Genomic DNA, 144179 nt, shown 5'->3' with positions numbered 1-144179 from the left:
CTGATGTCGGAGCTGGGCCATACAAATCCTGTCTTTGGAGGCAAGTGACTGAACTTCTCTGAGCCTTGGTTTTGTTGGGTGTAAAATGGGAAGATAATGGCTGCATTGGGGAGGTTTGTGAGGACCGATTAGATAACAAACGTGAAGCCCTGATGCAGTGCTGGAGGGTCAGAAGCCCAAGAGGAAACGTTACCCACCACAGGTGGTTCAGTTGAAGTGAGCACATTGAAGGGGCTGTTTAGATGAGTGGGGGTGCGGCTAAAGGAACAGGCAAGGTATCCGGGTCTGGCCAGGCCTGTGGGGCTGAAGGAACCTCGGGAGAAGAGTGTGACCAGAAGCCAGTGACCGTTAGTGCCATGTAGGAAGGACCACTAGCTGGAGTCCTGGTTGTAGCTACTGCTGGTGACACAACACCAAAGAAAGAGGAAGAGAAAAATGAAGGTTCCCTCCCCATCAAGCCGCAGCCCTCCAGTCTCCTGCCGTTGCCTCCAAGGGCCAAGCCCAACCAGAAGCCAGTGACAAGGGGCTCTGAGTGATACAGCCCGGAAGGAGGTCCAGCCCATGGTAGGCAAACACTCAAAGGGACTCCAGGGGATTCTGGCCAAGGAATCCAGGTAAACAAGCCATTGATTCAGAGACACCAAGATGCAAGGTGGCAGAATTCATTTAACCCAGGCCTCCTTGTTTCAGAGATGGGGAAAAACAGTCCAACATGAGTCATCCGCCTAAGGTCATCTTCTAGTTAGTTACACACCCAAGACCAGAACTGAAATACTATACTCCGGAACCAACTTTTTTTTTCCAACCCACTCCAGCATTCTTGCCTAGAGAATCCCCATGGAGAGAGGAGCCTGGCAGGCTACAGTCCCTGTGGTCGCAAAGAGTTGAACACAACTGAGACAATTTGGCATGGCAAGCATAAACATCTTATTGCAGCCATGTAGCAAAGTCGTCTTTGGTAGAGCCATCAGTTCACTTACTCCTAAAGCCTCTGAGCCATAAAAGGTCCACTGTCCCTTGTAGAGTATGAGAAACCAGAGTAACCTCCTCTTTCGTGGGCTCAAGCAAGTAAGAATTAGTCTTTAGTTCTCAAGTAATTATCAAGGACAAATCTTCCTTCAAATTCAAATCAGTCCAAATTCAAACCGAAGCTTGGTGGGGGAGAAATGAGGTTGAGAACCCTTTGAGGCTTCTCTGGTGGCTTAGACTATAAAGGCTCTGCCTGCAGAGTCTAGTGGGGGAGGCACAACAGTCAACAAAAATTACAGCTGGACACCTGCAGAGAGAACTGAAAAGCAGAGAAGAAGCATCAATTCAAAGCAGGAGCGTGGTGTCCTGAAGTCCATCGCAGCACTGTCCATAACAGCCAAGACATGGAGACAGCCTACATGTCCATCAACAGATGAATGGACAAAGAAGATGTGGGGTGTGTGTGTGTGTGTGTGTGTGTGTGTGCTATTATGTATATATAATGGAATACTGCTGCTGCTGCTAAGTCGCTCAGTCGTGTCTGACTCTTTGCGACCCCATGGACTACAGCCTACCTGGCTCCTCTGTCCATGGGATTTTCCAGGCGAGAGTACTGGAGTGGGTTGCCATTGCCTTCTCTGATGTTGGACTACTACTCAACCATAAAAAAGAATGAAATAACGCCATTTGCAGCAATGTGAATAACACTAGCTAAGTGAAGTAAGTCAGAAAGACAGATACTATATATCATCTATATGTGGAAACCCAAATATGACACGAATGAACTAGCCCATGGAACCAAAACAAAATCAGGGAACACCGAGAATAAACTGGTGGTTGTCAAGGGCGATGCAGGTGGGAGAGCGTAGGAGTTAGAGGTTGGGATTAGCAGATGTAAGCTTTTAGATGCAGAATGAATAAACAAAAGTCCTACTGTATAGCACAGGGAACTGTATTTAATATTCTGTGATAAACCATAATGGAAAGGAATATAAAAAAGAATGTACACGTATGTATAACTGAGTCACTTTGCTGTACAGCAGTAATTAACACAGGGATTCCCAAGTGGCACTAAAGCTAAAGAAACCACATTTCAATGCAGGAGATGCAAGTTCAATCCCTGGGTAGGGAAGATCCCCTGAAGGAGGGTATGTCAACCCATTCCAGTATTCTTGCCTGGAGAATCCCATGGACAGAGGAATCTGGCAGGCTGCAGTCCATGGGGTCACACAGAGTCAGACATGACTAAAGCAACTTAGCACAGCACAGTAATTAATACAACCTTGTAAATCAACTACACTTCAATGAAAACTAAATTTTAAGAAAGGGGGGAGGCATGGTTGGCTTCTTGGAGGAGGTGCCACTCACCCTGAGTTCAGAGACAAAGGCGAATACACCACAAGCAGCAGCAGGTGGGAGGAGGCAGGGTTTAACAGAAACACTGGCAACAGATTTCTTTCTCTCTTCTCACCTTCTCTCCTACTTAATTTCCATCTGCCGCCCCTTGCACAGCTGAAGGGGTTTTTAACTCTCTGATGGGAAAACAACCTTGGTTGTTCCACAGAAACAAAGAATCCGCCTGCCAATGGGGTTCAGTTTCTGACCTGGGATGATCCCAGACGCCCACAGAGCAACAGAGCCCGGGAACCACAACTACCGACGCCCACGTGCCCTAGAGCCTGTGCTCCGCAAGGAGAGGAGCCACTGCAAAGAGAAGCAGCCCACACTGCAGCCAGAGAAAAGCCCTCGCAGCCAAAAATACATAAATAAAATTATTCTTTAAAAAAGAAAAAGAAACACCAGGGTGAGCCCGTCTGGTCTCCGCATGCGAATCACCTGTCTGGAGGGCACAGGGGGACCACAGTGCTCATTCCTGACTGACCTGACGAGTGAGAAGACAGAGAGGACCTCAGATTTGGATAAAGAGCAGGGACAAGAGGTGAATAGAGGGCGGAGCGGGTCCTGGGAGGAGACATTTCCGTTCCTGGAACTTCTCTCCTGCCAAGAACCAAGGCCAGAGTCCACGGGGCCCGAGGCAGCTGGGGTCAACACTGGACAAGGGACAGATATCATTCGCCCTGGCCCCTGTGTGCCTTGGATTTCAGAACAGGTGACGCACCCACTCTTGGCCCTTGGAGCTGATAAATCAGCCTGGTGCTGGGCCCAGGCCAGTTGGGTCTCTCCTGGAGCAGTAAATACAAACCCCTGACTTAGCAGGATGTGACTGGCCTCCCCGCTCCAGCCCGTCACCCCCTGTCCCAGTCCTCACCCTTTGCCTGCTCAGTCCTCCATGTCTGTAGTCTTCAGACCCTAGCAACACTGCCCCATCTACCTGAGACACTCTCCCCAGCCCCGCTTCCTTTATCTGGTGAACCCTGCTCCTTTCTCAGGTCTCAGCTGAGCCACCCCTCCTCCCAGAAGTTTCCTGTGATTCCTCCCCCAAGTCCAGGGAAGCTGCCTCTGCTTCGAGCTCCCACGCGTCCTCCACTCACCCCTTCAGTGCATCTCACGGTGACTTGTGATCTCGCCGGGTTGCGTGCATCTCCCGTTAGGACTACTTCAGGGCAGAGACTGAGACTTTTCCACCTTAGCGTCCCCAGCACAGCACCAGGCCTATGCACGTGCCAGGCCACATGGACACGTAGAGAGAACATTCACCCTCTTGTGGGAGCCACCGCCTCCCATCAGGAGGACCAGAAAATCCAGATCACTCCTCGGCTGAAGGGTCCTTCTCCAGGGCCTGAGAGTGCTCCCTCCATATGAAAAGACACTCCCTTCTTTCTGCTTGCAAGGGGCTTCACGTGCACTTTTCTACCCAGCTTCCCCACGACCCCCAGGGGCAGGTATTAGTCTATTGATTTTACCAATGGTGAGCCTGAGACTCAGCGACTATAGGAGCTGAGAGGCATGTGGGAGGTGGTGATGAGAGGACTGGCCCCAGCTCTGTCTGATTCCAGCTCAGCACTGTTGCCCAGCTCCTCTGCTTTCCCATCAATGCATCCTCAGCTCTGGCATCGCTGGGTGGAGCCCTCTAGCCTGAGATCCGGGTGAGCAGTCACTGCTCAGGCCCCTCCAGTGACATGGTATCCACTCCGTGACTCCACAGGGGACCTCTGAGACAGTGGGAAAGCCTTGATTCTCCCCCAGTCCCATGGCTTTTCACGTGCCCGTGGGTACAGGCCCATGTCCACCAGGAACACGGGCTGGGGTGACTCCCGAGAATCCATAACCAGTGTTGGGAGGGCTGAAGACACTCCCAGAGGAGAGCCGTCTTACCTGCTGCCAGAGGATAAACAGCTTCTATGTGCTGACTTCCCACGGGTGAGTTTCACTGCAATAATTAACTGAAGCCCAGCTGGCAAGGGAGTCTGAATGCCTCAGTGCCGCAGCCGTAGTAGCATAGGAACGAGTGTCAAAGGGCACGTATCAAGCTGAATGTGCGTGCTCAGTCACAGTCGTGTCCGACTCTGCAACCCCGTGGACTGTAGCCCGCCAGGCTCCTCTGTCCATGGGATTCTCCAGGCAAGAGTACTACAGTGGGTTGCCATTTCCTTCTCCAGAGACTCTTCCCAACCCAAGGAATGAACTCAAACCTCCTGCATCTTCTGCATTGCGAGGCGGATTCTTTACCCCTGAGCCACCTGTGAAATCCAGCAAGTTGAACGCCAGTAGACAAAACCTGTACCTTTCTAGGGTCGTTAGAGAATAAGGTGATGTCCCCAAAAGGCCCTCATTTGGGCCATTAGCACGGTGGGCATTTACTTGCCTTGTGGCCATCCTGTGCCTGTCGGCAGTCTTCTTCCATTTGTGGGATTTCTGCTTTCCACCTCAGCACAGAAGTTTCGATTGCCTTTTGCCAGCCTCTCTTGCAGCTGGAAACAAGCACCCACAAACAAGTATAGCAGGGGGGAGCGGAGTGATGGGTCACCACCTTTGGACCCTCAGTTTCCTCATCCATAACAGCATCAACCTCATTGGGCTGTTGTGAGGGTCAAACTGATGACTAATCTGAAGGCTGGGAAATGATTTCCATGGACAGTGTCTGCACCCAGTGCTCCCCAAACATTCGCTCACCGAGATATGACACCAACCTGATGAGGTGGGCCTCATAACTGGCTCGAGGTTCTAGGGCTGGAAAAGGGCAGTGTCAGCGGTGCCCAGGTTGGCTGGACCCCCTCATCCATGCTGAATATACAGAAGGCAGGGGGTTGGGGTTCTGCCTCTAACTGAGAAGGCAGTTAGACCCACCGGTCTTTGGCTTCTTCTGAGCCCCAGCATCCTCATTTGCAGCATGAAGACAGTATTACCTTCAGTTCAGTTCAGTCACTCGGTTGTGTCTGACTCTGTGACCCCAAGGACTGCAGCAAGCCAGGCCTCCCTGTCCATCACCAACTCCCAGAGCTTGCTCAAACACATGTCCATCAAGTCGGTGATGCCATCCAACCATCTCATCCTCTGTTGTCCCGTTCTCCTCCTGCCTTCAATCTTTCCCAGCATCAGGATCTTTTCCAGTGAGTCAGTTCTTCGCATCAGGTGGCCAGAATACTGGAGTTTCAACTTCAGCATCAGTCCTTTCAATGAGTATTCAGGACTGATTTCCTTTAGGATTAACTGGTTTGATCTCCTTGCAGTCCAAGGGACTCTCAAGAGTCTTCTCTAAAACCACAGTTCAAAAGCACCAATTGTTTGGCACTCAGCTTTCTTTATAGTCCAACTCTCACATCAATACTACCCTTAGAGTGTAACGATTGTGGGGATGACATGAGTTCATGGTTGGGAAAGAAACAAATAACATTCCTGAGCAGAGCTAAATTATTTACATATACTACCTGACTTAACAGGGCTTCCCAGGTGGCTTAAGTGGTAAAGAATCTGCTCGGTAATGCAGGAGACACAGGAGACGCAGGTTTGATCCCTGGGTCAGGAAGATCCCTTGCAGTAGGAAATGGCAAAGCACTCCAGTATTCTTGCCTGGAAAATTCCATGGACAGAGGAGCCTGGGGGTCCATAGGGTCGCAGAGAGTCAGACACAACTGAACACACACACACACACACACATCTAGTTTGGGCTTCTGGGTGTGTCAGGACCATGTGACTCAGAAGTCCCCAGCTGCCCTCACCACCACTCCTGGAAGCTCCAGCTCCTACCCAGAGAAAGGCACCCAGTCAGAACCAAACCTGCAGGGCAGACCGTCTCGTCTCCTGCTGCCAAGGCCAGGCCCACAACTCCTCTGATGGCCTTTGTTCCTCAGGACCCAAAGCCAGGCCTGCACTCTCGACACACACACACACACACACACACACACACACACACACACACACTCAGAGCCCTGCACTTGGAACTCCCCTCCAAAACCCCACTGCTATCAAGAAAGCCATTGTCAAATGCACACACTTAAAATGCTTAAAGGCTGCGTTTTTCTTCTTCAAGAGCCCATTCCTAATCACAAGAGGCCACTTAGTCTGAGTGGGGCCTGGTGATGCTGATTAATGATTGCATGTTTCTCAAGATTGGGGGCCGTTCAGCTGCCTCCCGCCTCAGCGCCTGCCTGACACCTTTCCCAGCCAGGGTCGCTCTTAGGTTCCAGGGGCCTTTGCTCAACACCCACTTCAGCAGTCCTGTGCCCCCCTGCCCCTCGCCTCACCCTGCCGCCCCCCTTCCCTAAGGGGCTGGGGTGGGGGAGGATCTGGGGAGTTCATTTCCTCACTTCAGCCCCCCTCCATAGCCCTCCCCCTCACCACACCCCATGTGCATGTGAATATTCATACAACCCCACGCTCCTCCAGACAGTTCATCTTAATGATTTTTAAGGGTTTTCTTTCATTCTCTTTCTCTGTGTGACAGATACAAAAATTATTAATGAGTTAGTGTTGCCAGCTCCCCACGCATACCCCCTCCATCTCTAAAGGAAATTTTATCTCTGTATATTCGCCTTCCTCCCCACCGCCACACCCCATCCCTCCCACCACCTCCTCCACTTCCTTGCAGCCAGGCTTATTCCCACATTTGGAGAATAGAGAATCAGAGAATGAGCTGGGAGGCACCAAAGAGAAGCAAGAAAGTGAAAACAGGGGTGAGTGGAGAAAAGTTGAGATTCAAGGATTCTGGTTTAGGAAGCAGTTTTCTTGGAGGTGGGGAGTTAGGGGTACAGCCTCAGGTATGAGGGTCAAAACGGATGAGGATTTTAAGAAACTCTGGAGAAAGAAAGACAACCAAACGTTGGTGCCTTTATACCCCATTCCCAAGGGGGTAGGGGGTATTCTCTCTTTGAGAAACTGGTCGTTTTCTTCTAGAGGGGAACTCGAACATCTCTGTGATCTGGGGACTCTCCGTTCCAGGAAGGAGGTACAGGAGTCCCTGCCCGGCAGATAACATGTTCCTATGTTCAACCAAAAGATGTGCGCTAAAATGTTCACAGCAGCACGGCTCACTTTATCCTAAAATGACCAACACACCCATCAACAGTAGCATGAGTAAATGAATCAGGGTGTGTTTACACCGATACAGCAACAAGACGGAAAGTGGGACAATTATGCACAACAGTGTGAATGACTCCCACAAGTCATTTAATGGTAAACGAAAGAGGCCAGACACAAAAGAATTCATGATTCCATTTATAGAATACTCAAAACCAAGCAAGCCCAAAAAGTTATCTACGCAGTTACAAGTCAGGATAGCAGCTCACTTAGGTGTTGATGAACATTAGGGAGTTCTAGAGGGCTTCTAAAGGGCTGACCTAGTGCTGGTTAGGCAGGGATGTTCAGTCTGTAAAAACTCATCAAACCTTATTCTTGAGATGTGTGAGATTTTCTGAATGGACCCAACTCAATAAAAACTTCTGGAAAAGCAGCAGCCCTGCAGTGGCTCTGTTCTCTGGACTCCTCCAAGATTGGGATCAGTGTGAAGCTGCTTTGGTGGCTGGATCGTGTTTCTGTAAATGTGATACTGTGCGGAGGCTTTGTGTTCTCTCAGTTTCTTTGATGGTCCTTCTACACCACCAGGGAGACTGATCATCCTGAGTTCCCCTTGGGATTAGTTGGGATCACGTGACAGATGGTTGGATGGCATCACCAGCTCAATGGACATGATGTTGAGTAAAATCCGGGAGTTAGTGATGGACAGGGAGGCCTGGCGTGCTGTAGTCCATGGTGCCGCAAAGAGTCGGACACGACTAAGCGACTGAACTGAACTGAGTACTAGCCAACAGAATATGGGCAGAAATGACGAATCCTACTTTCAGCCTGGTCCCTAAAATCTCCTGCACAACCGCCACTTGCTCTGTGCCTCAATTGGCTCACCACCGGCCAAGAATTCAGCGGAGGACTCTGAGGTCCCAGGAGGTCATAGAGCTACTAATATTTCCCACCATGGCACACGAGTAAGTTTAAAATCCTTGCACTGGAGAGAAAGAGGCTGAGTCCCTGAATAACTGCATGGAGCAGAGCCCCTTCCTCATTTCCGCCATCCCACCTGCCTACCCACAGTGGGCTGTGATGTGAATGAGAAATATTCCTCTGTCATGATGGAGATGTGATGGAGACTTGGAAATTGCTTGTTACAGCTGTTGGCCTGACCTGACTCTCTGACTAATATACAACATGTCTTCCTAGAAAATGCCATTTGGGTTCTGGGTTTCCGAATGGAATCTTCTCTTGTCAATGGAATGAAAGTGAACATTCTCAAGGAGAAATACTTATTCCTTCCTCTGGCATTTCCCTAGTGAAAGTCACTCAGTTGTATCCAAGTCTTTGTGACCCCATGGACTGTGCAGTCCTTGGAATTCTCCAGGCAGAATACTAGAGTGGGTAGCCTTTCCCTTCTTCAGGGGATCTTCCCAACCCAGGGACTGAACCTAGGTCTCCCACACTGCAGGTGGATTCTTTATCAGCTGAGCCACAGGGAAGCCCACGAATACTGAAGTGGGTAGCCTATCCCTTCTCCATTTTCCTGGCCCAGGAATTGAACTGGGGTCTCCTGCATTGCAGGCAGATTCTTTACCAGCTGAGCTGTCAGAGGAGAAGGGATCTCCCAGGAAGAAAAAGAAACTGGGACTTCCCTTGTAGTCCAATGGTTGAGAGTCTGTCTTCCAATGCAGGGGACTTGGGTTCAATCCCTGGTTGCGGAACTAGGATTTCACATGCCATGGAGTAACTAAGCACGTGAGCCATAACTACTGAGCCTGTGAGCCACAACTAGAGAGTCTGTGTGCCAAATCCAAAAAGATCCTGCATAATGCAGTGAAGATCCTGTGTGCTGCAACCAAATAAATATTTTTTTAAGTAAGCAAGAAACTAATTTTTCTCCCCACTGGAAGACCTGTGTGATTGGTGAGCAGATGAAGGAACTGACCTCAGCCCTTGTGAAGCCAGTGAAGCCTTGGAAGGCCATCCTCTCTGCTCTTTCCTGTGATCAGTGGTAGGCTGTCCTGTCCCTGTGTGGCTGTGCCAGGAACAAGAGACTCCCAAATTCTAGGGATCCGATGGACATCCACATGACCCTGCCGCCACTTCCGTATCTTCCAAGCCAGCTTTTCTCAGTAATGCAGCTGACATTTTTACCTATGTCTGATGACTGTGCTTCTCTCTCTGTGTCATTCCATACCGAGAAGGAGATGGGGAGAGTGATTTACTGGTCCCTAAAAAACCAGCAATGACTAGGAAAGGAGCTGTTCTCTATAGCCGTGGTCCAGAAATGAGACCAACTTAGAAAATCATTTTTAAGAGCAGAAGTCAGGGAAATTTCAAGGGATTTATTATTTTTTAAAAATAGGCAAAAGGGACTGAGATAGGAGGTGGACTTGAGCCAGCACTAGCTGTGACCCTTCTCTTCCCTCCCAATTTAGATTAGCTTTACCTTTGTCTTTTACATATTAAGATTGGGGATTTCATTAAAGCAGAGTTCCATGTCTAAAAATCATTGGAAAAATCTCTGATTTAGATAATCTTTTCAGGACCTCCTAACCTAAAGGGTCTTTGAGCTTATATAAAAAATCCAGGGACTTTCCAGGTAGTCCAGTGGCTAAGACTCCAGGTTCCTAGGGTTCAGTTCAGTTCAGTAACTCAGTCGTGTCCGACTCTGCGACCCCATGAATCATAGCACGCCAGGCCTCCCTGTTCATCACCATCTCCTGGAGTTCACTCAGACTCGCGTCCGTTGAGTCAGTGATGCCATCCAGCCATCTCATCCTCGGTTGTCCCCTTCTCCTCCTGCCCCCAAGCCCTCCCAGCATCAGAGTCTTTTCCAATGAGTCAACTCTTTGCATGAGGTGGCCAAAGTACTGGAGCTTCAGCTTCAGCATCATTCCTTCCAAAGAAATCCCAGGGTTGATCTCCTTCAGAATGGACTGGTTGGATCTCCTTGCAGTCCAAGGGACTCTCAAGCATCTCCTCCAACACCACAGTTCAAAAGCATCAGTTCTTTGGCGCTCAGCCTTCTTCACAGTCCAACTCTCACATCCATACATGACCACTGGAAAAACCATAGCCTTGACTAGACGGACCTTAGTTGGCAAAGTAATGTCTCTGCTTTTGAATATACTATCTAGGTTGGTCATAACTTTTCTTCCAAGGAGTAAGTGTCTTTTAATTTCATGGCTGCAGTCACCATCTGCAGTGATTTTGGAGTGCAGAAAAATAAAGTCTGACACTGTTTCCACTGTTTCCCCATCTATTTCCCATGAAGTGATGGGACCGGATGCCATGATCTTCATTTTCTGAATGTTGAGCTTTAAGCCAACTTTTTCACTCTCCTCTTTCACTTTCATCAAGAGGCTTTTTAGCTCCTATTCACTTTCTGCCATAAGGGTGGTGTCATCTGCATATCTGAAGTTATTGATATTTCTCCCGGCAATCTTGATTCCAGCTTGTGTTTCTTCCAGTCCAGCGTTTCTCATGATGTACTCTGCATATAAGTTAAATAAGCAGGGTGACAATATACAGCCTTGACTCACTGCTTTTCCTATTTGGAACCAGTCTGTTGTTCCATGTCCAGTTCTAACTGTTGCTTCCTGACCTGCATACAGATTTCTCAAGAGGCAGGTTAGGTGGTCTGGTATTCCCATCTCTTTCAGAATTTTCCACAGTTTATTGTGATCCACACAGTCAAAGGCTTTGGCATAGTCATAAAGCAGAAATAGATGTTTTTCTGGAACTCTCTTGCTTTTTCCATGAGCCAGCAGATGTTGGCAATTTGATCTCTGGTTCCTCTGCCTTTTCTAAAACCAGCTTGAACATCAGGGAGTTCACAGTTCACGTATTGCTGAAGTCTGGCTTGGAGAATTTTGAGCATTACTTTACTAGCATGTGAGATGAGTGCAATTGTGCGGTAGTTTGAGCATTCTTTTGCATTTCCTTTCTTTGGAATTGGAATGAAAACTGACCTTTTCCAGTCCTGTGGCCACTGCTGAGTTTTCCAAATTTGCTGGCATATTGAGTGCAGCACTTTCACAGCATCATCTTTCAGGATTTGAAACAGCTCAACTGGAATTCCATCACCTCCACTAGCGTTGTTCGTAGTGATGCTTTCTAAGGCCCACTTGACTTCACTTTCCAAGATGTCTGGCTCTAGATTAGTGATCACATCATCATGATTATCTGGGTAGTGAAGATCTTTTTCGTACAGTTCTTCCATGTATTCTTGCCACCTCTTTTTAATATCTTCTGCTTCTGTTAGGTCCATACCATTTCTGTCCTTTATCAAGCCCATCCTTGCATGAAATGTTCCCTTGGTATCTCTAATTTTCTTGAAGAGATCTCTAGTCTTTCCCATTCTGTTCTTTTCCTCTATTTCTTTGCATTGATCATTGAAGAAGGCTTTCTTATCTCTTCTTACTATTCTTTGGAACTCTGCATTCAGATGCTTATATCTTTCCTTTTCACCTCTCTTCTTTTCACAGCTATTTGTAAGGCCTCCCCAGACAGCCATTTTGCTTTTTTGCATTTCTTTTCCATGGGGATGGTCTTGATCCCTGTCTCCTGTACAGTGTCATGAACCTCATTCCATAGTTCATCAGGCACTCTGTCTATCAGATCTAGGCCCTTAAATCTATTTCTCACTTCCACTGTATAATCATAAGGGATTTGATTTACGTCAAAGACTAATAGAGTTTTGCCAAGAAAATGCACTGGCCATAGCAAACACCCTCTTCCAACAACACAAGAGAAGACTCTACACATGGACATCACCAGATTGTCAACACCGAAATCAGATTGATTATATTCTATGCAGCCAAAGATGGAGAAGCTCTATACAGTCAACAAAAACAAGACCAGGAGCTGACTGTGGCTCAGATCATGAACTCCTTATTACCAAATTCAGACTCAAATTGAAGAAAGTAGGGAAAACTGCTAGACCATTCAGGTTCCTAGGGTAGCAGGCCCATATTCAGTCCCTGGACAGGAAACTAGATCCCACGTGCTGCGACTAGGACCCAGCACAGTTGAATGAATAAATTTTTAAAAAGAAATCCAAATTGCGTTTTTGTTTCGCCAATGATTTTTGCCTGTGACAAAAGTAGACAGACTCTGGGATGCAGAGAAAAACCTCATGGCTGCTTCTAAATTGGTTAAAGCTCTCTTGGGAAGCAAAGAGATGCATCCAGGTGACCTTAGCTGGTGGGACATTGGTGGTCAACCTTCTGTGTTGGACAGAGTTTGGTTGGCTCACCTGAAGGGATGAAATGTGCTTTCCAATACCCCTCATTAGATCAGAGATTCTGACAGTGTTCTAGGCGTGAAAGGCAGAAATAGGCACACTGCATTTAAGGAATTAAGAGAAGATAGCTGCCAGTTTGGGCTTCCCCGGTGGCTCAGCGGTAAAGAATACACCTGCCAGTGCAGGAGATATAGGTGACTCGGCTTTGCTCCCTGGCTCGGGAAGATACCCTGGAGAAGAAAATGGCAACCCACTCCAGTATTCTTGCCTGGGAACTCTCATGGACAGAGGAGCCTGGCGGGCTACAGTCCACGGGGTTGCCAAGAGTCAGACATGACTGAGCGACTGGGCAGCAGCAGCAGTTGACGCTTTACTGCAGCACTTCATATAGGGAAGCATTCATTTCCTAGGGCTGCTGAGATAAGTCACCATAAACCTGACCGTGGAAAACAATAGAAATTCATTTTCTGAGTTCAGGTGGCCAGAAGTCCGATATCAAGGTGTCACACTTACTCCAAAAGCTCTGAAGATCCTGCTCCTTGTCTCTCCCAGGTTCTGGCAGCTGGGCATTCCTTGGTTGGTGGCCACATTACTCCCATTTCTGCTTCTGTCTTCACATTACCTCCTCCTCTGTGTGTCTGTGTCTTTTCCCCTTGCATCTGTTAAATATCTCCTGTTTGTCTCTTATAGGACACTTGTCATGGGATTCAGGATTCATCTAGATGATCCAGGATGATCATCTCATCTCAAGATCCTTAATTACATCTGCAAATAACCTTTTCCCAAATGAGGTCACATTCCTAGGGTCTGGGAATTAGTCCATGCATGCGTCTTTTCAGGGTCACCATTCTGTGCATTACCAGGGTGCATATCAGAATTTGAGGAGCTTGTACATAATAAAATGATGTAAAATTTTTAGCAGCAGAATTCCTCTGCTTCACTGACCAAGAGTTGCACTTTATGTCTGTTGAATAACTTTGATAAACCTCTCTGAGGTGAGTAGGTCTGATTAACTGTGTGGCTTTTGTTTTGCTGAGTCAAGAGTTCTGGAGCTGGGGCTAAATTGACCAGGACATTGGAGGGGACTGGAAAAGCCACATGAGAAAAGGATGAAGAGAAAGGCAGGAAGCCAGTTGATAGCTAAAGAGAATCTAGGTTATCAAGTGGATTCATTGCTTCACCAAATATTTATCTCAAGAAGTCTACGCATGCCAAGCTTTGTACTAGGTACTGGGGAAGCGGTGATGAACAGATACAGACCCTGCTCTCCAGAATGTGGGGACTCACTGTCCTTTGATGTTCAATACCACTCTCCTCCAGGTGAAAGCCTCTCAGTCGTGTCCGACTCTTTGTGACCCCATTGACTATATAGTCCACGGAATTCTCCAGGCCAGAATACTGGAGTGGGTAGCCTTTCCCTTCTCCAGGGGATCTTCCCAACCCAGGGACTGAACCCAGATCTCCCACAATGCAGGCGGATTCTCTACCAGCTGAGCCATAAGGGAAGCCCAAGAATACTGGAGTGGGTAGCCTACCCCTTCTCCAGCGAATCTTCCCGACCCACGAATCGAACGGGGGTCTTCTGCATTGCAGACGGATTCTTTACCAAATGAGCTATCAGGGAAGCCCCTCTCCCCAGAAATCTTCTGCAAAATCTACACTGCTTACGATCTGTAGATGGAGGGAAGAGATGAAAGGAAGTATTGTCTTGTTCATGGTTGGAATGAGGCAAACCCAGAGGGCTCCTCCAGGAGGTCATGTGATTTACGTGCATCAGTGGGCCAGCCAGGGCTTTTCAGGCATCCATGTCCCCCTTCTCAGGAAGCAAGAGAGCTTTGCTTCACTTTTAGAAAATTACCTCTCCCCTGTTAACAGGGAATGTTTTCATTTCTGTTTTTGCCATGCCTCCAACGCATGTGGGATCTTAGTTCCCTGACTAGGGATCGAACCCATGCCCCCTGCAGTGGAAGGGCAGAGTCTTAACCACTGGACTGCCAGGGAAGGCCCTAACAGGGAGTCTTCATTGGTTTGTCGATCAAATGTCTTTCCCTAATTTCCTAGCAACGGGAAAGGCGCAAGGTCCAAGCAAGATCAATAAGACCCAGGAATTCAATCATAAAGGGAGAGATGCATGTACAGAATAAAAGGTGGAATTGATTTTGCTCAACAGAGGTACCAAGATCTGCTCCTGTTCCTTGGAACTCTGACACCCTCTTCATATCATGTTTCTCAGTAGACCCTTAGGATCTCTGAAATAATCTATACCCTTCCAATAAATCCCTTTGGCTTAAATTAACCAGTCCTTGGACTCTTCTGGTGATCCAGTGGTTAAGAATCTGCCTGCCAGTGCAGGGGACATGGGTTTGATCCCTAGTCCAAGAAGATTCCACATGCTGCATAGCAACTAAGCCCGTGAGCCACAACTACTGAGCCTGTGGGCCCTAGAGCCCATGCTCCACTAAATGGGAAGTCCGAGCACTGCAAATAGAGATAGACCCTGCTCGCTGCAACTGGAGAAAGCCCTCACACAGCAGTGAATACCAAGCACAGTCAAATAATTTTTAAAATAAAATAAATTAACCAATCCTTTTGGGGTACCTGAAATCAAAGGACTCTGATGAGAAGGATCATGAGAAGCCTCCATCCCTCCTCTCCAGCAAGAGGGTACCTGCAGGGAATGAGGGCCTGGCTACGGGGACAGATGCATCTTCCATCCTGAACACCAGGTTCACAACTTTTGTTTCAGGACAGTTTCGATCAAAATCCAAAGTCTCTCTTAAGCTAACAGTGACTGCCCTTCGTTAACAAGGACACTCACCATATCATTGCCAGCCCTCAGGAAGAGGCCAACACACTGACAGAGGAGAGAGAGGGATCAAGTTCTTCTGGGTCAGGTTGAGGCTTCAAATGACACATGGCACTGAGTAAACATTTCCTGAGTGTTCCTGAAACCTTCCACCTCAGTTCAACTCTGCCCTCCTTGGGCGGGGGGGGCGGGGGGGGGTTCTCTCTGGCCCGGATGCCAGAGCAGGGGTTTCTCCTTCTTGTTAAATGCATACGCACAGGCCACAGGGGAAGCCCTCATGGGAGAGAAAATGAAACTTACACCTTCCATTAATCTTCCCAAATGTTCTTGCCTGCTGTCAGTCTATACTGAGTCTCCTTTTGCCCAAGTCAGCCCAAGTATACACACTCATTAACATAACAGACAATTACAGGACTGCAAGCAGAAGCTATTTGCTAGCTGCCTCTTTAAAAATGTATCTCAGTTTTGAATCCATTCTTCCCAGTATCTCCAACCTCTTCTAACATCCCCTTTGAGACAATCGCCCCTCCTCAAAAAAAACCCATTAAGGCTCTAGGAGATCAGGCCATTTGCTTTCTCACTAAGTAGGTCAAATTCCTGCCCAACCTCTTACCTGGTTCAAATTTCAGTTCCGGTGCACCAGACACAGAAGCCACTGTGCTATGGACTGGGAACATAGCCTTGAATGCGGTGCAGTCACCATGCCCATGATGCTAAAAGACCACAGGAGCGAGACAGTGAGCAAGTGATTATAAGACGGGTCTGATTAGAGATCACGGTACCAGTGGCCACGTGGGGAAACATTCTACCTGACCTACAAGCCTAGACAGGCCTCTGCTTGATGAAACAATGTGGAAGCGAGGGGACCTGAGGATGGTGCCGGGGTGGGCAGCAGGAGTCAAGAGAATTCCTTCTCCTTCACTCAGACTTTCTGGAAAGCCGGCCCCTGTTCAGAAAGTGTTCTAAAGGTTTGTTTTCATGTTCATGGGTTTAGAGCTCATTTCTTTTTCTGCAGAAATACACTTACAAATAGTGGCTAGGCTTCCAAGCTGGTCCACTATCACCCAATTGCCTGCAATGTGCTGCACCATATATAGCATTTTAACCAGGCAACCTGTTTCTATGGAAAACTTACGTTGAGTCCCGATGGAAACGGTGCTCACAAGGCCTCCTCTTCCTCGCTGAATCCCAGCAGTTCCCTCAAGGCAGTCTCCCCAGCCCAACCCCTAATCCCACGGCTTTGGTTCAGGCCAACCTCATACCTACCCATGACCTTGGATCTGCACCACAGCAACCAAGACAAAACTCAGTCATCTGACCTTCAGTTGCTCCTCTCACCAGCCCTTTCTCCCACTCCCGGTGCTTCAGACAGTTATTTTAAAGGAACAAATGGGCAAATCTTTCAGTGGTCCTCACTGCCCATTTGTTTTTCTCAGCCTGGAATTTTCCATCCATTTTTCAAGACCTAACCCCTCCATCCAATACAATTTCTTTTACTTATTTCTATTCTAGCATCTTATCACATCGTATTATGATTTGTATTCACCTGTTCAACAAATACATAAGTATGTACATCAGACCAGGCTGTCTGCCTCAGGGCAAAGAAAATGCTGTGAAGGGAGATCAGTTCCTGTTTGCATCTGCCCAGTCACTACTCAACAGACACTGTCTTTGTTATTCAGTCGCTCAGTTGTGTCTGACTCCCTGCGACCCCATAGACTGTAGCACTCCCGGCTTCCCTGTTCTTCACGATCTCCCAGAGTGTGCTCAAACTCATGTCTACTGAGTTGGTAACGCCATCCAACCATCTCATCCTCTGTCGTCCCCTTCTCCTCTTGCCTTCAACCTTTCCCAGCATCAGGGTCTTTTCCAATGAGTCAGTTCTTCACATCAGGTGGCCAAAATATTGGAACTTCAGCTTCAGCATCAGTCCTTCCAATGAATATTCAGGGTTGATTTCCTTTAGGACTTATTGGTATATTTATTACACTATATTAATTTTTTAATATAATTTTTTCTTTCCAGGCTATAAGGCAATTCCGCCCAAGGATGATACGAATTTATACCTTCAATTAATATTTCCTACTGTGTTGGCCTGCCTTCCACCTGGCAAGAAAAGAATCTTGCCACTTAATACCAGATTCTAAACTTTGGCTTCCTCAACTGCAAAGCAGCCTCTGAGGTCTTAACTCAGAGTTGAGTTCATATCTAATCTTTGGTACCTTCTAGCTGCTTGCTCTTAAATGACTTAATCTCTCTTAAGTGACTTAATCTCTCTCAAGTTTCCTTACTTGGGAAATGGGGATAATACTACCTACTTCACAAGTGGGTTTAAACATTGATTCCCAAACCCAGCTGCATATCAGAATCACTGGGAAATTTCTATAATTTTATTTTTGGCTCTGCAGGTTCTCCATCGTGGTATGTGGGCTTCTCATTGCAATGGCTTCTCTTGTTGCAGAGCACAGCCTTCGAGGAGCACCGGGCTTCAGTAGCTGCAGCACGTGGACTGAGTTGTCGCTCTTGGGCTCTGGAGCACAGGCTGAACAGCTGCGGCACACGGGCTTAGCTGCTCCATCCCGGACCAGGGATCAAACCCACGTCTCCTGCATTAGCAGGCAATTCTTTACCACTGAGACACCAGGGAGCCCCATTAGGAAATTGAAAAAAGATGCAGAATGAGAATGAAGCAAGAAGTCTAGCTTTTTCAAAAGCCCCCAGTGATTTTCGCATATAGCCGGACTGGAAAACAAAGACTGGAGGATGAAATCATTTGTGAAGTACCTGTCACATGAATGGTCAGGTGTGCTGCAAAAAATGGGATTCTACCCTAAGGAACTGCTGCTGCTGCTAAGTTGCTTCAGTCATGTCCGACTCTGTGCGACCCCATAGATGGCAGCCCACCAGGCTCCCCCATCCCTGGGATTCTCCAGGCAAGAACTCTGGAGTGGGTTGCCATTTCCTTCTCCAATGCATGAAAGTGAAAAGTGAAAGTGAAGTCGCTCAGTTGTGTCTGACTCTTTGCGACCCATGGACTGCATCCTACCAGGCTCCTCCGTCCATGGGATTTTTCCAGGCAAGAGTACTGGAGTGGGTTGCCATTGCCTTCTCCGACCCTAAGGAACAGAGGTGGGAAAATAAGAGGAACGTGTGAAAGTATTCTGAGTGTAAACTACACATGGAAGGAATTATATGAGGTGACATTCCCTCCAGTTCCAATCAGAATCACCAGAGCCATTATGGAAAGCAGACAAACGGCCAGGAAGACTATGTTCTCAGCCCAGACTTTCAAGATACTAACAGTACAGAGAGGAGCAAATTTTTCCAAAGGTTAGGCTTTGTTGTGAAGTTAATGTTGAAAATTTCAAAGGGGCCAGGATCTCAGAAACAGCAGACTGCAGATCCCACTGTTAGCAGCTGCAGCCTCACCTATTACATTAGTGTTACAAAGGTAGCTCAGCACACCAGGCTTCCCTGGTGGCTCAGACGGTGAAGAATCTGCATGCAATGTGGGAGATCCAGGTTTGATCCCTGGGTCAGGAAGATCCCCTGGAGAAGCAAATGGCAACCCACTCAAGCCTGGAGAATTCCAAGGACTGACTGTAGCCTGGTGGGCTACAGTCCATGGGGAAGCAGAAAGTTGGGACTTGACTGAGGGACCAACTAGCTTAGCACATGGTGATACTGGCAACGTGCCGTCCTCCAAGACAAGCAAAGCAGTTCCTATTTTTTCGGCCTTTCTCCAGTACCAGAAGATGGGGATGCACAGCCCTGCTCCTTCCCATCACCCAACTTGTGACAAAGGAAGAGGGCCCGCATAAGACCTGGGCTAGACTTGGATGGTTCCAGAACAGCCCGTGGGTTGTTTCACATTAAGAGAATTAAGTGAATTCTGTCTAGTTCCAAGACCCAGACACATGGGTGGAGGTGACAGAAATGCCATAAAGCATACTACAATCAGATATAAACCCTGATCCGATGTTCTGAAGCATGCTGCTTCGGTATTTTTTATGTAAAGTTTTATTTATGGCTCTGCTAGGTCTTCGTTGCTGTGCAGGCTTTTCGCTAGTTGTGGCAAGCAGGGACTACTCTTTGTTGCAGTGCACGGCACCTCATCACGGTGGCTGCTCTTGCTGTGGAGTACAGGCTCTAGAACACGCAGCTTTCCGTAGCTGCAGCACGTAGGTTCCATAGTTGTGGTTCCTGGGCTCTATACAGCAATATAGAGCACAGGCTCAGTAATTGTGGTGGATGGGTTTAGCTGCTCTGTGGCATGTGGGATCTTCCCTGATCAGGGATGGAACCCGTGTCTTCTACACTGGCAGGCAGACTCTTTACCATGAGCCACCAGGGAAGCCCCATCCTGCTTCATTATAATGAAAACCTATAAACCCTGCTTCCAAGAATGAATCCTACAGTTATTTTCCAGCACGTGAACGAAAGTAGCTACCAAAACATTTGCTGTGTCGCTATCACAGCAACACACACTGGACACGAGAGATGACTGGCTACATAAACATCATCCCATCTAAAGAGATAGCAGAGCAGCGATACAGAAACTTAAGACAGATGACCATCAAGTTGTATGTTTTAATTTATAGTTTTTACCAATAAAAAGATTAGTTACAAAAAAAGAATCTCTATACAAAATCAGGATTTCTTTTCCCTTTCACAGAGAGAATCCACTATCATGTCTTGCCTTGCCAAAGCAAATCTCAAATAGCTTGCATAGCAAAAATTATTCTGAGACAAAAATTCATAAGATTATCAGCTTCTTAAATTTGCTTGAAAGGAAGAATGTAGTGAACACTTGGCCTTGAAGAATTCTAAACAATACTTGGAACCTTCAGAAAGACTTGCTCTTGGGCATTTGAGCTGCTGAGAGGGCGTGCAGGAAACTAGCTCACTTACCATGAGATTCTTCTTACACACACACACACACACACACACACACACACACACACGAGTCTCCACTCCTGCTTGGTGGGTGCTAGGGCGACATAATAGGAAGAAGGGCTTTTAAAATTTCACAAGTAAATTTTATTGTGGCCACAGGTCAACAGCAGAACACGTGACAGCTGGGGCTCATATTCTCCCCGTCTCCTGTGTTATCATATAAATTAAATATGGAGAGGTACACGCAAACAAACCTCATGAAAACCGAGGAGCTGTTTTCAAATCGCCATTTCCTAGAATAACACACATCACTGCTTCAGAGTGGGGCAAAAAGCCAGCCTACTAGTGCACAGCGCTTCCTGTACAGAACCACAGGGCCAATGTTCAGAGCCTTTTTAGCTGGCTGGGAGCATGGCAGCCACTCAGCACTGCTCCTAGCAGTTCACTTTCAGAATAAAAATATAAAACAAGAAAACTGTGGGAAACATCATAGCCTTCAAAATAAAAAACTATTTGGTGACAAGCCTAGCTCTGATGGAAAAAGCCCACCTTGGCAGGGGGGCGGGGGGAAAGACTTGTGGGTGTTGAAGTTGGTCTGATGTACCTTCATGACTCAAAAAAGCCCTTCAAACACAGATATAAAGCCATTACAACCAAGAATTATGGGATTCACTTAGATGTGCTTGTAACACCTCCTGAAATAAGATCTACATACAAGAAGCTGCACCCTCCTCACAACTAACTGAAGCATATGGCCATGGGGGTGTAGATGGGGGGCTGGTTTACCCCCCCCAAAAAAAAGACAACTTAAATGGAGTTTAAAGTTCTCCCCTCCACTCTACTCAATAAACACATACCCAGAATGAGAACAAAGTAGGATCAATGACCAGGTGCCTTTCCACGAGGCCTCCCTGTGGCCAATGTGAGCTGGAATTTTCTAGCACAATGCAAATCCACTACTCGGGGTACACACAGCACCCTACACAGTTGCCTGCCCTGGGTTAAACCCAGACTCTATGAAAGGTGCAACTCCACTAGAGTTTTGATCACTTAACTTAGGATAAAAAAATACCTAGCAATGACTCTCATGCCTCAATACCGATCTGGAGTCCTCACTGACTCAGCGGTGCTTTTTTTTTTTTTAATCAAAATAGCTGGTGAGGTGGCAAACGGTGACAACTGACAGCAGGTCACGGCAATTCCAAAGGCCAAGGAAGCTCTTCGTCCACTTCTCTGGCTTCTGCCCTAGGGTTACGGTTCTGCCACTGTGAAACGTTGTCAACAGGTCTCTGTGGCCAAGCCATGGCAAAGGTCAATAAATAAAGAGCTGGTCAGAGGCAGAACCATTTTCCGGGCAGACTCCTCTAGCTGGGAATGGGGGGGGCGGTGCAGGGGGCGGGGAGGAAGGAGACGTGTGTGCGAGGAAGAGGTAAGAGCCCCGTGGACAGGGGTCCGGTGACCCAATGCCAGACACCCAGCTTGCTGCCAGCAGAGCCGGACCTGCCAAAACCCATCACTCAGATGGAAAAGGAAAAAAAGACATCAAAAAATAATACTAATAATAATGGTAATATGGCCACTTCTGAAATTTGCACAGTTGATAATTTGTTCTTCTTAGCAGTAAGGACTTGAATGAGAATCATGAGACTTGAGGAACACTCTTTTTTTTTTTTCCCAGGATTTAAAAAACTGTTGTCTTGTTCTGAAAGACTACATTCAGTGTGGGTCAGATCCAACAGCATCAGCTAGAACTCAGTGGTGAAGGTCACCCCGAGCTGGGAGGAAACGTCATCTGAGTGGAAAGGCTGGTGGGCAGGCCGGAGGCCGCTCCTTCACTGATCCCCGAGCCGAAAGCCCTGGCCCCAGTTGTGCCGACCGCCTCCGCCGTTCTGATCGGCTGCTCGCCTCATGCTAGCTGGGGGCACACCAAACCCCGACACCCCTCCTCTTCTGCTGGGTAGCCAACGGTACCTGGAGCACAGTGGACGAGACACAAAATGAGAGAAAACCACAAAGTCATTTCCACGGAGTTGTCCATCCTTATCTCCCTGCCCGGGGTTCCCGTGGCATCTGTCTCATTGAATTATGTTCATCTGTGGCCACGGAGAGGCTGAGGACAATGTCTCATTTAACTCTGTCTGATGGCTCAGCAGGTAAAGAATTCACCTGCAATGTAGGAGCCACAGATTCGATCCCTGGGTTGGGAAGATCCCCTGGAGGAGGAAATGGCAACCCCCTCCAGTATTCTTGCCTGGAAAATCCCAGGGACATAGGAGCCTGGTGGGCTACAATCCAAAGTCCTGGTGGACTCCATGCCCTGACCACAGAAGGCACTCACTATTTATGATTTTTTTAACTAAGGTTTCACACTAACATCACACTCTAATTTTTTTTTTCCTGATTACAAAAGCAATTTATGTGGGAACAGTTAAGTATGGAAACAAAAGCATTAACACCCACAAGCCCAGCAACCAGAAAGAACCATCTATACAGCATTTTGGTTTATATAAACATGTAGCTAGCTTGCTCAAAGGACCCTAAGTAAATTCAGTTCCAAGGACAAATCCGCAACCACGGCGTCTCCATGGCGCGACTGGATTCTTGGCGTCCATCGAGGGACAGTGGAGACGGCGGCTTTCTGTCCTGGAGTTCGGGCGTGTTTTCAAGTTCATTCGCTGCGTGTCCTCCAATTGCATTCTTTCTATCTCATCGATGGTGGGACAGCTGAGGCCCAGAAAGGTTAGCTGATTTCCCAACTGACAAATTAATAAATTCAGAGTCACAGAACAGCTAAGAAAATGTAGACCCAGGACTCTATGTTCTCACTAGTTTTTCCAACTGTTTCCCTTCCTTGATTATCAGTCAGCTGAGCATCTATTTTCACCTGCTCCACTTATCAGACCTGATGGCTTGGTCTCTGGCTTGACGCACAGAGACTGTGACCTGATGTCCCGTGTTAAACCCCTCACGGCACCAAGGGCTTCCCTGGTGGCTCAGATGGCAAAGCGTCTGCCTGCAATGTGGGACCCAGGTTTAATCCCTGGGTGGGGAAGCTCCCCTGGAGAAGGGAATGGCAACCCACTCCAGTACTCTTGCCTGGAAAATTCCATGGACTGAGGAGACTGGTAGGCTACAATCCATGGGGTCGCAAAGAGTCGGACACAACTGAGCGACTTCACTTTCACTTGGCACCAAAAACAAACCACGAGGGGTGACTTGCCCACAGCAGGAAGCCTGAGGAGCTCAACTTTATCATAAGGCATTTCCCTCACACTGGGTACTGCTTGTTTAAAAATGCATCTCATCTTCACAACTGCCCTACAACAGGTACTATTATTACCCCATTTTATAGATGAGAAAACCGAGGCAGAATTGAGTCGAGCTCTTCTGAAGTGACAGGCAGGATTCAAACCCAGGCAGCCTGACTCAGGAGCTCACACCCCACCCCACAGCATACAGAGTGCTTGATTCAGATGACAGCAGTTAGTGACCAAAGTCCTCATATCTTTACACATCAACCCTGTTAGCTGCACGCTCCCTCTCCAGAAAGACAATTAAACCCCTTGTAAAAACAAAAACAACAGAAGAGGCTCTACCTTTTTTTTTTGGCCACACCTCTCAGCATGTGGGGTCTCAGTCCCCCAACCAGGGACCAAAGCTCTGCCGCCTGCAGCGCCAGTGCGTTTTCTTAACCACTGGGCTGCTAGGGAAGCCCCTGTCTACTTTTCTAAGCAGAAGGCAAAAGACTGACACATCTTGCTGCTGCTGCTGCTAAGTCACTTCAGTCGTGTCCGACTCTGTGCGACCCCATAGACGGCAGCCCACCAGGCTCCACTGTCCCTGGGATTCTTCCGGCAAGAACTCTCGAGTGGGTTGCCATTTCCTTCTCCAATGCATGAAAGTGAAAAGTGAAAGTGAAGTCACCGAGTCGTGTCCAACTCTCAGCGACCTCATGGACTGCCTTAGAATTCTGTAATTCACATCTTCCCTTTTCAGCAAATTCAGCTTGATCATTAAATCAACATGTATTTCCAAGCACTGGTTTCCCAACATTCATAATGTTCTGGCACAAATAACATTCCTCTAAAGTATATAATAAATTGGAAGACTTAAAAAAGGCAACACCAGAGCTGTCTTGCTTTGCTTCTGACTCTGAGACAATATGGAAGCCATCGCCACTGCTTAAACAGATAGTGAAATTAAATGCAAGTAATTAGTATAAAAAGATACCCAGTTATACATAATCAACAAAGATTTATGATAATTTCAAAGCAGTTACTGCTTCTGTAAGGAGCTACATTTTGTCATCTGATCTTTATGCAAAATTTCACAGAAGGGCTTCCACCAACAGGGAAAGCTCATGAGGAAGGCAGGCTCCAGTGGGCTGTTGGTTTTGCCACTAGAATCTCATACATGTTGTTGCCCACAACTGAGAAATGTCTTCAAGCCATTAAATCAGAATATGGCCGTTTAAAGTAAAATAACTCTTGGCTGCCCCCTAAAGCAACAAGTTTTGTTTTATTTTTTTAAAATGATGCATCTGCCATCAGACTTGATCAATCTAGATTAAAAATCCAAGCCTGCTGTAATTGTGTCCTTTGATAATTAGAAAGCAGATTGGTCATCAGTTTTTTCTTTTTAGCCTGAAGGCAACTCAAGACTCAGACGGTAAACAAGTTTCTTTTCATGCTCTTAATGAAGGGGGGGAAAAAATGAAGAAAAAGACACACATACACAACAATAGTGTACTTCTCTGTATATTTCACAATGAAGGACTTTCAAATACCTTCCTCTAGCCTATGAAAGTGAGGACAGGGGGAGGCACTCAAGTTTTACTGGCCTCATTGGCCCCTTGGAAGAATGGCAAACTGCAGAACATTAAAATGAGCAAGATGTGAAAAGGGGTTTTTTTGCTTTTTTTTTTTAAGCTTCTAAGTGCAAGCTATCACCACATATGCTCAACCAGAGATCAGGAGTGACTGTCAGGCCGGCTGTGACACCAGATGGTGATTTTACTGGTCCCTTCTTCAACAGCCATTTGCTTCCCTGACAAGATGGTCACACTGCTTACACACTTAAGTGTGTCAGCATCTCTGAGTGGGTGGGAGTGTGCATCAGAATCCTGCCCCTGCATCCCCGCCCCAACTTCAGGCTGAGAGAGCTTATATTTACTGAGTACCTACTACTGTGGTGGTGAGGGTGAACCCCACTTCGAGACGGGGCCACCCCTCAACTCACAGACTCAAAAGAAAGCTGGGGGGATTTACTCAGTCACTTTCCCAATATCCAAACTGGTCGATGAGGGGAATGGGACTCCAACCCAAGTCTGCCTCCAAACCAAAGCTGGGCCCTCAGCCTTCTCCCTAAGTACACCCTGCAAACACAACAGGAAGCAGGACACAACCCTCCAGTCTCTCATTTTAACGCTGCAAAATCCTTTAAACATTCTAGTCTATGATACTAATATAAAAATGTTTTAAACTGCTAACCGATGAACCTACTTACCCTCTGACGCCTTCCTCAGCTGAAATCTTGGGTAAAACTGGCACCTCTGCCCCCCTGGCCCCCCGATGCTCACACTGGAGCCACTCATGAGCGCCCCGCCCGCTCAACAGAGCACACAGCTCCCTGTTCTTCTCCTGGAGCCTGGATTCAGGCTCTTGTGTCCTTGACTCTAAGACACCACAGAGGTTACTCTGGAAAGCTGACCTTCACCTTGCAATCCTAAAATAAACACAGCCCTTCTTGAGTTTTCCCATGGCTGACATATAGGCCATTTCAGGGTTTTATAGATAGAAGGCTCCAGGAGAAGAGCAGACCTCAGCTTAGAGTGACCAAGGCAAGTCCATCAGACAAAGAGGGAACTCCTACCCCTCATGGAGTCTTTATCGGGAGGCAGACGACCACAGGAACTGTCAAACGAGAAGGGGTAGAAGCACTTACAAAAACTGAGGCGTGGATAGAAAATTCCTCCCTCCCAAGTCCATGGGGTATCTGAACATGAGGAAGAAATAAAGATGTCCGACAAGATTTCCAATTAGCTCGTTGATGACCCTGCAAACAGAGAGCCAGGTGAGTTTTAAGACATTCAAGCAGTAAAGTGAGCCGCAGCAAGTTTTAACTAATAGCAGAGGGAAGAGATCCCTCGAGGCAGCTCATTTCTGGTCCCTGGGAGTCTGCGACAGCTCAACAGTGAGCCCTTGTACAGTCTGAGGGGCACGCACATTCTGAGTGAGAAGAAAATTCAGTCCTCTTGAACCAATGGTGTCTGGGCTCTTCAAGGCCAGCTGCCTCTCTGACATCTCTTTGAAGCCCCAGCCCATTCTCAAAACATTGTTTTTGCTACTTTCCTGCGTTAGGAAGGGGTGGGGGTTAGTTGTAAGCTTCTGAACGCTTTCAGTCACAAACACCGTATTTGCAAAACAGGGGTATATTTGAAGGCTGGCAAGAGAGAGTCACAAGAGCAAGGAAGGATGAAAAATGTCTGCTCCTCCTGTTCCTGGAGCCACGGATCACACCTCCCTCGCCTCTTGTGTCCTCGACTGCAGGACACCAGAGAGATCACTCTGGAAAGCTGACCTTCACCTTATAAACCTAAAATAAACATGGCCCTTCTTCAGTTTTCCCATGGCTGACATACCGGCCACTTCAAGGTTTTACAGACCCACTCCCACGGTTACATATCCTTCCCTGTCTCCACCTGCAACGTCATTCCTGTTAGGGACCGATCATGTCTACAGCTGCTCCCAGACCAAAGCCCAGGACTTGCTCTGCTCTAAACAGAGTCTGTTTACCCAACTCATTCCCTTCTGCCTAGGGCTACACAGCAGAAGTCAGAACCCCATAGGGCAAAGACATCATCAGGTTAAGAAGTAGTACTATCAAAATCTGTTTTAAAACATTAAAAATATTTTGAAGTGTAAGAAATAGGAGTTCTTAGAAGAGCTGCATCTTGAAGTCCTCCTTCCGAAATTCTGAATGGATCCTTTCAAGGTTTTCCAAAGCCTCGGGTCTAATTCCAGACTAGAAATTTGACCCCGTTTGGCCCAAACTTTTGTACTATCAAATCACTGACAAAACTTCCCATCTGAAAATCTGTGCATTCTTATGACTGGTGAACAGTTTCCAAGGCGTTCTGGAAATGCCTTAAAAATAAAAACATGAATTTTATGCACAGAGGAGACAGCTCAGATTAAAATTAGGTCTATACTTGCTCAATCTGGACAGTGAATCCAGAAATAAATATTTGTTCGAAAACACATATATGGAAGCTATCCTATGACAACAAACTAACAGCAACAAAAAACCATTCAGGGTTAAATGTGCTTAAAGCCCTGCAATTTTAATCAATCACATCCAAATGAGATTATTTCAAAAGTGTCATCAGTGCTGAGAATCTTCGAAGTGTTATAAAGATTAGGGAAGGAACATAAAGAATAATGGAAGTCTTCCAAGGATTAATTTGAAATTAAATAAATCTACTATCACTTACGAGCCTCCAATGATATAGTTGAATCCAAGGATAACCCAGGGTAAATAACAAGCCTAGGAGAGAATATACAGAAACATGAATAACTACACCTGCAGAGGATACAGTTGCCAGGGGGCTAAACTGGGTAAGGTTGTCCTGACAAGGGTTTTTACACATCCTTTGGAAAGTCACTGCAAAAATTCCTTAGCTCAATCTAGCATCACTCCTAGTATACTTGAAACTTTCCATCTAAAATTATACTTATTCATATGTTAGCAACTGGAGAGACAGTACTTTGCTCATAGTTTTCAGATGTAATACAGGACCTGTTGAATTATAACAAACAGCTTTAGAAAGTAGACGAATGGCCTGTGGATGCTAATAAAAAAATGGTCCATAATAAGAAGGAAGGCTCCAGCCAGCAAATTGTCACCAATCAACTATAAAACAGCTCATTGTTTTGGGTTCTCCTTTTACATATTTCACGGTTACTTTGAATTCTTATCAAATTATACATCAGTATCTTGAACTAATACTCTCCCAAATAAGACAGCTCTCCAGATGCATTCAACATTTGAGCCCCTATGAAAATTTTATAAACAGCAAACCTCAATGAAGTAGGGTTGGGAGACCAGAAGGGGGAGCTCTAACGTCCTGTTTCATCAGCTGAGCCCAACAGGAAGAAAACAGACTTCTTTCCTTATAAGGATTCAGCCAATGAAAAGCTTTGTTTATCACAGCCCTCCTGACTTCCTTTTCCTCTCTTATAAAAGCACTCTCCTACCACCGGGTGCAGGGACCAGGATGTGGCTTGCCATGGCTATAAAAGCTCTCTACCGGTAGCCAGTAAACTCATCTGGGCTGGAGATATATCTGGCAGCCGATTTACTTGAGGTTAACACCCCTTAACAGAGTCAAAACATTATGCTGCTGCTGCTAAGTCACTTCAGTCGTGTCCGACTCTGTGCGACCCCATAGACGGCGGCCCACCAGGCTCCCCCATCCCTGGGATTCTCTAGGCAAGAACACTGGAGTGGGTTGCCATTTCCTTCTCCAATGCATGAAAGTGAAAAGTGAAAGTGAAGTAGCTCAGTCGTGTCCGACTCTTAGCGACCCCATGGACTGCAGCCTACCAGGCTCCTCTGTCCATGGGATTTTCCAGGCAAGAGTACTGGAGTGCGGTGCCATTAAGAGCTAAAGGAGTTACAAAAATATCACAAACTGGGAAAGAAAGGGTTACATATCAATAACTTGAAGGCAGAATGTGGTAAGGACTGTAAGAACACAAAATATTTCAGAAGCCCAAAGGCAAGACCAATTCCAGGCAGGAGAGAAAGAAATATGTTCAGTCCCAACTCAGATTAAGAATGGGCAGGATTTACACAAGGAAGAAAATCAAAACGATGTTACAGGTGGAAAATTGTGAGAGGAGGCACAAAGGGAAGTGTTGGAGGGTGGGGGGCAAAAAACCAATCTGTTTCAGCTTAAGTGTAAAATACCTAACAGGGGAATGATAAGAAGAGATTTTTAAAGGGAGGGCTCCATCTGAGTATCCTTCCTTCCCTCCCTCTACCACACTCACATCCATGAGATCACTCAGGACACACGCCTGAGGGGCCTGAGGTCCAGAGGGAGTGAGGTCAGCAAAGGAGGCGGGATTGACTAAAGAAACCCAGGGGAGCTGAGGAGGGGAGAAGGGGCCTGCCGATGGTTTACTGCTCTGCAGCGACCTCTGCCGGACATGTCAGAAAGTACACCTCTGGGCGCAAGAGCAAGATTTTTTTCCAACTAGGTTAGAGTACCTTAAATCGTGTTCCAAACCAAAATGACACAATCATGTCTCGATTCAGCTGGGCCCAGACATAAAGCACTGACATGATCAGAGGAATCATCAGCAACTGCAACAAAAGAAGCAAACATGTAAAGATAAGGCTAAAAACAGAGGCTTAGCGTGAATCTATCTTTTTTTTGTTTTTAACTTCTCTCCTCCAAATAAATTCTCACATGGCTATTCAAAATGCAGAAAAGAAATTCAACTCACCACAATTATAAATTGGCCCTTTTACTTAAACATGCAATGCATGCTTTAAAATCCTCTAATACAATACAATTACATTATTTGGGATAGATTCAGAAATACCAGGGTCAAGTTCTGTTACTTGAAAAAAGTATGCACAAAGCTTTACTTTTGGTGTATTCTCAATTTTAAAAAAATACACATCCATGTATATGCACATTTCTGGAAAGAAACCAGAAATGAGCAAGGAAAGTAACGATTTAAGTAACTCACATTAGAACCTTCAAAATACCGTGTAATTAATGTAATGTAATGCAATTGAAACTTCTTTCCAAGTTTAAACTTCTGTCGAAGGCCATTAACAGTAAATCTGAAACATATGAAAGGGCAAACAGTTTCAAGGGACACTTACCTGCATATCCATTGCTAAGCCAGTAATCTTGGTTCGTCAAGTTAAAGATCAGACACAAATACATCACTCCACACCTAATAACAGTTCATTTCACTCCAGTTTCCGGAAGGAAAAACACTTCTCTATAGTTCAGGTTGCTTAAAACACCCCAGAACACAAAGGTATCTAATCACCGTCACTGTGAGCACGTTATTAGACTTTCCAATGATGAAGAAACTAGAAATTAACTGCTTTGGCCCATGATTCAGTTTGGTCGCCTGTGTCCTCTGCGCTTTGCCACTGCAATTAGCAGATGGAGGGGCCTGTGCCCCCTGAAATAGCTAATGCTTCTACTCTCATTCAGCGCTCCCCAGCACAGGTGAAGTCCAAAACAAGCTTTTTCTCTTCCCTTAGAGGAGGGGAAAGGGCGTGCAAAGTGCCACACTTTTCGGGCTCTTGGTCAGGTTTCAGTGGACGCTGAGCCCCAGAGCCATTCTGAGCTCACCAACTCTGCACCGGGCTGGAGCTGACAAGCCCCTTCTGCCACACTCACCACCTGGGAAGGTCCGCAAGCCGCAAGGCTGCTGACAACCGCAGCTGACACACAGAGAGCAGAGAGGCCCGCAGGGCCCTCACAGAGGGACTGAATTACCGGACGGCACTGAAGTCAGGAAAGGATGCTGGCTGCAAATTAGGTTTCTGATAAGGACCGCAGCTTTCAAAAGCTGTCTCACGGCACGGAATCTCTTTGTGCTGCAGTCAACAAGCTGGCACACCCGAGAACACAGAGAACTGGGGACGAGAAGAGGGGACGGTAATAAAACTCAACCAAATGTGGAAAAGCCCCACAAAGACAACAGCGAGAGAAGGCATCGCTCTGGGGCTATGTGACTTACAACCGATACTGGAAAGAACTTTAATGATTCTTAATTATTAACTACAGTAAAAACAGATGCAAATGACTACCACTGGAAACGTTCTACAGATTACTGCCTGTTTCCCCAAACCTGAAAAAAAAGAAAACAAAACTGGTTATCTCTGGCCCCAAATAACAGATGAAAGGATACCACGATGCAAATCCAGTTGAAGAGGAGCATGAATAAATAGTCTGCTGGCCTCCCATCAAAAGCTCCTGGAAACAAAAATAAGTCAAATGTCATGGTTCGGAATTTCAGAACAAAGGAACTTCAATGTTGAGAAATACTTCAAAAAACTATGGAGGAAGCAAAAACATGAGAATATTTTTAAATCACTCCTCGGAAGCAAAAGAACATTTTTTTAAAACCTAAAACCACGTCTGCAGTAAAGCCCTGAAGTAAAGTCACCCGGGTATTAAGGCTAATCTGTGCCCTCTTGACTGAATTCCAGTCCGTTACATGCTCTGCTTGACTGGCAGGAGCCAGGAGAGATCCAAAGGGAGGACAGTCAGGTCACAGCTACTGCGAAGCCGCTCACAGCCTGCTTGCTGGACTTTCCTCCTCAGCTCTCATCACGAGATGGAGGCGCATTTGTGATGCCTGGTTCATCCCTTCTTCACCCATTTGCCCATAAGCTCTGTCAGGAGGAATCACGTCCATACTGCCTACCGGTGTGACTTCTCCCCACGAGGCTGTACTTACACACACACACGCTACCTCTCGGTCCGGCACTGGGCTTAGTGAGACGACTCAGTCTCCGTCTTCCAGGAGCTCACACTCTAGCAAAGGACAACGATGGTGGGGAGTGGAGAGCAGCGGAGAGTCACGCCTTTCCGCAGCCTTGATTCCTCCTCCTCCTCCCCCAAGTGAGGGAGGAGGAGGAGACCTATCCCCCTTTCTACAGACGAGGAAGTACAGCTACCTGACCAAAGCCACCCGGCTTTTAGAAGCAGAGTGAAGTCTGACCACTAGTGAAGGGTTCTTTCCGCTACACCACGTCCTAGGCTCTGTCTTATTACTGGCCTGAAAAATGGACATTAGCCCCGCTTTCCCTCGACGACGGTCCTCGCGCCTCCCGCTGGCAGACTAGGAGAGGGGCAGAGGAAAGAATCGAAAGAGGCCAAGGTCCCTCTATCTCGGCCACTTCCCCTCCCCTCCACACCCCATCACAATGACATGATACAGAGTCCACTTTTTAAAAATAACCCTAACAAGCTAAAAAAATACAAGAAACTAGTGAACATAACAGAAGAGAAGCAGACTCGCCGAGGCAGAGGACAAACTGGCGGCCACTAGTTGTGGGGGGGCAACACGGAGCTGAGGGGCAGGAGGCACACACTTCTAGGTGCAAAACAGGCTCGAGGGGGCACTGAGCAACATGGGAAATGCAGCCAGTACTTTCTGATAACTGTAAATGGAAACCAGCCGTTAAAACCTACAATTTTTTAATTAAACAATAAATTCGAGCTTCCCTTGTAATCCAACAGTAAGGAATCTGGCCTGCCACCGCAGGGGACACTGGTTAGATCCCTGGTCTGGGAAGATCCCACGTGCCGTGGGGCAACTAAGCCTGTGCCACAACCACTGAGCCCACATGCTCTAGGCCCGTGGACTGCCACAAGAGAAGCCACCGCAATGAGAAGTCCATGCACCACAACGATGTTGTCCCTGCTCGCCGCAACTAGAGGAAGCCCAAACGCAGCTACGAGTACTCGCCGCAGCCAACAAACAGACAAAAATAAAGTAACAATAACAACCTAACAAGTATCAGAAAGGCAGAAAGAAAATCTACCTAAAAGAAACTAGATTTCAGGCAAAAGTCGCTTTTTTCCTTATCCACCTCCCACCCCACCTCAAAGGCACACTCTAGCCACGGTTGAAAGATGCTTAATGGGAGGGGATAAGGATGATGTATCAGAGCTGAAACTCTTCACAAAATCTCTACATTCTAGAAACAGCTGTGCTTCTTTTGCTGTGGTTTTGGCTTTGTGATTTCTAAGGATTCTTTAGATTGAATATTTAAAATACTGTAATTACATAAACTACAGTACTGTATTATTTGGCAAGCTTGCAACTGGAAATTTACAAATTAACTGGTCCTCAAATTGCAGTCTTCTAGTTTCACATCAGAATCCTTATAAACCAGCCAACACTGCTAGATACTTAAAATAGCCAAGCAGGAAAAAATGCAGGTGGCAAACATTTTGTCACACTGTTATCTTGAAACTGTATGGTGGAAGGCAGACGGGGGTCAGTAAACTGGGTTCCAGTCCTAGCTGTGTTTCTCCAACAGCTTTGTACCACCTCTCCAGACCATTGTTTTCTTGTCTGTGAATTGAAAGGGTTAAATCGAAAGCTCTCAAAAGTTCCTCTCTACATGAATGCTTGTATAGCATTATTCATAACAGCAAAGAAGAGAAAACAAGTCAAATGTCCATCAACTTATGAATGGAACAACAAAATGTGGTAAATCCACACAACAGCATCTTAACTTGGCAATAAGAAGAAATGAAGAGGGACTTCCCCTTGTGGTCTAGAGAAGACTGGACTCCCAATTAAGACTCTGCGCTCCCAATGCAGGGAGCTCCAGTTCCATCTCTGGGTGGAGAACCAGATCCCACATGGCACAACTAAAGATCTCGAATGCTGCAACTAAGACCCAGTATAGCCAGGTAAATATTTTTTTTTAATAATTTTTTAAAATTAAAAAAAAGGAATGAAGTGCTAATCATAAATACTACATGGAAGAACCTTGAAAAACCATGTTAAGTGAAAGAAGCCAGTCATACAAGAGACTGCAGATTATATGATTCCATTTATAAGAAAAGAGGCAGAACATAGGTGAGTGGTTGCCTGAGGGCTGCAGCGAGGTCAGGGGAAATGAGACTGAATAGAAATGGGGAACGGCTACAGTGATGAAATGTTCTAAAATGAATTACAGCAATGACTGCACAGCTCTGTGAATATCCACTGAGTTTTACACCTTAAATGGGTGGAACCGTATGGTATATGAATTATAGACCAATAAAGTTGTTTTTAAAAATGCCTCTCAGGGGACCTCCCTGGTGGTCTACTGGTTGAGAATTTGCCTTCCAATTCGAGGGACATGGGTTCGATTCCTGGTCAGGGAACTAAGATCTTACATGCTGTGGGGCAACTAAGTCCACGTTCCGCAGCTCAGACCCAACACAGCCAAAATAAGTAAGTATTTTTTTTTTTGTAATGCCTCCAAGGACTTCCTGGGCAATCCAGTGGTTAAGACTCCACACTTCCAATGCAGGGGACCCGGGTTCAGTCCCTGGTTGGGGGACTAAGATCCCACATGCCACGCAGTATGGCAAAAAATAAATAAATCCTAGCTGTATATTTTTTAAAAGTTGAGTGTTTCCTCATGACTGATTTATGTCTGCTGCTACTGCTAAGTTGCTTCAGTCGTGTCCGACTCTGTACGAACATATTGACGGCAGCCCACTAGGCTCCCCCATCCCTGGGATTCTCCAGACAAGAATACGAGTGGGTTGCCATTTCCTTCTCCAATGCATGAAAGTGAAAAGTGAAAGTGAAGTCACTCAGTCGTGTCCGACTCTTAGCGACCCCATGGACTGCAGACCACCAGGCTCCTCTGTCCATGGGATTTTCCAGGCAAGAGTACTGGAGTGGGTTTCCATTGCCTTCTCTGATTTATGTCAATGTATGGCAAAAATCACAATATTACAAAGTAATTAGCCTCCAATTAAAATAAACAAATTAATTTTTTTTTAAGTTGAGTGTTTCACTTACAGAGACGAAGTCTAGGCTTTTACTTGCAATAAAGCAGTGTTTTTCAACACCAATTTAGGAGATGGATACACTTCAGCCCAACTGTGCCGTAAAAAACAGGGATTGCCATGTGACAGAAATGAAGGAGATGTCACGATAAGTGAGAGGTATACCACCTCGCCACACAGGTTATGAACAAAATGTAGAAACTTCTGCCCTCGTATCTCTGTCACCTATAAAATGGTGACGCTGCCGCTGACACCCCACGATGCTCCTGTGGGGATTAAAAATCAAACAATCTAAGTGCCTTGTAGAGTCCTGGCACAGTTAATACTTACTGAACGTTTACATCGTTATGCCATTTCTTTTTTTTTTTTTGGGCCGTACTGCGTGGCTTGTGGGATCTTAGTTCCCTGACCAGGGATTGAACCTGGGCCCCTGGCAATGAAAGTGCTCACTCCTAACCACTGGATCACCAGGGAAGTCCTGAGTCGTTTCCTTACACATGCTAACTGCCCTCAAAATTCCTCCACTACATGAATACACGGATTAGCAAAATAGACAAAAACAACACTTAAACAAACCAGGGATGACATACCTGTTTCGAGTCGAGTAGAGTACTGATATAAGAAGTACAAATCGGATTAGCAAAATAGACAAAAACAACACTTAAACAAACCAGGGATGACATACCTGTTTCGAGTCGAGTAGAGTACTGATATAAGAAGTACAAATTGACCAAATAAAGAAATCCAGTGCCTGGGCCCACGGGGAAGTAAAAGGTGGCAGTGATTGGCCTCCAAATCTGTCCAGACCAAAATAAAACACAGCTGTTAGTTTCTCTAAGCTGAGGTGTTTTTTTTTTTCTTTTAACAAAATTAACCCTTGCAAAACATTCTCCTCAGTGATAAGAGCTATCACCAGTATAATTTAAGAAAACAACTGAAGAAAAGTTTTATCAGCGACAGTCTCATCAACCTGCAAGTCCATGGAGTTAAGATGGCATCATTTAACAAACAATAAATACTTCTAGACAAACTGAAAACAATCAATAAACACAAGTATTTGGCTAATCCTTACTAGGATCAGGCTTACAGCTATGCCTATCACAAATGAATTACAGGGCACTTCCCTGGTGGTCCAGCAGTTAAGAATCTGCGCTTCCACTGAAGGGGGCATGGATCCAATCCCTGGTTGGGGGAACTAAGATTCCAAATGTGAGCTGCCTGCTAAGAGCTTCAGTCGTGTCTGACACTTGTGACCCCCTGGACTGCAGCCCACCAGGCTCTTCTGTCCATGGGATTCTCCAGGCAAGAATACTGGAGTGGGGTGCCATGCCCTTCTCCAGGGGATCTACCCAACCCAGTGTCTCTCACATCTCCTGCATTAATTAGCAGGCGGGTTCTTTACCGCTCGCGCCACCAGAAGCCCAAGATTCCGAATACTGTGGCCAAAAATAAACAAATAAAAATTTTAAAACTGAATTACAGTGTCAGGACTTCCCTGGTGGCCCAGTGGGTAAGACCCCAAGCTCTCAATGCAGTCCAAGTACTCAACTCTGAGTGAGAGTCGCTCAGTCATGTCCAGCTCTTTGTGACCCCATGGACTACACAGTCCATGGAATCCTCCAGGCCAGAATACTAGAGCAGATAGCCTTTCCCTTCTCCAGGGGATCTGCTCAACCCAGGGACTGAACTCAGTTCTCCTGCATTGCAGGCAGATTCTTTACTAGCTGAGCCACAAGGAAAGCCCAAGAATACTGGAGTGGGTAGCCTACCCTTTCTCTAGCAGATCTTCCCGACCCAGGAATCAAACCAGGGTCTCTTGCATTGCAGGCAGATTCGTTACCAACTGAGCTATCAGGGAAGCCTGTAAATAACATTTTGTATCTTATTCTTGTCTAATTTACTGGCTAACACCTCCAGAACATCAAACAGTAGTGGTTGAAGATGGCAGCCTTCCCAGACTTTTGGAAAAGCCATCATAACGCTGGCTTTTGGCTTGACAGCTGCGTGTCTTACTGCATGAGTATGAAAGCTGGGGTCCCTACATCAAGGAGGTCTCAATAATGGGGAGCCTGTTCAAAGAAGCAAGAGTGGGCACAAGGAAGGGAACTTTGGTCTCAGAAAAATGAGTACAAACTCTCCAAGAGCTGTGAGAGTACAATAAAGGTATGGGTACAGCTAATAATCTGGGTGTGGCTGGAACAGAGGGCATTTGTCATGGGGCCTGGCCAGGCATGGCTGGCAGGTCACATTCTCCAAGTACAGGACTGTAACCCTCTGAGCTTCATTCCCAGTGGGGGAAAATGCACTTTTCATACCGTGAAAAGTCACTTTCCAGCAACCCTGTGCTTAAACCAGTAAAACAACACAGGTTAAAATTCATTTGGGTTTGTTCACAATTTTATCACAGAAACAGAACAGTCAGACGGAAAGAGCCCTGGAAATGATTTGAAAAGACAAGAGATTTCAGCCACGGCTTACGTGTTATCACTCTTCTGCCGCAGTTTCCGTTGTAAAAGAGGAATGACATCCTCATTGGTTTTATCCATTTTGGTCAATGGTTTAAAAAAAATAATAATGTGCTATTATGTTCATGTGCATTCAAGAGGTGGATTTTATAGATGAGGCAATAGGATGAAAAAAGGTTAAGCAATAGCTAATAATTGGTAGAGCTAAGAAAAGTTTGTCCCAGACAGCCAGACTCCAGAGTTTATGACACTAAGCCCCTATTTTTACAACGCCTCTCACAAGTGACATCATTATTATCAGGTATAATTAAAAATGGTAAAAATTTTCAGTACTACTATACTGCTTGTAAAATCCTCAAATGAACTGAGAGCAAGCCCACAAATTCACACTCTCTGCTTCAGAAAAACACTGGGGGTAAAAGGCCAAAAGCAAGTGAGCTGTGGCCTTGGCTCTTAGGAACCCGTGGAGCCTTGGAAATGTCTCGACCTTTCAGTCTGCATCTTCATCTACCCTGTGACATTTGTCTTTGACTCTCTTCTTCCTTGACTCAGATTTTGTCAAAGCTTGCAATTAAGAAAGTAGATGAAAAAAGTGCTTTACCCAAAAAAAAAAAAAAAAAAAAGTGTGGGTGTACTATCATTACAATATCTTTTAAAAGACACGTGCTGACCTGGTTTTTACAAATTCCCATTTTAATCTACCCCCACACTCTTCTACGTTACTCGAGGCCTGATTCTGGAAAAGACACCTCCAGGTTTTTTTGACTACATTTTTCATTAACACTGAGGACACAATACTATTTTTAGCCACTGTATGCACCTGTGCCTTGGAAGTCAGCAACTGTCAAAATACTGCACTTTTTTCCCCAGTTCATTAAGCTTACCCTTGAGTTATACTTGCTCTCACTGACCTAAGGGACTTGGAATTATCTTTGTATTACTTTAAAATTATAATATGAAAACACCAGGAGATAGTTCATCATTTCAGGACACAATGTAATATATTTTTGAAATCCCCATTGAACAACGTAGCCAACTAAATGCTCTCCTCTCCTCTAATGGGTATGGAGACAGTTAGTATAAGGAAATGGCTTTATTTTCAGGGCTAGGAGTGGTAAAGGCACTTTTTTGACCCTAGAAAGCTTGCACTGATCCCCTGATCCCTAAGACACAGCCAGAGGCAGTGCAAAGGGCATGGGATTTACAGGCAAGCATCTTATTTTAACTCCGTGGAAACCCCAAGGCAGGAAGCATCACCACTCACCTTTTCAAGAGGAAAGCTAGGCCCCTCATTAGAGTTGAGGTATCATGCCCAGAGTTCCTCACTTAATGAAGGCAAGAAACCCACGTGCTCCCTGGCATAGAGGCCTTCAAAGAAACACCAGACACTGTTCATCAGCATAAGCTACTGGTCCAGCGACTTCTGATGAGTGTTTAGTTCAACTACCCTTGAATGAAAATCTCCCAAACAACGTGCCAACGTGCTACTGAAAACATTACAAATGCCATCCAGAGCCTAGGGTAGTTTTTTTTGTTTGTTTGTTTTTACTATCAGAAACAAAAAATTGTCTGCAACAGTAAGGACTGGTTGATTTGGAGTTAAAAAAAAAAATTCTACTTGGGTCATCAAGTAAGTAAGAAAGAAGAGCACCAAGGGGCCAAATGCTGGTATTAGCAAACTCCAGCTTTTCCTTTTTTTGGGCGGGGGGAGATGGGGGAAAGTGGATGGGGAAGGGAACACTAGACAGGCAAGAAAAACAAATGAAAGGCGCTCAATTTCAATTGTGGACTTTAAACTAGCTATAGGGGTCATCAATTCTACTCCTAGGTATACACGTATACTTATGTTCACCAAGAAGTGTCCACTATTCATCCTAGCCAAAGCCAGAATTCCCCCCAAAACCCTGTTACCAGAAGAAAGGGTAAATAAATGGTGGTGTGTTCACACAAGGAACAATACAAGAATGAGCAGTCTGTAAGCACGTACAACAATGTGGGTGACTCTCAAACTGCTGAAAAGAGGCTAGACACACAAAAATAAATATTTATGTAATTTCATTTATGGACAAGTTAAGAAAAAACCACCTACAGTATCAAAAGTCAAGACAGTAGTTACCCCTCGAGATGAGAGTGACCAGAAGGGAGCAGTAGGAAGGTTTTGGGAGATGCTGGCAATATTCTGTGTCTTAATCTGGTTGCTAGCTACAAGGCAATTATTTTACATAAATATATATGAAAGGGAAAGTCGCTCAGTTGTGTCCAACTCTTTGCGACCCCATGGACTATACAGTCCATGGAATTCTCTCGGCCAGAATACTGGAGTGGGTAGCCTTTCCCTTCTCCAGGGAATCTTCCCAACCCAGGGAATGAATCCAGGTCTCCCACATTGCAGGCAGATTTTTTTTACCAGCTGAGCCACCAGGGAAGCCCGTATATACACGTATATCCTGCCTGTATACTGTAACCCAACAAAAAGTTTTATAATGGAGCTGTGAGCTAATGGGTAACCTTAGGTACAGACCATGGCAGAACCGTGTAATGTGGAGAGCGCTGCAAAGGAAAGATTTAAAAACTTTACATACCAGAACACTTGCCACTAAAGTTCTAAATCCAAACCCTGAAGCTACTTCTATGCTCAGCCCCCAGACCAAGTTCATTCCCCTCCCAGTTGTGTGTCTATATAATGCTTCCCCAACAAACTCAGGTGTCAATCTGCTAGGCTTGCTGTCATCAGGCTAAATGCAATATTGTGAGCAAAAGCCTGGCAAATATGCCACCAGGCCCGAACACCAACTTGGCTGGTGCCAGTTCTTATTATTCCTGGAAACAAATTAAGAAAAATTGAGAGTTCGTATCTTCTCATTTCCAGTCAGGATGCTTTTAACAGGACCAAAAGAACAGGAAAATAACTCAGCATTACACAGTTACATTTCAATTACAGATTAAAATTAGAATATTACTGCTCAAGGAGAGAAGGCAGCAAAGGCAGGAATTGGCTAATAAAAATAGGCACTATTTTTTAATCGATTATCCACCAGACTATTTACTGGGCACTTCACAAACATTTTTCATGTTTTTATATGAGAGGCATGAAGCAGATAACATTTTTCCTCAAATTGAAGATAATCATTTTTGTTTCCAAAATTAGGATATGCCTTATAATCAATACATTCATTTAGTGTAATTTGTACTTTCCTACTCTTCCAAAAAATATTAGAGGAGCATGTCATAATCATTGGATGACAACAGAGATAACTTATAAATTATCCCCACTTTCAGTGAAGAGAGGGCTTCCCTGGTGGCTCAGACAGTAAAGAATCTGCGTGCAATGTGGGAGACCCAGGTTCGATTCCTGGGTCGGGAAGATCCGCTGGAGAAGGAAATGGCAATCTACTCCAGAATTCTTGCCTGGGGAATCCTGGCAAGGATATCCTGGCAATTCCCTTGCCACCAGGATTCCAGGATGCTGGTGGGCTATATAATCCATGGGGGGTCACAGAGTCAGACACCACTGAGACACTAACACACTTTCAGTGAAGAAACCGATGCTCAGAAAGGACAAACAGCTTTCCTGGGGGCATGCCACTAGCAAGGGGGCTGAGCCAGGCCTGGGGACCATGACTCAACTGCTGGAAATCCACAGTCTTTCTACCCTCACAGAGAAGGAACAATAATTTGCTATGCTTGGTTAGAAAGAAATCACACTCAAAAATGTTTTGTTAAACACTTCACTCTGTATTTTGGTAGATATGCAAAGGAGTTAAGAGAACTATCTGAAACTCACCAAAATAGAAACTGAAATGGCAGCTGTCTATCAGCTGGGATAACACTGACCTCAGGATGACTGTGGGGGCTCAACGAGGTAAACTATGAAGAAGCCAACACAGATGTAAGGAGGTGATGTTATTTTGCCCAAAGAAATGAAACATCCCCGTGCAGGGAGCCCTGAAAGACATTTCAGAAACCACAAGGGCAGCAGCAAATTGCCATCTCTCTTCCAGTTAATCAGGGACCAATATGGAGCCATTTCATCCCTGTGGACTAGCTGATTGATGGGTGTGAGACGTGAAGGATGAAGAGTTGTGGACAACAGTACAGTGACTCTTAACACATACCTATGCCTTTCCATCGACCCAGACTAAGAAACCGACGTCACAAATGTCAGAGTTCCAAACCAACAAGCTTCTCACAGGAAACCCATGGATAAGGAGGAAAAACAGCCTTTCTCACTTCCAACATGAATTCTCAATTTTAAACTGAACATCCCCAAGTTGTTCAAAGATGCAGCTTTTAAAGAAAAAAAGGAGCCTCTTGCAGAAAGCACATCACACACTGTTTGCCTCCATCCATCAGTCTCTCAGATGTGGAGTTTCCTTGAACTGCTTCAGCTGAAATGAGCTCCTCCAGGTGGGTCTGCAAGCTAAACTTATTCAGAAAGAGCAGGAGTCAGAGCAGCAAGAAAGAAAGGACAGATACTGGTCTCTCCGCACCTGGGCAGTCAGCGTACGGTCCTGCCTCCTGCCAACAGCTTCCCCCATTTCTCAGGATAACAAGCCCACAAGAAATAACCCAAGGGAAGGTGGGAAAACTATGCAAAGTGTGACATGAATGATGACCTTTCTGATCAGTTCACCATTTTTAACATTATACACCTGGAATCTATTAGAGGGCTTCCCAGATGGTGCTAGTGGTAAAGAACCCACCTACCAACGCACAAGAGGAGCCTGGTGGGCTACAGTCCATGCAAAGAGTCAGACACAACTAAAGCGACTTGGCACAGTCTGTTACAAAGACTTGCTTTTCCTAAGCTGACTACAGAAGTAACCAAGGTTTTGCAAGGAGAGCCGAAGAGCCAGTTTTGACTAGGCCCTTCTCATTTATGCCCGTTTACTATTTACGATCATTTACGACTGCTGCGCATTACCTAACATGCCGCTGGGCACAAAGTGCACAGCATTCACCCAGGCAACAAACATTTCACCAAAACAAACAGAAAAGAATATGCAATTCTGGCTGCACACTCAGATCATCCTCTAATACCCAACTGCCTTACTGAACTTCACCCAGATGCCTACAGGATCTTTAGACTTACTATGGCCAGAATATAACTCTTTATCATACCCTCCTCCACCCCCAAAACTCGGCCTCCCTAAACATTCCCAATCCCAGAAAAGAGCTCCACCAGCGACTCAGTTGCTCCTGTGAAAACAGTGACCTCTTCGAGACCTGCTTCTTCACCCATTCACCCTTTGCATCCATGAGGCTGCAATCTTGCCCACTCCAACTCCAAACCTATCCACTTCTATCTCTGAGACACCCTGATCCAAATCACCATCTTTCTTGCATTCTAACTTGACTTATCTCTCTGGTCCCGTTACCTAGCCCTCCCTTGCCACCATTCACAACATCAAGTCCATCCCACAGAGTTGTTTAGTCGCTTAAGTTGTGTCTGACTCTCTTGTGACCCCAGGGACTGTAGCCTGCCAGGCTCCTTTGTCCATGGGATTTTCCTGGCAAGAATACTGGAGTGGGATGCCACTTCCTTCTCTAGGCAATCTTCCTGATGCAGGGATCGAATCCTGCACTGCAGGCAGATTCTTTACTGTTGAGCCACTAGGGCCTCCCCTCACCCCCTAAAGAGTAGCCAAGAGAATATTTCAGTCCTTTACTCAAAAGGCTCTGCCTTTGTAGTGCCTTCAAATTAAAGTTCAACCACAAAGCCCCAGCCTACTTTTCCATCTTTGCTTTATTGTACTTACCCCCGGCTATCTCTCTGTCCTCCCTACTAATCCTCATCCCTCCCACTGACTGCACTAACCATTCAGTCTTCTTCCTGATTCTAATTCCTCCCTCTAAGCCTTTCACTTATTCTTTCTTCTTCTTGCAAAGATTGTCTCCAGAGCCACATCTTCCCAAAACTGGCTCATCTTTCAGATTTCAGTTCAAATATACTCTCTAAGGCCTTTCTAGAATACTCTATCAAAGTCACCATCGCATGCCTCTCTTATTTTCTTCCTGTTCACTGTTGTACCCCTAGTGCCCAGCACTGGTTCCATGCATTCAACCAATAAGTAAGCACTTGCTATGTGCCAAACACGGGTCCAGGTAACAGACTGGTACACAAGACAAGTGATGCTTGTGGAGTTTTATTCTCTGAAGGGAAGCAGGCTGACGGACACCAAGGGGTGATATGCAGCAAGAAAAATTATCAGTAAGGGAGACAGACTGAAGGAGAGGCACTGTTTTAGGGCAATCATAAATGCCAATAAGGTGGCATTTGGGCAGACTTGAAGGAGGTAAAGAGGTAAACTATGTTTATCGTACTCAAGCAGAGAAACATCATGTGCAAATGTCCTGAGGAGGGATGGCGTTAGGTGCTGAAGAAACAGGAAAGATCCCACTGTGGAACCTAATGTACAAGGTGAAAAGTAGGAGATGAGCTCAAAGAGGCAGTAGGAGGCCTTGCAGGCCAAAGGACTTGAACTTCACTCAATCAGTTGAGAAGACATTAAAAGGATCTGGGCAGAAGACTGACAGGACATGGATTTATGTTTTAAAAGGATCACTCTAACTGTCTGGAGTTAAGACTGAAAGGAACCAGGCTGGTATGAAAATGGCTTGCAACAGAGAATAAAAAGGGACTCCATTCTGGATATTTGTCTAAAGTAAACAGAATTTGCTAACAGACTGTGGGATGTGACAGAAGTCAAAGATGACTCCATGACTATTAGCTTGAGCTCCTATAAAAATGGAGTTGCCATTTACTCCTAGGGGAAAGGATATAGTGTTGGACACATTAAGTGTGTGATGTCTGTTAGTCATCTAAGTAGTCATTTCAAGTATATGGTTGGGCGTACAAGTCTGGAAGTGAGACAGATCTGGACTGAAAGTATGTATATTTGTATTTGAGAAACTTCAGCTTGTAGAAATGATTTAGAGCCATGAACTAAATGAGATCACCCGCAGCTAGGGAGAATACAGGAAAGAGGGCCTGGGGTACACCACAGTATTTAAAGATCAGGAAGATGAGGAACCAGCAAAGAAAACTAAGAAATAGCCAGTGAAGAGAGAGAAGACAAGAGAGTGTTACCCACAGTCCAAACAATGTGTTGAAATTAATGTCAGATCTTAGTATCCGACCTGCACTGATTAAAGATTTAAATCACAGAATCCGGTGAATAAAGACAAACCTCCAGAAAACTAATACTCGCTTACTAGGAATATTACCCTGGACTGTTTCCTTAATGCTTAAAAAAAAAAAAAATCAATTTCTGGAGCAATTTACTCTTTACTCGGTCCTTCATAAATTCAACTACGACCTGCTAGATACTAAGGACTTGGGAGACACACAAACAGACTCACTCTTTGCACCTCGGACTTTCAAATCACTCCTGCTGGGAAGAAACTTCATTAATATAAAAAGAACTCGGCTGGTGGTTGAGCAAGGCGACGTCCACATGCCACCCACGTGGATGGCAGAGCGAGGTCGGAGGGCAGGTGCTCCAGGTGGCCCCAGCCTGCCACTCACTGGCGTCCCACAGATCGACAACTTATCAGTCTTACCTTCCCAGTGGCGCCTTCTCGGAGCCCAGAGGGCGGGGAGCACAATCTTAACAGAAGGACAAAATCAGTCCCTTCCCACCGGGCCAAACCCTGGAGCCTCCGTATCTCCAGCAACCCAGGCCCAACGCTCGGACGCTTTGGCAAAGCGGTCCACCCGTCCGTCCACCCGACTCCCGGGCCAAAGGACCCCGCCCTAAACCGCGGGAGCCTCTGCACTACAAATCCCACCAGGCACCGCGCGTCCGCAACCCGCCAGTCTACGCTCCGCCGCGGCGGGGCCACCTGGGGTCTGTAGGCGCCACTTGCCCCGTCGTCGGTCAGTACCTGAAAGCGATAGAGGAAGGCTTCGGGCCAGAGGAAGAAATAGGCCGGACTGATGAGACCGAGTTTGCCGACTAAGGGCACCGCGACGGTGGCGGCGAACCAATAGCGCGTGATGGTCGGGATGCTCCTAAACCAGTCCCCGATGTCCGACATCTTCGCCTCTTCGGTGGCCGGGATGCGCACAGCCGCCCGACTCCCCGTCCCGGCCCCCTCACGACGCGGCCTGCTCTGCGAGTGGAAAATGTCCAGGCGGAAGCCGCCCTAGCCCCCGGTGCAGAAGGCGGGGACCGGCGGACGTGGCGCCACCGAATTCGGACCAGCAAGGGAGAGTTCGGCGGCGAAACTTCCCCTTCCGGCGGCCGCCGACGAAGTTGACCAGAAGCCCCGCCGCTTAAAGGGCAAGCATAGTTTTTCACTACTGGGTAAAAGCTTGGTGTCTCGGAGGCGGGGCGGAGAGGGGCGGGGCCGGGCCGGGCCGACAACACGACTGGTGGGGAACAGTGGTTGCCAGCAGCAACGACAAATATTCCGGCCAATGGCGAGACTGAACGCCCTCTACCTAGCCCTGCGGATTTATAATCCAGGTGGGTCTACTTGGCGAGTATTTAAAGGAGAAGGAGGAAATTAAACTACCACGTAGCTGCTCATTTGTTCATCGTTTCGGACAGAAGTTTGTTGAGGGCTTGCTAAGTGCCAAATAGGGTTCTAAACCCTGGAGGTGATGCAATAATCAGAGCTGTTGTACCTTCTCCCCTGGAGCTTACATACTAACCAAGATAGGGAGGTAATGAGCAAATAATTGAATAAGATAATTACAAGCGAGTGATAAGAAAAATAAGGAAAATAAATTAGGATATTGGGGGGTAGAGTGGCACGGCGGGAGTGCAGAAGTGTGGGAAGAGATGGCCACTTAAAAAAATTTTTTTTTCAGATTTTATTAATTTTTGGCCGCACCCAGCAGCATATACGATCTTAGTTTCCCAACCAAGGACTGAACCTGAACCCCCTGAAATGAAAGACTGAGTCTTAACCACTGGACAACTGGAGAAGTTCCTGAGAGATGGCCACTCTAGATGAAAATGGTCAAAGAGAACTTGCAGGAGGTGACCCTTGAGCTGAGCTCCCTGCCCCGCCCCGGCAAGCAAAACTCTGAGGAGTTTTCCAGGCAGAGAAAATAGCCACTTTGCACACACATAAAAATGTTCCCTGCCATGTCAGTAAACAAAGAATGTTGACTTCCATTTCAGTAAACAGTGACTATTGCCTGCCATCAAGCCATCTGCCACTGCAGCACCCAGATAGTGGGCGCCCAGGAGGAAAGCAGGATACTGGCTCTAAATAGTTAAGATGCATATCTAAGGTATAATTTCAATGAGCCAGATTCTTCCATCTTCCCGTAAATCGGAAACCACTAAACCATTAACTTGAGATGTCTGGTTTTTGTGATTAGTACTAATCTTTTCATATTTGACTGTGTGCTTTGTTTCAGCAAAACCTCCTATACATCCTGACTTCTCTCTTGCCTCTTCAGAGCAGTTCTTCAGAGCTATGTTGTTGTTTAGTCACTAAGTTGTGTCCAACTCTTTTGTGACCCCCATAGACTGTAGCCCCGCCAGGCTCCTCTGTCCATGGGGTTTCCCAGGCCAGAATACTGGAGTGGGTTGCCATTTCCTTCTCCAGGAGATCTTCCTGACCCAGGGATTGAACCTGTGTCTCTTGTGTCTTCTGCAGTGGCAAGCAGGTTCTTTACCACTCGCACTACCTGGGAAGTAAATTCCTCCAATAAAACCTAACTCATGACTTTTAGGTTATGCAGTTTTTCTTCAGTCAGCAGCTCCAACTGGCTCGGATTGTTGAAGGAACTGAAAGCAGAAATGATCCAGACTCAATCTAGTTTCCTGGGTAGGACTTAAATTACAAGTAGATGAAAATCCATCAGGCTTTTAAAGGAATATATCAAAGGATGCAGAGTTGATGTTTTCTGGTTGTTTTCAAATGTAGGATTGCTGGGCTGCACCCTGCAGACCCTGCAAGCCCCTTACATGCCCAGCTTCAAGACCAAAGAAATGATGATCTTTTACTTTTATCAGTTCATTTCATATTTTCTATTTCATATTTAGTGCTCCCATTTCACTTAGTTTATGTTTTCCAATTTTCCATCTCTTTTTGTTGTTGTTAATCTTTCTCAAGACTTTATCAAGCATGGTAGAAAAGCTTTTGTATACATTTATACAAATAGTATGTATAATATATCTTTTAGAAAACTTGTGAATTTTTGTCTAACTGAAAAGAACTATATTTTGATTTCACTTATTTAACTTAGTATGAATAGAATGCGAGGCTTTTAATTAAAAACAAAAAGATATGCAACAAGCATCAGAGGTTTACTGTATAGCACAGGGAACTATAGTCAATATCTTGTAGTCATCTATAATGGAAAATAATCTGAAAAATAACATATGTCTATACGTATAACTGAATCACCTTGCTGTGCACCTGAAACATAACTCAACTATTCTTCAATTATATGTATGTGTATATATATATGTATATATATATAAAGAAAAAAATTTTTTTAAAAAGGCCAAAGGAAGAGCCCAGACTCAACCATGGAGACATCAATGGTTTAATGAATAAAGGTAGTTTACACTTCTGAAGCAAGGTCCTGGAGCAACACCTCACCATATGTGGCAGATGGTGGTCAAGATATGGTAGCAATTTTTGCTACTTGGGAAAGGGGGAAGTTACCAGTTATGGGGAAATTGGCATCAGGTTGGGTCATTGGTTACCAGGAAAACTAGCGGAGGAGTGTGCCCTTCACTGTCCCTTTGATAAACTATCCTGGGGAAGATGTTCGGATCTAAGGATTAGAGCAATCACTAGCTGGGTCAAGGGTAGGACGCCAGCCATGTGAGTCAGGTATAGGTGAAGCAGGCACTGTCCAGCAGGGGATGTACAGTGAGCAAGAGAACAGCTGTGTTGGTTGGCCAGATCATATCAGGACCTGCAGTTTAAGACTGATGCAGCCAGCCAATAGAAAAACCACTAGGAACACACTTGTAGTCCAGAGGGTTAGATTTCTTAATTTGCTGGTGGGGGAGAATGCACTCCAGAGGAAGCTGGACATCTTGCTAAACAAAAGAGACTAAGGTCTTTATTGGATTCTAAAGAAGGGCAGAATTCTGGCATAATTTCAACGAAGCAGCGTTTTGATAGGCTCAGAACAGAGAGGAGCTGTGTATAAAAGTGTTAACATCAGACCTAAGCCTAAGCTTAGAAGCTGATCCCGGGTCCTCTCCTTGGAAATCTCAAAATTAAGATAAATGTAGGATGTTTGGCCTGAAAACTCCTTATCTAAAGCTTTGAGCTTGGACTTAACAGCCTGTGTCACAATGACCCATATTCTTCAGGTCCTTCAGCAAGAATGGAGTGTTCCATCCACCAGGATATAACTTCAGACTGCAAAGTTTCAATCAGTCTATTATTTTTTGAGAACATTCCTCAGCACCACGTCCTCGATGTTAATTAACAAAAGCATTTTTTACATAACAAAAAGGCACAAAATACTCCATAGTCTAAGAAGCACATTCAATATTTGGGGGCCTAATGGATATCAAACAGTAAATATTGGGTTGGCCAAAAAGTTGTTTGGGTCTTTCTAGAACATCTTACAGAAAAACCTGAATGAACTTTTTGGCCAACCCAATATGTGAATCAACCGCTTACCTGTACAAAGCTGTTGGGAATGTACATTGGTACAAACTTTATGAGAAGATACTTTTGATATAAAATAAAGTAAGAATGCTGTATAAATAACAACATTTGGAAAATTTGCCTGTGGCTCCTTCCCAAATCTCTCCTCATTTTCTTTTAGCCACTACCCATCATAACCCAGGTGGCGCTAGTAGTAAAGAACCTGCCTACCAATGCAGGAGACATAAGAGCCTAGAGTTCAATCCCTGGGTCTGCAAGATCCCTGGAGAAGGGCATGACAGTCCACTCCAGTACTCCTGCCCGGAGAATCCCATGGACAAAGGAGCCTGGTGGGCTACAGTCCATAGGGTCGCAAAAGAGTTGGACATGGCTGGAGCGATTTAGCATGCATGCACACATCATATCCAAGGTACAGTGAGAGAAAGTGGGTTATCTAGCTTAAGTGCAGGGCTAAATAAGGTTTCTCTGATTAAATTGTAAGTAAGGTGCATGAGAGGAGAAAAAAAGAACAAAACAACATTCACCCAGTGTTTGTCAGGATTTATTTCTGGGTCATGTTCTAGAATTGAGAGTGTTCACTCTGAAATTCAACTTCAGACTTTAGAAAAACAAATTTGTGAAGTTCCCTGGTGGCCTAGTGGTTAGGATAACCTGAACTATGTCTCTCCTGCTATGTCCAAAATATATTTTCTATTTTTTTTCTCTTTAAACAAAGAAAAAAGAACTTTAAAAATTGGAGGGAGAGACTTCCCTGGTGGTCCAGTGGCTGAGGCTCTTCACTCCCAATGCAGGGGGCCTGGGTTCAATCCCTGATCAGGAAACTAGATCCCATGTGCCACCACTATGCGTTCTCATGCTGCAGCTGAAAGGTCTCGTGTGCCTCAGCTACAACCCAGCACAGCCAAATAAATAAATACTTTTCTTTAATTGGAGGGACACCAACAATGGAGAACACAACACTGCCTAGTGCTGAAACTCAGCAGTGCACTTTTGAGTGGCACTGACAGGGAACTGATGACTTAAATACCTTCTGTCACAACAGTTATATAGGAACACCATCCCAGTGAAATGACTGCCATCTGAGTGCCTTCTAGATTCAAGATATCCAAAGCACACTGCAAAGATGTAATTAATCTTTATGTTAACTAGTAGGAGGGGGGTTTTGTTAGCCCCGTCTTGTAGATGAAGAAGCTATGGCAAGAATAATAATTCATCTCTGATATACCTGGCAGAACCAGTCCCGTATTTGTAGTCATGTGCCAGGGATTTTTTAAAATTTGGCACACTGGACTGGGAGACAAGGGGATTACTAAATAGCATGTAAAGCATTTCCTATTTGTTATTCTGATGTCTGTGTGTGTGTGTGTGTGTGTACTAAATAAGCAGCCTTCTACACAGTGTAGAAGAATCAACCTGGATTCCAGTCCTATCTCTGTCCTCTGTTGATTGTGTGACCACAGGCAAGTCACTAACCTCTTAGTTGACTCTTTCAAATGGGGAAACAGTATTACCTGCCACCTACATCGAGGTTGTTGTTTGTTTGTTGAGAGCCTGCTGTTTACCAAGCTCTGTGGTTGTGTTTTCTGGGCATCGGCTCCATTACTGTTCACACTGTTGTTGCCAAAACTCAGGCTCTGTTCACTGGTGCTGGGTAGAAGCTCAGAGACAGAGTTTGGGGTGAAATAAAGAAGAGTAGCTTTATTGCTTTGCCAGGCAAAGGGGGCCACAGTGGGCAATTGCCCTCAGAACTGTGTGGGAGTTTTATAGTGTTCAAGGAGCAGGGCATAGTCAGCTCGTGGACATTTTTTTGACTGATTTGTGGTGAGGTAATCACGAGTTACCATCCTCAGGCTTTTGGTTCCAACAGGTCTGGGGTCTATGTGCTTGCGGGCACCATACACTTAACTTCTTCCATCTTGTGGGGGTTTCAGTGTCTGCAAAACAACTCAAAAGACGTGGCTCCAAATATTATAGCACTTCTCTGGTGATACAGTAGTTAAGAATCCACCTGCCAATGCAGAGCACATGGGTTTGATCCTGGTCCAGGAAGATTCCACATACCTCAGGGCAACTAAGCCCATGCACCACAACTACTGAGCCAGGGTGCCCAAGAGCCAGTGTTCCACAACTAAAGAGTAGCCCCTCCTTGCCACAGCTAGGGAAAGCCCACGCACAGCAGTGAAACCAAAACCCAGCGCAGCCAAAAATAAAGATAAAGTTGAAAGAAAATAGTTTCAAGGTATACCCACAGATAAAAGACTAATATCCCCAAGGAAATAAAGAACTTGTAAAAACTGAGGAAAAAAAAGACCAAAAACTCAACAGAAACGTGGGCAAAATACACAGATACTTCACCAAGAATTATATTACCCTGAAATAGATGGGGAAACAGTGGAAACAGTGTCAAACTTTATTTTTTGGGGGCTCCAAAGTCACTGCAGATGGTGACTGCAGCCATGAAATTAAAAGACACTTATTCCTTGGAAGAAAAGTTATGACCAACCTAGATAGCATATTCAAAAGCAGAGACATTACTTTGCCAACAAAGGTCCATCTAGTCAAGGCTATGGTTTTTCCAGTAGCCATGTATGGATGTGAGAGTTGGACTGTGAAGAAGGCTGAGCGCCGAAGAATTGATGCTTTTGAACTGTGGTGATGGAGAAGACTCTTGAGAGTCCCTTGGACTGCAAGGAGATCAGCCCTGGGTGTTCATTGGAAGGACTGATGCTAAAGCTGAAACTCCAGTACTTTGGCCACCTCATGCAAAGAGGTGACTCATTGGAAAAGACTCTGATGCTGGGAGGGATTGGGGGCAGGAGGAGAAGGGGATGACAGAGGATGAGATGGCTGGATGGCATCACCGACTCAGTGGACGTGAGTTTGGGTAATCTCCAGGAGTTGGTAATGAACTGGGAGGCCTGGCGTGATGCGATTCATGGGATCGCAGGGTCGGACACAACTGAAAGACTGAACTGAACTGAACTGAAAACATTTTGAAAGATATTCAACTTTTCTCATAAAAGCATTTTGAGCTGCTTCCAGGTCACGCCTTGACAGCCGCTTTCACCACCCCGGTCAGCCCCGCGGTTCGAGCGCTTAATCCGAACAATCGCTGCCATTCGCTCCTTCCCACACGACAATGTAGAGGACCTCATCAGAGGGGGAGCAGATGTGAACTGTACCCATGGCACGCTGAAGCCCTTGCACTGTGCCTGCATGGTGTCCGATGCGGACTGTGTGGAGTTACTGCTGGAAAAGGGAGCTGAGGTGAATGCCCTGGATGGTTACAACCGAACAGCCTTCCACTATGCAGCTGAGAAAGATGAGGCTTGTGTGGAGGTCCTGTTGGAGTATGGTGCAAACCCCAACGCACTGGATGGTAACCAAGACACCCCACTTCACTGGGCAGCCTTTAAGAACAATGCTGAGTGTGTGCGGGCCCTCCTAGAGAGCGGGGCCTCTGTCAACGCCCTGGATTACAACAATGACACCCCGCTCAGCTGGGCTGCCATGAAGGGAAGTCTTGAGAGCGTCAGCATCCTTCTTGATTACGGTGCAGAGGTCAGAGTCATCAACCTAAAAGGCCAGACGCCCATCTCCCGCCTGGTGGCTCTGCTAGTCAGGGGGCTTGGGACAGAGAAAGAGGACTCTTGCTTTGAGCTCCTCCACAGAGCTGTTGGACACTTTGAATTAAGGAAAAATGGCACCATGCCACGAGAAGTGGCCAAAGACCAGCAGCTGTGTGAAAAGCTGACTGTTCTGTGCTCAGCCCCAGGGACTCTAAAAACACTCTCTCGCTATGCTGTGCGCCGGAGCCTGGGACTCCAGTATCTGCCGGATGCCGTCAAGGGCCTTCCTCTGCCAGCTTCTCTGAAGGAATACCTGTTACTCGTAGAATAGCCTGGAGGAGACGTCAGGCCAGCAACTCTGTGTAAGGTTTTGCCCTGCAGCACCGTCTGTCTTGGAAAACAGGAAAAGCAGTTGTTCCTGTTGTGTGGTTTATATTTCAAGGCAACATGTCACAACAGTAACCTTCACATCACCTCCCCTCCCCAAACCAAGCAAACAAACAAAAAAATGTCCCTCACTTTTGTTTCTGTTTCTTGCTTACTAGGCCTTTTATATTGCACCCTGCAAAGGAAGAGGTGTCCCCAACCCTCCTTAGGGAAAGAAATCAACAGTGAGACTGAATTTCTCTGGGCAGATGAAGAGTATTTATAGCATGTGCATTTGGTTTGCCTTTGGGAACATGATTAACTTTCGGAAGAATTGCTCTAGAAACATTTTAATTGATCTGCAAAGAAGTTTAAGAAAATTCCAGCTGACAGCTGCAGCCCAAAGATGAAGATAACTACCACCTCAGATGGTGCACAGGTTCAGAACTGGGCCGGATGTCCCTAGAATCATCCCCGGGCATTCAAAAGGGACTGGTCCCTTCTCACCACTGAAGGCAAGGGCAGTTTTTGCTACTTTTCCGTGAGTGTGCCCAAGGCTTACAGTAGTTCAGCAATGTTATTTTAGAAAGATTATCTTGCTGCTCTCCATGTAGTAGAAGGGATAGAAGGTTCTAAGCAATCCTAAGAACTTTTCTTCGAATGCAGTTCTTTCTCTTCCTGACAGCCAGTTTGTGCTAGTGGGCTTGGCAGGCTCTTCCTGCGCCCACCATAAAGGGAGGTGTCTGCTCTAGCAGGGGAGGACGTGGGCTGGGCTGCCTTGTCTCATGCGTCTTTCATTCACTCTGCTAAGAGTTTGGAGTTTGTTTTCAGTTGTTTTGGAAACTTTGCTTTTTACTGATCTACACAAAAAGACATTGGTGGTGTGGGTGGAGTTGGGGAGTGGGGGAAGAGCACTCGTAAGAGCTTCCTCTGAGATGACCCACCTACCCAAAAGAGATCTGTTTTAGTGAACAATACTGAAGTGTAGGTACTCTTCCTCTTCATGTTCCTGAGCTAGATCAAGTTGTCGATTCTAGATGACCTTATGCAAATGTGAAAGACTTTTTTTTTTTAACTGATTGGGAACTATAAATAAAAATGAACAGTATCTGCTGACACAGCTAATTTGAAAAAGTATGTCTGCTTTTGTCCTTTTGTTATTGGTGTTTTTGCTCACATAAGGAAAAAAAGGAAATAAAAACGTCTAAAAGCAAGTTTGGAAATTTCAAAAAAAAAAAAACATTTTGAAAGATACTCAACTTTTCTCATAATAAGAGAAATGCAACTTAAAACCATACTTGGATACTATTTCTCACCTATTAGATTGGCAAAAATCAGTACCCCTAGGGAGGGAATTTATCACAATAGAAACAGTTCAGTTCAATCACTCAGTCGTGTCTGACTCTTTGCAACCCCATGAATTGCAGCACGCCAGGCTTCCCTGTCCATCAACAACTCCCAGAGTTCACTCAAACTCATACATTTACCCTTTAATCTAACAATGTCAATTTTGGTAATTCAACCTGAAGATAAACCTATAACAGTACAAAAAATATATATATATTTTTAAAGTTACATGCAAGGTTATTTATTGTGTTATTTGTAACTGCAACATATTGGAAAGAACTTAAATTTCTATACATAGAAAATAGTTTGAGTAAACTATAGTACATTCACACATTAGAATAACATGCAGCTATAAACAAAGAATAAGGAAGATCTCTACAAATACACATGGAGTGACATCCAGGATACTTTTGATGAGAGAAAAAGAGAAAGTGCAGAATAGTATGTGTATGTATACACATATATTGGAGAAGGGGATGGCAACCCACTCCAGTATTCCTACCTGGAGAATTCCATGGACAGAGGAACCTGGCCGGCTACAGTCCATGGGGTAGCAAAGAGTCGGACACGACTGAGCAACTAACACACACGCATACATACATATATATACATATATATATATATATATATATATATATATATATAAAACGCGATTTTTCATGTAATACAGGAGCAAAAATAAGAATACACCCACACATACATTAGAAAGAACAAGTATGTACACCTTAAACTTATACAGTTTTATATGTGAAATATATTTCAATTTTAAAAAAAGGAGAAAGAAAATAAGTACAATCTTGCCTCAATGCATATGGTAGTTGCACTCTAGGAAAATTTAGTGTATGTAAAATCCCTGTAAATATCCTTTATGTTTATATGTAAAACAGAATTTGGTTCTAGTTTAACTATCCCAAATACAGTTTTCATTTACAGGAATAGCTTGGTAACGTTCCAAAGGGTGTGGGATCAGTTTATACACTGCAGGATGTCAGCCAAGCATCCTTGCCCCTGACCTAAATACCAGTGGTGCCCCCAGTCATTGTGATAATCCCAAAACAATCATGATATGGGTTGAATTATATTCCCCCAAAAGATATAGTAATGTCCTAACCCCCAGTACCCTGTGAATGTGACCTTATTCGAAAATAGAGTCTTTGCAGATGTAATCAAGTTAAAATGAAACTAGGCTGGATTAGGGTGAGCTAAACCACTGGATTAGCAATGACTTGGTGTCCTTATAAAAAGAGAAAACAGACACAGACACACAGAGGGGAGAAGGTCATGTGACGACAAGGGCAGAGATTCGAGTGGTGCATCTGCAAGACGAAGGACATCAGGGCTTGCTGGCCGCTACCTGGAGCTATAAGGGGGGCAGGGAACAGACTCTCCTTAGAGCCTCTGGAAGACCCAACCCTGCCAGTACCTCAGTTTCAGATCTCTGGCTCCTGGAGATTTGAGAAGATATATTTGGTTGTTTTAAGATGGCTCAGCGGGTAAAGAATCAGGAGACACAGGAGATGCAATTTCAATCCCTGGGTCAGGAAGATTCCCCTGGAGGAGGAAATGGCAACCCACTCCAGTATTCTTGCCTGGAAAATTCCATGGACAGAGAAGCCTCATGGGCTACAGTCCGTGGGGTCACAAAGAGTCAGACACGATTGAGCAACTAAGCACGCAAGCACCCAAAGTCACCAACTTTGTGATAGTTGGTGACAGCCCTGGAAACCAAATACAAAGCTCCCACATGGGACTTCCCTGGAGGCACACTGGCTAAGAATCCACCTTCCAATGCAGGGGACATAGGTTCGATCCCTGGTCCAGGAAGATTCCACAAACCACGGAGCAACAACGCCAAAGCCTGTGCTCCTAGAAGCCTGTGCTCAGCAACAATGAAGCCACCACAATGAGAAACCCTTGCACCCCAACTAGAGAAAGTCCTCGCGCAACAATGAAGGCCCAGCACAGCCATAAATAAATAAGTAAAAGCTCTCAGGGTGCTGAACACATTACAGGGAACCTGTGTTTGTGTCTCCCTCCTGCTTAGTGTCCAGTCCCCTGCTCAGACATCACCCCTCAGGCGGTGTCTTCCCAAAACCCCTTAATCAAAGTATCATCCCACCCCATTGCTCTCGTCCCTTTACCCTACTTAAAATTTTCTTTGCTTTTCATTACCTAACATGATATCATTTCTTTCTTTAGTTGTTGTCTGTCTCCCCAGCTAGCATGCCAGCTCCACGCAAAGGCGACTGACTTTCTCTTCTTTCCTGTTACACACCAGCACCCACGACAGCCCTGGCCAGAAGTAGGCGCTTCATTGACATTTACTGAACCAATGAGTGAGTACGCCTTTGCAAAGAGAGGGCAAATGTAACTTTAACATAGTGAGGAAAAGAACAGACTAGCTTCCCTGGAGAAGAGACTAAAGAGAGATATCAAGAGATTCTGAGAGCTGGAAAACCTGGAGGAACAGTCATATGAGATATTTTATTGGGAGTTGGAGGTGTGTCCTCATTTAGTCATGGAATTTTAGTTGCAGATGTGATGTACAAAACATGCATATGCTTGCCTGGCAAGGCGCTGGAGCCAGAAAGGCTACATCTGTCACATTCGTTTGAAGCCAATCCAAGTAGGCTAACGTGCGTTTGGAGAGCTCTGAGAGAATGTTATATCTTGTACATGCTGTCAGCAGCAGGAGGGGAAAACGTGTTGGGAAGAGAAAACAGATACTGAACAAGCCACATTCGTGCTGTGAGATCACACACAGGGATTCTCAGCCGCGGTGCTATTGACACTTTGGTGCTGTTTACAGTTGTTGGTTGGTGAGAGCCTTCCCCGTGCAAAGGATGACTGGCAGCAAATGACAATCTCACCAGTTAAGATAACCAAGAATGTCTGTAGACGTGGCCAAACATCCTCTGGGGTTCAGGGAGCAAACTCACCCCGGTTGAGAACCATTGAGTTACATGTGGTGCTGGTCCACTCTCCTTCCTTCATTTGTAACTCCACACACGCGTAGTAGGACAACCCTTCAACGCCCCTCAAAGATGATTTGTTTCTGTGTGGACTCCCTCCGAATGTGCCCTGATATTTTCTGAGGTCATCTGTGGTCAACCATTTTATTAGTAGCCTCCAACAAAACACATCTCTCTGAATTCCTGCCCAAGCATAGTTCCCATCTACACTGAGTCTAGACATGATCACGTGGCCTACTTCAGCATATGGGACATTGGCAGGCATGGTGATAGAAACAGAAGCTTGTTAAACACTGACACCTTCGAGCTTGTCCTGTTGGAACATTCCTTTGTTGGGAGCCAGAACAAAGTTCAGTCTAGATTCCTGAAGGACCAGAGGCCACATGGAGAGAAGCACTGATAGATGAGACGTCATCCTGGATGTTCCAGGATTCAACTTCAACTGAATGCAAACATGAGTGACTTTGGCTACATCATATGAAGCAGAAGAACTGTTCAGCTGAGCCCAGTCAACTCACAGGATTGTGAAAAACAGGAAATCAGTTTTGTTTTAAGCCAAGAAGTTTTGAGGTAGGGTATTACACAGCAATAGTCAACTGAAAATGATGCTGGGAAAGATTGAGGGCAACAGGAAAAGGGGGCAACAGAGGATGAGATGGTTGGATGGTATCACAGACTCAATGGACATGAGTTTGAGCAAACTCAGAGATAGTGAAGGACAGGGAAGCCTGGCTGTAGTTCATGGGGTTGCAGACTTGGACATGACTTAGTGACTAAACAACAACAACAATAACAAGTTGATGAAAGTAAGAAACACTGAAGTGTTGGAGCAGGCTCATGTGAGCTTACAAGAGTGAACTGTGGAATTTTCAGAATCAATTATTAAATGTTAAATTATACTAACTTAGGTTGAAATGAATTACATTTTTAAAAAGATAATACATAATCAAAACATATCATTTCTTTTTTTAAATTAATTTTTATTGGAATATAGTTGATTTACACTGTTGTGTTAGTTTCTGTTATACAGCAATGTGAATCAGTTATGCACATATATATATATATATATATATATATATATATATACACACACACACACATATCCACTCTTTTACATTCTTTTCCCATATAGGTCATTACAGAGTATTGATTAAGGTTCCCTGTGCTATACAGTAGGTCCTTATTAGTTACTTATTTTATCACTTCTTAATTATTGTACTCCTTTTTACTATTATATATGGTCTTTTAAAAATTTTTTATGTATGGTCTTGAGGTTATTTTTTTACGATTTTTTTTTTGATGTGGACCATTTTTAAAGTCTTTATTGAATTTGTTACAATATTGCTTCTGCTTTTTATGTTTTGGTTTTTTGGCTAGAAGTCAAATGGGATATTAGCTCCCTGGCCAGGGATCAAGTCCATACCCTCTGCATTGGAAGGCAAAGACTTAACCACTAGACTGCCAGGGAAGTCCCCCTCTTGAGATTATTTGTATCTAAGCCCATGCACCACAGCTACTAAAGCCCGGGGGTCTAGAGCTTCTCTTCTGCAACAAAAAAGCCACCACAATGAGAAACCCACAGATAGCAATTAGAGAGTAGCCCCTGCTTGGCCGCAACTAGAGAAAGCCCGAGTACGTCAACAAAGACCAACCACAACCAAACTATTAAATAAATAAATCTTAAAAAAAAAAAAAAGGTGGGAAATTTGCAACCACTGCCCATTCTGCCATGGAAATGGGAGCTTCACCCTCTGGTCCCCTCCTGCCTTTAGTCAAGAGAAGGCCTTTTAGAAACCCTAGTCTATGTGAGTAGTTTCTCACAGTATGTGGGAATGATCTTGCTGCCTGTCAAGATCAACATCACACTTTCCCCTCTGCTTTGATACTGTACCATTTCAGCTGTAGGTGCCAAATCCTTTTGATTCCACATGAAATGCTACCCTGGATTGCTTTCATGTATGTTTTATGAGTACCCCTAGGCATGAATATTTATTTAAGCAACTCAGAGCATATCCCTTTGATTTTCTTTCTCTGTCCTCACTCATGTTTAAAGGGTGGGGGAGGTGCACAATGTCATAGTTCACCTGTAATGGCTTTGGCCTCCTAACCCCTTTGCTTACAGGGCCAAATAGTCATCTAGGAAATGGGAAACATTGCCTGGCTTTGTGTCAGTTAGCAGCATGACACACATTTCTGTTTTACTAATGAAACAGCTCTTTCCTGTGCAACGTCAGCTTTCCTACACAATGTGTCAACGTACCCTTGTCATCCAACTGTTGCCTGTTTGGATCCCTTCCACAGTGACTGACCTGGTCAACCCTTCATCCACATTAATATTTTCTATTCATTCAGAGACACTGTCAAGAGAATGAAAAAACAAGACACGGGAGAAAATATTTGCGAAACTTAAATATGATAAAAGGCCTATATCCAGAACATATACAGAATCCTCAAAACTCAATAATAAGAGAATAAACAGCCCAATTATAAATCAGGCAAAAGATCTGAGCAGATATATGCAGAAGCAAATAATCACGAGAAGATACTGAACGTCATTTGTCATTCTAGAAATGGAAATTAAAATCACCACGAGGTACCATAATAAATGGAAATTAAAATCACCACGAGGTACCATAATACCCTAGAATGGCTATAATTACACAGACTTCTCATAGAAGGAGAGTACCTGAAAATATCTTACACTACTCAGTATCGGTGGGGATGTAAAATGACGGCTACTTTGAAAATGCTTGATGCTTTCTTAAAAAGTTAAACCTACACTTACTATATGGTCCAGCCATTCCACATCTAGGAGTTTACTCGCCAGAGATGGAAACATACAGAGACTTGCACAGAAATGTTCATAACAGCTTTCTTGGTAATGTTCCTCAGTAGGTGAATATACTCACTAATTGTGGTATATAGATACCATAGAATACTGCTCAGTGATAACAAAATATGAACCACTGATATACCCAACAACATAGCTGACTCTCAAAATAATTCTGCTGAATGAAAGAAGCCAGACCACCCTCCTCAAAAAAAAGACATTACCTAATTAACACTCCTTTGTATAAATTTCTACATTAACTAATCTAAGAAACAGAAAGCAGATCAGTGGCTGTCTGTGGATAGGGTGGGGTAGGAATAAAAAGAGACTGCAAAGAGTCAGGAAGAATATTTTGGAGGTGATGGATGTATTCATTATCTTGATTATGGTGATGGTTTCACAGGAATGTATTTATGTCAAAATTTATAAAATTACTTTAAATATGTGCAGTTTATTCAATGTCAATTATACATCAGTAAAGCTGAGAAAATATATATGTATATATGTATAGGATGCATCAGTTATTGACTAAGTAATGATTCAAGATGGAACTAGAAGGACTTCCCTGGTGCTTCAGTGGCTTAGACTGGGGGCTCAGGTCAGGGAACTAGATCCCACATGCCACAATGAAGAACCCCTGTGCTGCAAGTAAGACCCAGTGTAGCCAAGTAAATAAATATTTTTTAAAATAAACATTTTAAAAATATTTATTTTAAAATAATATTAAAATTTTAAACATATTTGTTAATAAATATTTTTATTATTTGTTTTAATAACCCAAGGGACAGACTATCCACTCCAGTATTCTTGGGCTTTCCTTGTAGCTCAGCTGTTAAAGAATCGGCCTGCAATGTGGGAGACCTGGGTTTGAACCCTGGGTTGGGAAGATCCCCTGGAAAAGTGAATGGCTACCCACTTCAGTACTCTGGCCTGTAGCATTCCATGCACCATATAGTCCATGGAGTCGCCAAGAGTCAGACACGCCTGAACATCTTTCAGCTTTCAAGTTGGTCTACCAACTTGGGTTATTAAAATTGGGAGACGATAATGACTAGAAGCATGCACATCTCTTCAATTATCAGCCTGACCTTCAGACCAGGTCCAATTAAATCCAAAGGTAAGTGCAAAGTGGGTGTCCAGAACATCTGTAATATAGAAACCTCTTTATTCGTATCTGAAATTGACTTGAATGGTCACATAGGCTGTGACAACCCATACAAGCTGAGCTGCAGGCAGGTTAAAGCAGAGTCATTCCCTAATGGGAAATCATTCAGCAGATTTGTCTCTGATACTGATGAAATGTTGTATGGTTTGCTGTGTGAGACACAAATGCGGGAATAACCTGTGTTTTGACTTATGCACCAACAGGGACTTCCGTGGAAATCCAGTGGTTTGATCTGGGAACTAAGATCCCACCTGCCCCACTCATGGTGCAGCCTAAAATAAAAAAAATTAAAAAAAAGAAATCAAGTTAAATGACCATAAGCTTAACATCCTAAATTTCATGAATAATAATCCAAACATTCATACACAGTTTATTGCCATCTCAAAGCTAATAAAATAAGGAATGCAGTCATCTTCTCTGTGATGGGTTATTAAGAGTTGTCTGGTCTCTCAGGGCCACCCCTTGATAACAATACAAAAAGTTGCTAAATCTGCATTGCTAAATTTTTGTGAGAGTTCTGCTTTTCAGATAGAGTTTGAGCTTTTAAAATACCATGGCGATGTAATTTTGAAAAAGTGATTTTTCTCCCTGTAGTAGGTTGAATAGTGGACTCCCAAAATACAAACCCACGGTCTAATCCCCAGAATGTATGGATGATACCTGATTTGGAAATAAGGTCTTTGCAGGTGTAAGTTAAATTAAGGGTCTTGAGATTATCCTGTATTATCCAGGTGGGCCCTAAATCCAGCGACAGGTGTTCTTATAAGGGAAAAGTAAAGGCAGATTGGAGATAGAGATCAGAGGAAAAGAGAAGGTGTGGTGAAAATGAAGGCAGAGAATGAAGTGACGTCTCAAACCAAGGAAGCCAGCGGCCACCAGAAGCTGGAAGAGAAAAAGGGGTGGGGGGCGGAGTCTTCCCTAAAAACTCTGGAGGGAGCAGCCAGCCGACACATGATTCAGACTCTGGCTTACAGAACGGTAGGAGAATAAATTTCTATTGTCTTAGCCGCAGCCTCAGGAAACCAACACTACCTCACAGAGCACTAAGGATGGGGACAATGGTACTATCAATATTGTAGGTTCACTGTGAGGATTAAATGAATTAAATGAATTGATACTCCTCAAGCATTATAGAAGAGTGATATCTGCTGTGCTTAGTTGCTCAGTCAGGTCCGACTCTTTGTGACCCCGTGGACTGTAACCCGCCAGGCTCCTCTGTCCATGGGGATTCTCCAGGCAAGAATACTGGAGTGGGTTGCCATGCCCTCCTCCAGGGGATCTTCCTAAGCCAGGGGCTGAACCCAGGGCTCCCGCATTGCAGGCCAATTCTTTACCATCTGAGTCACCAGGGAAGCATGTTTGATACCTAGTTCCCAGGTGGCGCTAGTGGTAAATAACTCCCCTGCCAATGCAGGAGACACAAAAAACTCTGGTTCAATCCCTGGGTTGGGAAGATCCCCTGGAGAAGGGAATGGCAACCCACTCCAGTATTCTTGCCTGCAGAATTCCAGGGACAAAGAAGCCTGCTGGGCTACCAGCCCATAGGGTCACAAAGAGCCTGACACAACTTAGCTACAAAACACCAACAACAAAGCACTATGAAAGTTCTAAGCAAATAGTCTTCAGAAAGAATTTCTCTGGTGTCAACACAACCTACTGTTGATCACACTGCTTTATTGATGCCTGTCTGGTGAATTGGACACTATAATAGTGAGCCTTTTTCTGGTCAAGGCTATGGTTTTTCCAGTAGTCATGTGCGGATGTGAGAGTTGGACTATAAAGAAATCTGAGCACCGAAGAACTGATGCTTTTGAACGGTGGTATTGGAGAAGACTTGACAGTCCCTTGGACTGCAAGAAGATCCAATCAGTCCATCCTAAAGGAGATCAGTCCTGAGTGTTCATTGGAAGGACTGATGTTGAAGCTGAAACTCCAATACTTTGGCCACCTGATACGAAAAGCTGACTCATTTGAAAAGACCCTGATGCTGGGAAAGAGTGAAGGCAGGAGGAGAAGGGGACAACAGAGGATGAGATGGTTGAATGGCATCACCGACTCAATGGAGATGAGTTTGAGTAGACTCCAGGAGTTGGTGATGGACAGGGAGGCCTGGCATGCTGTGGTCCATGGGGTCACAAAGAGTCGGACACGACTGAGCGACTGAACTGAACTAGACTTGGAACTGAAACAACACTCATGATGATGGTGAAAAGGTCAACAAGAGCAGACTATCAAGATTCTTTCTGAACCGGAATACTCTATATAAGGAACCCTTTAACTCTCCATGCCTTTGGGTCCTTTCTTCTCTATTAGTTGTCTGTACAACTTCTTAATCCCTAAACGCAATGTGAAACACAATCCGGGGCCACTGGGTAAAATTATTTTCTTTCCTTCCCTTGGGAGTCTAAAACCCACTGAGGCGCCCAGAGATCAGAATTCCCAAGGCGATACCAAGTGCCCACGTTCAGTTCAGTTCAGTTGCTCAGTCGTGTCTGACTCTTTGCAACCCCATGAATCGCAGCACACCAGGCCTCCTTGTCCATCACCAACTCCCAGAGTTCACTCAGACTCAAGTCCATCGAGTCGGTGATGCCATCCAGCCATCTCATCCTCTGTCGTCCCCTTTTCCTCCTGCCCCCAATCCCTCCCAGCATCAGAGTCTTTTCCAATGAGTCAACTCTTTGCATGAGGTGGCCAAAGTACTGGAGCTTCAGCTTCAGCATCATTCCTTCCAAAGAAATCCCAGGGTTGATCTCCTTCAGAATGGACTGGTTGGATCTCCTTGCGGTCCAAGGGACTCTCAAGAGTCTTCTCCAACACCACAGTTCAAAAGCATCAGTTCTTTGGTGCTCAGCCCTCTTCACAATCCAACTCTCACATCTATACATGACTACTGGAAAAACCATAGCCTTGACTAGACGGACCTTAGTCAGCAAAGTAATGTCTCTGCTTTTCAATATGCTATCTAGGTTGGTCATAACTTTTCTTCTAAGGAGTAAGCGTCTTTTAATTTCATGGCTGCAGTCACCATCTGCAGTGATTTTGGAGCCCCAAAAAATAAAGTCTGACACTGTTTCCACTGTTTCCCCATCTATTTTCCATGAAGTGATGGGACCGGATGTCATGATCTTCGTTTTCTGAATGTTGAGCTTTAAGCCAACTTTTCCACTCTCCTCTTTCACTTTCATCAAGAGGCTTTTTAGCTCCTATTCACTTTCTGCCATAAGGGTGGTGTCATCTGCATATCTGAGGTTATTGATATTTCTCCCGGCAATCTTGATTCCAGCTTATGTTTCTTCCAGCCCAGCATTTCTCATGATGTACTCTGCATAGAAGTTAAATAAGCAGGGTGACAATATACAGCCTTGACGTACTCCTTTTCCTATTTGGAACCAGTCTGTTCCATGTCCAGTTCTAACTGCTGCTTCCTGACCTGCATACAGATTTCTCAAGAGGCAGGTCAGGTGGTCTGGTATTCCCATCTCTCTCAGAATTTTCCATAGTTTATTGTGATCCACACAATCAAAGGCTTTGGCATAGTCAATCAAGCAGAAATAGATGTTTTTCTGGAACTCTCTTGCTTTTTCCATGATCCAGCGGATATTGGCAATTTGATCTCTGGTTCCTCTGCCTTTTCTATAAAACCAGCTTGAACATCAGGAAGTTCATGGTTCACGTATTGCTGAAGCCTGGCTTGGAGAATTTTGAGCATTACTTTACTAGCATGTGAGATGAGTGCAATTGTGCGATAGTTTGAGCATTCTTTTGCATTGCCTTTCTTTGGAATTGGAATGAAAACTGACCTTTTCCAGTCCTGTGGCCACTGCTGAGTTTTCCAAGTTTACACCTGCAGAAAACTACGACTCCCAGAAGGCTTTGGGAGGCGGACCGCGAAAGGGGCGGAGCCTAAGGGAGAAGGTCGTTGGCCGATTCCATCGTCCAGAGCGGGAAGGGTCGGCTGGGCGGAGTTTGGGAGGGAAGGCCCGACTAGTTGTAAATAGAAATATCGGCGTCCTGCGCGCGTTTGGTACGATCCACGCAGGGGCTCCCTGCTTCCTCGGCCTGCGCTTGAAGTTTCCCGGGCCGGGAGCGCGGCGCCTGCTGGGAAAGCGCCGGGACCGTTGTCCGGGCCAGCGGCGGCCGCGCGGGAGCCGCGACATGCAGAGAACAGACCTGGGCAGCAAGGAGAGCGGCAAGATATGGCACCGCAAGCCATCCCCGGCCACTCGGGACGGGTACAGGCCGCGGCGGGAGGAGGCGCGCGCTGCAGGGGGATGGAGGCTGGCGAGGGGCGGGTCCGCGGCTTCGGGGAGGCGTTTGCGGGTTTGTTTGGGGAAGGTCTCGGGAGGGGGTGCGGGGAACCGGACGGAGGTTCTGGTTTTTTTCCCTGCTCGTGATCGCCCGGTTGGGTGACCTCTGATAAACGCAGGTAGCTTGTGTTTGATGATCCTTCAGTTCAGTCGCTCAGTCGTGTCCGACTCCTTGTGACCCCATGAATCGCAGCACGCCAGGCCTCCCTGTCCATCACCAACTCCCGGAGTTCACTCAGACTCACGTCCATCGAGTCAGTAATGCCATCCAGCCATCTCATCCTTTGTCGTCCCCTTCCCCTCCTGCCCCCAATCCCTCCCAGCATTAGAGACCCCCTTTCCCTGTCTTGGGGACAGGAGTTTCAATTAGGATCAGCGTGGAGGGCCTGATTTATACTGGGGAGTTTGCACTTCTGATGGGAGCCAGGACTGCCTGCTTTAATTAGCCCGGAATCCCTATGGTATTCCTGGCACGCGGTAGATGCTCAGTAACTTATTTGTTAATTATAACATCTGGGAAAGAACTCAGGAGGAGGAACGGATGCCAGAGAAGAATGCACTTCTCTCTTTTCCAAATGCCATCCTTGAATCTTTTATCCATTCTTGAATCATTGTTAGCAGTCAGGCATGCAAGCATTCTAGTCATCAATTATTTGATGAGCACCTACTTCCTTGCCAAGCTTCTAAGCGCTGGGGGACAGTTGTGGAACGGAACAAACTTCTGGTTCTCTCGGAGTTTATGCATTAATGTGTATCCAGCGTACGTCAGCCTTCTAGTAAGGTCAGTGTTGCTGCTGCTTTTTTAAAAAATAGACTTTGTTTCTTTAGGACAGGTTTAGGTTCGCAGCAAAATTGAGAAGAAGGTACAGAGATTTCCCATGCATCTATTGCCTCCACACACGCCTAGCCACACCTTTATTAATGTCCCCCACCAGAGCAGTATGCTTGTTGCAGTTGCTCAGCCTGTGTTGACGCATGGTTACCAACCGAATTCCACTGTTTACATTAAGATTCAGTCTTCGTGTTCTACATTCTGTAGGTTTGGACAAATGTATAATGACCCTTCCACCATTATGGTCTCATACAAAATATTTTCACTGCTCTAAGAATCCTCTTGCTCTGCCCATTCATCCTTTCCTCCCCAGCTCTTCCTTTCATTCTTTTCCCTCCTCTCTGTCCTGTTTGATGCTCTTGTGTGACTTTAATGGGAGCCTTTGTCCCAAAGTGGTGCCATATTGGTGCCATGTTAATCTTACTGCTTTTAATCCCTTAGGATTCCATTGACTTTACTGCCTCACTTGTGATCATATTTCATGTGTTTCTCATTCTAGTAATTTTTCTGTTGATTCTTTGGTTGCTTCTCAAAAAATCAGTAGACTTTGAGTGCCAACTGCAAAAGCACAGTGCTGCACATGATACCATCAGCTTATTTGGTTTCTGGTTCTTCTCAGTCCTCCAGGAATGTTGCCGTCCCATCGTCTCCATTGAATTAATATTTTGTCTGGAACAAGAATTCTCCCATATAGATTTTTCACTCCCAAATTTGGAGTTTATGTAAATATCACCTCTACTTCTTTAAAAAAATTTTTGTTTGTTTGTTTTGGCTGTGCTGGGTGCTAGTTGTGGTGTGTGGAATCATAGTTCACCCGCCAGGGGTTGAGCCCACGTCGCCTGCCTTAGAAGGTGGATTGTCAGCCCCTGGACCACCAGGGAAGTCCCAACACCGCCTCTACTTCTGAGATTCTAAATGTTCTATAAATTATGCCTACCCACAATAATTGTTTTTCTTACTGTTACTATCTAGATACACATACAAGATTCAGAAAATGACTCACATTTGTGTGAAAATGTCCTTCTCTGTTTCTTCCACTAAAATATAGTTTCTTTTTGTTCATTAACACCCACTGTTATGATGCTGAGAAGGGCAGCGGGTGGGGAGCGCTGACTTTGAAGTCAGAGGGACTGCAGTAGAAGTGAATGTCCGCCCACCAGCTCGGTGGCCTTGGGCAAGTTAATCTTAGGCAGTAAGTGAAGATAGTCGCACTTAACAGCAAGATCGTCTTAGGGAATTAGTGTCTCATGTTTCTGGGTATTCAGTAAATATTTGATGTTTTTATTATGTTTAAGGACTGAGGAGCACCATCAGGCAAATTATGAGCCGTTGAAAAACAGTTCTAAAATAAATACTTGTATGTGTGATTTATATGAAAAGTCAGAAGGACAGAATTTTGCTATTAAATGTGATTATGTCATGATGGTACGGTTATAATAAAATTATTAGTGTCTTTCTGTATTTTCCATATTTTGAACAATGATCTTGTAATTTTGTAATACACACACACATAGTAAACATTATAGAAAAAAGACTGGAGGGGAAAGTCGTTTGCTTGGTCGAAGTTTAATTGCCAAGGAACATCTTGATGTTACTTATTGTCTCAATACATTCTCCCCACTCCCCTTCAGGAATGTCAGAGAAAAATCAGAGCTGGACAGAAGTTAAAGTGGTGAAAAGAGACATTATTCAGGACTGTTATTGCAAGAGAGGAAGCAAGACCTCAGTGTAGAACTGGAGTTATGGTTCTGGGCTCGGTTTGGAATACAGCCTGAGCAAGAGGGAAGTTATAAACAGAGAGCGAGGTAGGGGTCAGAGGATGGAAAATTACCAAGAGAAAACATCTGGGGTAAATCTACCTCACAGGATTCTTGCTGAAGATCAGACAGCAGTTGGGAGATGATGGAGAATGAGGAACCCCATCAGGTGTCAAGGATGACGGTATTAAAGGTAGGGGGTTCTGATTAAACTGACTGAGCATGCTTGCTAAAGTTAGATTTTTCAAGGGAATGTACAGATGAGCCTAGGAGAAGGTTCTGAAGCCTGACTAAAGTTTGGTCAAGCCAAGAATCTTTGTCAGGAACTGGATAGAAATAGTTTTACTGTTTCATCCAATGAGTCTCAAAAGCCTTATTTTTAAATAAAGTAAAGAAAGTGTTTGATATACTTAATTTGGTGGTTTTTAAATGAAGTGATAATGAGGCAACTGTTTCTAATATTAAAATTCATTAAAAGTCAATTAAGAAATTTCATGATTTGAAAACTTGTTGCAGGAGAGAGTGGGCTTCCCAGGTGGCACTACTGGTAAAGAACCCACCTGCCCATGCAGGAGACATAGAGACGCGAGTTCAGTCCCTGGGTGGGGAAGATCCCCTGGCGGAGGGCACAGCAACACACTTCAGTGTTCTTGCCTGGAGAACCCCATGGACAGAGGAGCCTGGCAGGCTACAGTCCATGGCGCCTCGAAAAGTCAGACATGACTGAAGCGCCTTAACATGCATGCATGCAGGAGAGAGTGGGGTTACTCTGGTCTTCATGACCCAGATATACACACATGTATTATTTTAAGGAGTTAATTGGTTCTGCAGATTTATAAATTTTCTTTTCAGCAGATATATGGTACTTGATCTTCCTCTCAAAAAATAATACCTTTAGACAGATATAATCATATGTTTAGATTGAAACTAAAGCTCCAATACTTTGGCCACCTGATGCGAAGAGCCGACTCGTTGGAAAAGACCCTGATGCTGGGAAAGATTGAGGGCAGGGGGAGAAGAGGGTGACAGAGGATGAGATGGTTGGATGGCATCACTGACTCAATGGACACGAGTTTGAGCAGATTCCCGGAGGTGGTGAAGGACAGGGAAGCCTGGAGTGCTACAGTTCACAGGGCCGCAAAAAGTCGGACATGACTGAGCGAGTGAACAACAACAACAGATGCACTTGAAAATAAAATTCACGTCCACTTGGAGCACCCTGAGTCACAAAAACAAAATCTCATCGGGGTATCTTAAAATTAGGATATTGAATTGAAGTTTTTCTTACATATGGTAGTTTGTGATTTATATAAAACTACTTTTCGTTAATTACTTCATTGTTTATGTATGTTGCTTGGGGTAACAATCCAACTACTTGGTCAAAAATACATTTTCTTATCATATCCTGTTGTCTGTCACTTAATCACAGCTTACAAATCTGCTCATGTGAATTTTTTTAAGTAATTTATTTATTGGCTGTGCTGGGTTTTCGTTGCCACCCGGGCTCTCCTCTAGTTGTGGCGAGCAGGGGCTGCTCTCCAGATGTGGTGTGCAGGTTTCTGTTGTTGCGGAGCACGGGCTCTAGGGTGCACAGCCTTCAGTAGTTGCAGCAGAAAGGCTCAGTAGTTGCAGTTCCTGGGCTCTAGAGCACAGGCTCAATAGCTCTGGTGCACAAGCCTAGTTGTTCTCCAGCATGTTGTTCTGTGGACTCGTTTGGGACCAGGGATGGAACCAGTGTTCCCTGCATTGGCAGATGGAATCTTTACCACTGAACCACCAGGGAAACTATTTTTTTAGTGTCTGTCTTTACTACTGTGCTGAAAGCTTCATAAGGGCAGGGCCTCTGTCTATCAACTACCCTTATCTCCTGGCTTATGCAGTGTCTGATGCTTTGTGAGTTTTTAGGTGTTTGATGAATAAACGCACAGTAGCAACTCTGATAATAACATCCTATACAGTTTTCAGAAGTCACTGTATGGTTGCTTCTAGGAAAGGAGGAGGAGCAGTAGAAGAGGGAAGAAGGGGCAGGCAAAAAACTTCAAAATTAGTGAGGTGTACTGCACAATGCATGGGCTTCGTAATAACAAGTAATGCGTGACATAGCGTTTAATGGGTTTTTGTTTTGTTTGTTTTTTGGCAGAATTATAGTGAACATCATTCACAACACTTCGGATTACCTTCCCAAAGTTTTAAGATTCTTGAACGCGGCTTTTGATAGCTCAGGTGATTGTTTAATTGCTGGGGACCATCACGGAAATATCTATGTTTTTGACTTGTGTGGAAACAGGTGAGCAAATACTTTGGATATTTACCAAGTGATTACTTTCTTGACTATTTTAGTACCTACTATTGATTATTTATTTAGAAAGATTTATCAAGTACTGTATTTCAGATACTTTGTAAATTTCTGCCATTAGTGCTGGTGGAATAAAGTGAGAAAGAATAGACAAAATGGTTGGGGTTTTTTTTTCTTTTTTTTTTTTAAAGAAAATTAAAGTTCTCGTATTAACAGCATCTCTAGTAGCTTGTTTTTTCTTAAATTTCAACCTTCATTATTTCTAGTTTATCAGCTAATATCTGGAACCTGTTTAGAAAAAGCACAGTGGCCTTTACATAATGCACTACTGTCAGAGTGAACTAGATCTAAGAATCTTTACAGATTTGGTCATCACTCTTCCTCCTCTTCTTTTCCTTTACCAGACAATTTAGTGAGAACGCATTAGGTGGGAATTGATCGAGGCAGTCATCGCTGCAGTGGGGGTAGGTGGAAAGGGAGGGTCAGAAAGTGTCTGTGTGGGGATGGGAGCAGTCGTGGGAAAGACGCGGGCTTTGGTCGAATGAGTGTATTGAGGCTAATGGGGGCCAGGTTCCTGACTACTGGAAAGCGGAGTTGCAAATATGGAAAAGGAGAAAACTACACTAAACCCTCTGGACCTGGATTGGATTTGGTTCTGTTTGTATGAATCCTTGGTTTTGAATATATAGAGACAGAGAAATAAACAGAGGTGTGTGTATGAGAAAGTGAATGAATTATATGGACATAAATTTCCTAGCTTTGTTCACTCATAGGGCCTGGAAGCAATAATACCCCAGTAGTAATGAATATACCCAGTGCCCAGTTCTTTTCTAAATATCAGTCTGCTTCAAGGAATTGGGGATCCTTGGAAAAACAGCCAGTTTTAGGATGGAGGCAGGGAAGATACAAGATAAGCCTGCAGTGCTTTGTAGCCAGAAAGAAGGACTCAGTCAAAGAAGGATGGGGATGTGTCCAAAGGACAGAAATGTCACCTTGAAGGTGCTCTCTCTGGGCAGATTAGAGACAGTGAGTTTCAAAATGAATGATAGTGGTGGCTCATAACCCACTAAATAAAATGAAAATCTATGAATTCATGCTGTAGTTAACAGTTTAATGAGAATAGATGCTTGCAGTCACAGAGTACCTCCCCCCAAAATACTTACTAAAGAGGAAAAGCAGTAATTTTACAGTGAAGAAGCCTGGCAGACACCACCTTATCAAAGGATTAAAGTTGAAATAACCAGTAGTGGGGCAAATCAAAGTTTGTATGCCACCTGATAGGGTGCAGTGGTAAGAACATAGTGTCACTTCTGTCATATTCCTGCCAAAGACAGGTGACCCGAGTCTAATCAGGAGAACCAGCTGGCAAAGCTAAATTAAGGTCATTGGATAGCAAGACTGGCTTGTGACCTTCACAAGGGTCAGGGGCATGAAAGATGCGGAAAGCCTGAAGACTCTTGCAGACGGAGGGAGCCTAGACACATGACAAGTCAAGGCTTGGATCTGGACTGATCTCTTTGCTGTAAAGGACGTTTTTAGGACAATGGACAAAACTGAGGTCTGGGGATTAGACAGTAGTAATATATAATGTAGTTTTCGGATTTTGATGATTTTATTGTGATTATATAGGAAAATTTCCTTGTTCATAGGAAACGTGATTTCAGTAACCTATTCTCAATAGTTCAGGGAAAGAAGAGCTCATAAATGATTTATCTGTCTGTAATTTACTGGGTAGAAATGTGTTAATCATTGTTTCCTCTCCTTACCTAATGGTCATAATTCTCCCACCCATTACTCTTGCATAACCTGTGCAGCCAGTTCCCAATCTTAAATCAATATACCTGTCTCTCTGCTCCCACTAAACAAATAAAAATCCCAAACTAAACAAAATAAAAATAATTGTTGATTGACTCCATTATAGAGCAGTGAACTTCAACATCAGTGATGCTAGTACTTCATTTGCTTATATCTGTTGTCATTTACTCTTTCACTCTTCTCTGAGTTTTCCAAACCTTAACCAATTTCTGTGGTTCCTTGTGTTCAGACTCTACTCTTACTCTGACTGCCTAGCCTCCTAATTCATGGAAAGATAGATACCCTCAAGCTTCCTTTCCTTCTTCCCACCACAACCTCAAATATATCTGTAAGTCCAACCGTTTGTAAAACCAGATGATCCTCATTCGTAACACTGCTAATCTCTGTCTTCTATGGCTGCCCGTGGGACGTTGCACCCTGAATGTTCCTCGCTTTTATTCTGTGCACTGTTCCTTTTCTCTCCGTAAATATTCGCATCCGAGTAGAGGTACGTGTGGCGTAGCTGTGACGTGAGATCAGGCCTGTCTAATCCTAAAGGCCACTACAGTGGGCTCACTCATAATCTTCCTAATCGCTTAATCCAGTGGTCTCGTTTCAGTTCTCTTCTTACTAAATACTTGTCTTCCATCCTTTATGAAATTTTTCTTTTGCTTCAAGGTACAACTCTTTCCTGACTTTTCCGCCTCTGAGGTCGGTTTTCCCCTTGCTTTGCTGACTTTTTCCACTGTCTTTGCCCTTACTGTCCTGCTACTGGGGCATTTGTCCCCAGCATGCTTCTTTCTGTATTCTCGGTATTCTTTTTTAATCGGCTCATTACCACCAAGCTTCAGGCTTCAGCTGCCATGGAACATTGTTAACTCAGACCTGCTTCTCCCGCCCACTGGGGAGCTTCTAGATAGCACTGTCTAATGTGGTAGCCACTAACTGCCCTCAGCCCTTGAGAGGTGGCTTGGCCAAGTGGAGATACATTGATGGTATAAAATACACTGGGTTTTGAAGACTCACTGTGATAAAAAAGAATGTACAATATCTCTGATAATTTTTTATTAAATGTTGAAATGATAATATTTTAGATACACAATGAATTAAGTTTAATATGTTAAGATTAATTTTTAACTTTTAATGTGGCTTCTAGAAAATTTTTAGTAACACACATGGCCTGTATTCCATTTCTTTGGGATAGCACATCTCTAAATGCTTTTCAAAGGCCTTAATCAGTTCAGTTCAGTTCAGTTGCTCAGTTGTGCCGACTCTTTGTGACCCGGTGGACTGCAGCACGCCAGGCCTCCCTGTCCTTAATGCTACATGTTTAAAACCAGAATTACTATTTCCTGCCGCCACACTTATTCTTCTTTTGCCTAAGTTTGAAAACTTCATTTTTTTGGTTAATGAAACTCTACCTAGGTGCCAAGTACTCTGCTAAGCACTTAAACACACATTATTTCACTTAATCATCATGTCCTTTAACCATCACAACAACATCAACAACCTTATGAGACATCTTTTATCTCCACTTCACATGTGAGGGATTCCTGATTCCTCCCTCTTCACCCCCTGTTTGATGCATCACCAGACCTTTCTCCCCTTGACTTCTGACACCTCTTCTATTCTTCCTTTCCATTTTACACCCAGAATCCTCTTCCTAAAAGACATGCCTGGCCGTGATTCTGGTCTGCTCAAAAATTCTCGATGGCTTCCCATCCCACGTAAGTAAGATCCAAACTCCTTTCCATGGAAGGTACCACTCTTCGTCATCTGCTTTTGTTCTGCCAAAATGGGAGTTCATTTTCCTGGGTTTCATTTTCTTTTTCTCTAAGGACTCCGCTGACATGAAGTTTTACGATATTGGAAGAAATTCTGATACTAACACAGTAATCTCTTACTAGGTTTAATCTTGTTCAGCGAACAGCACAAGCTTGCACAGCTCTGGCCTTTAATCTTCATAGGAAGTCTGAATTCCTTGTGGCATTAGCTGATTATTCTATTAAATGTTTCGATACAGGTAAGAAGTCCTATTTATTTTTTGAAACAGAGTGACTTGTAGGTGGAAATACTGCAGGGAGTTGGCCAGTCTGTACAGTCTGAGGGGAGGGAGCAGACCCCACAAGACAGCTCTCACTTCAGACACTGGCCACAAGTTTGGGGGTCCCAAGGCCCTCCTCACATCAGATCAACAGGCTGCAAATTCAGGGTTCCCCACAGCTACCCCCAGGTTTGAGAATTCAGTAGAATGACGCACAAATTTCACTATGCTTATGATTATAGTTTTTAAAAAATAACTTATAGCAAAAGGATACAAATTAAAACCAGCCAAAGGAAGAGATGCATAGGGTGGATTCTGGGAGGCTCCCAAAAGAGATGCTTCCATCATCCCCAAGGACACATTACTTTCCCAGCATCCACACGTGGCCATCTGCAGCAAGTCCTGCCTCACCAGGAAATTGACCCAAGCTCTTGAGTTTTTACTGGGACTCATCAGCATTTGGTTGCCAACTTGGTTGAACTCCATTTCTAGCCTCCTCCTCTCTGGAGGTTGGGCTAATAGTATGAGACCCAAAGCCTCAGCCTTCTTATCACTCACATGGTTGGTCGTTATGGTGTGGCCAGTCCCCACTCTGAGGTTCTCTCCGTAGCACAAACCATCTGTTTTGTCCAGGGACCTACCACAGATAACAGAGACACTCTCACCACTGGGGAAATTCCAAGGGTGTAGAGGTTGCTGGACAAAGGCCATGCATACCTCTCTTTGAACGCCAAATTCCTTACTGCACATGTACGAGAATAAATACTGTTTAAATTTTGCATGTGTATTGATATTTTTTGCCATATTACATTTTTTAATAGAGAACTAAAGAGTTCTATAAACTGAACTTATTATTAAGAAAAAAAATCTCAGCTGTGTTGTTTTTTCTTGTTATTAATGTATCAGATACAACATTTAGAAAGATTGTAAACAATAGAATAGTAATAATAGTATTGGCTAACACTTACATAGTGTTTACTCCTTGCCAGGTATTGTTCTATGATTTTATACATATTATTAATTTTAATCATCATAGTAACCCACAGAGATGGTTACTGTTGTTATGCCCAGTTTTCAGATGAGGAAACTGAGGCACAGAAATAGATTAACCAGGTTTCCACAGCTTGGTAAACAGCGGAGCCAGGATTTCTAATCTGGGAGTCTTGCTGTAGGCCCCTGCCCCCAGGCATTGCCACCCTCTCACAGCACTTGCAGGAAGGAAAGGCAGTCGTGCCCAGAGACAGTCAGTGCTTTTATATCGGGGGCCCACCTGTCTACTCTGTTTTCTTTGCATATACCTTTTTTATATTTTAACAAATATATGATCATCCTATCTGTATCATTTGGTAGAATCACTTCCTTCCCTTGTGAAAAATTTATGTGTTTAAGATCAATACTTAATAATTCTACTCTAGAAATGTTTACAATACCACAATTACTACTATTGTTTGGCCTCACCCTGCAGGCTTGTGGGCTCTTAGTTCCCCAACCAAGAAATTGAACCGGTGCCCCCTGAAGTGGAAGCACGGACTCCTAACTGCTGGGCCACCAGGGAATTCCTAATACCATGACTATTAATGTTTAACCTATTACCTTTTGGTGGATTTGAAACTGTTTTCAGTTTTTGGTATTACAAACACTGCTGATACAGAAGTTCTGATACACTGTCTTTAAACTCACCTGTGGCTGCTTTCCTTGGATTCCGTCAGTCTCTTCTGTCATCTTAGTTGTATCTTTCATACCTTCTCCTGTCTTATTGAAACCCCTTGTAACAAAGCCCTTTCCTTAGGTGTTGTCTCCACCTCCCCAGCCACCCCCCTTTCTTCGCTGCCAAGCCCTGCTTCTCCACCGCGCCCATGCATGGATTCTGACTCTTGCCTCTTCCCCTGCGAACCCCACTCCAGGCTTCTGAGCCTTCTGTCTCCAAGGTCTTTAGTGACCTCTGATCGTATAAATCCTCTTCATACTTTTCGTTTTGTTTCTCCATAGCTTTTAACACTTTAGCTCACTTCAGGAGTCTTGGTTTTCTACTGTTAACCTCTCTTGGGTCTACTTTTCTGACTTCTTTTTTGGGTTCTTTTGTGATTCCTGGACTTTTGAATGGGGCTTCCCTGGTGGCTCACACGGTAAGCAATCTGCCTGGAAGGTAGAAGACCCACGTTCAATCCCTGGGTTGAGAAGTTCCCCTGGAGAAGGAAATGGCAACCCACTCCAGCTGGGTATTTGACCCAATTAAAAAGAAAAAGTAGAGGAACCCACATAGGTTGTCAACTTTTAATTTTGTTAATTGACATTGGAAAAAACAATATAACTTCATGAAATGGAGTTGTTGTTTTTTTTTAACAAACTTAGAAGTATATAATAGATTTAAAGGTAGTATTTTAAATTTAGTTTTGTGAAAAACTCATCATGTTATGCTTATTTTTCTCTTCTCACTGAAGGCCAATGAAAAATTGCCCATTAAGAGACGCCAGACTTCAGACTGGTGTTTGGAAACCAGTCCTCCCTTCCTAAGAGTTTATCTGTTCCTCTGTCTTCAGTTTGACCTACTTTGTATCTTAATGTTTCCCAGATTTACATCTGGCTTTCTGGCTCTTCTCCCCTGGTGCATCTTTCTGGAGGAACAAACCAAGTCTGACCATAAAACTGTAACATGCCTGTCATAGGAAACTTGGAAACACAGAAAAATGCAAAGAGAAAATAAAAATCACTACAATTTTACTACCCATTGATAATTATCGTGGAGAGTTTTTGATGTTTTCAGACTTTTTTCTTCTGCCTGTGTGTCACACATTCAGACACACACACACCGAATCAGTTTTTAGAAATCAAATCTGTCATCTTTTCTGACACTGCTAAGTCTGATCCCCCTCGTGTATTTATGTCACATAGCAGAGTCACCTCCTGTTTATTTAACTAAACCGGAGCCACTGAATCACTGAGTCCTTTGAATTTTTTCCTTTGTAGCTCTTGAGTTGGTTCCTTTCCCCATGCCACATGCTTAGTAGAGACCCTTCTCATCCCCTGCCTGGATTATCACAGCAACAGATTAACTAGCCATTTTGTGACCTCTTCCTCCTCTCCAGTATATTCACCACGTCTTCAAAGTACTCTTTCTGAAACAGCCCAGACACGAAATTCTTACATATAAAACTATTTCAAGAGAAAGCCCAGGCTTCTGTCATGTCACGTTCAAGACTGTTCTTAAACCCCCCTTCAGCCTCATCTCCTCCTGCCCCCCCTGATAATCCACGTGACTACCATGTCCCCCCGGTGCACTTCATCAGCCAGTCAGAGGCTTCTGTTCTTTTCAGATGTTAATGGAGCTGAAGGGACCTCATGTGATCCCTGGCCATCAGTTGAATCTGTTCTTGGATGAAATACCAGGTGTGACCTGTATGACTATTTGCCTTTTTCCCTCAGTCACCAAGGAGCTGGTTAGCTGGATGAGAGGGCATGAATCATCGGTGTTTTCGATCTCTGTGCACGGATCGGGAAGATACGCCATCACCACCTCCTCTGATACAGCACAGCTCTGGGACTTGGATACCTTCCAGAGAAAAAGAAAGCTGAATATTCTCCAGTCTGTGGGAATACAGAAGGTCAGTGGATGGAGCACGTCTTGGTCTGTGGTGCTTCTCAGGCTAGTTTCTGGATCAGCTGGATACGGATGTTAAAAGTAATGTTTCACTTTGTCTCAGTTATGTCAGCAAAAGCAAAACTGTTTTATTATTTATAGTATGTAACTTCAACTTTAGTTAGGTGATAGTTTTTACTTAGCTGATTGATTTTGTTTTATTTCTTAACCCAGTTATGAAAAAGTCTAAATGTATAGAAGATTTGTAAGAATTTCACAAGGCACACATGTACATCACCACCTAGATCCTACTGTACCAGACTGTACTTCGTTGCTGTTTAGTTGCTAAGTTGTGTCCAACTCTTTGTGACCATATGGACTGTAGCCCGCCAGGCTCCTCTGTCCATGGGATTCTCCAGGCAGGAATACTGGAGTGGGTTGCCATTTCCTCCTCCAGGGGATCTTCCTGTGTCTCCTGCATTGGAAGGTGAATTCTTTACTGGTAAGCCACCTGGGAAGCCCATACCATACTTACTATATTATGGATCTATGCATCTGTCTGTCCCTTCGTTTATTAACTCACTTTTTTTTTTTAAGTAAATTTCAGAACATCAGTACACTTGCTCATCAGTGCTTCAGCCTGCATTTAAATTGGGTTTAGTATTGATGTAAACTCTTGTTTTTAATGCATGTCTTAAGCATTCATTTGTTAAATTTTGATAAATGCATATACATTTGTAATGTGCAAACCTATTGTTACCACCGGAGAAGGCAATGGCACCCCACTCCAGTACCCTTGCTTAAAAAAATCCCATGGATGGAGAAGCCTGATAGGCTGCAGTCCATGGGGTTGCTAAGAGTTGGACACAACTGAGCGACTTCACTTTCACTTTTCACTTTCATGCATTGGAGAAGGAAATGGCAACCCACTCCAGTGTTCTTGCCTGGAGAATCCCAGGGCCGGAGGAACCTGGTGGGCTGCTGCCTATGGGGTCGCACAGAGTCGGACACAACTGAAGTGGCTTAGCATAGCATTGTTACTACCATCCCAGAAAGTTCCATCATATCCCTTCCCAGATAAGCACTCCTCTGATGTTTTTCTACTGTGGGTTAGTTTTATCTGTTCTAAAATTTCACAGAAGTAGAGCTTTTCAGTAATAGTGTGTGTAAAGCCTTTTTTCATTCAGCATCATGTTTTTGAGATTCATCCTTGCTGTTTTATGTATCAGTAGCTTGTACCTTTCTATTGCTTATCAGTATTCCATTGTACACGTGTATCACTTTTTAAAAATCCATTTCTTGTGTTTTTAAGGTTTGTTTTTGTTTGCTATTTGATTAGCTAAATGCTGTTTTCAGGATTGCATGTCCCATTTAATCATATTGCTTCAGGTTATATTATACCTGCAGTATTGCTTTTAATTTCTTGGTTATTAGCATGAACAACTAGCAGTTCATGTCAACCAAAATCTTATTTTGTAGTCTCCACAAAAATCCCAGGGTTCTTAATCATTTAAAAAAGATATAAGTTATAGCCAGCTTACTCATCAGGAATTTAGGTCAAATGCCTTAGTAGGTTTTTTCTTCAATTGCTTTAATACTTAAATTATTTTAAAGTCTAAGAAAGAGAACACTGAGAGTTGAAGCCACAATGGAAACAGTCATGAAACAATGACACAAAAACCATCTGTTATTTTTACCATGAAACTAGAATAGTGCACACTGAATAGCTGCCATATTAACCTTGGCTTGGTTGTTCAGACATTTTAGTTTAAAAAAATAGGATTCCAAATCTTAGTGATAGAATAAATGTAGTATTGCAGTAGACAGGTAAGTATATTGTTCTAAAATAATAGAATATCATAGTCTATCTTTAAGTTACCAGCAAGCTCTTCCTCAAAAGACTAGATAGTAAACATCTTTGGCTTTGCTGGCAAAGAGCAAAATTGAGGATATGTGTGTACTTTCATAACCACCTGAAATGACAGAATTTTAAAACATAAAACTCATTCTCCTGGGCCGTACAAGAACTGGAGATGAGTCAGATGGTTGTCACTCCTGGCTTATTCTGTTGAAAACAGGAAGTAATTGTAAACTAAACTTACAGCAAAACTTTAATTCTTATGAAGTTTTTATTAAACTTATATTTTTACTGTGGTTTTTTACTTTTAAACTTTTATTGGGATATATTTGATTTACAATGTTGTGTCACTTTCAGAGGTATAGTAAAGTCAATTAGTTATACATATACACATGTCCACTCTTTAGATTCTTTTTTTTTTTTTTAAGTTTATTTATGTATTTGTCTGCCCCAGGTCTTAGTTGAGGTACACCGAATCTTCCTTGTGGCACACAGACTCTAGCTTGTGGCACGTGGGCTCAGGTTGTGCATGGGCTCAGTAATTGTGCGTGGGCTTAGTTTCCCCGAGGCAGGTGGGGTTTTAGTTCCTTGACTAGGGATTGAACCTTCGTCCCCTGTGTTGCAAGGCAGATTCTTAACCACTGGAACACCACAGAAATCCCTTTCTAGGTGTTTTCCCATATAAGCCATTACAGAGTATTGAGTAGAATTCCCTGTGCTATGCAGTAGATTCTTTTTAGATCTGTTTCACCTACAGTAGTGTATAGATGCCAGTCTCAGTCTCTCGTTTATCCTTCCCCCTTTTATCCCCTGGTAACCATAACTATAAAGAAAGCTGAGCGCCGAAGAATTGACGCTTTTGAACTGTGGTGTTGGAGAAGACTCTGGAGAGTCCCTCGGACTGCAAGGAGATCCAATCAGAAAGGAGGTCAGTCCTTAGTGTTCATTGGAAGGACTGATGCTGAAGCTGAAACTCCAATACTTTGGCCACCTGATGCAAAGAACTGACTCACTGGAAAAGACCCTGATGCCGACAAAGATTGAAGGCGGGAGGAGAAGGGGACGACAGAGGATGAGATGGTTGGATGGCATTACCGACTCAACGGACATGAGTTTGAGACACAACTGAGTGACTGAACCAAACTGAACTGAACCATAAGTTTGTTTTCTACATCTGTGACTCTACTTCTGTTTTATAACTAAGTTCATTTGTACCGTTTTTTTTAGATTCCACATTTAAGTGATGATATTTGTCTTTCTGTGTCTGACTTCACTCAGTATGACAATCTTTAGGTCCATCCACTTGCTGCAGATGGCATTGTTTTGTTCTTTTTTATGGCTGAGTCTGCTTTTATATTTTAAATACAAATTTTGTGATTTTTTTTCCCATTGATGACACATGGTAACACATGATGATATGGGTTTCATTTATGATGGCTCTTTTAATCTAAAATGGTCTCCCACCTTTTCTCTTTTATTCCCATAACATTAATTTTTTTTTTTTTTTTTTAAAACCAGGCCAGTTAGTTGTGTTGGAAAATGCCACACATTCTGGATTTGTGTTACTGTCTCCTCATTGCATCATTTAACTTGTTTTCTCACCTGATATCTTGTACGTTCAGTTCAGTCACTCAGTTGTGTTTGACCCTTTGCGACCCCATGGACTGCAGGGCACCAGGCTTCACTGTCCATCACCAACTCCACCTGGAGCTTGCTCAGGCTCATATCCATCAAGTTGGTGATGCCATCCGTCTCATCCTCTGTCCTCCCCTTCTTCTCCCGCCTTCAATCTTTCTCAGCATCAGGGTCTTTTCCAGTGAGTCAGTTCTTCGCATCAGTGGCCAAAGTATTGGAGTTTCAGCTTCAGCATCAGTCCTTCCAATGAATATTCAGGGCTGATTTCCTTTAGGATTGACTGGTTTGATATCCTTGCAATCCGAGGGACTCTCAAGAGTCTTCTCCAACACCACAAGTGAAAAGCATCAATTCTTGGGTGCTTAGATTTCTCTATGGTCCAACTCTCACATCCATAGATGACTACTGGAAAAACCATAGCTTTGACTAATGATCCTTTGTTGCAAAGTAACAGCCGATGCCACTGATTTCTTGTAAACTTGAATTTAAGCCTAAAATCTTGAGTAGATTCACATGAATCATTTTTGACAAGCTATTCACCTTGTGTGTAAGATGGAAATAATAATAGTGCTTACCTCAGGGTTGGTTTCGGGACTGAGTATGATAATCTATGCAAAGCCCTTAGCACAAAGCTTGTGCATAGTAAGTGCTTAGTTAGCTGCAGCTGCTGTTCTTTCTATATTGCTGTTATTTTTGTTATCTATCATCCAGCTTTATAGGATTATTTCAGTGCAATTAGGTGTCTTCTAAAAAGCTATAAGGTAACTGTATTCTTTTTCTTGTGAACTATATTAAATAGATGCATAATCCCTTATTAGCAACTCAAAAACCCAGATGTTTTTTAATAACTCATTTGGTGGCAGAATCTGATTGGAATTCATCTGGCAGCAAAATCTGAACTAAGTTGACATGAGGCTGAAATATTAATATATTTGAGTATGGGGTGCTGCTCCAAGTCACTGAGAGTTCTATGTAATATTATAGATTATGCATTGTATTGGGCTTCCCTGGTGGCTCAGATGGTAAAGAATCTGCTTGCAGTGCGGGAGACCCAGGTTTGATCCCTTTCTCAGAGCAGTTCTGAATTCTGGAACACATCTTCCCTAAAGGTTTCGGATTAGAAACTATCAGTCAGTAGTTTGACTTTGACTTCAAAATGGTTTTAAAGAATTTACTGCTCCATCTGCTTTCCACTGATTTTTCTACCTAGCAGCAGCGGTAATTGATAGCAATACCACAGGTGGCTCGGTGTTAAAGAATCAACCTGCAGTGCAGGAGACGCAAGGAGACTTGGGTTCAATCCCTGGATCAGGAAGATCCCCTGGAGGAGGAAATGGCAATCCACTCCAGGATTCTTGCCTGGAAAATCCCTTGGACAGAGGAGCCTGGCAGGCTACGGTCCATAGCATCACAAAGAGTCCAACACACCTAAACAGCAGCAGTAATAGATACCAGCTGTGGAGTCCTTATTATATACTTGGGCTTCCCTGGTGGCTCAGAGGTTAAAGCGTCTGCCTGCAATGCAGGAGACCTGGGTTCGATCCCTGGGTCGGGACGATCCCCTGGAGGAGGAAATGGCAACGCACTCCAGTACTCTTGCCTGGAGAATCCCATGGACAGAGGAGCTTGGTGGGCTACAGTCCATGGGGTCGCAAAGAGTCGGACATGACTGAGCGACTTCACTTTACTATTATATACTTAACACTTTGTTTTGTTATTTTTAAGCTTAAATAAAGGTGGATACAGTTATCCACATTTTACAGTTGGGGAAACTGCACTTCAGAAATATTAAGTAACTTGCCCAGTGTCACGTAGCTTATGAAAAAGGTACAGTTCTCAGTTGAAGCTTGGTTTACTCTGAAGTCGCTCCATTATGCTCTCAGGTGAACCAATTACATTTCTTCGAATTAGAAAATTTTGATTCTTTTGTTGATACTAGGAGGTAGGACACTTAGCTCTGTTAGCTAGAGATTTTGGAATAAATCCTGAGATTTCTGTTTACTGTGGTTCAGTATGAATCAGACAAGGTTTCGTGATGATGGCATCAGAGAACACTTAATAAGTGTCATAAGCTTAGTCTGTATACGAATGGGCACTCACTAAATTTTTGCCAAATTGTACATTTCACCGTTAACTTTCTCTAACTACTATCCTGAACTCTTTTCAACTTTGAAAAGAATTCATGTACCTCTCAAAAGTGAATTGGAAAGCCTAGGATTTTCATGTTTTGTAAGGAAAAGGTGCAGCCAACCTTCAAAAAGTATATTTTGTTAGTACTCTTGAAGTTTTTTCTAAGTATTTTGTGTTTGTCAGGAGATTACACTATCTAAATAATGACATGATTCATTAGGAACAATTTTATAATCATTAAAATCTGGCAATTAAAATTACAAATCTAGTAATGAATAATCATGTAGGCAATAATCTATCACAGCTATTCCTCAAAATAGCAGCTGATGCTCATTAACTTTTAAGCTTTTGCTTCTCCCAGTAGGAATAAACTTTATTACTTTTCTAGAAAAATACTGCTAATTATAATAAAAATTTCAAGACACTTTCTTTGACATCGGATTGGAAACCGTTTTCATGCATCCATTATAGATTGTAATGTATTCACTGACAGTTCTTTCTGTACGACCTTCATATTACAAATCTTCTTAATATAATGGAACTGTTGGCAAAGGACCTACCAGATTGTCTTTGATAAAGTGAGCCTAGGACAAAAGTGAGGAGGAGCTGGATCAGGCAAGGGGCTCGGCATCTGATGTAGTTGAGCTAGCATCTTTTAGAGTCTTACAGCTGTAGTCCTTAGTAGATTGTTCTAACTAACCGGTATGTTCCATAGTACATTTTGTGTGCACACATGTATGTTTTCTAGCATTATTATCAAAAAAGAGATAATGTATTATATATAATATATATGTAAATATATATGTTTACAATGCTCTAAAATTTTAATAGTAATGTTTTTAACTATTAGAATCATTGCCTAACTATATGTATACAATAGCTGCATGACAATAATACAGATTATTTGCAAGGCTGCCATATTTCATGTGGATGCTTTATTGACCCATTGTTTTTGTAACACTGGGGAAAGCCATGGTAGATGCAGTGTTGATCCTGCTTTTTCTCTGGACATCTCTCTCACTACTGTGATGATGGTTACATCTAGATTCTGAATACTCAGAGACACTCTAGTCCAGTGTTAGAGATGCTGAACACTTCATCCCCAAAGAATGTATTGATAGCACTCCCTCTGACACCAGTAAAATTGTGAAGATGTCAGAATAAAAGGAAACAAATCCTTAAAGGTGCTCTGCCTCCTCTACGAGTCCCTGCCCCTCTTTTTCCAACACAAAAACAGTCATATGTTTTAAAAATGATAAAGCTTGTAAAGACACAGTAGTAGACACAAGAAGATGTGTTCAAATATAAAGTGTTATAGTCAGTTCTAATGTGGTTAAGAAGGCCAATCTGGATGGAACCAAAGAACAAATACCTAGAACTCGACATAAACTGTTAAAGGTGAAGATGCATATACTATACAACTTAGTAAGAAAAAGGTTTATTCATTCATTTATTCAACAAAAAACTGTTGCGCACCTTTACTAAGTTCTAGTCATTGCGCTTGCCACTGACCACACAAGAATAAGCAAGATAGACAAGACTCGGTTCTGCCCGCTCAGAACCAACCAACTATCTTCAGCTGTGAAGGATGTTGCATCTCTTGCTGTTTTGTCCACAGTGTTTGGGGTTCCATGCATAGGGCGTCAGGGTAGATTTCCTGTGGGCAGATGACTGTATAAAGAAATTATAATTCTTCTGTGGTTCAGAGGAATAAAATAGAAGATCAAAACTGTATTGAGGGGAAAATAAAGGAAAAAAAAGAATAAATAGCTAGAGCTGTAACTATTAGCTGTTTGCAGGAATTTATTTTGAGGAGATAGCTACGAATGCTTGTCCTTAGGGTATTGAATTTTTTTCATGTTTTTGCTTCCTTTCCTACCTCCCTCTGCGTGTTTTACACAGATGGCACACAAAGTTCTGTTTGAGGCCATTGAAACTTATGAGAAAATATTGGTCAGTTTTAATAAAAATGTCATATTATTGAAGTAAGCATTGCTTACTGCTTATGTAATAGAGAAATAGAAATATGAGAATAAAATTATATTTTCAGCTTTTCCACCAATTTCAATCTCAACTGTGCATTAAATAAATTGAATCTCTAATAAAATATGAGAATCTCTAATAAAATATAAAATCTCTAACATGTATTTTCAAGTTTTTATTTTGCAAATAATGCTTAGCAAACATTTATAGACATTTATCTTAAAGCATTTTGCTGGTTTTTTCCTCAAAGAATTAACCCTTAGAAGCAGATTGGTTATTCAGAAGAAATTTAAGACTGTTGAGATATATACAGTATCTTTAGTCAGCTTTTACTACCAGCAGGAGTGTATCACAGTTCCTTTTCTATAGTTTCACCAACATTTAATATTTTTAACACTTGATTGTTAGTATTTGATACTGTATATTAGTATATAACTTATAAATATACTATGTATATTTTGTGTATATGTATGCTTTGTGTTTTGTATAGTTCGTGCATTATTTTAAGGTAAATTTGATACACATAAAATGGTGTCTTATTTTCATCTGAATCTTTTATAAGGTTATATATTTTAAGAATTGTTATTATTTTATGAATAAACTTGTCATTATAGTCACCTGTTTTTTTGTTTAAAGGAGTTTACCTTTTCTTTTGATTTATAATAGTATATAAAATATCAGTTTTATCCCCTGGCATGTATTGTAAATGTATTTTCTCCAGTTTAAGAAAAAATAATTTTAAGGAAGAATTAACTACTTGTAAATTTTAAACTTAAAGAAGGTTAAATGATCCTTATATAAACAATAACTTTTTTTCCTCCCTTTTTAGGTTTTCTTTCTACCATTAAGTAATACCATCCTCAGCTGTTTTAAAGATAATTCCATCTTTGCCTGGGAATGTGATACTCTTGTTTGCAAATATCAATTGCCAGCTCCACCTGAAAGCTCTAATATATTATACAAAGTGTTTGCCGTGACCAGGTAATGTTCACTTTGAGACACTGAGGATTTTTATGAAATGTAATTTCCAGTGAAATTTTATAAATTTTCATTCAGTATTTTATTGTCATACGAGCAAAAGTTTCCTTTAAACTAAGATATGATCTGAGATATGGTATTAAATTATTTACTTGTTGTACACAAAAATATAAAAAGTATATGAAATCCTAAGGCTGGTATTCTCATTAGCTATAAAAAGCATCAACTAATAGCCACTCCTATCTTGTCTATAATTCTGCCTGTATTTAGTCACATACAACTCTTTGCGATCCCATAAACTGTCCTCCAGTCTCCTCTGTCCATGGGGTTTTCCTTGCAGGAACACTGGAGTAGATTGCCATTTCCCCCTCTAGGGGATCGTCCCAACCCAGGGATCAAGCCTGTGTCTCCTGCACTGGCAGGCAGATTCTTTACCACTGGTAACTGTCTACTACTTCTGTACTGTGTTGTTGTAAAGCAAAGCCCAGGCGTATCATTTCATGCATAAATATTTCAGCGTGTATCCCTAAAGGATAGGACCCTTTTTGAAACACAGCTGTGGTACTATCATTACACCTTTACACATTCATAATACTATATCTAATTATTATTCATAGTTCACGATTGGTCTAATAATCATTTTTGTGGTTGGTTCAAGTTAGGAACAAAATACGGTTCACACATGGCCTTGGTTGATACATCTCTCTTTATATTTTCATTGCAGTTAATTTGTTAAAGAACTGGTCATTTGTCCTGAAGTTTTCTATATTCTAGATTCTGCTTTTTGCATCCCTGTGATGCTATTTAATGTGATCTTCTCTCATCTGTGTTTACTATAAACTGGTTATGTCATATTTCCTGTAAGTTGGAGGCTTGATCTGATCTGGTTTGATCTGGGAGCAAGAAGACATTGTAGGTGGTTGGTGTACTTTCATCTGCAGGAACACAGAACTCTTCCTTATGATGTTAATGGTCACTGGTGGTCATCACCTAGATATCCTGTGTTGCATTGGAGGTTAGCAAAATGGAACTAACTATTCTGTCTTTCCTTGTCCTTTATTAACCAGAACCTTCTCAAGAAAGAAACTTCCTCTCATCAACTCTTTGGTTACTTTGCTGTACAGTTAGTAAAGGAAAAGCAGGATAAAATGCTTGATTTCTTCATCTTAAAAAAAGAAAACCTTTTTCCCCCCAAATAATGGATTGTTTATTGGCATATTCAGAGGTGGCCATTGAAGGTCTTTTGTCTTTAATCTTTGTAAGCTCATGGATTTAAGCATAGTTGACATAGTTTGACTTATTAAAATTATTATTCTTAGTGATGCTCTGGTTCTCTCATCTTTGACCAGTGAGATTATCAGGTCGACTCTGAACCTTCTTGATACAACCCCTTGTCTATGATGTGTGTGTTAGTCACTGGAGTCATGTCTGACTCTTTGCAACGCCGTGGACTGGAGTCCGCCAGGCTCCTCTACCCATGGAATTCTTCAGGCAAGAATATTGTAGTGGGTTGCCATTCCCTTCTCCAGGGGATCTTCTTGACCCAGGGATTGAACCCATGTCTCCTGGGTCTTTGCAGGCAGATTCTTGATCACTGAGCTACCAGGGAAGCCCCTTTTCAGGCTACTAAGGCAATGGCACCCCACTCCAGTACTCCTGCCTGGAAAATCCCATGGACAGAGGAGCCTGGTAGGCTGCAGTCCATGGGGTCGCTAAGGGTCGGACACGACTGAGGGACTTCACTTTCACTTTTCACTTTCATGCATTGGAGAAGGAAATGGCAACCCACTCCAGTGTTCTTGCCTGGAGAATCCCAGGGACGGCGGAGCCTGGTGGGCTGCCGTCTATGGGGTCGCACAGAGTCGGACACGACTGAAGTGACTTAGCAGCAGCAGCAATATAATAGCTTCCTTACTTTGTGTATTTTTAATCTCATTTCCTAAAGTCAGTCTCTGCAAAGCAGCTAGAGTGGTCTTCTTGAATCATTAAATCATTTCCCTATCCAACTCCCTTGAAAGGCTTTACATTGCTCTTAGGAAAATCCAACTCCCCGCCATATCCCCTGAGGCCTTTTGTCCTCTGGTCTTGGCTTCCCTCCCTTTTGTCATCTTATTTCCTTCCCCATCTAATTTAAGTGTTCAGCCACACTTGAATATTGCTTCTCATTCTTCCTTATATACTGACCTTATTCCTGTCTCAACATTTTTGTATTGGCCAGTCAGCAATACTGACAAGCATGGAACTCCTCCTCCAGGTCACCCTGTGACCGGCCCATTCACATCATTCTTGCAGTAGATCTCCGTCCTTTCCCAGCTGTATAACATCACCTGTTTAAATTGATAAACATTAAGAATTAATTTCCTCAGAGGTGCTAGCCACATTTTAGTTCTCAGCAACCACACGTGGCTAATAGTGACTCTCTTGGTTCTTGCTGTTTGGGTTTTTGTTTATTTTTGGCTGCATCTGGTCTTTTCCCTAGTTTGGCGAGTGAGGGCTGCTCCTCTTGCAGTGCGCAAGCTTCTCATTCTGGTGGGTTCTCTTGTTGTGGCCTGTGGGCCCGCAGTTGTGGCTCTCGGGCTCTAGAGCGAGGGCTCAGTAGTTACGGTGCTGGCCTTAGTGGCCCACAGCATGTGGAATCTTCCCCAGTCAGGGATGGAACCTGTGGCCTCTGCATCAGATTCTTATCCACTGTACCACCAGGGAAGTCCAGTAGTGACTTTTGGACAGCGTAGGTGAGAACATTTCCATCATGATACTGAATCAAGTTGGACAGTGCTGCTATAAATAATTAATCCAGTCTTTTTTACCTGTCTGTTTTGCAGGGATGGCCGGATCCTGGCTGCAGGGGGCAAATCAAATCACATTCATTTGTGGTGCTTGGAAGCTAAACAGCTGTTTAGAATTATCCAGATGCCCACCAAAGTTCGTGCCATTCGCCATCTGGAATTTCTTCCTGATAGTTTTGATGCTGGTTCTAATCAGGTTAGTAACATAAAGGTTAGTAATGTGGTACTTTTTTGGGAAAAATCGTATCAATTTCTGCACTATATTCTCTCATTTAACTTATGGCAGCCTGATTGTTTCAAGGATTTGAAATTGCCAAAAACTTGTTAAGAGTCTAAAACTGAAAAAATGGAAACATCTTAGGTTCTATATATTAATGATAATTTACCCTTTTCCCTAAAATCAGTATACTTTATGTCATACTCTGGTTTACAGGGTGATGAAGTGTGCTATTTTTTTATTTGATCCTTAAAGAATTCTTTGAGCATAGGCAGGGAATGTTTCGCAGACTGTGACATGAAACTAGGTGACTTGTCAGCACTGCTGCTGTAAGGATTAAAAGTAGGACTGGAAGGAAATTTTCTTGCTTTTTTGTTGTGCTGTGTTTTATCTACCATTAGCAGGTTGCCTCGAGCCTATGAAACGTGTTTTCTTTCTATTTAGCCTTAGTTTACAAAGTGCTTCCCTTCCACACACCCTTTTTCTTTTTAATAGTTGGGCAATTGAACCTTAACTTCTTTATTTTAAATTATCTTGTGTCTTGCCATTAACAAATTTTATATGTGTGTGTGTTTTATGTATATATATATTTATGTATTTATGTATATATGTATGATGTGTGTGTGTATCATATCTATTTTAAGTTTTCTGAGTAGATAATGCTTTCACATGGTTGAAAACATTAAAAAAAAAATAGGCATAAAGTTAACTCTTACTTTCTCTCTCATTTGCCCAGTTACTCACTCTCCAAAACCACTGCTGTTATGTAATCTTATGTTTTTCCCATTTTGCATTTTTTTCTTTACTTAGTTTACCTTGAAGATTATCCTATATCAGTACAAAACTTCATTCTTTTTTACAGCTGTATAAATTTTTTATTATTGGGCACTCAACCTGTTTTTAGTTCTCTTCTAGCACAGATAATACTGCACTGGATCACTTTTGCACATGTCACTTCACACATCCTGTCTGCAGGGAAAAATAAAATCCCAGAGTTAAATAGTGGTACCAGCATTATGTGCATCTGTAGTTTTGATAGATCTTGCCTTCCAGAGAAGTTGCATCAACTGAATGAGGGGATTCCTACCATCTGACCAACAGAAAAGCATGCTTTTTAGATTGTCACCTTCAAATTGCCTCCAGCTACCTCCAAACTGTAGGCTTTCACATAACAAGGGATGTCAGGGTTTCACAGAATCGCCTGGCGACACAGCCTGCCAGCCCCTGGCCCGGGAAAGAGCCTGTGGACGAAGCAGCAGAGGGCTTTGTTGTTTTATGCATTTAAGCTTTTTTAGTACGTGTTTTTAATTTTTCAAGTTGTATGAGTTACAGCTGTTTTTTTCCCCCTTAAAAGACTAGCTTCCTTCAGACTTCCCCCCACCCCAACACTGTCCTTCTTTGCAGCTCACAGACTTTCTCCCTCCACAACCCAAATGCTGGTTACAACAGCGAGGTCACAGGTTTGTGTGGGGCAGCAGGACAGCTGTCAGCTCTGCTCAAGCTGAGGATGGAGAAGGGAAACAAGCCCTCCAGCCTCCCTGCTTCTGCCAGCCAGTATGGAGTCAAAGTGCAGAACTGTACTCCTCTCTCCTTCCCCTGGGGGGGTTGGTGGAGATAGGCCTGCCTGTGGGACCTTTCTGTAGTCTCCCAGGATAGGCTCCTTACTGATTCTGGTTAGGGCCAGGCTTATCTGGACCTGAACTGGGCAAATCTGCGTGAGCCGTGATTAGGGATTTTAAATAAACGTCGTGGCTCTCTGCGAGTATGGTCTCCTCTGTCCTCCACCCCACCACTGCACGCCCCCCAAGAGAGAACATATGTAAATACACGTGTGTACATGTGTAGTTTAACTTTTTAAAATTGAGGTGTAATTAACAGAGAACATGTTAGTTTCAGGACTTCCTTCATAGCTCAGTTGGTAAAGAATCTGCCTGCAATGCAGGAGACCCTGGTTCAATTCCTGGGTTGGGAAGATCCACTGGAGAAGGGATAGGCTACCCACTCCAATATTCGTGGGCTTCCCTTGTGGCTCAGCTGGTGAAGAATCCGTCTGCAATGCAGGAGACCTGGGTTTGATCCCTGGGTTGGGAAGATCCCCTGGAGAAGGGAAAGGCTACCCACTCCAGTATTCTGGCCTGGAGAATTCCATGGGCTGTATAGTCCATGGGGTCACAAAGAGTCAGACAGGACCGAAGATCTTCACTTTCACTTTCATGTTAGTTTCAGGTGTATAACAGGATGACTTAGTATTTGTATGTATATATTGTAAAATGGTCACCATAATAGGTCAAGTTAACATCTGAGACTTGAATTTTAAATGTGTTTTAGGAACTCACATGTTGTTTCTCTCTACTCTTAGGTTCTTGGAGTGCTAAGTCAGGATGGTATTATGAGATTTATTAATATACAGACTTGTAAACTTCTCTTTGAAATTGGGAGTCTTGATGATGGAATTAGCTCATCAGTAATTAGCCCACATGGACGGTACATTGCATCTATTATGGAAAATGGCAGTCTGAACATATACTCAGTTCAGACTTTAACGAAAGAAATAAATAAGGTATGTTATCAAGTAAACTTCCCTTTTTTCTTTTAAGATTTAAATGTTGTATCATCAAAAATAAAAGCTCTTCCAATTTTTTAACTTTCTTGCACCATTATCCCTTTTTCTGGTTATGTTTTCTCGCTCTTACTCCCAAAGCCACATCTCCAGACTTTGCTCACCTATGCTCCATTCTTAAACTGCTGCCTTTGTCAAAGGCCTCTGTTTGTTGTCCCTGTCCCATTCGAGGTACCCCCCGATCTGCTTCCTGAAAAAGGTCCGCAGTCCCAGTCCGTTCATTTTTTTCTCTTTCTTCCCCTCTTGCAGGCTAGACACCTTGGAGTACCTATGACTGTATCTATTCCTCTCTTTCCCGAATTGAGTCAATACTAAGTTATGTACTCCTTGAATCTGAAATGTCTGTACGTGGGCCACCTGTTCGCCATCTCGGCCATCCTTGTCTTGGTGCTCACTGACTGCTCTCGAATAATAGTAATCTCAATAAATACACCTAAACTCAGAGCCCTCGGTGCCTGCCCCTCCTCATCAATCATCTTCCATGTACTATTTTTCTAAAATAAGACTTTCATCATCTAAACTAACACTGTTCTTGTGGCCTCCGTTCCTTTGCCTCTTGCATAAAGTCCAGACTCTTCTCCTGCCTCTCAAAATCTTCTCTATTCTTGTCTTCTCTACCTAGCGTGTCTCCCTGCGCTTTCTACTTCCTTACTATCCCTTGTAGACACCGTGTGCGTTTCTACATCTGTTGTTCCCCTACACATTTCATCTGAAATATACTTCCCCCTTCTCTTATGGTAATCTAGAATTTCTCCGGCTTGTTGCATCAAATAACAAAGCAAGTTTTACTTTAGATTGTTTCCTTCTCTTTTCTGGGGTGGGGAGGGGAATATTTTTAAGAAAGAAATCATTTATTTTTATTTGGAGGATAATTTCTCTGCAATGTTGTGCTGGTTTCTGCCATACATCAACATGAAATCAGCTGTAGATACGCCTGTGTCCCCTCCCTCTTGACCGTCCCTCCCACCTCCCACCCCGCCCCACCCCTCTACAACGCCACAGAGCGTGTCCTATAGTAAATTCGCACTGGCTGTTTCACATATGCTAATGCACAGGCTTCAGTCTGTTCTCTCAGTTTGTCCCACCCTCTCCTTTCCCCACTGTGTCCACAAGCCTGTTCTCTATGTCTGTGTCTCTGTTGCCCTACAAATGCGTGCATGAGTAAGAAGTTCTTATTACAGAGAAAAAGCAAAAGATACAGATAAGCAAATAATTCAATAAGTCTAACCATTCTCAGATGATTTTGAAACATATGCCTACCGAGTATTTTTTTCTACGTGTATAAATGTATACAGTCAACCTGCATATTCACAGATTCTATTTGTGAATCTGTCTGCTGGTGAAATTCAGTTTTCAGTAACTCAGCGTCGTGGCAACGCTGTAAAACATAACTACTGCGAATAATGAGAATTGTGTATGTGGCAGGTGCACATGTGAATACATTTTCTTTAAACATGTAATTATACTCTACTATTCTTGGAGACTTAAAAAATTTTAATAACGTTATTTGCACTTAATGAGAGTTGTTAGCCTAGCTGGATATATAAGAGCTAGATAAATGTTATTAACAGAACAAGAGATCTGAGAAAAACCAAGATAAGCATGTCATTGTCTTCCTCTCTGTTATTTGTTAAGCAAATTGAGATCAGATTGATGAAAAGCTAGCTTATAACAGAAGTAGGATTCCAGTGTCTCTATGGCTATTCCAGGCTTACAAAATGGCCAGGTTTATACAAAACTTACTAACCATGTCCCATTCCTTCAAGTCCTGTTTTCTTGCCATTGAAGAATTTCTGGTATCCTGCTGATAATAAGTAAGCTAATTCCTATTTCTGTGGTGAAGTTTCAACACTCCTGAGGTGTGGCAATTCAGGTCATATCTCAGGCTCCAACTTTTGGGAGATTCTTTGATGCAAGAACTATGAAAAATGCGGCACTAGAATTAGTGTTTTAATAATGATTTAGAAGAATGGACTGAGGTTAGAAGATAGTTCAAGGATGTTAAAGATGGGGAGTATTCAGAAGTCAGACCACTATTAATTGCATTTCATAGACAAAGAGTTGAATCATAGAGTAAGTAGTCACTGTACTTTTTCTTTGGTCAGAGCTATTGCTGCTATATTTTGCATTATTCTTATATTCTTTCAGATGTGAATAAATAATAATGTATCCTAGAAAACCACTATTTTTAAAACCCCTTACTGATACAGTTAAAACTTTAAATACTTTTCATAATTTTAAAACAAAAGTACAGTAGCAGTGCCATATATATTATTGCATCACCTACTCTTATACACTTCACAAGTTGCATGGCGTACATACTGTAATTGACAATAGGGGATGTTTTCCTGGTCTCCTGTAATAGGTGCAAATTTCAAAAGCAAGGGGCTTCTCAGGTGGCTCAGTGGTAAAGAATCCACCTCCCAATGCAGGAGACACGGGTTTGATTCCTGATTCAGGAAAATCTCCTGGAGAAAGAAATGGCAACCCACTGCAGTATTATTGCCAGGAAAGTCCCATGGACATAGGAGCCTGGTGGGCTACAGTCCATGGGCTCATAAAAAGAGTCAAACACAACTTAGCAACTAAGTGAGCAACTGCTGCTCCTTCAAAAGCAGAAGTCCTGAACTTTTGAAGGCAACATGAGAAAAAGTTTTGTTTGAAACCTCAAAGTAGTCTTTTTATAGTCTGTTGTTTAAAAAGAGTCAGAATGTTTGCCTTGTTCTACTTATTTCTTTTGGGGGTGAGGGAGGAGGAGGTCAAAAAAGTTTGCTTTCTGCGTCAAAGCTTTCCCAGAGTGGTGATTTATTTCCATTGTACGTCATCATGGAAGCACAGTGTTCTGGCTTTCATGACAGCTTGATTCAAGGTGATGCATATAATTTGTGTTTTTTGGAAATCTAATATGTTCATTTGGACTTCTGGGTTGTTCCTCATGTTCTCATATAAGAGGCATTGCCACTTTGACTTCAAGAAAAATTTATCTAAAAAACACAAATCCATCTGTCTTTGATCTGGGTCTGGGCTAATTACTAAGGAAACACTCGGCCATAATGGTCTCAAACATTTAAACACCCTGTGAAAGTCATTGTACTTTAATCATGTTTGGAACTCAGAAAACCAGAGGTTCTTTACCTGCTCATTTCCTTTGAACAAGGATGATCATTTTATTTCAAAGAAGGTGTTATTCATGAAGGAAATGTCTTAGTCAAGTAAGTTGAAGTTGTTGAAGGCTTCTCTTCCTATTTGATAAGCCCCATCAAAATGAGGGTTTGGCGTGCTAAGCCGTGCTGTCTGCACACGGGCTCTGAAGCTGTGGATGCAGGTAAGGGACTGACAGCCATCTCCGTGTAAGTTAGAAAATGTAACCAAGGACAGAGACAGGGGTGCTGTGCTGTCAGAGGAAAATCACGTGACAGTTTCCCTCGAAAGAAATTTCTCTGGAGCCCAAAGAATGCTAGGCTGCTTCTGTCAGCCTTTTAGAGGGCCATGGGCTACAGATTACTCCAGTACTACGAACTTTTATTGTGCAGGTGTAAAAGATGGATTGATACTGTATGACTTAAGGCCAGCTTTCAAGGAATCATTCAGTTCTATTTATCTTTGTTAATCAAGATCTTTATTGTGTTCCTCAAAGGAATTTGGCAGAAATTTGCTTTGACTCATTAGTCAACAAGGAAACATTCTTGGACACTTTATTTATACTTTTTGTATCAAGGCACAGTATTAAATTGACCAAAATAAAATTTTTAAACACTGTGTTTGCAGGTCTATTTTCTAAAGATAGCCACTGGATTTTTTTTCCTCCCTTTTAGCCACCTCCTCCTTTAGTGAAAGTGATTGAGGATTTGCCTAAGAAGAAAGGGAATTCTGGTGATCTTAAGGTGAAACTGACATCAGGAAGAGTGCAGCGGCCAGCGAAATCAAGGGAGAGCAAAATACAGGCCAGAATATTGAAACAAGACCTGACTGGCAGTCTTGAAAAGAAAGAGGTAAGAATGTATTAAACTTTTCATTTGTCATGACTCTGCTGTAAACAGGTCTCATATTCCTAGTCCATTATCGTTCTTCCTTCTCTTAAGAATTAAAAGGAAAATTTTAGAAAAGGAGAAAGTTGTAACTGAAATTATAACATGCTTTGTAAAACTTTTTAATATAAAATTTAAAAGCCTTTTTAATATAAAATTAATGCATATTTTTTTTTAAGTCAAACAGTATAGAATTTCACTGTCCAATATGGTAGCCACTAGTCACAAGTGGCTGGACTGATTTGAAATGTGGTGTATGTGTGAAGTGCACATCAGATACTGAAATTTTATTATGAGCAAAAGAAAGTAAAATATTTTAAAAATTGAAGTATAGCTCATTTACAGTTTTATATTAGTACAAAATAGTGATTCAGTATTTTTATAGATTATACTCCATTTAAAGCTATTGTAAAATATTAGCTATATTCTCTGTGCTGTATTTCTTGTTACATATCTATACTATTATATATATAACAAGCTTACTATATATAGTAGTTTGTACTTAATTTCCTGCCCCTAAAGAAGGAAAAGCATCATATTAATATTATGGTGATTGTATTTTCAAATGATAATATTTTTATTACACTGGGTTAAATTATTTAATTTTTACCTGCTGCTTGTGACCTTTTTAACATGGTTCCTAGAAAACTTAAAATTACACTTGTCTCTTGGATTAACAGTTATCTGTCATAGAAGGCTGTAAAGGGACAAAACCCAAAAGTATAAATTCATGGCACTCCCCAGAGGTGATCATCGTTAATAATTGTTCATCTTTCAGAAATTTTCTGTGTATAAATATATACATATATATCTGTGTCTGTTACCTTTAAATATTTTTAATAAATGGAGTCATACTATATTACTGTTTTATAACTTGCTCTTATCATTTAACAGATTGACTATTTATATTAGTGCAGGTAGTGCTACGGCAGTTAAAAATATTTGCGTAGTATTGCATTTATGGATATACATGAATTTATCTCACTAGAACTCTGCTCACTGGCATTTAAGTTGTAATATTAGTCTTCTGTTAATACATTCTGTGATGCAGTGGCTATTCTTTGAACATTTGCACAAACATATCTGTAGAAGAATTTTTAAGTAAGAGCATGTGCATAAAAATTTTTATAGTAGCCAAATTGTTCTTCAGAATTTGTGTGTGTGTGATTTATTCAAGAAAAACTTAGAAGCAACCAAAATGTCCACCATTAGGTAACTAATCAATATAAATTATGGTAGAGCTTTATAGTAGAAATCTAAGAATATTTAAGAGGAAAGGGAAATGATTGTAGTATGTTAAATATAAAAAGCAAGCTACAAGAACTATATGTTTGGTTATCTGTGTGCTTAGTCGCTCAGTTGTGTCCAACTCTGAGACCCCATGGACTGTAGCCTGCAGGCTCCTCTGTCCATGGGGATTCTCGAGGCCAGAATACTGGAGTGGGTTGGCATGCCCTCCCTCCAGGGAATCTTCCCAACCCAGGGACTGAACCCAGATCTCCCACATTGCAGGCCAATTCTTTACCATCTGAGCCACTTTTAAAAAGATAGGGGTACTTATGTATTATTTTTAAAACTCTATAGGAAAGACTGAGTTACTAATAGAATTACCTATTTCAGTCAGTTTTATTATCTTCTTTATAGGGGTTTTTTTTTTTTGTATATTCCTTATTTTCTGGAATTGAAAGAAAATTATAACAGTAGAGAAACTGCTAGCATTTTCAGGAACTTTTAAAACTTTTTATTAATAGTAAATCAGTCAGTCACATACATACAAATGGAGAGCTCAGTACATTTTTACAAACTGAATACACCTGCACTGTCAGTACCCAGATCAAAAAAAGGACCTTTCCCAGCACCCTCGGAGGCCCTCCACTTCTCCCTTCCAGGCACTTCGCCCCAAGGATAACTATCTCCTGTCTTTTAACACCTTAGATTAGTTCTGCCCCTTTTGTGCTTATGGTCATTGGGTCATTTAGTTGGTATTCTTTTCTGTCTGGCTTCTTTCATGCATCATATCTGAGAGATCCATGTGGTCATAAACCATTCTGTATCTGTATAGAATTCCCTGGTATGAATAAGCCATGACTGCTTTATCCATTCTGCTATTGGTAGGCATCTGAGTAGTTTTCTAGTTTTTTTTTGCTACGAGAAACAGTGTTACTGTGAACATTTTAGTACATCTTTGGTGAACATAAGGATGTGTCTCTTGTTGGGTATAAACGTAGGAATGGAATTGCTAGCTTATGGGCTATGCATATGTTCAGCTTTAGTAAATACTGTCAGAGTTTCCCAGGTGGTTGATTTAAACAATCCATATTCTCACCATGAGGTATTTGAGGGTTCTAGTCGCTTCATGTTCTTACCAACTGTTGGTGTTTTTCACATTAATTTTGACAGCCTCTTTTCTGCTATAAGCAGTTTTAAAAAGTGAAGCTTGTATCAAAAGAGGAATGTGTAAAGTGTTGTCTACCAGGGAAATTCAGTAGAAACTCAGTGCTCAGGGTTTTTACTGGAAGCTGGTGATAGGTACCCCCTGTGTAGTACATTACAAAACTCCACACAAGGACTCCACACGGAAAGCAGGTGATCAGCTTAAACCACACTGTACAGGTTAGGCACAATGAGCTGCTCCCACTGGTTCTGAGGAGGGTGGAAACTTCCTGAAAACCCAGGTATACGGACACCAGACAAGGGCCAACCTGTAGGCCTTTTCAAGGATAGCAGTCCTGCCACATGAAATCTCTTCTGGACCTACTCATATCCACGTTAAGAAATAGAGTGTTATCAGTAGCTTTGGAGTCCCCTGTGTGGTTGTCCCCAATCACATTTTTCTCCCTGTCCCACAGATGTAACCATTGTCCCCACTTCTGCATTAATTATGTCCTTGGTTTTCTTTGTAGTTTTATCACTTCTACAGTGTAGCCCTAAACAAAATATTGCCTAGTTTAAGTAGCAGGCACCGAGCTAGCTGTGTAAAGAATGGGGAATATTGACCCTATGAGTTGAATGCGCTAGTGAGAAAAGGAGCTGAATGGCGTATCTGAGACATAGTCTGGCTTGAGCTTTCCTGAAAGTTTACAGGAGCCTTTCCTGGGAAAATGAGTGGGCAGTCATGACTGACTTGTGGGAAATAAAAGTGACACCACAATCAGGGCATCTGGCCACACTCAGTCTGGATTACAGGTAGAAGGCCCACAGACATGTGTCAGAGAGCAGGTGGCTTCTAAAAACCCGTGTGTGTGCGCTAAGTCACTTCAGTCGTGTCCGCCTCAGGACTGTAGCCCGCCAGGCTTCTTTGTCCATGGGATTCTCCAGACAAGAATACTAGAGTGAGTTGCTGTGTTCTCCTCCAGGGGATCTTCCTGACCCAGAGACCGAACCCAGGTTTCTTATGTCTCCTGCATTAGCAGGCAGGTTCTTTACCACTAGCACCACCTTGGAAACCCTTAGCCAGCTCTAAATGGTGGGTCAAAGTAGGTCCCTTCTATGGGTGAAATGTGTGTGCTCAGCTAATCATGGCTTCAGGACACAGAAAGGAAGTAGGGACTTCATCCGCTCATGGTTGAGACGAGAGGATGAAACTCAGGCCAGTTCATCTGGGCATCTGTCCTTTGTTTAAAGAGGCGTCAGTGGCAGCAGATGTCTTGGTGATGAGCAGTGAACATGTCTCTTTCATGGGTCTTGTTGCTCCAGTCTGGGCTACTTGCCCTCGACGTCTGGTCCATGGCGCTCAAATGGGAAATCTTCATTCACTGTCATCTCAGGCTGCCCCTCACCTCGCTCTTACACTGGATTACCTGTTTCTTATGGTAAAAAGTGCACTGAACTAAGTCAGAAAATCTGGCTTTGAGTCTTGAACTAACACTTAACAGACCTATGACCTTGAGCAAGTTGGGGAGCTTCTACTGACCTTTCCATTTCTTCAAAGAAAGGAAGCCAGAAGGTTTCTTGTGCTTTGTATGGTTAACCTTATATGAAATACTCTATACATATGGGTTTATGATTCTTAAATCTATAAAATATTTTCCCATTATGATAAAAATTGAATTAAAAATAAAAGTGAAAAAAGAGCAAGAGAAGGAGGAAGATACTAGAATGCATTGTTCTTGCTACAGGGATTAACAAATGGCAGCCCATGGGCTTGGGTGCTGGGAACCCTGGCTGCTCAAGCTAAGGATGAAGTGGAAGTTGCTCAGTCATGTCCGACTCTTTGTGACCCCATGAACTACACAGTCCATGAAATTCTCTAGGCTAGAATACTGGAGTGGGTAGCCTTTCCCTTCTCCAGGAGATCTTTCCAATCCAGGGATCGAACCGAGGTCTCCCGCATTGCAGGCTGATTATTTACCAACTGAGCCACAAGGGAAGCCCAAGAATACTGGAGTGGGTAGCCTATCCCTTCTCCAGCAGATCTTCTCAACCTAGGAATCGAACCAGAACCTCCTGCATTGCAGGTGGATTCTTTACCAGCTGAGCTATCAGGGAAGCCCAGCTAAGAATGATTTTTACATTATTAAATGGTTGCATTTTAAATGATTGTATAGGCATCTATATAAGTGTCTGTGTAATATCCTTGATCTTGCCTTTTGACCTGAAACCTAAAATATTTACTCTCTGATTGTTGACAGAAAAAGTTGGTCAGACCCTATAATAGGGTAAATAAAAGGTCATAAACTGTGTGCTGTGTATGTACACACTCAGGAGAGAGAAAGATTTTGTATGTATGGAGAGAGTCCCATGATATAAAATATTTTTTACTGTGATTGTGTTCTGAAGTTAGAAAGCCACAGTGGACTTATTGATACTATTTTTTTTCTCTTTATAGAATGAGTTGTCAGATGGATTAAACAAAAAGCGTTTACAAATCTTATTAAAAGGCTATGGTGAATTTCCAACGAAATACAGGTAAAATTTAAATTCTTACATGTTAAATCAGTCTTATCCCTGCAGTTTTTCTTGGTTAAAACTATGTTTTAATTTCAGAATGTTCATTTGGCGCTCGCTGCTACAGCTGCCTGAAAATCATACAGCATTTAGTAACCTTATAGATAAAGGCATTCATGTGGCATTTCTCAACCTTCAGAAGAAATACCCCATCAAAAGCAGGAAGCTACTCAGAGTATTACAGAGGTATGTTCAGTATTTTGCAGCAATGTATATCTACCCCAAGGTACTTATTACTTACAAATGGGGAAAATAGTGATTTATAGTAGAGAAACTTAGCAGACACCTTCTTAACCAAGTAATCAAATTTAAAATTACCAGTAATAAAAATCTTACCTCTGTATTATTGCACATCACTTTCGTGGTATTCTTGCCAAAAGTTTATATCCTCAGTCTCATTGTGGGAAAACAGGCATATCCAAGTTTCACCAAATTTATCTTCTGTATCATTTTTTATAATCTGAATATATTATTTAGTGAATAATACACTTAACAAGCTTTTCTGGTCTTTATTTCCTTATTTTATTCACAGAACCCTCTCTGCATTAGCTCACTGGTCCACCATTTTTAGTGACACACCGTATCTTCCACTTCTGGCATTTCCATTTGTAAAATTGTTCCAGAACAACCAGCTCACCTGTTTTGAAGTTGTTGCTACGCTTATATGTAAGTAAAAAACGAAACCAAGAGTAGATACTTGTACCTTTTCCTGATATCTTTTCATCTTGCAATGTTTAACAAATCTAGCGTGAGATAGACCTAGAGCATGGACAGTTTGGACATTAACACAAAAATGAACCTTTTTACTTAAATAAAATTTAGATGGTTGCATTTTAGATGATATTGTTACAGGCTAGATTTTGTTAGTAAGAAGGAAGCTGGTGCTTCACTAATAGGAAGTCAGTTATTGCTCAGAAGAGTGCAGTAAGGATGTGAGGCATTCAGCACACGATGCCGGATGTGGCACGTGCTGACCGTTAGCCCTGTTCTCATCATCCTTTGGTTGTTACCTTTACTGAGAACTTTGTGTGTGCCGGGTACCATTCTCAGGGTTTTGCCTTTCTTAACTCAACTCTTACAGGACTCCTGTGAGGTAGGTGTTATTCATTATTATCTCCTTTTTGTAGATGAAGAGAGCTTGAGCTCCATGATTAGGTTAATGGTAGAATAAGAATTTGAACCCAGGCAGTCAGAACCTAAAGCTTGCACTCCCATATGTTTACTGCTTCATCATTATCTACTAATACACTAAAAAGTGAGTCATTTTTTTATATAAATAAGATCAGGTCAACTAAATGGTTAATAAACTGGATCCAAGTTAAACCAAGCCTGGTTTAACAAAAATAACCAATTTTATATGTATTTTTATTGTACAAAGGAGATAAGCACTCAACTATAACAATAAAATTCTGAAAAGTAGAAATTAAAAGATCCCAGCATACATCTTGTATTTTAGTATATTTCTCTTGACAGTTTTTCATTTATTCTGTTGTATTTGCTTTAATAAATTTTTACCAATCATTGGAGAAAATATAGGAAAATTTACAAAAGAAAAGTTATGAATATTCCTCTTCTTTAGAGAGTCTTGATAATATATTTGTGAATTTCTTATAAGAGCATTTCCCCCAAATCATTAAATATCTTCTAAAATATAATTTCTTGCCTATAGTATTTCCTCTTATAGGTATACCATAAAATGTATCCCCCAACTGTTAGACGTTTAGGGGGGTTATTTTTACAATTATACTACTTGTATTTAATGCATTATATACACTTCTCTTATTTGTGTAAACTTCCTAGACATTTTATCCTGTATTGTAATATTCCATAATGTACATGTTCTAGTTTAATCTTTTATTGTTGGACATTCAGGTTGTTTCTAATTTTTATGTATTAAAAATGACAATTTTGTGACTAGCTTCAAGCTCATAAGTTTATAATAATTTATTTTGGGTGGAGCCCCAGGATGGTATTATAAAATATGAATATTGTAATTGATTCTACAAAGAGATTGTACTAGTTTGCCCTGCTAATAACACTGAGAGTTTTAAATGGAAAACAAACAATAACAAAAGACAGACAATCCAGTTTGAAAATGGACAAGGACTTGAACAGACATTTCTCCATAGAAGATGTACAGTGGCTAGTGAGCCCATGAAAAGATGCTCAGGATCATTAGTCATTAGAAAAATGCAAATCAAAACCACGCAAGACACCACTTCACACCTCCTAGGATGGCTGTAGTCTTGAAAAAGAAAATAACAAGTGTTGGGCATGGATGTGGAAAAATTGTAACCCTTCGTACTTTGCTGATAGAAATGTAAAATGGTGCAGTCACTGGAAAACAGCTTGGCGGTTCCTCAGAAAGTTACTTATAGAATTTCTGTATAACCCCGCAATAGTACACCTAGGGATATCCCCCCAAGAACTGAAAACAGAAACTCCAATATATACTTGTATATGAATGTTTGGCAGCATTAGTCTTAAATAGCCAAAAGATAGGTACAACCCAAGTGTCTATTAATGGATGAATGGATAAACCATATGTGTATATATGCGAGCTTCCCTGGTAGCTTAGCTGGTAAAGAATCCACCTGTGATGCAGGAGACCTGGGTTTGATCCCTAGGTTGGGAAGATTCTCCTGGAGAAGGGAATGTCTACCCACTCCAGTATTGGGCCTGGGAAATTCAAGGGACTGTATAGTCCGTGGGATCACAAGGACAGCGGGATATTATTCAAAAACAGTGACATTCTGACACATGCTATACAACGTGGATGAACCTTGAAAACATGCTTAGTGAAATAAGCTAGACACAGGATAGATTTATGTGGAATTTCAAAAGGCACAGAAAGTAGATTAGAAGTTACCAGGGGCTGGAGTGGAGTGGAAATGAGAAGTCAGCACTGAGTAGGTACAGAATTGCTCTTGGGAAAGGATTTTGGAAATAGTGATGGTTGCACAACATTGTGAATAAAATTAACATCACTGAACAGTGTGCTTAAAATAGTTTAAATGGCAAATTATATTTTACCATAAGAAAGATAGATTATATCTAATTTAGGTAGGCATGCACAACTATGTGTTTTTTTACTTCCAGTAAAATCTTGTTTCATAGCTAACACATGACTATATACTAAGGAAATTGATTTTTCTCTTCTAAACATGCAATCTAAATCTAGGAGATCCATGACAGCATGAGTAGCTAGGGATTTTCATCAAGGGTTTCAAACTAGTTCTATTCAGTAGACTGAGCTTCAACTAAATGTTAGCCCTGTTTGGGGATAAGCCATTGCTTTGACTTTCAGGTTACAGTCTAGTTGGGGCCAAGAAGGACTTGTGAAATTTGGAGTATGTTGATCACTCAGTTTTAATCACTCTTTAGGGTTCCTCTTATAACCAGGAGGAAATGCTTCAGGTTTAGTGAAGGACCTCCATGCAGGGATCATGTCTCTATTCTGCTCTCAGTCAGTGCTATCTCTAGGTCTCCTTCTGTGTGGTGGCACCCAGCAGAATAGAAGAGACAGTTACTATATAAAACAGGAGTGCCCTCTTGCATAATTGAAAACAGCTGTTCTGTTGATGATGATTAGATATAAGAGGGCTTTGGGTATGTGCGTGGTGTTTTAAAATTCCTGGAACAAGCAGTGTCTAGGACACTCTAGGTGTTTACCTAAGGATATGTTGCTGAACTGGGTTTTTCTTTTAAAGTTGACTTATTAAGAGCAGCAGTTAAAATACAAGAAAAATACCCGCCCCCAAAAGCAGCAGTTAAAGAAGCTAAAATGCTTCTTATAAAGCTTAGTCTTTGCAAGATTTTATTTATGACAACTATTAACTCAAATCTAAGTCTTAACTAATAAATGAAATAATGGAATTCTAGAATTGGAAGGACTGTATAAACTATTAATCCGGTATTCTGATCAGACCCTTCACTTGCTAATTTGAGAAAGATCTTAGCAAAACATGAAGCCACAGCTCAGTATTTAAAATAGAAAATCAGAATTTAATACTTACATAGAGCTGAGGTGGTTAGACATAGATTCACTGAGCAAAAATGATCATCTTACTGAGCTTTTTTTGGAAAAGACTGTTTTGGGGGTTGTGCTGGTTATTAAGTGAGAGTGAGTTTTAAAGTCAGCCTTAGAAGCCTCTTCAGCAGAATCAATTCTCCTTTCTTTTGGCTGACTTTCAGAGGATACTGCTGCTGCTGTCACTGATTGGTTGGTTTTCAAAGTCATGTTTACTGAAATAAGTTGTTGATTGATCAGTTAGATTTAAAACCAGACCTTGGTGGTTACCTGTTACCATGGCTACAGAACAGTCTTCTAGAAATGGGACTCTTAATTAGGTATGAATTTTAGTTGTTTGAGATTACCATTTAACATTGATCACATGTATCAAAGACTTAAATAGGGACCTCTTTTAGGAGGGTCATTTTGTTAACCAGGGGAAATCTAAATACAGGTCGCACGCAGGTGAGCAGGAACCAGAGCCTTGTAGCTACCAAAAAAAAAAAAGAATACTTTGGGAAGGTTCGTTTGTTTAATTGACACTTTCTCATTGACTGGCTCTGAAGAAACTGGAAAACTTCTGTAAACTTAAAATACCATGTTAACGTGATGTAGGTATAAAATCTATTGTTCTAGAACTTAAAGAGTCATGTTTTCTTTATTAATGGGCATATTGAGGACATAAAAGTGGATACATTTAAAAACTGCAAAACTCTGTAATGATACAGAAAGGTAAAGATAAATTTTCAATTTTTTTCTTCATAGTCAATTGGTGTCAACACTGGTTTGAATATTTTCCTAATCCTCCTATCAATATTCTTAGTATGATAGAAAATGTTTTGGCATTTCATGACAAGGAACTCCTGCAACACTTCATAAATCATGATGTAACTTCCCAGGTAAGAAGTGTAAGGTTTTTAGAATAGCATCGCTTACTTTGGAAGTTAACATTGGTTCTGGTATAAATAAAACTATTTTCTTGAAAGTCTATAATAAAAAAATACTAGTTATATTTTTAACAATATTCCATTATTTTTCTTCATTAAACTGCTTTCCTGAAAGTCTATAAAGAAGAACCCAAATTAGGGTAGTTCTTTTCATAATTATGTTCTTAATATAATGATTTTAGTATCTAAACCAAACATGAGCACATTAGCAATGACTGTTATGACTTTTCTCTCAAGAACTATTACATTTTTTTTCTTATTTATTTTAGCTGTATGCATGGCCTCTTCTTGAAACTATGTTCTCAGAAGTACTGACAAGAGAGGAGTGGCTCAAATTATTTGATAATGTCTTTTCCAACCATCCTTCGTTCCTCCTGATGACTGTTGTGGCCTACAACATATGTTCTCGAGCACCTTTGCTCAACTGTAAGCGTAAAGATGATTTTGAGGTACATATCCTTGTTAAGTCATAGTTCTCAAATTTCATTTGTTTCAACTAAAAAAAACCCGTCTTATTTATTGAGTGCCTACTGTCCTGCACCAAGTCCTGGTGCCAGATGGTAGGAATAGAGTGGAGAAAAAGTTATACCACTGCGTCCTTGCCCTTGCATAGCTCTAGTCAGTTATAGCTTGACTGCTCACCTAGAATCAGCTTCATGATAATATTGGAGTTGCATGGTTTTTGCCTATTTAAAGGACGTTTAACAATTGAGTAGTTGTTCATTCTCTGCGTGATCTTATCAGTAACCCAACTGGTCCGTGATAATCTGGTTGTTTATTACATATGCAGGATGGTAACTATGAGAATTTTGAGGCTTAGTGGGACAATGACTGAAAGAAAGCATTGGAGGAAGTTTTTAAGTGAAGAGGTTCTTTTGGTAGACAGGATGAAGTAAGTTGGTTTTGCTTGTTTGTTACTTATTTTGTGGTTCCTATCAAATTTTATTTTCACTTCACAAGCACAGGATGCATTCATATATGTATGTATGTGTGTATGTCTATAAGAACTTAGATCTGCCAGTGGAACGAGGTAATGTGGAAACTATCAGATATTTTTTGAAAATCAAACTTGTTTTCAAAGGCTAGTTTAGGTTGTATTTTGGATTTTGAAGAGAAATAAATTCTAGTAGAAGAATTTGTCTTCTTGTTGAAACAGTCTGTTACTTTAAAGGAAGCCTTCATTTTTGAGAAGTGTTATTTCACAATTTCATAATATGGTTGTATAATTTTATTACATTTTTGAGAATATGAAACTGGACCTTCATTTTAAAGCTTGAGTTAAGAAAAGCGTCAGTGAATTTGCAAAAAAAAAAAAAAAACCTCTTAAAGCTAAATGCACATTTACATGTTTAAATTTGTTTTATTCAATGAATAAATTGTTATATAATTTTTTATATAACATGACTATAATTGCCTTACTCTATAAATCTCCGTTTAATCACAAAGTTTTCTTACAGTATTTTTTTCACCATCGGAATAACCTGGATATAAGTGCTGTAATTAGAGAGGTGTATCGTCTCCTGAATACCACACCAACTGACATCCATCCGGACAGCATGCTTGATGCTTTTGTTGCACTGACAAAAGGGCAATATCCAGTGTTTAATCAGTATCCCAAGTTCATTGTGGACTATCAGACACAAGAACGAGAAAGAATACGGAATGATGAATTGGATTACTTAAGAGAGAGGTAATACTGGTTGTTCTTTGATAAAAACAAAATCTTTTATAAATATAAAGGTTTTATGAAAAATACATGTAAATTATTAAGCAGTTGCATAAAATCAGAGTTTGAAGGAAATATCTTTAAAGATATTTTTGCATATAGAAGTAAAACAATTACGTGTTAATCAGGTGTGCGTTTTGTGTTGCGGTTGTTCTTGGACTTAAATTACTGTTTCCTTGTTTGCTTTTTGTTACAATAATAAACATTATCAACTTAGGCAGGCAGTTGAAGACATGCAAGCTGAAGTAGACCAGCAAAGAGCTGAAGATGAAGCTTGGTGCCAAAAACAGGAACTGCTTCGTAGAGCTGAGGAAGCAAGGAGAGAAATACTCTTACAAGAGGAGGAAAAGATGATACAGCAGAGACAGAGGTGTGTTTAGCACTTTGAAAAAAGCTGGACATCTGAGTTATTTTAATAATTTGTATTACTTTCATTTTTCACTTGAGAAATTATATATAGCTTCACTATATATGTCATTACCCAACTCTGCTATTTCCATTAAGCATATATTTAAGTTAATAAAAAGAAACTGTAATACACTTTTCCAAAAAATGGCCTATAATAAAATGTCATTCTAAAACTATACTGAGTATGATGTAACTTGCTCTGATTATTCAGAAGTAAATACATGATCTAAGGTACCTTGAAGGATATTGTTATTTAGAAATGTTATTTTACAGTGGACACAAATGCCTTGTACCACAGTGCTGGGTAAATATGTTTCAAGTTTTAAGTCACAGAGATTAACAGACAATCTTTAAGTCTCACAGGTATGTTTAAAACACAATTTTTAAGAATTACAGAAAATTTTAAAATTAAAAGAGGAGCGTGATTTTTTTTCCATAATTTTTAAAAATTGTGTTTTAAACATACCTATGAGACTTAAAAATTGAAACAGAATGCTATTCTCATGTGCATTTCATACTTTGGAGGATGGGGAGAGAAATACTAAATGCTTATTCAGAAGTATGCTATTCAAAAGTAAGTATTGCCTTAAACATAAGGCAAAATGTTTAAGTTGATTAAGATTATGGGATAAGCGTTAACACTAACCCTAATTATTGGTAAAATCACTTTTGTAAGTGTTTATTGATTATTTTTGGATAGGACTTTAGGAAACAGATTTCTGGTGTGGGTTAAAAAAAAATTACTGAACTGAGCCATTAGCCTTCTGCAAAAATTCTAAAAGAATAATCATACATAGTCTTTGGTAACATCGGAGTATTTTTTTGGCATTCTTTTCTCAGGTAAAAGATATCAATTGTACTGAAGTGGTCTGAGTAGTAGACCTGTTAAGAGAACATTTAAGAATGAAGAAACAGCCAGTTTAGCTATAATTTGGCTATAGTCATGTACACTTATCATTTTCATGAATGCAGATTTGTTTTCTAACTGAGCACTTTTCATTGTATTATAAAAATAGCCATGTTATGATGGCACCAGTTAAATTGGGAAAGCAGGCTAAAATAAGTTTCAGGCCTTTCATTGTTGTGGAACATAGTATTTTTCCATTTAAATACATATTCGGAAATGATTTTATTTTTTTCCTCTTGATGTATTGTGTGTTTAAGACTAGCTGCTGTGAGAAGAGAGTTGAAAGTAAAGGAAATGCACTTACAAGATGCTGCAAGAAGACGTCTCCTGCAGCTTCAACAAGATCAGCGTGAAATGGAGCTAAGAAGACTGGATGATGAAATTGAGAGAAAGGTTTATTATTAACTCTCATACATTATCTCCATTTACTCTCAATTAAATGTAACAAATACCTTCAAGTTAAATATTGTTCCTAGAATTCACAATGTATACTAAATAGCTCCTTTAGTTTTATATAGTTTCTCCCATCCCCCAGCTATTCTTACTCTCTTTTGTATTTTATTAATGGTTACATATTTTAGAAATTTCAGGAAAATGAGTCAAGTTGACAAGGGTCTTTGATGACTAGTTCTCTTAAAATGGAAGTAATCAATTAACCATGAAGTTAATTGTGAAGTAAGGGAAATATTTTTTTAATATAAAAATTTACACATAGCCTAGAGTTAAAAATGGACCTTCTCCACTTTTCTCTCATTTCATCCCCAGAGAAAAGTTATTTTTTATGGTTGCATGGTATTCCATTTTATGGCCATGTCATTGCCTATGTAATCCTCTGCTGTTGGATATTTAGGTTGTTTGCAGTATTTTGCTGTACAAAACAGTGCCAGACTGGACATTCTCAATACAAATCTTTGAGTACTTCCACACATTTTTGTTGAGTAAATTCCAAGGAATGTCAAATTGTCCTCCAAAGATGAAACCACTTAAGCTATTTTAAGAGTATAAGACTACTCATGCCCTAGTCAATTTGGAGTGTATCAGTCTTACTATTTGCCAGTCTGATAGGTGAAAAATGGTTTTTGGTTTTGGGGTAGGTGTTTTTTTTTTTTAATTATATTTTTATGTTAATTATCTTTTCATTTACCATTTGTAGATTTGTAAATTGCATAACTAAATCATTTGTCCATCTTTCTACCAAGTTACTCCTTTTCCTATCAGTTTACACAGGCTCTTTTATCATTTGGGGCAGCAGTGTCCAACAGAAATATGTGAGCCATGTGGGTAATTTAAATTTTCTAATGGCCACATTAAAAAGTAAGAAGAAACAGGTGAAATTAATTTTAATAACATTTAACTCGGTATATTTGAAATTATCTTTGCAATATGTAATTAGTATACAGACATCTTTGAGCTATTTTACCTTTTCTTTGTACTAAGTCTTTGAAATCTGTCAGTCAGTTTATACTCGCTGCACACCTCGGTTAGGCTGGTCACATTTGGGTGTTCGGCAGCCACCCCGCAGGTCGGGGCATTCATCCTCCGTCTGTTGTGAATGTTCTTGTGTTGTGTTCTCCTCTGTGTTGCGTGTCTCTAAGAATGTTTACAGTGTCTTTTCTTCGTCATGTAAAATATGTTAATTTTCAGATAACCAGCTTGATTAGTTTTTTATGATGCCTAGGTTCTGTGTCATGTTTATTAACCTTCCCATTTAAGGCTGTATTACCATGGCTGCAGTGGTGAAGAGCCTGCCTGCCAATGCAGGAGACATAAGAGGCGCAGGTTCAATCCCTGGATCAGGGAGATCCCCTGGAGAAGGAAATTGCCACCCACTCCGGTATTTTTGTCTGGGAAGGTCCATGGACAAAGGAGCCTGGTGGGCTACAATCCATAGAGTTACAAAGAGTTGGGCCCACCTGAAGAGACTTACGGAGAAGGCAATGGCACCCCACGCCAGTACTCTTGCCTGGAAAACCCCATGGACGGAGGAGCCTGGTGGGCTGCAGTCCATGGGGTCACTAAGAGTCTGACACGACTGAGCGACTTCACTTTCACTTTTCACTTTCGTGCACTGGAGAAGGAAATGGCAACCCACTCCAGTGTTCTTGCCTGGAGAATCCCAGGGACGAGGGAGCCTGGTGGGCTGCCGTCTATGGGGTCGCACAGATTCGGACACGACTGAAGTGACTTAGCAGCAGTAGCAGAAGAGACTTAGCACATTACTGTTACCACTGACGGAGTTTTTTTCTAGTTCTGTGTTTTTCTGTTGTTTTTTTAATCTCTGTCTTAAGGATCAGTAGATTATTGGGCAGCAGTGCATCTGACTCTTACAAGACCACCTGTTTTGTAAGGCTCATCATAAGTTAGAATTGTTTTAACATTTTTCAGTGCTTAAGAAAATCAAAGAATATTTCATGGCATGAAAATTAGATTTTTCTAAACATATGAAATTCAAATATCAGTGACCATAAACACAGTTTTATTGGACCACAGTCACACTTGTTTACATATTCCTTTAGCTTCTTATGTGCTACAATGGCAGAGGTGAACAGATGAAACAAACTACGTGCCACAAAACCTCAAGTATTTAACTCTGTGACCCTTTCCAGAAGAAGTTTGCCAGCCCCTGATGTCTGAAAATTATTGATAAATGTGAGAAATGAGTTAGGGACCAAGCTTACTTCTTTCCAAAGGCACATCAATTTTCCCAACAGCATTTGTTGAATATTAGCAAAAGTCATTTGTCAGCTGATGGTTATTAAATGTTCAGTTCCCTTATAAATTGGATCTCCTCCTAAGCCAGTACCACACTATTGGAATAACACCTGTGTAATGTTTTACTAATTAGTAGGCCTCATTACTTTTCAGTTTTCCTCAGTATTCTCAAATGTTTATCATTTCAAATAGACTGAAAATTTTCTCTCTCCCTCCTTCTCTCCCTGAATCCTCCCATCCTGTTGGAATTTTCATTAGGATTGCATTGAATTTATAAACTAATTTAGAGTTTAAAACTTGCTTTTGATCACATATGAAATTTTTTAATATATTAATAATCTTATTTCTTTTTATAGCATGAGATAATGCTTTGTTTAAAGCCAACTAATTTTAAATTGTCTTTAAAATCTAATGATTCCTTTTAATAATCTCATCTAGTAAATGAGGTTGATTATTCTAGAAAAGTCTGTTCTTCCCCAAAAGTAATTTCGGGCTTAGAACTCTGTGATCTCTTTATCCTTTTGAGATAGTTAAGGCAGTGTTTCGGTGAAAGCATCCTGTCAAGTCCTTTCAGTGGCGAGATCGGCCTCTTGCCTCCCCTTCCCGCCTCTCGCCCGTCCCACTCCCTGTCCTGACAGTGAGCTCTGAGGCTGCTAAACTGCAGGAGCATCTCTGCTCACGATCCAGGGGCCAGCAGGAGAGACTTCTTGAGTCCAGAGTGGCACATCTGACAGTAGCAAGCAGAGCTGATCTGCTTTGCTATGGTGCAGAGCGCTTTGTACCTCTGAAAATTCAGGAGCTAGAGAGTTCCTGTCATTGAAATTCCTAAAAAGCATTCTTTGCTTTGCCAAACTTCTCCTCTGCCTCTTAGCATTGTAACTACTCTTGCTCCATCAACTCAAGTATCCCAGTTAACTCAGTTGAGCTAACTGCTATCTCAGGAACCTCTTTAAGTTGAACTGGTTTTCAGTCTGTGGTTTTTTTTTTACTCCTTGGATGTGTGTCCTTGCACATCCCACTATATTCTCATTTTTACTGTTTCTCTGATTATATTTGATAGTGTGCCTACAATATCTAACACTGTGCCTTGTGCACAGAAATAGTAACGCAGTCATTAACTGTTTATTGGTTAGATGATATGTTTAGATTAGATGCTAATGGGTTTTACTTTTTGTTCTGAAACACATATTGTGTTATTCTCACCCCACAAAAAATGAGGACTTTAGGCAGCCAAGTATTTAAGACACTTCTGAAGATTCTCTATGTAAAGAGTCCTTTATCCAAACCCTCTAGTGTATAGGCATGAAATGATTCCAAGTAATCAAATCTTGGAGAAAGGTGAGCTTTAAATTGGCTGAATCCAAGCAGGGCACACACAGGTTGAATAGACCACAGTACACTTTGACTTGGAGTTACTCGTTGCCAAACTGAGTTTAGAAAAGTACAGTTTAATAAAAAAGAACATTAAATGAATGTTATATGAAATAAGATTAAACATTTTATATTTTCATCCACTGTGAATGTAAATTGCTCAAGTTTTTCTAACTCATAATATGGCTAATGTAATATGGAAAGAACTGCCATCTGTTCTCCCAGCCTGGGCAAATGAGCATATGGTAATTGTGCTTTCTTTTTTAGAAAATTACACTTAACTTTAACTCAAGACATTATTTCTGGATTCCACAGTGAATGTTAATATATTGTGAATTACTCTGGCTTGAAAAACCCAATATCTATTATTTTAAAATGCTTTTAGTGGTTTGTTCATATTACAAGATTATTAAATCTATTAAACAAAAATTATTTTTGTCACTTATTTTTGATATTCACAGTTTGTTATTTGGCCATAGGTACACATGAGAGATCGAGAAATTGCTGCCACAGCCAAAGACCTGGAAATGAGACATCTGGAACTCGAATCACAAAAAAGACTTTATGAGAAGGTATAAATCAACAATTTCCAGTGTGAGAAAAGCAGAGTTTGTACAGACTCTTTTTAGGCTGTATTTATTCAAGGTGTTTTAATGTTCATTTTGTTTGTGTTTTTTCAAAAAGAGTATAGTGTCATCCAGGATTGTAGGGTAGCCAGAATGCACAGAGTGTGTTGTAATTCTTTAATTCATGTTTCTCTTAACAACTTACTCTAGTGTCTGAAGCACCAGATGTAAGCCCCAGATTTTGCCTCAGGATCTTTTACTAACTTACTAGGTTTTCTTCTATCTGTGATAGTGACTGCAAAATTAACCCAGTACTTCACAAGGATCCTATAAGGTAAATCAGACAAGAGCTGTAAAGCACACTTTAAATTTGAGCCTTCTGGAATCAAATCATCAGGTACCTACCTTAGCACATATAATTCAGTTTCCATGACACTGGAAAAGGGAACTTTGTTACAGATATAAATATTTATTATTGAGGAAAAGCATTACGTTACTCACTTATTTGATGTTGAAACCATAACTTTTCACTTCTCCCAACCCTCTTAAAGTCAGACTGAGTTTGAAATCAGTGATAACTACAAATATGTAACAGGTATTTGCATGTGATATGCAAACATGCATGTGATTATTTGTTGCTCACATTAAATAAGACTTAAAACATAGCATCCATTCTTAACTAAATCACTTCTTAAAGTTTCTGCACTGAACTTTTTCTAAATCTGAGCCCCAGAGATTGACACTTTCACTGAGTTTATCATTTTGAATTAGAATTAATTCACTTGAACTAAGCTTATTTTTTTAAACTGTTGTTTGGGGGAGGTGGGGTGGTGGCACCAGAAGCATGATTTCAGAATTAACAGAACATTTGCAAGAAAAATACAAAGAATTTCAAAATTTTTTCTCTTAGATTCTCAGATATTAACATTTTGCTAAATTTGCATTATCATTCTCTTTCAATCTACATATATGCACATTTTTATTTTCCGAACTGTTTAAGAGTAAGTTGCAGACTTGATGCTTTTTTGCCCTAAAAAGTTCAGTTTATATTTTCTAAAACCAAGAATTATTACACAATCATAGTACAATGATCAAAATCAGGAAATTAACATTATTTATTATAAAAACCTTATTCACAATTTATCAATTGTCCTAAAAATGTCCTTTAGAGCAAAACGAAATCTAAGATGATCTATTTTTTCAGTTGTATGTCTCTTTATTCTAAGTTGGAACCATTCTTGAGTCTTTATGTTTTATGACATTTATATTTTTGAAGCATACAGGCCAGATATATTGTAGAATGTTCCTCAGTTAGACTTGTTTACCTGATGACTAATGATGTCAAGCATCTTCTCATGTGTTAATTGTCCATTTTTCTGTCTCCTTTGGAGGTCATGTGATTAATGTCTATTCAGAGTATGTAGGACTATACCTTCTCAGTTTTTATTATATCATGTAATTTTTTGTTGAAAACGAGATATTTTAAATAATAGGACAAATCTGGAAATCAGATTCTCTTATTTCCGTAGAGTTTCTTGTTGTTTCTTTGCTTAGTGACTTTTCTAAATTCTATAAAGTATTTTCTGTCATGCATAGTCACTGAAATCTCTACTCAGGTAACCTGGTGACTGGACAAAGATTTCCTTAGGTCCCTTGAACCAGTAAGCCTCCAGCCTTTGCCAAGGGGCTGTGTGTGCATCACCTTGTGACACACCTTCCACACTCAGCTAGGCAGTTGACAGCATTCATTTCCTGATTTTATAAAACCTCAATTCACCAGAGTTGAAAGCTGAGGACCTTCTCAGGTCTGAGCATTCACACAGCCCTTGGCATGTGCACATTTTGACACACGCACATAGCCTTCTAAAGCCCTAGAAATCCACGGGAGCATTTCAAGAGCCCCGTGTAGACATCTAATTCCCCAGCTTTTCCTACCAAGCTTTTTGATTAGCCTGTTGTTTGCTCTGTGATCCACTGCCTCAGACAGCCACGATGTTCAACAGTTTCTCCTGTTTGTTTCAGCAAACATCCCCAGGGAAAGGCTGTACATGAGTTCTGAGTCAGGTCAAATAGAAGCAGCTTTGGGAGGAGGGCCTTCCAGGCCCAGTGATGACAGTTCTCTGGGAATGGGAGTTTGAAGGACCTCCATTTTGCCCCCTCCATTGACTGCCAGGCTACCAGTTTTCAAGGCCAATGGCAGAACTTAGGTGTGGCGTGGAATAGGAGTAACACAAGTTTAAAATGCCATAAAGTGCATCTAAGACTCAGCCATTTTCTATGAATAAATGCTCCCCAGAGTGCTGCAAGCTTTCAGTTAGTTTCCAGAGTTCTGAAAAAGCTTGTTTTGCCAGTGATCTCGGTGCTTTAGAGATGAGAGAATTTTCAGATGTCGTTACTCTTATTTCCACTGATGTCACTCACCACTGTTTGCTCTTTACTTTGAAAATTAGATGATTATAGTTTAGGTATTCTAAAAAAACAGAAAAATCATTTTTGTGTTCTAGCATTATTACTATATTGATTGGTGATTTTTTTTTTAACAGAATCTCTCTAGAAATCAAGAAGCTGTTGCAAAAGAAATGAAGGAAAATGCAGATGCCTATAGACAGAAAGTAGATCTTGAAGAACACATGTTTCATAGACTGATAGAAACCGATCAAACTCAGAACCAAAAAATTCATAAGGTAAATATGGTAAATTTAGTATCTCTATAGAAGGGAGAATTTCCATCTACTGTTCTTTTTAAAGAAGTAATTCAATATTGAACCCTATAAAGTTAGTGTCTTTGCTTCAGTCATCATAATTCCTAGAAACTCAACATTATTTTATTTGCAGGTTTCACTGACAGCATATCCATGTGTCTTTTATACTCCTTGAGAATTTCAAGACTTGCAAGAAAATACAAGGGAAATAACTTTGTGAATGATACCATCCTACATTGTTAAGTCTTAGAAATTACACCTGAGTAGATTAGTTGCACAACATCAGGTCTCTGCCTGGTATATAAGCCAGCGTTTTACAAGTGTATTCTGTAGAATATCAGTAACTTAGTGTTAAATAAAATGGGGATGACAAGTATTGAAAAAGCTGTCTTAAAAGTTAGGCTTTTCAATGCCAGATTTGAAGATACATGGTACATTGTGAATCTTTGAGAAATTTTTTTAAACTTACAGAATTTGGGGGGGAGTATCTTTCAGAAATGCTGACTTAAATGAATTGAAATGGAATTTGAGGCCTTCAGGGAAGAACTTTGTTATCCCTTTAGCAAAATGGTAAATGGGTCTGTGGCAGGGCCAGGCCTTGTCCCAAAAGCCAGGGATGAGTGTAAGACTTCCCTACCTCTGTTCTGTGCCTTGACTGTTTCCCCAAGAATAACGCCCCCTACCTTTTTTCCTTACAGGCTTTTGTCCAGTCTGTAAGATAAGTTCTTCTGACTCCTTTTCAAAGGATTAAAACATGGAAATTGTTTAATTCTCTCCGCCCCTTAGCCTAGAAGTTCTCAACCTTGGCTGTACGTTAGAACCGCCTGGCAAGTGCTCTGGAAGTACCAGTATCCAGCTGCTCCAGAGATCAATTTAGTTGGTTTGTGCTGGAGCCTGGTCATCGGTTTATTTTAAACACTGAGGTGATGCTAATATGCAGCCAAGATTGTGAACATCTGTACTGGACACTTGGAGACACTGAATGGACGTACCGTATTTTATGTATTCAAGTCTGATCTTGTTTCTGAAATTTACGAATTCTTAGTTAATTGAAGAAAATTTGGCAAAAGCGGAACAAGCATGTCTAAATACTGACTGGCGAATTCAAGCTTTACATAAACAAAGGTGCAGTGATGTACACCGAAATGAATGTTACCAGGAAATAGCTAAACTCCTTCAGAAAAACAGGAAGAAAGAAATAGAAGTATTAAATGCCATGATGGACGGGGAAGCTAAAAAGGTAAGAATGATGTTATAAACTTCTTGTTAATTATTTAAATCTTGAAATAGTATATAATCAAGTGGCAAAAGCATCAAACCAAATAATTTTTGTTTGAAAACATCTTAAAGATGATCTAATTTTAACAGGTATTGCTCAGAAAAGTCCAATATAGATGCCACCTAAGAATGACTAACCCAATCCAGTATTCTTGCTTAGAGAATCCCATGGACAGAGGAGCCTGGCAGGCTGCAATCCATAGGATCGCAAAAACTCAGACAGGACTGAAGCAGCTTGGCATGCACACATGCAAAAATGATGTGACAAAAATGAGTGTCTTTCTAAGTTACATTAGTGTCTCAACTTTCCAGCTTTCTGTATTTGTTCTGGCTCATTGTATACCAGCACTTTAATTCACTGAATTTTTTATACTAATAACATAAAAGACTTTGAACAGTTAGGAAATATATAGAGAGCTACTAGTAACTAAACCCAAAACAACTGTAACTACAAGCAAAGATAGAAATATTTTTCTTTTTCACATGAAGAAGTCTGGAGTAGGCAGTCCAGGGTTGGTATCCTGTCTCCAAGATCATCAGGAAAACTGCGTCCTTGAACTTTTCTGCACAACTTCCTGGAATATGTCTTTCATTCGCAAGAACACCTTTCCACCCATTAATTTTAAAAACTCAAAAAAAAAAAAACCACCTCAAGCCCTTAATATTTGACATCTGAAATGTACTGAAATGAATTATTTCAGTGACAGCTGGGACCTACATGTTTACATGGCACTGAGGCTTTGAGTGGTAGGGACGTCAGAAGTGCCTCTGCTTTCAAGGCTCTTCAACAGCCTTGAGCCAGGATAGGGACCCAGACTACCTAATAGCAAGGAGAGGAAACAAACAGGCTTATTTCACTGTAGGAACTTGAATTTAGCACAATCGTTATGTCATTTTTTTTTTAATTGTATCTAGTGGGAGGAAGCTGAAGAAAAAGACTTTCATTTGAAATCAGAAAAGAAAACTGCTGCTCTTTCAGATGCATCTAGAAGATGGTTCCTAGAGAAAGAGATACATGATGCTCAGCATCCGTGTGATAAAGGTGAGCATTCCTTCTCAGTGTTATACATTCATTCACTTCGTATGGTCTCTTATCATGGATAAATCCTTACATGTGTTTTGGCATGTCTAGTCAAATTATTGCTCAGCTGAAAGATAATCACTAGTTACTATTTTTTGGTTGGGAAGACTGGGCTGAGGAGGTGGGGCTGTTTAAAAAAAAAAAGCTCCAAGAAAAATTTCTCATCCATTCTATAAAATTCTGTTTTATTCCATGGTTTCATGGTCCTGGGCATCCCCTTAATATACGAGAATATAATTTGTTCCCAAAGTGCTATATCTAGTTAATTTTAGTAAAAAAAAAAAAAAAAGTGTGCTTTGCCCGTAACAGGTCCTCAGAACAGTAGTTCATGAAAATAGCATGAGGAAGCTTCTCATAGGGTCTAATCAAACGTTAGGTTTCGGTGCAAGGCTTCCTTTGTGGCAGCTGGTGAAGAATCCACCTGCAGTGTGGGAGACCTGGGTTCGATCCCTGGGTTGGGAAGATCCCCTGGAGAAGGGAAAGGCTACCCACTCCAGTATTCTGGCCTGGAGAATTCCATGGATTGTATAGTCCATGGGGTTGCAAAGAGTCGGACACGACTGAGTGACTTTCACTTTTCACTTACGGTGGCATTCAATGAAAAATCAAAATTGTAACTTAAAATTCTAAAACAGTACAGATACAGGGAACTTTCATTTTACTATACCTTATATTGTTTCAGTCTTTTAAAAATGTGTATGTACTACTTTTTAAAATAACAGCGTTATTGCTATATAAATCACATGCCATACCATTCACCTATACAAAGTATATAATTCAATGGTATTGTATTACCATATATTAAATATATTCAGAGTGGTGCAGCCATCACCGCAATCAACTCTAGAATATTTTCAACACCCCCAATAACCCCATACCCATTTGCAGTCATACTTCATTTCCTGTCACTCCCCCCAGCCCCTGGCAACCACTGATCTACTCCTGTCTCTATAGACTTGCCTGTTCAGGAGATTTCATGTAAATAGAATAGGTAGTCCTTTGTATCTGACTTCTTTCACCTAGATTATGTTTTGAGGTTCAACCATGTTGTAGCAGGTATCAGTACTTCATTCCTTTTTAATGCTAAGTAATATTCCACTGTATGGGTATTCCATGCTTTATTTATCCATTCATTAACTGGTGGATATTGGGTTATGTCTGCTGCTGCTGCTGCTGCTGCTAAGTCGCTTCAGTCCTGTCCAACTCTGTGTGACCCCCATAGACGGCAGCCCACCAGGCTCCCCCGTCCCTGGGATTCTCCAGGCAAGAACACTGGAGTGGGTTGCCATTTCCTTCTCCAATTCATGAAAGTGAAAAGTGAAAGTGAAGTCGCTCAGTCATGTCCAACTCTTAGTGACCCCATGGACTGCAGCCTACCAGACTCCTCCGTCCATGGGATTTTCCAGGCAAGAGTACTGGAATGGGGTGCCATTGCCTTCTCCAGGGTTATGTCTAGTTCAGGGCTTTTATGACTAATGTAGCTGTGTATTACCTTAATTACTTTTATAGTACACAAATTTGAAAAGTAAAAATAGAGATTAGATGCTATCATGCTCATTTAACTAGGCTGCTTTTAAAACCCCTCATTACCTCTCATGCTTTTGAGTTTAGGTCTCAAATAGTACTCAGAGCCCTTAGGCAAGCTATGTTTAAAACCTGCTTGTAGAAGACACCAACCACTGGCTGGCGCTGCCTTACTCCCTCATCTCACCCTGTCACACTGACCCCCACATTAGAAGAAAACAGTTGACGCTTTTCAAGAACCTCTGAATTTAGAGATAGCCAAAGGGAAGAAACCGCAGAAGACTGCCTGCAAGCATAGCCTTCCTACATTTGGGTCTGCCACCTCCATGGTGTCTTCCTGTTCTGTCACCTACGTTTGTCAACATCCCTGAGTTTCACCAGTCAGAGAGAGTTTGGTTGATAGTCATCCATCTTCAAAAGGCATATGTATAAGGATTTGATCATTACCTTAATCAGGGTATAGAAATTAAGTCCATGTCATTTAATCCCCAAACCGAGGGATAATCGGCTATAATGGGGAAAATGGCATTTTGATCACAGGTGGTTGCCTTGGTTTGTCACTCAGAGCTGGAAAGGAGGCACAGGAAGTGGAAACAGGCAAGTGTGCCAACAACAGACTGGTTATTTAAATGGTCCCTAGTGCCAGTCTCTCTTAGCAATGGGGAGGATATTCTTACCATTTCCCAGAAAACAGAACCTTCTGGACAATATGAGTGGCCCTCACTGTCCCTAAAATCCCAGGCCTGTAAACTTAAATTGAAGCTGAATAGCAGTGTCTTATAAAATTAGTCCAGATTTGTAATGGGCAAAAGATTTGAACAGTTCTCCAAAGAAGATACTCAGATGGCCAACACACATATGAAGAGCTGTTCAGCTTAAATTAGTCATTGTGTTTGCATGCTAAGTTGCTTCAGTCATGTCCGACTCTTTGCGACACCATGGACTGTAGCCCACCAGGCTCCTCCATCCACGGGGATCAGTTAGCATCAATTTAATCCATTAACAGTGTGGGCAAGAACCAGCCAAACCAGAGCAGTGCTGGTGGGAATGTGGTGTGGCACAGCCGCTGTGGGAAACAGTCCAGCAGTTCCTCAGAAGGTTAAACACAGAGAGACTGCATGTGACCCAGCAGTTCTACTCCTAGACACACACCCAGAGAATTGAAAATATATCCCTGCAAAAACTTATATACTGAATTGCCCACAGTATCAATATTCATAATAGCCAAAAAAAGAGAAACAACCCAAATACCCATCAAACGAGGAATGGATAAAATAAATTGGGATACCCATACAATGAAATTTTACTTAGCCATAAAAAGGAATTAAATGATTCATGCTACAAAATGGATGGACCTTGAGAATCTTATGCTGTTAAAGAAGCTAGACCAGAAGGCTGCATGTTATATGATTCTCTTCATGAAATGTCCAGAATAGGCAAATCTCTAGAGGCAGAAGTGGGTTAGTGGTTTGCAGGTGGGAGCTGGTGGGGAGTGGGCTACCAGTGTGTATGGGGTTTATTTTGGGGATGGTGAAAATGTTCTAGAATTAGTGGTGATGATTACACAACCCTCAGTGTACTAAAAACACTGAATTGTACCCTTCAAAGGGGTGAATTTTGTGGTAAGTGAATTATCTTAACAAAATTTATTGTTTTACTGACATTAGTAAATGCTGGTGGCCAGGCGGAGCCATTGGACCAGGTTTTTAAAATGACAGGGCCTTGAAGAAAGGGAGGAGCCTGGAGCAGTGGGAGGACCGTTCAGGGAGGCAGGATCTCATGATGAGGTGACAGGAAGACCTAGTCCCAGCTTCACGGCAAAGGAAGACACGGCTCAGATAAACTTAGCCAGAGTCACCAAGCTGTGTCCTTGTTAGTTTATTTACTCGTGTTTAATCTCTGTTTATTAGGAAGTGTTTCCTGGTGGTGTTTCCTCATTTGTAAAATGAGAAGAGTATAGCCTAGGTGATCTGTAATTTTGTTACAGTTCTAACATTGATTTACACCATTTTCTAACCCCTCAGGGTGTGCAGGCTTCCCCAAGGATCTCTCTCAAGAACACACACACACCATTTCCTTACCATTTTTGTGGATTGACCAATTAAAGCCTCCATGAGCTACCCTCGTATAAGAGTCGCTTCAGTCATGTCTGACTCTTTGCGACCCCATGGACGGTAGCCCACCAGGCTCCTTTGTCCTTGGGATTCTCCAGGCAAGAATACTGGAGAGGGTCGCCATGCCCTCCTCCAGGGAATCTTCTCGACCCAGGGTTCAAGCCCACATCTCTTATGTTTCCTGCATTGGTAGACAGATTCTTTACCACTAGTACCACCTTGTCCGAGACAGAACTTGTTAAAAATAATTAATCAGTGGCAGAAACTTGCCTGTCATGGTGATTCAGGTTAGGCTAACTGGTGCAGAGGGGCTTCTGTACAAGGATGGTTCGAGAGAGTGACAGGGACCTTCAGTGCCAGGCTGAGCAGTTGGGCTTCATCCTGTTTACCAGCCTGGCAGACAGCAGAGTGACCTGTGGAAGACCGAGAACAGGGCTTCCCTCCCAGCCAAGGAATGCAGTTAGCGAAAGGAAGGAAATTTAGTTTGTTCCTTTTTGCTCCTTTTGAATTTTGTGTGGTACATGTAGTACCACTTCAGAAAAAGATAATTTTAAATAATAAGAGTCACCTTTGGGGCTTTAAAATAAATACTTTAATTAAATGAACGAAATAAGCAAGCTACAGTACAAGAAGTATAGAAAAAAGAACTTTCACCTTTTACTTTTCTGTTACAATTAGCAAGTGACCAGCAATTTTTTAGGTGCATTACAAATTGTTTTTTTTTTTTTTTTTAAATACATATTCAGGGACTTCCCTGGTGGCTCAGTGGTAAAGAATCCACCTGCCAATGCAGGAGATGCAGGTTTGATCCCTGGTCCAGAAAGATCCCACCTGCCATGGAGCAACTAAGCCCATGAGCCACTACTACTGAGTCTGTGCTCTAGAGCCCGGGAGCCCCAACTCCTGAGCCCAAACGCCATAAGAGCCCGTGCTCGGCAACGAGAGGCTGAGCACTGGGTGCTGCAACTAGAGAAGAGCCCACGCAGCAACTAAAACCCAGCACAGCCAAAAAGAAATAAAATTATTTAAAAAAAAAATATTCACTGCCTGACCAATGGTGATTTAATTTCTTAGATCTAAGATAGAAACTGGAAAGCTAGATTTTTGTTTTAAAGTTTTACAGGTGAATCTGCTCCACAGTGTTTGAAACGTTGCTATAAGCAAAGGAGGGAACCATTGGCCCCTCCATGTTTATAACCCAGCCCTTTGGAAGGATGAATTAAGCAGCTGTGGGCAGGATGGATTTGGGAGGACACATGAGACTTGGCAGGATCTGATACATGAGTCATCTCTGCAGTGGTTGTTGCCCAGCCTATGCCAGAGCACTAACAGAGCTGTGAGCACAGTGCCTTATCCCATCTTCTACCACTATTTTATTTAAAAGTTGTTCCTTCCTTATATATAGTTGAATCTGCTCTTCTTTTTGTAAATCTTCTGATTAAAAACTGTTCTCTGGTCAGTGAAGTGAAAGTTGCTCAGTTGTGTCTGACTTTTTGACCCCATGGACCATAGAGTTGATGGAATTCTCCAGGCCAAAATACTGGAGTGGGTAGCCTTTCCCTTCTCGAGGGGATCTTCCTAACCCAGGGATCGAACCCAGGTGTCCTGCATTGCAGGCAGATTCTTTACCAGCTGAGCCACAAGGGAAGCCCATTCTCTGGTCAGAATGGCCATCAGAAAAGTTTCTAAAAATATACTGGAGAGAGTGTGGAGAAAAGGGAACCTTCTTACACAACTGATGGGAAGGAAGGTAAATTGGTGCAGCCACTATGGAGAACAGTGTGGAGGTACCTTTAAAACAACTAAAGATAGAATTACCATATGGTCTGGGAATTCCACTCATGGGCATGTATCCAGAAAAGACAGAAATTCAAATTCAAAAAGATAGATGCGCCCCGTTGTTCACTGCAGCACTATTCACGATAGCCAAGACACAGAAGCAAACTTAGATGTCTGCTGACGGATGCTAGATAAAGAAGATGTGGTACGTGTACACAGTGGAATACTACTCAGCCTTGAAGAGTAACACCATTTGCTGCAATATGGATAGACACAGAGCTTACCATACCATGTGAAGTATGCCAGAGACAGTCAAATAGCGTATCACTTACACATGGAATCTAAAGAAATGATACAAATGAACTTATTGACAGAAAGACTCACAGACAGAAAATAAACCTATAGTTACCAAAGGGGGAAGCAGGGGGAGAAGGATAAATTAGTATGGGATTAACAGAGACATACACTACTGTATGTAAAATAAAGACCTACTGTATGACACAGGGAACTATATTCAGTATCTTGTAATAACCCAGAATATAGAAGAATACAAAAAAGAATACATAACTGAATCACTTTGCTGTACACTTGAGACTAATACAACATTGTAAATAAACTACAGTTAAACTTTTCTGGAGAATGCACTTACTACCTCTACCACATGACAACCCTTCAGTTACTTGAAGATGACTCATATTCTATTCCCTGACACCAGTTCAAATTAGTCATTTGGTAATCCATTGTCTTGGGCTTCCCAGGTGGCTCAGTGGTGAAGAATTTGCCTGCAATGCAGGAGAAAGGAGTTTGATCCCTGGGTCAGGAAGATCCCTTAGAGAAGGGAATGGCAACCTGCTCCAGTTGGGGTTGCAAAGAGTCGACACGACTTAGCATGCACACACATTATCACAAAGACTGATTGAGCTAAAACTATGAGTTGAAACCATTAGCTGAAGTTCTTGAGCCCAGGTCAAGGCAGGCATCACCTTGCTGAGTCTGTGTGACCCAAGCAGTCTCGGTCCGACTCGTGGAGGCTTGGGTCCTAGTGACAGGAGTACAAAGGAAGGGGCATCCTAAGCGACGTTAGGATCAAAAAAATAAAGACTCTGATACCTTATTGGATGTAAACCTGTAGGAGTTAGGAGACAGCAAAAACAAAGCTAAAGGATGGGGATTAAAAATATAGGAGGCACTGGTTAGGTGTGGAACGCTGCCATGCTTCCCAGTCTTAAGAAGCATGGGTAAAACTTGCCCATCGCTGCGTCTGGTGTGCTATGTCCTGTGATCAGGTCCCACTTGGGTAAAGCCAATAGTGATCAGCTCCCAGTTGTTCTCAAGAAAGGCTTGCTAACCACATTGCATAGTCTCTCCCAGCAATTGTTTGGGATCTCTGTCCTAGCACCTGTATTTTTCACTTGTCTGTTGGTTTTTTGTTTTTGCTAAAGGTGTTTTTAAAGTACTTTACTTTCAGCTAAGCTTATAATTCTCAGTAATGGCAATTTGTTTGCCTTCTGAATTGTGACCACATTCTTCCCAGAGTAGAAAAGTAAGGGGCTTTTTATCCTTGGCAATTTTAATTTACTAGGGACCATTTGGAAGTAATCAAGGCTTTCTATACACTCTACTCTTTGATTTTTTTTCCACTTTTATAACTAGTGCCCAAGTGCCGAGATGAACAGGTCGCCTCAGGCTGTCTGCCTAGAACCTCACAATTAAATGACATTTCTGAAATGGAGTCCTTGACACAGAGTAAGTCAATGAACAAGAAAGATGTCTCCTATCATGTTAGATTTAGCAATGTTTAAGCAAGAGTGGGGGTGTCCCAGGTGGCTTAGTGGTAAAGAATCCTCCTGCCAACCCAGGAGACACGGGTTCAGTCCCTGGGTCAGGAAGATCCCCTGGAGAAGGAAATGGCAACCCACTCCAGTATTGCTGCCTGGAGAATCCCATGGACAGAGGAGCCTAGCAGGTTACAGTCCACTGGGGTCGCAAAGAGTCAGACACAACTCAGCGACTAAACAATAACAAGGCAAGATCGTGGCTTAAATTACACTTAGAGCACACTGAGGCCATTTTCCCAGGGCCCTGATTATGGAAATGCTAAAGTGGAAGCAGCGAGACTCTCAAGTTTCCAGCTGGGGGAAAACTGGGTCAGACCAAACCCCGAGTAAGGAAGCTTTGCCAGGCGTCGTTAATGTGACTGTTTCCTCAGCACAGCACTGCTGCCCGAAGCGCAGCTGGAGGCGCTGGCGGAAGTCTGTCCCTGACTAAATGAATGATATTCGTAACTGCTGTTTCACATCCTTGTGAAAAGAAAATCTCAGGATTCGTTTTCAGAGCTATTCCATGTTTGCCTTTGCTTGACCCTTTTGGGCTGAGCTGCCTCCAGCAACCATGGGAAACATGAGTCTGCTCTGGACTCCAAGATGCACTGCGGGGCCAGCTCGCCCAGAACTACTGAGGGCAAAGGGCTCCGTGCTGATCAGTTGCCTTTTGATCCCTTGACTTGATTCACTGGAGGTTTCTGTTTATTTCTGGAAGGGATGGGCTAGAATGGAAACATCTTCCAGAAATGCAGTCACAGCGTTAGCCCATAAAGGAGCTAACAGTTTCCCCTGTAAAGGACTTGATCTGTTTTTAAAAGGAGGGGAGAGGACAGGAAACTCAGACTCTTCAACCACTTCTTCAATAAAACTGTCATATAAATGAAGGAGAACTTCACAAGGTCCTTTGAGTTCTTTTAGAAGAACAGATTTTTATAGAATGTCCCCAAAAGACCAGCTTTATAAAAATACACCTAACAACAAGTCATGAGTTCCAGTATGGTATAAAATACATTCACTAACATACATACTCTTACGTGCATCTCTAAACACTGTGTCAGGATATGAAATTAACCAAAGGTCATGCATAAGTCAGATGAAAGTACAGAAGATTCTCAACTGTTCTCTACTCCAGCACATCAGAATTTTTAACTAGATATTCTAAACTTCAAAATCGAGTTGACATTTGGCAAGTTTCTTACTTGGCAACAAAATGAAAAAGCATAAATGTTTTATTCCTTGGGGGAAAATAGTTTTCACAAATTGGAGCTCTTTGGGTATGTAAGTTTCAGAGAAGTATGTTTTTAAGATGCTTCTTTATTGAATTCCAGTATTTACTACCCCTCTAAATCAACATGAAATGGCTGTTACACTTAGACACATTGTAATGTTCTAAGCTTGATTCTGGACTTTCCTTGTGTTGGTCATTGTAGAAAGTGCTTCATTTATGTATTGAATCATTAGAAAGTGGTCATGGTGTATATTTCACTATTAATTTTGGCACCTTGGAATTTTCTCATTACAATAAACACCATGGTGAAAAAACTTACTATTGTAAAAAACTCAGATTCTCTCTTAGACAAGCTTTCTTCCTGATTTAAAAGTTAATCTATATTCCCCAAAAAAAAAAGATAACCAAAAGCAAATAAGTTCTCTAATAGCATTCGCTCAATCCACCAAATATTTGACTTGTAAATGGAACCTCACAGGACCAGGTAATACGTTAGGCTTTTCCGTGTAAGAAATTTGGTTTAGAATATTCATTATTGGTCTTTGCAACATATTTATCTTTAAACGCTATACCATTGCTCAAACTAACTACTGTTAATTTTAAATTTTGTTTCCAAGTTTCATTAAACCAGAGAAAAATGCATTGGGACGCCATGGAACAGGATCTCATGGAGAGAGTGAGAAACCTCCGCCAGAGACTTGCCACCCAGGCTCAGAACAGATGTCAAACACCTCACCTTTTGGCTACATAGGAGGCTGGTCACCTTGAGACAGTCAGAGAACAAGATACTTATTTTGCAATCAGTGCTGCTGATTTTCAGATTATTTATTTCATATGCCTATAAAGATCAACCTTTTGTACGAAAAATGTGTGTATAAAAATTATGTGTTCTTAATTCTGGTGCTTTGGGACTTGTAAATGGCTTATTATTGTTATACTTTTAACAATAAAAAAATATTGAAGCTTTTAAAGCTTTGTATGAGGCCCTTTCAGGTTTCAGGGACCGGCATGAACCTCAGGGACTTAAGTTGATGAGGTTTTATTTTAAGGATAAATGGAGAACCAAAGAACAGGACAGCATCTCAACAGCTGTGCACCCAGGACCTGAACTCAGCAGGAGCAGTGAGGAGAGGCCCACCCCACAGCCCCTCCGTCCCCGGGAAGCCGGGCCTCCCCTCACCAGCGACCCCACTGCACTCACCGCATCCAGCCGCTGTCTCTGCTTCTCCGCACGGCACCGACAGCTCCACAGCACAGCTGCTCCCGGCTTCATCATCTTGGCTGGCAGATCACTTCCCTGAACCCATTTCTAAAAGGAGCGTAGAAATAGCACACGGTCAGGTTCCTGGTATAGTGCTTAACGCACAGTGCACTGTACAGAAGAGTATTTTTTTTTGGCACAAAGTATAACCTTATGGTAAACCAAATGCTCTTTTGTCCAAAGTCCCCAGATAATATCCCATCACTGTGCAAGGCATTGGATTCCCAGGAGCACCTTGTCAGCCTCATTATCTTTCTGTCTGTTTTCAGTTAGGTGCAAACATGCCTTCATAGTCCAAGCTGGCGTGTGCCACAACAAAATCACAGGATATAAAATATTTTGGGTGTGATGGGAACTTTAGGTGAGTAATCTCTAGCTCGCCAACAGCATTCGACTTCTAAAATACTGTGATTCTGCCAACTAGAATTAGCTGGTTATTGCTTTTCTGACCTCTACTTCAAGTCCTCTTTTACTAGAATTTATATCCACTCATACTGATTTTGCAAACTACACAGAGTCCTCTTTTATAATATTTTAAACTTCTTCAAAAAGTTTCTATTCATCCAGTGAAAGTGAGTTATACATTCAGTCACACAAAGTTCTTTATTACATTCCTCCTTCCGGTTTTTTCTAAGCCTACGATTCTCCCAATAATCTTGATAAAGTCACTGGCTTAGCAGAGTTCAGATACTTGGCTGAGTCTCTTCAGTCACGTGGGTTTGGTTGTCACTTCAAAGGTTATCACATTTAATGAAGTAAATTTTTGATTATCTCTTCCTGCCTCTTGACAGTCTATCCTCAACCTGACCCCAGTTCCTTCATAATATAAATTCTTGGGGAATTGAATGAAGATTGAGCTTGGCTAAAATTCTTCCCACACTGGCTCCATTCACAGAGCTTTTCTCCAGTCCTCCTTCTGAGTTAGCTGGAGAACAGTTCCTAAAGGCCTTTTTACATCACATTCACAGGGTTTCTTTCTGGTTGGAGAAATGCAGGCCTTCAGCTAAATTCCTTTCCACGTCGACTGCACTTAAAGAGTCCAGTATGGGTCCAGCGGTGACGAATACGTTACTGACTTGGTTAAATAGCTTTTCACATCTATTGCGTTCACATGGCTTCTCTCTGGTCTGAATTCTCTGATGCTGAGCAAGATTTGAACATGTGCCAAGGCTTTCCACAGTGCCTCCACTTTGACCATTACAGTGGTAATGACTTCGAGGACTGGCAAAGGCTTAACTTACTAATGTGGGTGCACTTAACATTCTTAATGATTCATCTCAGATTAGTGCTAAGTTCAATCAGGAGACAAACCAGATCATTTGAACAGAAGTTAGAGTTAATAAACTATGATACTATATAAATGCTAAAGGAGGGACTTCCCTGGTGGCTAAGACAGCGCCTAACACAAGGGGCCCCGGTTTGATCCCTGATAGGGGAATTAGATTCCATGTGCCACAACTAAGAGTTTGCATGCCCCAACTAAAAGATAGCACATGTGGTAACGAAGATCCTGAGTATGGCAACTATTAATAAGAGCCAGCGCAGCCAAATATTTAAGGGTACCTAGGGCTGAGAAAGTACCCAAAGAAGGACAAGCTCAGAAAGAAACCCCTCTCTCCCCAAGGCTCAGGTTCAGACACACTGGACAGCAGAGGGGTTGGTGGGCCGCCCAGGCCAGAGCTGGCCCACGTGCCCACCCAGCAGCAGAAAGTAAGTCCCTGGGGTGCAGGCACTCCGAGGCTGCTGAGCGAAAGCTCATGGGGAGTCAGGACCCTGAGTGCTGTGAGAGCGGTGTGTGTCCTGGCCAGCAATGGCCATGTTGTAAAGGGGAGAGTCCAGTAAGACAGGCTGGGACCCGGGCCCTGTGCTGCATTGCTTGCACCTGGACAAATGTTTCCATCAGCAGAATACAAAGGAACTGTAAGGGACTCAAAATGACTGTGTGCAAGCACATTTGGGGGCTTCCCAGGTGGTGCTAGTGGTAAAGAACCCGCCTGCCAATGCAGAAGACTAAGAGATGCGGGTTCGATCCCTGGGTTGGGAAGACCCCCTGGAGGAGGGCATGGCAACCCCCTCCAGTATTCCTGCCTGGAGAATCCCATGGACAGAGGAGCCCGGGGGGCCTACAGTCCATAGGGTCGCACAGAGTCAGACACGACCGAAGTGACAGCACAACCTCCCTTTACGCTTCTGGCAATGTAGGAAGTGGTTCACGCCTCAGAGTTTTAATATTATTGACTCAGTGCTTTCTTTTTGACATTTATTCAGGATTTTCAGACTGTATGGGAAGGAAAGCAAAGAGCTGGACATACCTGAAGCAATTTGGCACGCATGCACAGCTGGGACAAATTATGGACAAGATACAAAAAGACCAAAAAAACCCAACTGCCACTTCTGAGAGCTGAGAGCAAAAACTGCGTATCAGGAGAAAAAGCAGGGTACTGCACACGTCCCCTAAGCACAGCGCCACCAGAGGAGCAGGCAAACCACCTAACACACCCTTCCAGCCTGACCCGGGCCCCGCCCCTGCCCTCACCCCGTGAGGGGAACAAGCTCGCCGCCCACCTCAGGGAGCGCGCAAGAGCCCCTGTTGGGAACAATGGGGAACCACCCCCAGGGGCACCCACAAACCAAGGCTGGAGACCAGGCCCTAAGGGCAGGCCAGGGTGCTGCTTCTGGCACCAGAACGGAACATGCCAAGGAAGACTACAGCAAAGCAGTCATCAGGCTGGGCTGTGGGCTCGGGGCACACGGCTGGACAGGGCACCCCTGGGTGTCCCCACATACTCCAGCCTCCGAGGGACCACAAAGCAGTAAACCAGAATAAAGAAAACCACCTCTTGGGCTTGAAGGAGAAGCCCCACTCCTTCTGCAGTGTCCTCTAGCGCCCTCTGCTGGCAGCCGACCACCGTGCACACTGGGGAGACGCGCATAAAGGGTCCCACCCATGGTTGCAGGGCGGGCCCTGAAGAGCGCATTTGGAGCTCACAGACCGTGAATGGATCGCGGGCACTCTCATGCAATCGAAAGTATCTCTTACAGTTTACTTGGTTGCTTGACAGAATAATGGCTTCAGTGCTGGCCTCCTTAACCACTCGGAGATGCCAGAATTTCCCTCGTGTGATGTAGATGAAGCTATAGAAAGGCACCAACAAAGGAATAGATGTAGCACTTACAAACTTCACTTTCTTCCCAGCTTCATGCTCAGCCCTAAAGACACTCCCTTCTTAAGACACTGAGTGAAGGGAGTACCTGAAAAGTTGGAAAACTCTGTGACAAGAGATGCCTGTTGGACTTTCCTAGTGGTCCTGTGGTTAAGAATCCACCTGCCAATGCAAGGAACACAGGCTTGATCCCTGGTCCAGGAAGGTCCCACACGCCTCAGGGCAACTCAGCCCCATACCACAACTACTGAAGCCACCACAATAAAAAGGCAGAACCCACGGCAACGAAGAGTAGCCCCCACTAGCTGCAACTAGAAAACGCCCATACACAGCAACGGAGACCCAGCGAACCAAACATAACATTAATTTTCTTAAAAAGATGCCTATTGATATGCTTCCTAATTTCAGTGGGGATGATGGGATGGATTCATGAGGCAGAGGCCAAGTGATCGTGGCTTAACTGCCAAGTGCTAGTCGCTCAGTTGCGTGTAACTCTTTGGGACCCCATGGACTATAGCCCACCAGGCTCCTCTGTCCCTAGAGTTCTCCAGGCCAGAATACTGGAGTGGGTAGCCATTCCCTTTTCCAGGGCATCCTCCCAACCCAGGGATCAAACCCAGGTCTCCCACACTGCAGACAGATTCTTCGCTGTCTGAGCCACCAAGATCACCATTTATAGCTGCAGGCAGCAGAGAAGAAGTATTAAGAGATTCTTGGCTATCAAAGATTATGTTTCCCCCAAGAATGAAACAGATAAGCAGCCTACTAAATATTGCTTGATATATCTAACAGGAAATCTTAACATCTGGTGGCCCAAAACCAGATCTAAGTCATTGTTACTGAACCAAAATCGGGTCCACCACTCGCCTGCATGCAGCCAATCTATCCACACTGGGATAGTACAGTGTTTATTGCAAGGCACCAGGCAAGGAGTCTAGGCAGCTAATGTTCTAAAGGCCTGAGCTCCCTCAGTAGCTTTCAGGGAACGGTTTTTAAAGACAGGGTGAGGGAGATGGTTGTGGGATATATGATCAGCTTACCCCACGACCCTCTTATCAATCAGGACATTATTCTGATTGGTTGGTGGTGAGGTAATCAGGAGTAACATCAACCTTCTAGTTCCAACTTGTCTGGGGTTTACGTGCTTGTGGGCAGCATACAGTTAACTCTTCCACTTGCTGGGGCTTTCAGTATCTGCTAAACAGCTCAAAAACTTTGACTCATTGTTATCTATGGCCTCTGATGGGGAGCTAAAGGTCATACATTTGATAATGGACACATGATTTGTCTTGCTTGACTGTTTTCCTTTAATTCTGCGTTTTCTCCAATTAAATGTACTCTTTGGAACTGGGGGAGGTCTAGGAAGCTAAAATTTTTCTACAAAGAAGAAGAAAGCAGAGAAAATGATTCTTTCAAAATGACAAAAAAAAAAAAAAAAAGCAGCAAGCACAGGACATGGAAAGGTCTATCCCAGGAAGGCCCCATGGAGTCTTGCTATTACATCACCACAATGGAGAGCCTTGCCTGTCGCCCATTTTCCAAACCTGAACTCATTGCTGGACTTCCCCAGTGGTTCAGATGATAAAGAATCTGCCTGCAATGCAGGTTCAGTACCTGGGTTGGGAAGATCCCCTGGAGAAGGGAATGGCAACCCACTCCAGTATTCTTGCCTGTCAATTCTTATCCATTGACAGAGGAGCCTGGTGGGCTACACAGTCCACAGGATCGCACAAAGTCAGATATGACTGAATGACTAATACACACAGACTCATCACTAGATTCAAAGTCTCCTGTTTTTCTGTTTTTTAAAGTGAAGTATAGTTGATTTACAGTATCATGTTAGTTTCGAGCATACTGTAGCTTCAAGTGTAGAGAATCCTCTCTATAAAGAAGGATCGTGATCTTTCCAGCTAAACAAATCTGACAAACACAGCTGGTGAGCCATCTGTATTTAGCTCCCTATATGAGATACCGGAAATGGAAACTGCCCTGCCCAGGGAACGGCTCTTGGCCTAAATTGGATGCCCTGCTGAGTCTTAGATGATGACACCAGACCAAGTTCCTGCCCCAGACACTAACACAGGCTTTTCTAATTGATCCCTGGAAGGGGAAGTCCTGAGCCCCAGAGCCCTAGGGTCAGGAATTGAGTCTGGACAGGCACAGAAGGTGATGGAAGGGTTAGATTGCTGTTGTTTAGTCATTAAATCATATCTGACTCTTTGTGATCCCAGGGACTGTAGCCCACCAGGTTCCTCTGTCCATGGATTTTCCAGGCAAGAATACTAGAGTGGGTTGTCATTTCCTTCTCCAGGATATCTTCCTGACTCAGGGACCGAACTCGTGGCTCCTGCATTGGCAGGTGGGTTCTTTACCGCTGAGCCACCAGAAGGGGTAGATATATTGGCATAATGGCCAGAGTGGCTGGGACAGCTAGCTCACCTGGAGGAGTTAAAGTCTGAAGCAACGTATCCTCACTCTGTTTTTCATTCCCTTCCTTTATCTTACTTCCCCTGATGTAATAGCACAAATGCTTGCACATAAAAGATTTCATCATTCTTCCCTGCTTCTTCACAAAATAGCTATAGAGTCCTTCAAAAGCCACCACAGAACCATAAATAGCAATTGCTCACCTAAGGGATGCCGTTTTGTTTTGGCATCAACCAAATTAAAATGCAATTGAAAAGAAACATGGTTACTGCTGTGACATACTGTGCAAGATAATTACTAAAATTTTGCCTGATATAATTTACTAGTATACACCAGAACTATAGAAGTTCCATATAATTTCTAAGATGTGTATATTATTAAATAATAATTGTTTACCTGTACAATACAAAGTAAGTTTTACCACCACTTATCTGACAATGCTTCCCATGTGATTTAACACACCAAATAAGCCTGCTTAGTTTAATATTCCTCTCTATGAGATGGAGAGACACATAATTTTAGGAGTTCCAGGGATCCTTCAGAAAACCTCAAAGTCAGATAGTGGCTAAACCAACTTCATTTAGAATTTGATCTTTTTTGGAAAGTCTGTCCAAATACCAAAAGCATTCCATGCTCCCAAAGCATGGGGCCTGGGTTCAATCCCTGGTCAGGGAACTAGATCCCGCTTGTTGCAACTAAGAGTTTGAATGCTACAACTAAGGATCCCACATGCTGCAAGATTAAAGATCCTGAGTGCCACAACCTGGCCCAGCCAAACAAACACATTAAAGAATCCAAGACAGGTACTTCCCCTGGTGATCCAATAGCTAAGACTCTGAGCTCCCAATGCAGGGGCCTGGGCTTCGATCCCTGGTCAGCTACTACAGCTCCCGAGTGCCCCAACCAAGACCCCCGCTCAGCAAAATTAAATTAAAAAAAAAAAAAATTAAAGACAAGCAAAACACAAACTGCATACATAAAGGCTAGCATCCAAAGAAACAAATGAACTGGTTCACAAATTAGGCAGAAGTCCAACTCTTTTCTCTCTCCAACAGGGTATCCCACTCAAAGACAAAACAAATTGGCTTATTCCAGAGAAAAAGCCCCAAAAGAAGAAATAAAGTTCCCAACTGTACACACCCTCAGAGAGACTTACGGTTACTGTTTGGAGCCTGTCTGCTCCCAAATATTGATTCCTTGCTCCAACTGCCCAGTGCGGCTTCGGGGAGTTTTGAAGGAAGAGCCTCAGGACAAATGGTCTTGCCTGCTGCTAGGGCCTTACCCCCAAACTCCCCAACTGTCAGCTAGCCATGAATGGCAAGGCAAGTCAGGCCAATAAATGGAGAGAGGAGTTGCTAGGACTAGGAACAGCGACTTTATTCAGAAAGCCACCAAGCCAAGAAGATGGTGGACTCCAAAGATCCATCTTACCTGAGCTAGTAATTCAGACTTCTTTTATACTAAAAGGGAAGGGCGTGTAGCGGAACATTTCCGGTTCTGGTTAGCCTCCAGAAGGGGCTGTGAAGCCCCTTCTTCTGCCTACACTCCTGCACTGGTGGGCCTGGTCAGGAGACTTCTTGGGAGCTAACCAAAGGTATTTCAGCTTAATGCTCATTACCTGGGAGGCAGGGTTCCCAGAGATGGGCCATTGTGTATAATTTAAGCTTATAGGCAACATCCTTGAGGTGATTAACTTGCAATAGGGTACATAGGTTCTGCCCTATTACATCAGATCTTAATTTAATTTGCTATTTGACCTGTTCAGAATGACTGAATTATCAGAAACTTCATGGATGAACATTAGGAGGCAGCAGCTGTTGGAAAGGCAGCGTCAGCACAGTCCCTGTCAGGTTATGCCCTGCTGCCTGAACAACCTCCCTAACACCGCCCTCCCCCAGACCCCATCACAGCCGGCCACCTCCCAGCTCTGCAGCCCGACCTGCTCACGTGGCGCTCTGCGCCCGCGCGCGGTCTAGCCTCTCAACACAGTGCCACCCACCTCCCCACAGTCTCCTAGACCCACCCTTCCTCGCGGCCAAGTGTCAATAACCAGGACCCTCGCCGGGAAACCCTGGGTTCCAGCTACTCCCCCAGAGCACCCCAGGGCTCCCTCACCCTGGGCTGTACACATCCCCGCCACCAACAGGGCTCAAAGCCAGAGCAGGATCCCTGGTGCAGGGCGGGGTGGCGGGGTGAGTGCACCTCCTGGGTACCCGGACTCGTAGCGCTAGAGGTGAGAGTGGTTATCTTCCCGAGGGGTTCATCCGGTACCCAGCCCACGGAGTGCTAGTCTGCCTCACGTGGATACCCGCCCCCCAACCGTTTATCTTCATGCCCTGGCCTCCCTTTCAGCCCTCCACCCGGGCCCAGTACGCTGGAGCCCGCAGGGCAGCACTCGGTACTTCGGGGAGGCTAGGCCAGCACGCCGGTGGCACGGACGTCCGGGGTTTGCGGGTCTACTCAAGCAAGACCCATCTTTCTAGCAGGAGTGAAAAAAACCGGAGCGAGCAAAAGTATTGTGCCCCGTGTGAGGATCGAACTCACGACCTTCAGATTATGAGACTGACGCGCTACCTACTGCGCTAACGAGGCACCTACGAACGGCTTCCGGGAGTAGGATAATGAGGCTGTTGCGGCGGCCCAGTGCGCATGCTCAGAAAATCAGAGCTTCATTTTTCTCCGCAGAGTTTCTGACCCAGGACACCGAAGTTCCTGCCCCGGAGTCTGCCTTACTTGAACCACCCACGCCTCTCTGGTCTACTTCCACTGATGGTCTGGTTATCAATCAACAAACACTTCGGCTTATCCGACCTCCGGCGCTGAGTAGGGGAGACCCTGGGCCGCGAGATTCTTCCTACTCTTGTAAACTCCTCTTTTTGTAGCGTGCTTACAAAGCGTTTGCACAGTCGTGATCTCGTGAAACACTTCTTGGTGTTCCCGGCCCGGTGCTGCGTGCTGTGATCACAGAGATATCCCCAGCCTCAATCAGTTGGAGTGGGGGCCCACAAGCATAATGATTTGAAAACACAACACACGTACACTATTCCGGTCTCACCACAAACCCCCGATCTAGCCTGGTGCCCAGCCCCTTTTGACGCCCCAAGTTTCCACCGCTGCTCGGAGCTCGGCGGCTGAAACCACCCTTTTTAGAAGCGCCCACAGCACTGGAAACACCTCGAGCCGCAGCCTCGGTATCTTGGAAGCCCTCTCCTCTCCTTTACCCCGAGCCCTTTATGTTAATTATCAGCTTATTTAAATACATTCATTGTTAAAGGCCGCTTTCTGTCACTGTTATAAATGGAAAACGGGGGCTTATTTTTCTCCTAATACACAATAAAATAAATATTAAAATAAAAAACTCTTCCATGTAGTGTCCAAAACCATCTAGAGGGAAGCACACTTCAGATCTATTTCCCTGTGTGTAAATTTTACCTTTAAAAATGTATTCTAAGACTGAACTGCAGCCAACGACAGGCTAACAGCAGGGCTTTGCAGGAGTGATTACTGAAGATTCCAAGTTTGAAGTGTTTCAAAAGATAAGACCATTTGATGGACCGACGAGCCTCAGGACAGAGGTGGAGAAAGCGAAAGGCTGCAGGAGTCGTAAGCTGTTAACGTAGATCTGGGTGATGGGTATATGAATATTCACTGGATAATTCTTTCAATGTTTCTGTTTATCTGAAAATTTTTCATTATGAAGTGTTGGAGAAGAAGTTTTAAATCCCCCAGAACTGGGGAATGTTAAGGGGAAAACTGGTAATATGAGTGTAAGGAGGTGGCAAAAAATAATATGAAGAGTAGGCATCCGAATTCCCGGGAGCTGGGGAAGAGAACACTGGGGGCGGAGGGCTGCGGCGGGGGGAGGAGGGTGCGGCGGGGGATGGATCTCGCTACGTTTGAAGAAGCGACCCCTGGGAGTATGGTCAGCGCCACGAAGGGTGGGCTTCTTAGAGCCTTCTCTTGTCTCCACAGGGGGAGCTGCGCATGGAGTAGGTTGTCTGGATCCCAGACCTGGTGGGCTGGATGTACCTTGGATAACTTGTAACTTGGATACCCAGTCCTGAGGATGCTTTCCCCACATCACGGTCCCGGCTGGGAAACTCACAATCTCCCAATCCTGGGGGAGGCTCTTCCCCCCCACCCCCCGCGAGAACCCGACAGAGCGGGGGGTGCTCGCCCTGGGTTTGGAGAACAGAGGACCAGGCAGAAGGCCAAACGAGAGACCCCGCCCCCAACACACACACGCACACACACACACGCACACACACCCCCCTAGGAATCCAGGGACCTCCCGAGAACTCCACAAAAGGGACACCCCGGCCCCCAACACACACACACTTGCCTAGTGACCCTGGGGGAGGATGGGGGGTGGGGTGAGAAAGAGGGGAGGCATGAACCCGGGGGTGGGGTCCGGGGCTCTCGGAGCGAGCCCGTCCCACCTCGAGGCCTTTACTAGGACTGCTCCCTCCGCCTGACACGGCTTTCCCCTCATCAGGCCCTTTTTCTGTGCGGACATCTCCTCTCCCTTCTTCAGCCAGGTCAATGGTCACCTACTCTGAGCAACCTGATCCCCATTTTCCTCCCAGGATCGCGTCTTTTTCCCCTACCTCCCGCCACTAAACTCGGCGGAGTCGAGGTCCCCTCCTCTCTGCTAGAAGCTTTCCCGGGGGCGGCTGTTTAACTCTGGGAACAACCTGGAGGGGTCAGTATCGTTGTTGCCCTACGCGTACTGATGCGCAAACTCACAAACAGGTCAACTCGGACCTGCCGCTTGTAGCTAAGGGAGGCAGAATTCCATCTCACAGCTCACCAGCGCTTCCCCCGCCCATAGCAGCAGTTTTCAGAAGTGTTTTCTCGCATGCACCTTCTAAAATAATCTTGAAAATCATCTACATACTTCCTCGATTAATGCTAAATTGATATCTAAACGTTGTTGTTGTAAATTCAGTTTCAAAGGCTGTAACTTCCACTATATGGTATATGCCGATTTTCTAAAAATGTAACTGCCTGTCAGATTTTTTGTTTTTAAACAGGCGTCCAATGAAATTGAAATACCTTAGGGATCCCATACAAACCATAATCTATTTTAAATACACGTGAATAAGCTCTTCTTTAATGTTTGTTGTTTACATTTATTCCAGTAGTCAAAACTGTGGTTTTTCCAGTAGTCTTTTATGAATGTGAGAGTTGGACTATAAAGAAAGCTGAGCACCAAAGAATTGATGCTTTTGAACTGTGGTGTTGGAGAAGATTCTTAAGAGTCCCTTGGGCTTCAAGATCAAACCAGTCAATCCTAAAGGAAATAATCCTGAATATTCATTGGAAGGACTGATGCTGAAGCTAAAGCTCCAATACTTTGGCCACCTATGCAAAGAGCTGATTCAGTGGAAAAGCCCCTGATGCTGGGAAAGATTGAAGGCAGGAGAGCAGGATGACACAGGATGAGACGGTTGAATGGCATCTCCAACCTGATGGACATGAGTTTGAGCAAGCTCTGGGAGTTGGTGACAGACAGGGAAGCCTGGCATGCTGCAGTCCATGGGGTCGCAAAGAGTCAGACAGGACTGAACTGAACTTACATTTATTTTCACCCCAGAACTCATATTTCCATTCTACTCCTACCCCTAGAATGGTATTTTCATATAATACATAGTTTATGTTAGAATGTCTGTTATTGAGAACACTAACGTGCCTCTTAACAACAAAAATAGGTACATACATTGAAGATTTTGTTTCCTTTGTGGCTCTAAGTCTCTGTGTCATATTTTTTCTTAATTGGCATCATTATTATTACTACACAATCAAAAATCATAAATATTTATGGATTTGAAAAATAAGTATTAAACGGAAAATCTGAAACAAATATCCATGAGATGGATGCAGCTTTTTAATCTCATTTAATTCATGTCTGTGTGGATGGCCGTTTCCTTTTTCTAGAATAAGAAAATGAGCATTAATTCTTTTCCTATTTTTTATATTTACAGGTATAAATGTTGAGACACTGTTAACACGAAAACATGAAAAACGATGGGAAGACTTTTGTGTTGACACTAAACTTCAATTCCTTAAACAGTTTCAAGTTATATTCTGAACAATCACCTCTCCTGAATCTATCGTCTTGGTTATGTATGTCCTCTCAAGTTTTGATGTAGAAGCTGAAGTGGTCAGTCATTAGAGTCCACACATTCCACTTCTAAACCTATGTTTTGAATTGAACATTCCCTTTATTTGCAGCCCTGGAGTTTTCTCACCTCCAATAAAATCCTGAAGGTGGAGGAAGACCAGATGTGGAAGAGAGACAGGAAGGAAGCCTTAGCCTGACCACTGACAGCAGCTCTTTACCCAGCTGATCAGTTTTTGAACATCATCACATCGTACTCCTCGGGTACGCGTCCAGGCATTTGATGAGGCTTAGATTTGATCTGACAGGCAGCAGAGGCTGTTTAAACCTATTTTACAGGTATGTGTGTGTGTGTGTGCTGAGAGGCAAGCTCAGGGCTGGCTAAGCAGAAAAACTGACTGGAAACATGTTGCAAATTATTCTTTCCCTATGACCTGGATAGATCTGGGCAAGGCAACCACCTGGAAAGCCAGGAGACAATCCAGGCCTGGAGAAATAAAAACACATCCAGGGAACGGCTGCAGAGACCTCAGGGAGGGAGCCAAGTGGAGACACAGCCCACAGGATCTTCCAGGACTTGTCTCTGGTTTACTGCCAAGAATAGAGAAGCTAAATGTCACTCCAGATTCAGAGAAGCCATGCCCAGAAATATCCTGGTGCCACCACTGGGCAGGAAAACAGGAAAGATGGGCCTGTTTGTGGGGAACCAAATAAATGCCGATTTTGCGTAATTTTTATTACATAAATACCCCATGCTCATTATAAATCACACTCATACATAGTGTATCAGTCAGCTATTGCTGTGCTAGTGCTGCTTAACAAACTATCCAAAACTTAATGACTTAAACGATGTGGTTTTCTTTTTAAATAGCTTTAATGAAATATAATTCATCTACCATACAATTTGAGACTTCCCACATGGAGCTAGTTGTAAAGACCCCCCCTGCCAGTGTGGGAGGGGGGGATAAGAGACGTGGGATTGATCCCTAGGTCAGGAAAATCCCCTGGAGGAGGAAATGGCAGCCCACTCCAGTATTGCCTGGAGAATTACATGGACAGAGGAGCCTGGTGGGTTACAGTCCAAAGGGTGGCAAAGAGTCAGACTCGACCGAATGACTGCACGACAAGAGGCTGGGTGAGGAGAAGGATTACTGGGGAAGGAAGGAGGCCGGAGAGAAGAGACCGGTTTGGGGTGGAGGTTCTCTGGGAGGAGGCAGAGGTTTCCCAGGCCTGGCCTCTTCCCAGCCAGGGCTCCATGATGTGGCAGGACTTGGCTGCAGGCCCACAGGTCTCATCTGGTTATTCCGGCTCTGATAAGCCAGAAGCCAGGGTGCAGCTAGCTGGGCAAGGGCAGGGAGGCTGAGAGAGGCTGAGTGCAGGGCGGGAGGAGGAAGTTTTCCTCAGACACGCCCTGCAGGGAGCAGCCAGCTCGTCTCTGTCGTCTGGTCCGGGCAGCACAGGGCCATGGCCCTTCCAGCTCCAGCTTTGACTGGACAAGTGGACAGCGCTGTGTGAGTCAGCCTGTTGCTGGAAGCATCTGAGAGTCGTTGCTCTGAGCCACGCTGACACAGCAGCCAGGAGGAGGAAGGCCTCGCCCCTGACACCTGGGTGTTCCCCGAGGGCCTCTGTTCTCTCCACACTGAGGCCAGTGGCAGCAGTTTTCTCTGTGTCCTGCTTAACAGCTTCTATGGATCCCACTGTCCAAGAGATAAAGGAGGAGGTCCTCTTGTCCCTTCCCCCATCCCTTCTTCCCCACCCCTCGCAGGTCTGACCTCTGGAGCTCAAGTCTTACCCACCCCCTGCCCCCCCCACCACCCCGCCTCCCTCAACCCCCAGCACACACTCAGTGTCTGTACCCCCAGGGCACCCATTCCCTCCCACCTCCCCCAGCTAATTCCACCAACCTGTGGTGACCTCAGAAAGGCTTCCTGACCCCAGGCTAGGTCAGCCTCCCTGCTCTGTATTCGATAGCTCCCATGACCTTAACATTCATCCCAATTCAATGTCATGACTCTCCTTTGCTGTCCTTCCCTCTGGACTGTAGGCAAGGCCATAGCAGAGGTCATGCTCTAAGCTGTGCTGAGCCCAGAATGGGCCCCTGAGCATTTGATGACGACATAAAAGGCTTCTCACATTCTACTGTACTGGCTTCTCTCTCCTTGAGGGCAGACGCCTCCGTGGATTCGTTTCTAGATCTCCAAATTTTAGTCCGATCAAAGACCTAGTTCCTAGTTCCAAAGATGTGCAGGTTCTGATTTCAGTAACTGAGCAGGCCTTTCCATGACCTGGCTGGAAACACATTCAGAGCCATCTCCCATGCCGCACATCCAGGGTGGGAAGGACAACAAGGTCCCCTAGCCAGAGGACAGGAGAGGGTTACAGCATTCACCTCTCAGGGCCCTCCACTCCGCATTCTGACAGGTGAGGTGTGGTGCTAGGTGTGGTCCCAGCAGCCCTGGGGCCACAAGGAGCTAAGCCTACCGCTTCCAGGTTCAGCCCTGGAACAGGGCAGTGGTTTTGCCCACAGTTCCAACAGGTGTAATGGCAATGGCAGAGGTCATGGTGTGTGCCTTGGCACCCCCAGTTATGTCAGGGTGCAGAGCCATGGGGCCACCTTCGTCACAGTGCTAATGTGTCATGAGTCTGACCCAAAGTAGTCAGGTATCCAGGGCCTAGGCTTCTTACACTTTAATCCTTTCAAATCCTATCTCTAACATTTCTTCCTGCACCTGTATTTCAAACATAGTATTTGTGCCTGAAATTGCACAACCACATTGTGGCAAAATTACGGTATTTGGCTCGTAATTTAAAGCTTAGAGACTTCCACTAATTTAGGTGACAATCTGATGGCCAAAGGGTGAAAGTCTGATTACAAGGGGGCATTTTCTGAGAGTGCAGCTTTTATTGCAGGGCCCCAAGCAAGGAGCCCAGACAGCTAGTGGTTGTAAGACCCAAACTCCACAGTGACTTTCAGGAAAAGGTTTTAAAAAACAGAATAGGGGACAGGGGTTGTGGGGTGTGTGATCAGCTTGTGAACATTTTTCTGATTGGTTGGTGGTGAGGTAATCTGGAGTCAACATCATCAACTTTCTGTTTCCAGCTGGTCTGGGGTCTACGTGCATGTGGGCATCATACAGTTAACTCTTCTACCTGATGGGGCTTTCAGTATCTGCTAAAGGGCTCCAAGGACATGGCGCATAATATTATCTATAGCCCTTGAGGAGGCGTTAGATGTCCTTGACTTTGTTCAATGGCTAAACTATGATTTTGTCTTGCTTCACTGTTTTCCTTTGCTTTGCCTTTTATCACTTTTCAGGTTAAATTTATTCTTTGGAACTTGAGGAAGGCCTAGGAAACTACAGATTTTCTGTAAACAAGAGGCAGGTGGAGGACATGGGGAGGTCTGTCTCAGGAAGGCCACACAGGGTCCTGCTTGGCTACAGTTGCACAACTATATGTTGTTGTTTAGTCACCAAGTTGTGTCTCATTCCTCTGCAACTCCAAGGACTGTGGTCCACCAGGCTTTTCTGTCCATGAGATTCTCTCAGCAAGAATACGGGAGTAGGTTGCCATTTTCTTCTCCAGGGGATCTTCCCGACCATTTCCTTTGACCAGGAATCGAACCCAGGTCTCCTGCATTGGCAGGCAGATTCTTTACCACTGAACCACCAGGGAAGTTCAAAACACTGGACACATTCCTCAAAACTCATAAAGCTGAGTAGTAACAAGGGTACATTTTATTGCATCTAAGGTATACCTTAATTTTTTAAAAAGCTTCTGCAAATGTATTAGCCAAAAAACAATGGGCGCTCTTGTGGTTCTTATGCATGTCTGAATTCTTGGGCAAGGGGTCGGGAACTCAAAAGTAGGATATGTGAGGGAACGAAGGGCTTCGCGGCCGTGTTGCTGCTCTTCAGTCTGTAACTCCTGTCCAACTCCTTGTGACCCCATGAACTGTGGGCCCCTGGGAATTAAGTCGTGGCTTTGCTGGGCACCAAGGACGGGAGACTGACGGGAGGCTGTTGGGAGGCTGA

The 144179-nt window shown here is 42.9% G+C and overlaps 3 protein-coding genes, 1 long non-coding RNA gene and 1 other non-coding gene across 5 annotated transcripts in view; 3 read left to right on the top strand and 2 right to left on the bottom strand.

Annotated features, from left to right (window-relative positions):
- Positions 1 to 2707, top strand: part of LOC128059066 (uncharacterized) — a 7277-nt gene extending 4570 nt beyond the window's left edge. The window contains exons 2-3 of the long non-coding RNA XR_008200580.1: positions 1 to 614; positions 2534 to 2707. The exon at positions 1 to 614 is cut by the window's left edge and continues 411 nt beyond it. This is a non-coding gene — a long non-coding RNA (uncharacterized LOC128059066). The remainder of the gene's footprint in view (positions 615 to 2533) is intronic.
- Positions 2708 to 20004: 17297 nt separating this feature from the next.
- On the bottom strand, positions 20005 to 45609 carry DERL1 (derlin 1). The gene is made up of 8 exons (XM_052651563.1): positions 45240 to 45609; positions 35573 to 35684; positions 31271 to 31335; positions 30225 to 30251; positions 29598 to 29693; positions 27817 to 27869; positions 26268 to 26378; positions 20005 to 22295 (listed from the first exon to the last, which is right to left on the bottom strand). Exons 1-8 carry the CDS (start codon positions 45390 to 45392, stop codon positions 22157 to 22159), a joined length of 756 nt encoding a protein of 251 aa, XP_052507523.1. The 5' UTR covers positions 45393 to 45609; the 3' UTR covers positions 20005 to 22156.
- A 6446-nt stretch (positions 45610 to 52055) lies between these two features.
- LOC128059468 (ankyrin repeat and SOCS box protein 8-like) lies at positions 52056 to 52867 on the top strand. The gene has a single exon (XM_052651892.1). The coding sequence runs from the start codon at positions 52170 to 52172 to the stop codon at positions 52851 to 52853; it is 684 nt and encodes a 227-aa protein (XP_052507852.1). The 5' UTR covers positions 52056 to 52169; the 3' UTR covers positions 52854 to 52867.
- Positions 52868 to 65360: 12493 nt separating this feature from the next.
- Positions 65361 to 128065, top strand: TBC1D31 (TBC1 domain family member 31). Its single transcript, XM_052651698.1, has 22 exons — positions 65361 to 65437; positions 70242 to 70388; positions 74099 to 74214; positions 77659 to 77837; positions 86248 to 86399; positions 89219 to 89378; positions 91759 to 91959; positions 95835 to 96011; positions 100876 to 100955; positions 101034 to 101180; positions 101527 to 101660; positions 105772 to 105905; positions 106223 to 106402; positions 107411 to 107643; positions 107897 to 108049; positions 109252 to 109387; positions 113557 to 113649; positions 116187 to 116327; positions 117391 to 117585; positions 118539 to 118665; positions 125775 to 125867; positions 127790 to 128065. Exons 1-22 carry the CDS (start codon positions 65361 to 65363, stop codon positions 127921 to 127923), a joined length of 3189 nt encoding a protein of 1062 aa, XP_052507658.1. The 3' UTR covers positions 127924 to 128065.
- An 8478-nt stretch (positions 128066 to 136543) lies between these two features.
- On the bottom strand, positions 136544 to 136616 carry TRNAM-CAU (transfer RNA methionine (anticodon CAU)). The gene has a single exon. It is a non-coding gene; the product is annotated as a tRNA-Met (tRNA).
- Between the last annotated feature and the right edge of the window lie 7563 nt (positions 136617 to 144179).

Source organism: Budorcas taxicolor, chromosome 14 (assembly GCF_023091745.1).
Source record: "Budorcas taxicolor isolate Tak-1 chromosome 14, Takin1.1, whole genome shotgun sequence".
Taxonomy (NCBI): Eukaryota; Metazoa; Chordata; class Mammalia; order Artiodactyla; family Bovidae; genus Budorcas; species Budorcas taxicolor.
Note: the sequence above shows the minus strand (reverse complement) of the source record. Positions and strands in the feature narration are given on the sequence as shown.

What these genes read in the sequence shown, in the direction of transcription:
- DERL1 (XM_052651563.1), bottom strand. Translation starts at nt 45,392, where the DNA reads ATGTCGGACATCGGGGACTGGTTTAGGAGCATCCCGACCATCACGCGC. An exon ending in GCTTAGCAATGGATATGCAG is followed by an intron (nt 29,694 to 30,224) that starts GTAAGTGTCCCT and finishes CTTTTGTTGCAG; the next exon opens with TTGCTGATGATTCCTCTGAT. An exon ending in AACTATATCATTGGAGGCTC is followed by an intron (nt 26,379 to 27,816) that starts GTAAGTGATAGT and finishes CTCTGTTTGCAG; the next exon opens with GGTCATCAACGAGCTAATTG.
- TBC1D31 (XM_052651698.1), top strand. Translation starts at nt 65,361, where the DNA reads ATGCAGAGAACAGACCTGGGCAGCAAGGAGAGCGGCAAGATATGGCAC. An exon ending in ATGATACAGCAGAGACAGAG is followed by an intron (nt 108,050 to 109,251) that starts GTGTGTTTAGCA and finishes TGTGTGTTTAAG; the next exon opens with ACTAGCTGCTGTGAGAAGAG. An exon ending in AGAACCAAAAAATTCATAAG is followed by an intron (nt 116,328 to 117,390) that starts GTAAATATGGTA and finishes ACGAATTCTTAG; the next exon opens with TTAATTGAAGAAAATTTGGC.
- LOC128059468 (XM_052651892.1), top strand. Translation starts at nt 52,170, where the DNA reads ATGGTGTCCGATGCGGACTGTGTGGAGTTACTGCTGGAAAAGGGAGCT.